The 144,179-nt window shown below is 44.8% G+C and overlaps 5 protein-coding genes across 8 annotated transcripts; 3 read left to right on the top strand and 2 right to left on the bottom strand.

The window, feature by feature from the left end:
* Positions 1–44,401: 44,401 nt before the first annotated feature.
* On the top strand, positions 44,402–74,680 carry klhdc8a (kelch domain containing 8A). Its single transcript, XM_079266297.1, has 9 exons — positions 44,402–44,581; positions 46,888–46,949; positions 57,682–58,106; positions 58,641–58,851; positions 61,061–61,225; positions 61,374–61,592; positions 72,375–72,476; positions 72,676–72,824; positions 73,843–74,680. Exons 3-9 carry the CDS (start codon positions 57,942–57,944, stop codon positions 73,894–73,896), a joined length of 1,065 nt encoding a protein of 354 aa, XP_079122423.1. The 5' UTR covers positions 44,402–44,581; positions 46,888–46,949; positions 57,682–57,941; the 3' UTR covers positions 73,897–74,680.
* Positions 74,681–87,361: 12,681 nt separating this feature from the next.
* On the top strand, positions 87,362–116,552 carry slc41a1 (solute carrier family 41 member 1). 3 transcript variants are annotated; one of them, XM_079296953.1, is made up of 12 exons: positions 87,362–87,587; positions 88,964–89,077; positions 89,199–90,117; positions 96,556–96,663; positions 103,017–103,088; positions 106,315–106,459; positions 107,672–107,818; positions 110,081–110,228; positions 110,814–110,893; positions 111,378–111,512; positions 111,748–111,896; positions 112,405–116,552. In XM_079296953.1, the coding sequence occupies exons 3-12, from the start codon at positions 89,626–89,628 to the stop codon at positions 112,588–112,590; spliced, it is 1,662 nt and encodes a 553-aa protein (XP_079153079.1). In that variant the 5' UTR covers positions 87,362–87,587; positions 88,964–89,077; positions 89,199–89,625; the 3' UTR covers positions 112,591–116,552. The 3 variants fall into 3 exon arrangements, with proteins under 3 accessions (XP_079153079.1, XP_079153081.1, XP_079153080.1); XM_079296954.1 differs by lacking the exon at positions 87,362–87,587 and adding an exon at positions 88,441–88,590; XM_079296955.1 differs by lacking the exon at positions 96,556–96,663.
* Positions 116,553–118,336: 1,784 nt separating this feature from the next.
* On the top strand, positions 118,337–120,230 carry LOC306775414 (tripartite motif-containing protein 16-like). The gene has a single exon (XM_079265837.1). It carries the CDS (start codon positions 118,364–118,366, stop codon positions 120,044–120,046), a length of 1,683 nt encoding a protein of 560 aa, XP_079121963.1. The 5' UTR covers positions 118,337–118,363; the 3' UTR covers positions 120,047–120,230.
* A 1,402-nt stretch (positions 120,231–121,632) lies between these two features.
* On the bottom strand, positions 121,633–124,816 carry LOC306797423 (EF-hand and coiled-coil domain-containing protein 1-like; the record flags this gene model as incomplete). Its single annotated transcript, XM_079296783.1, has 7 exons — positions 121,633–121,917; positions 122,011–122,080; positions 122,907–123,005; positions 123,754–123,892; positions 123,978–124,104; positions 124,321–124,400; positions 124,722–124,816. 7 exons carry the CDS (start codon positions 124,814–124,816, stop codon positions 121,748–121,750), a joined length of 780 nt encoding a protein of 259 aa, XP_079152909.1. The 3' UTR covers positions 121,633–121,747.
* Positions 124,817–129,585: 4,769 nt separating this feature from the next.
* LOC306775939 (EF-hand and coiled-coil domain-containing protein 1) lies at positions 129,586–134,877 on the bottom strand. Of its 2 annotated transcripts, none has more exons than XM_079266511.1 (9): positions 134,142–134,877; positions 132,833–133,274; positions 132,603–132,737; positions 132,262–132,341; positions 131,919–132,045; positions 131,695–131,833; positions 130,884–130,982; positions 129,964–130,033; positions 129,586–129,870 (listed from the first exon to the last, which is right to left on the bottom strand). In XM_079266511.1, the coding sequence occupies exons 1-9, from the start codon at positions 134,734–134,736 to the stop codon at positions 129,701–129,703; spliced, it is 1,857 nt and encodes a 618-aa protein (XP_079122637.1). In that variant the 5' UTR covers positions 134,737–134,877; the 3' UTR covers positions 129,586–129,700. The 2 variants fall into 2 exon arrangements, with proteins under 2 accessions (XP_079122637.1, XP_079122638.1); XM_079266512.1 differs by having other exon boundaries at positions 129,711–129,870; positions 129,960–130,033.
* Between the last annotated feature and the right edge of the window lie 9,302 nt (positions 134,878–144,179).

Raw genomic sequence — 144,179 nt, 5'->3', positions numbered from 1 at the left:
TGTGTGTGTTTGGGGAATTTGAAACTGTGTGTGTGTGTTTGTGTGTTGAAGGGGACAAGCACAAAGCACTGGCCTGTGGAGAAGATAGAAAGCTCCTGTGTGTTACTGAGTCAATAGACTCTTTGTTCACCGGGACTGGGAGACAGTTGGCCATGAGGACAGACTGAGACTCCCAACGCACCACAGCGTACCTGAACCTACACACACACACACACACTATTCAAATACCTAAGCCTGACAGGACGTCATTCAATCTCTGTCCACAGTTCCTGCTTTACCTCCTTTATCACCTTATCAGCTTCTCCCCCCTGACTCTCTCCTCTCTTTCCTTTATCTCTCTTTCTACATCCATCTTTCCCTACCTCCTCATCCCACCCACCCACCGTTGGCATCTTTGTTTTGGAACAGCAGAAACTGTTCCCTGTTGGTTTTGGTTTTTTTCAGCCCTCTCGGTTATCTACACTAGGGGGGGGGGGGAGGGTGGTGGGCGGGAGGGTGGTGGGTGGGAGTTTTTACCTGAGAGCAGGACAGAGGGCATTTTGTGCTGGACAAGGGAGTGAGGGACATGGAGAGGGAGACCGAGAGAGTCGAGAGGGCGGGTAGAACGGGGGGATAAGGGGGGGTGGGGGACAAGAATGCTACAGACACAGGTGAAGGCTTCGCGCGGGGTACCGGGTCGAAGTGCAGGAATCCGGGGTGCACGGACGTTTTTTTTAATACGTAAAGAGAGAGTGGAAGTGGGCCTCAAAGACGGACATGGAGACAGGAGATAAAGAGGGGGTGGGGGGGACTACCTGTCTGACTCGATCAAACAGGTCATATGTGGCCACGCCGTGGAAACATGCAGGATTGCTGCAGCTACGCAGAGCATGCGAGATGTAAGTAAAACCAAATCTGCCATTTAATGACTTAAAAAAAAAATGCAGATTTTAGCGGTGGCTTTAAGATTTAAGATTGGGAATATTCGAGGCCGTCGCAGAGCAAAACTTCTCTTTTACACAGTAAGAGCGTCTTGTTACTCCCCTAATGCGTAATGTTCTGGACCGGAGGTTTTCTCAGTGGCTGCTTACAAATCCATGAATAGAAGTCATGCACACGTCAGCATGAAACCCGCTCGCGTATAGGGTTTCTGCTGTGTGTGTGTGTGTGTGTGTGTCTCTGGCACGGCATAAATAATGGATAAAGTTTAATACGCTTTCTGTGGAACGTCTCTGGGCTGTTGACCGTAGGGATCAGCATCAGGGATTCTGTCACTCAAACTCAAAAGGCATACCACTGTTGCTCTGCGCGCACACACACACACACACACACACACGGTACGACTGTGCGCACACGTAAGTTGCTGCCCGCTCGACGCAAATGCCGATCGCCTTATCTCGCCTTCCAAACAAGGTGATAACAAATAAACCACATAGTCTGTTTCCACAGCGGATCTCGATAAGACACAAATCAGCTTAGGCACACAAAATGCCGACAGAAACAAACACGCGCACAAACAAGTGCGTATCGAGGAAGCAGGGCAAGTTTTCACAGGGAACAGGGTTGGAAAAAGAGGGACTAAAAACAAGGATGGACGACTTTGACATTAATCCTCGAACTATCTCTGAGTGCCCGTCCTGCTTTATTCTTAAACCCTGCTCCTTTATCTCATTTTCTCTAATCTCTGCATGTCTTTCCAGCGCTCTGACTTCCCATCCCCCACGCCTGTTGCTGGAGCAGTCTTTCGGAAAAAAGGGATTCCCCTCCGAACTGTAAAGTCGCTCTTTGTTCACCAGAAGCAGAGAAAACGTTCGGTTATGAGCAATCTCGAAGGTGTGTGTTTTTTGCCTATGATCTTAACGGAGTAGTTGAACTTTTTGGGAAGGGATTACTTTCTTTCTGAGAATTAGACTAAAAGGTTTGATACCACTCTGTGTGGAAAGTATGAAGCTTCAGCCAGCGGCCAGTTTAGCGTAGCTTAGCTCAAAGACTTACACCAGGGGGAAACAGCTAGCTTGCTGGAAGTTAGGCCCAAAAATACTTTTCCTCAAAGACTTACATTGTGAAGGAGATGTCCGTAAATAAAGTGGACTGAGGGGTGGGAGGCGGGGTTAAAAAAGAAAACCGCTACTGCTCTTGCCCAATGGGCCCATGGTTGAAGAAGGTCCCTGTAAGATCCGGGTGAGTTTATACTCGGAAGTCAACTTTGTTTTTTGCTTTGTGCAGCTTTCGTAGGAAGGAACGGGGTGCAGCCTCCAGCTATGTGGATCAGTTCTCTTGATACATCCATGCTGCACACACACCTTTCTTGTTGCTAAAAGTTGCAAATAGATTCATTGATGGACAGACGTCATGATATTATTGGTTAAAATCGGCTGGTACTAGCTTACGTAAGCACACGTCATCTTTTGTTTTACAGGAAGAAGTATTTTTTTTAAATACAATGAAATAGATTTTTTGTAAAACCTTTTGCATATGATAGGTGCACAATATGAAACGGTTCATACCCCTGGGTTCAGGAGGCAAGGATACTATATTTCTTTTTAATAGACAATAATGCAAGTCACTTTTTTTATTTACATAACTTAAACTTTCATCTATTTATTTTTATTTTTCAAATGGAAGTAGTTTGGAATTATTTGTGTTTATTTAAGAAAAATGTGACGTCTCAAAATCCAGTATGGGTCATTATAATGCATTAATTACAAGGTTTACAGCTTGAACAAAAGAAGCCAAACAATGAACCAGTGGGAAACATCACAACCCTGAAATTAATCATTTACAAGTTAAACTTTTATCAAAGTGTTAAATAATTCAAATTCATTGCATTCATCGCTTTTTTTTCTTGGCCAACATGACCAAAACCCAAAAATATCCGTCTAACCCTCAGTTTGGATCCCACCACGGACGGCTCATTTATGCACAGTGCCACGCTGCACTCGGACCTTCTTTTCATTAATGTGTTTATTTAAGGGCGCACGTGGGCTGCTTCGCCTCCCTCGCCCTCTCCGTTAACGTTGACTCATCCGTTTTTTTGGTTATTTTTTTCGCCAGTTGATAATTCAGAGGAGGTCTGCAGGCTGTTTTTTATCCGTCTCATCTCTGCGCTCGCCCGTGAGAGAACCACTAGTAATTACGCACCCACCAAAACAAGATGCCACTGACTCTCTGGGATGAAGAGCGAGGGAAAGAAAGGAAGGAGGAAAGGGACAAAGCGGGCCGAGAGCGAGGAGGGAACGACGGAACGGAGGTGATTGGAGGAGTGTCTTCAGCACTGTTGTAGGTCCTCTGCGGGTCCTTGTTCTACTGTCAGACAAGCTGAGGGTGTTAAAGGCGCGGAGCACACCTGGAAAATGTTTGCTCCTGCGGTCGGCGTGACTGGCTCGCTGCTGTGTTTTATGGCTTTCTATTCCTATGTGATTTTCTCTGGCATGTCACATAGGGTCTAAAGCCATTGGGTACAGAGTGGGAGATCTGCAGACTGGGATTAGATGGATATCCGAAATGACAGAGGAGGGATTAGAGAAGAGCGCATGGAGGTTTAATATATATATATGTACACACACACACACAGGCATGGCCCGAGGCGTTTTTCTCTCCGCTTGCAGGCAGCCTGGAGTCTTGCTCAGTTAATTGCCCCCATATGAGACAAGTTGAAGCTCACATCAATCCCTAAAGCCACACACACACACACACACACACACACACACACACACACACACACTTTATGTTTGGTCTGTGCTTTTTGTCACCCACTCTCCCACTTGCTTTACAAACACACACACACACACACACACACATGGTACACACTTCTCAGTCAGACCTGCTGGTGCTGCTGACTCAGGTTGATATTAAATGAAGCTCTCAGTTTCACCTCGCGTCTCCTAATCTCGGTGCTCATTCGCGATTGGCTGCGAGCGCGCCACAGTGGGAAAAAGTGTTTACGTTTGGAGTTTGGTGAGCCTTAAGACTTCTGGCTGTGTGTGTGTGTGTTTGTGTGTGTGTGTGTGTGTGTGTGTGTGTGTGTGTGTGTGTGTGTGTGTGTGTGTGTGTGTGTGTGTGAGCGAGAGAAGGCGAAAAAGACAGTAGTTGAAGCGCAATGAGAAGAAAAATGGGAGAAGAGCAATGGTAGTGCCCCCCCCCACCCCCCTCCATGAGTGACAACGCTTAATAGACCACCAGGCCAGTCTTTACCGCAGTGTGTGTGCAGTGTGTGTTGACCGACCTATCGACTGGACCACAGTAACGTTCTCTGCAGATTTGTTTTTTTCAAGTCAAAGACACACACACACACAGCCTTATTATCGACAGCTGTCCGCTATACATTTGGTGGATTACAACAGTTTTCCAGCTGTAGGCCTGCAGTTGATATGAATGATGATAAATCTCAATTAATTAAGATTAGAAGCTATGTGGCTGCGAGTGTGAGGGTACGTTCCTGACCATGTAGTCATGAGGGGTCGATCGAGTGTATGTTCCTGACCATGTAGTCATGAGGGGTGGACCGTGACGCCAACGCTGTCAGAATCAACGCTTTGATTCGCTCTGGGACCTCCTGGATGTGTTTACACAGTGCAGCTCCTTTGACTTTCAGTCACGGTTTGGATTAGAAATGACGTCACCTGTAGAGTTCCATTGTGGGAGGAGTCATTTTAAACGTCTAGGCATCCAGAAGTAAACGTGTTTATTAACTTGAATAATAACTTGAAACTTTGATTACAAAGTCAAAGGTACAAGCCCATATAAAAAAGTGAGAAGCATTTTCATAACAATGAATCCAGTCAGTTAGCCTACAATTATATTGTACTCAGGAAAGGTAAAGATTTTGATCAGCAGTGTTTTGTTGCTCAACCCTGTCGCTGACAAGAATGTAGATATTGGACAATTCTGCTACATTAAACTCACGGCCACCAGAAATAAATGTCTGATTTTACATTTCTCACAAACACAACTGCCCTTTTGCATGAAACATGCTACAAACATATGCCACATCTTAAATCATGAAGTGCAGAATTTTCCAATCGCAACATGATTCCAAGCGATACTGGATTCCCTTTTGCAACAATTCAATGCCGGAATTTGGTCGAACTCTGATTCATTCCTTTGAACAACTTCTTCTCCGTAGCAATGGTGGCTAAGGCTCATGGATATCGGAACATTTAGAGCCATCCCCCCTCCAAACCAAAGTGATGGAATAAGTGTGACTTTTCAGAAAGTTAAAACCAGACAGGAAAAAGATGTTTGGTTGTATTGAAGTCTGGGGAAATGACCCTAATTGCCACTTGATTTATTCCCTCAGTAAACATTGTAAACATGAGGGCATGGTCTCAATCGCTAGTTTCAAGTCATCATTCAACACAACATGATGTTCATTTTATAAATTAGTATTCCTTTTATAGACTATAAAGCAGGGTATGCTTCCGGACTATCATGGGATTGAGAGGTCTCGACCACGGCGTTGTCCGGTCTGGGAGTTGTCTGTGTTTTCGCCTTAGAACTTTAACCCTTTCACGGTATTTTTTTCAATTCACTAAAGTTAATTGGAACATTTTCGACACCTAAAAATGATTCAGTGTTCGGTTGCATTGAGCTCCACCCTCTCGAGTCACTTCTGGTTGCAAAAAAGAAAATAAATATGGCAACAGCCAAAAACCAAGATGGCAACTGCCAAAAGCTTCACAACTGTAGTCCACAAACCAATGAGTGACGTCATGGTGACTACATCCACGTCTTATATAGACTACAATCTATGATTTAAACTGATGACTACAACATCAATTATATTGTCCATAACGGTCATTAAAATAAAACTCTGATATGGTCATTTATAGTAAAACGCATTTCAGGAAGTAGCATTGGGAACTCGGTCGGTTGCAAGAGAATGATACAAAGATGCACACAATTTACGTTTTCATCCCTGACATTTTCTGGGATCGGAGCCACCATTGTGACTCTTTTTTTTTTTAGTGTATTTAGCCAATCATTGCTAGATGCTTAGACAGCTAACCAGTAGCTGCTGGCTCGCAAGAAACTAGCTCAACAAAATAAAATTGTCAATCCCACAAAAATAAAAGTGTCAATCCCAGAGAGACACTGTTTGTACAGCTTCATGTTTTATTAATATATCATTGGTAACATTTTCCAGCCAGAGGCCGTCCTCGGAGCACAGATTTGATAACTTGCGGAGTGTTGAGGGGCAGTTCTTTGCTGGAAGCATCCACTGCACAGCATGACATGGCAACAGCATGCCCACTTGATCACATTTTTCACTTTAGGCCATTCCTCCAGGCGAACCGTAAGTGATTCAAAAGGAGCCGGATCATAGAGTTCAGTTAAAAGTTCTATAAGAAAATTTGCTTCAATATCCTCATCCTGCATTAATTCCAGATATCCGTTTGTGTTCAAAAGGCTCGTGAGCTCACGAGCGGTGTGTGAGATGATGGAGGTACGGTCCTAACGCCTCCCCTCTTCTCTTCTCCTCCCTCTCCCTTCCGCAGGTCTACGTGGACGCGGTGCGGCGTCGATAGGCCATGCCCTTCACCTGCGCCTGCTTCTGCGGTCTGAACGGCCTCTGCCGCAGGCGGGAAAAGAAGACAAAGGAGCAAGTGGAGGAGAAGGGTGAGGAGGTGGAGCGATTGAGGAATCAGGAGACGGTGGTGTGACGGCAGCGGTGTCCTCACCTTCATCAGGGTTTTATCCTTTAACAGACTGGAATGTACGCCACTTGGTTACAGCTGCTCAGCACAGAGAGTATGCATGAGGATACTTTAACAGGGCTGGTTGGGGGGGCTTCAGCGGGCACAGGCTTTTATCGGAAAATACATTTTAATTTGAAAACAGAAAACCGTTTCTGTGACTAAGGCTTCAGGTTTGACGAATTTTTCTGCTTTTCGAGCTGAGTAAACTCAACAACGGCAATGCCGTCTCGAGCCATATTGCTCAAGAAAGAAAAAGCCTGTAAACTCTGAGCTCATTCCCCTCACCCATCCTTGCTGCACTCTAATTTTCCCTTGGCAGCAGACTGGGAACTTTGCTTCTGCTGATGTGATTCCAAAAAGCATTTCTTATCTGTTTGATCCATTTCTCGCCAGAGCTGGTGTACTGTATCAGGTGTGAAGAGACGACGGGCCCTAGAAATCCATTATTCCCCCTCCATCACACTCCCTCAGCGAGGCCGCGTCCCTCCCCTCTCCTCCTTAATTGCCGCTCGGCAGAGGCTGGATTCTCCTCCTCACCTAGCTGCTTGTGTTAAACCAACTTAGCAGAAACTTCAGCCAAGTGAAAGAAAGTGTACAGTAATTTCCAAAGTCACCGGTGGAGGGCTGGGAGCCCCATTTCGGCTTTCACGCCTGAGCTGGGCCCGATCGAAAGTGGAGCAGCTGTCCAATCAGCGGCTTAGCTGGAGTGTGAAGATAGGAGTCAAGGGGTCAGGATCAGCAACAGGGCTTTGGGCGACGTCCCTCCTCTGATGCTGTAGCGTCTCCGTCTCATCAATAGGCAGACAAGTAATTACAAAACACACACACACACACACTGATGCGGGCCCATCCGTTAATGTCCCCCTCGGTGGGAGTGGAGTGTCTGTCCGTAAATGCCACCACGGTGCGCTTCCATCTGTCGCAAGTGCGTGACTCTGGAAGCGCGCGTGTGCATGCTTGTGTATCTCCTCGGCTGCAACAATAGACTTTAAAAACCTGAAACAAGTGGCCAAGAGATCTATTCAGCTGCCGGAGAACGGCCTTTTCACGATGGCACATCGAGACACAAACACACACACACACACACAGGTCTCATTAGGCGCATGTGATTATGCGCGGCACGTCCGGTCGGGCGGCAGAGATGTAATTAACCTTTTCCGGCAGGAAACAGATGCCTGCGCACCGCGCACGCACATACACACGTCTGCTGTCAGGGAAACAAAGCCGACGTCACGGTGTCACAGGGAAACAAAGCCGACGTCACGGTGTCACAGGGAAACAAAGCCCCAAAAGCGCCGCCTGGCACTCTGTGATAATCCCCTCACGCGTATTTACATTCAGGGCTTAGAATACGCCTCGACACCCAGCGCTTCACTCCGCTACAACCCCCCGCCTGCCTCCGCTCATCCATCCTCTCTCTCTCTCCTCTCCGTCTACCTTCCATCACATTCGCCCTTTGCGTCCTGCTATCTCTTCCTCTCTTCCGTCATTTACATCCCTCCCGAAAAACTCTCTCCTTTGCGGGACTTGATCTGTTTGTCGTCAGTGTATCGTACGCGCCCTTGCATGGCATCACCCCCACACACACACACACACTCTCCCTCCCTGAATATCGGGGATTTCTTCAAGCGGCCCAAAAAAATAAATGCTTTACGACAGATTAATGGACGGCCCCGATTGCGTCCGTCTGTGTGTGTGTCTGTGCTTCTGCACTGGATTGGATCGTCTGTTTACTCATTCTCTCGCTGCAAGCGCGAGACGAGACAAAGCTTAAGCCATTTCACAGTGCGGAGCACCTATTATGATCCACTGTGTTACGACGCGGCCCTAATGAGAAAGAGAGAGAGAAAGAGAGAGAGAGAGAGAGAGAGAGAGAGAGATGGATACGGACGAGGGGGGCTAATGCTAGACAGAGCAGTCATGCTAATTGGCTACAGTGGATAACTTTCTGAGGCGGGGGTGAGTGTGTGTGGTGATGCGGCGGGGGTGGGAGGGGGGTAGAGAAAAGAACAGCCTGATCTGTCGGCGTTCCACTCGTTTAACACTCCCTCCATTTCACTTCTTTAATGAGAGAAATATTCGCTCCAGTAATGGCGAAATAATTGAAATTGGTAACGATTTGTTGCTCACACACACACACACACACACACACACACACACACACACACACACACACACACACACACACTCCGAGGTGGCAAAGGGGAAGAGGGGGGGCTGTAGGCAGGATATTGTTGGTGTAAGGTGTGTGTTTTCCCCCTCAAGCACCACAATCCAGTCCTTTATGGATCATGGCAATTTTCAGGGATTGTAACTCAAGGACAAACAGCTAAAAATAGAAAGAGTGGTGCACGACTCCCGCTACCGCGGGGAGGGAAGGTGGGAGGAGGTGTGTGTGTGTGTGTGTGTGTGTGTGTGTGTGTATGTGTGTGTGTGCGCGGGTCGGATGGCGAAAATGAGTCCTGTCGCATTCGATTTGGGTCAGAAAACGAGGGGGAAAGCAGACGAAGCGGAGTGTTGCAGACGGCGGCGGAGATTCATCACTCGCTGCTCGCGCTTGTCTCCTTCAACACCTCGCCGCCCTCTACCCTACACACACACACACACACACACACACACACACACACACACAGGATGGTAAAACAGCTGCAAAGACAAACGGGAAGCAGCGGCGAAGAAAACGAGGGAGAAGTGAATGTACAATGTGAGAGAAAGAGAATGATCAACATCAATATAATATTAACATATGATGTTCCATCAAAGGCTGCTTTCTGTATAATGAGTGCAGACATACTATGGCAGATCCCAGCAGGGATCAAACTAACAGCAGAGCCTGAACTGAGTCAGAGGGTCCTTCCTGTCCTCATTAGTTGAGAGGAACGATACCTGTAGTATGTTACGCGTTGGGGGAAATGGGAAACAACTAGCTTAGCATGAAGATGGAACTCTTGGCAAGACAGCCAATAAGCATATTTCCCAAAATGTCAAACTATGCCTTGAATCAAGTGGGTAGTGTGTTGGTTTACCTTCTGTATTACATAAGAGATTGAACCACATAACCCTGTCAATGAAAGTGCCCCGCTCAAGGAAATATAACCTCCTCACAAGCCGTGTTTCCAATCACTTGTCAAGCGAATTTTAAGAAAACGTATGAAATGTCGCATTAAAAAAGAAATGTGAATTAGGCACGTTTAAGTCAACTGGTTTGGGTAATGAGAGCGATGAGGGGGGCTAATGCTAGACAGAGCATACTTTGATCAGAAGTTGGCACTATAAACAACACATGGCTGTGATCTGTCAGTGAACAAAGTAGAAGAAGAAGTAGTGGTTGCAAACAAGAAACAAAACCATTTACCAGCATCATCTAACCATCTACCATCGTAAAATGGAGAGTTCTGAAGGAATTTGTTTCAATTGGGCCAGTTTTAGTTGTTCTTTCATGTACGCTAGTATTGGCCCTGTTTCATGTCCAGAGAAGAAGACAATATAAATATACATCCGTGAACGAAAGAAACAGCGGATGAGTCATGCAAGTTAAATGTTTGCTTTGTGCAAATTTAATCGGCAAAGGCATTTTTTCATATCCCGTTGACTCGTTGAGGCAAAAAAACACCTAAAATAAGCGTCAAAACGTTGCAAAGTTATATGGAAATCTGCCGTTTACATACAGCTTTTCTAATGCGATACTTCAACACTGAATGGCTTTTGAGTAGTTCAGTCTCACTCAGGCACCCAAATCCTACCGCTGCAACTGCCACCAAGTGTCACTGCCTGAATTTTGAATTTGGGGTGAAGAGCAAATAGGTTCATGACAATGCTAGTACCTTTCTTCAGGGAATGGAACCCTCAACCCTTACATTACTGTTGCTGCAGCACCACACAACTCCTTTTCCCTGCCGTGCATCAGGCGGTTGTCCCTCCATTTACATTCTCCTTGCCTCACCCACATCTGTTCTGGTTTTCCTAATGAAGAGGAAAGAGAAGGTCCCACCAAGGCTAATTAAGAGGACTGAGATGCAGGCGTGCCGACAGACTGCCGATAGAGTCAGGAGGGAAGCGCTGAGAGCTCCCTAGTCCTGGAGCATCAGAGGAGGGAATGAGGAGAAGGGATGCAGAGAGAGGATATGAAAACGAGCAGAGGAAGAGGAGAGAGAGAGAGAGATATAGTGTAATTGAGACTGTAATGGGTTTTGTCAGAAGCACCTGTCAGGGTCAAGTTAAAACGACTTCGGTGCAGGAAGACGAGAGGGATGGGGGAGCGGAGAAGGGGGGCCAATTGGAGTCAGGTTCCTGGCGAGGAGAGGCCCTCGTCCATGCCAACCTCACCTGATTGCCAATTTGTGCCAGTCCACAGACATCAAACGGCCAATACGAGCCACACGCAAAAAGCGCCGATACGCATCCAATCTCACACACACACACACACATGTCCGAACTCACGCTGTCAACCCACCTACGCCGGTTGATTGGACCCATCTAGCCACTTAACAAGGTGTCCGCGGTGCAGACCTAAGCCGCGTGATTGGAAGATAAAGCCGCCACCGTTAAATATCTAATTCTCCCCCAACGTCGAGATGAAAATAAGGTGCAGCGCTGATTAGATTGCAGCCTGCTGTGCCAACCTCGGTTCTGCGCCATGTTCATTACCAGCCCTCAACCCTCCCCCCTCCAACCCCCAACCTAGGCCAACCCTATCTCCTATCTTCTGCCAACCACAAATACTGTATTTTGTGATGGAAAAGCAATTCTGACACCCTCGAGAGTGGAGGTCGATGCCTGAGGAGTGATGAAATTAAGTTGAGTGAAATGTATTTATAAATCGCTGTTTAAGCTGCACCTGGCAAATTGAACATGTTGACAGCCCCCCGAATGCCAGCGAGACGTAACTGATTGAAATTTAGGACCGCTGCGATGAGAAGGGGTGGTGTCAGTGAACGCCCCTCAGCCCCCGCTCTCGCTCCGGAGAGGGTGGAGGTGATGAAGAGGATCAGGCATCATCCTCTAGGGGCAAAGTTCTCACGTGGTGCTGTTTGGGGTTTTACCTTTTTAATTCAATTCCGTCTACCATGTTTGCTGCCATCAAACATTTTGACAGCAGAATTTCATTAAAGCAAACAGTAAAAACCCCAATGATTTCTCCTTTGCTGATAGCTAAAAAAAACAACAACATTGCATCCTAAAAGTCCAACAATACAACTTACCCTCCGAGCCACCTGGAATTATGACATCAAGGTTGTTTTTTCCAGACTTCAGAAAGAGAGCCACAGCATCTACAAACTGTTTTAAGTGCCCCTTAAAATCAAGTATTATTAAAAAACACTGTGACTTTATTTGCACAACTTATTGCTGTCTGTAAATACTCCCCAGGAACATTTACCGGGACACTTTGTGGAATGTAATCTGGTTCATTGGCACGGTTTGGGTTTCCGAGCAATTTTTCTTCATAGTCTCAAGTGTCAGAATTTAATACGAGTAATGAGAACACTTTTCTTCTTCTTTTTTTAAACCAGCAGCAGAGTCAGCAGCAGCTCTGCCAGCAGAATTCCCACTCTATGTCCAATTTATGTGTTCGAACGCTGAAAATCTCCCGGAGGCTTCGGTCTTAGTGGGCTGAAGGTTAGAGGAGATGCACAAATCGAGATGGACACCATATTTTTCTCATCTCCTCAAAAATAATCATCCAGTCAACTTTTCAACAACTTCTGCAGCTGCTTTAGGCTATCGCCACCTTCAGCTATATCATAGGGGGGAGGGAAAAAAAGTATATTAAGCTGTTTTGATCAGATAAAAACTTTTCTAATTGGCCTGGGGGCTGTAAACAGGTCGTATCTGATGCCAAAAACACCATCACCAAATAAATCAATTCCTATACTTGTTTTTTTTCCTCAGCCTTTTCTCTTCATCCTGCTCCACCTCCCATTCTCTCTCACCCTCTCTCCCCGCACGCACACTCCCACTTCCACTGGTCGATAGCGGAGCGGGTATCGAGCAGCGGCTGTGGTCTAAATGAGAGATTGATTTCTCTAGGGGGCGGGGGAGGGGGTGACCATGGTGTTTGAGTCACCATCAGAGACCTCTTTGCCAAAACGCTCGCTGTGTGTGTGTGTGTGTGTGTGTGTGTGTGTGTGTGTGTGTGTGTGTGTGTGTGTGCGGGCCACTGGCGCACGCTTTAAACACCTTTTGATTTAATTGTGCTCAAGAACAATAATTTTCATTGGAGGCTGATAGCATTCATTAGGAGCAATACAGCGGGGCCGCGAATGAGCCCAACACTTTGTTCTCCTTGAGACACAAAGAAGCGTGGCATGAACACGCGCAGGAAGACAACACTTGTCCTGATTGCCAGCTTGAGTCGATTCTCAGAACCGTCTGTTCATCAGAGCTCCTCGGAAGCGGAAAAAGTAGGCAGCCAGGAGTCTTTGTTGTGGAAGCTCTGCTCAAACTGCGGGCACGCTTTGTGTCGTTTGAGCCCCATTCATAACGTTTACTGAGCCGCTAGTATCTGAACCAATAGAAAAGCGAGCCCCCCCCCCCCTTACAAAGCCACTGGGCACATAGCAGAAAACCAGTCTGGCGCTTTCCAAAATCCGCATGTTAGATGAGTCCGCACTTTGAACTTGTTCGACGGGATTTGCGTTTGTCGCTTGTGGCGTCATGCGTAAATTCTTTCGCCCCAACCTGTTAGCCTCCCGCGCACGCTGCCGCCCGAGGACATACACGCGCAGCGCCGTGTTCGGATGTTTTGGATTATTCATATCTCTGGGCCTTTTGCGGCCCAGGGGGAACAAGGCAAAGCAGGAAACGCAGAGAGAGAGAGGAGAACGGAGGAGGACCATTCGGCGGAATAGCATCGACGAGCGGTGAGATACATAAACATAAGGTCAGAGCAGTGGGAGACGGAGAAGGAAGGAGAAAGGGCGAGAAGCAGAAAGTGTGTGTGGGGGGGGGGGGGGGGACATACACTGCATCAGAAAGGTTGTCTCTCATTGACAAGCTCTTGCTCCGTTCCAGAAAAACCAACCGATCAATGCTTTGGCACGGCATGGCACACACACACACTCACACATAAACCCTGCAAGGTACTGTGTGTGTGTGTGTGTGTCTGTGTGTGTGGAGGATGTGCTAGTGGGCCGCGTGCTGCAGGAGAATGTTTGAAATGCAGAGCACGTCAAGAGTCCTAGGGAGCTTCTTTTGCAGCAAAGCCTCATTAAATAGACACTTGCCTTAAAGCAAGGATATACTGCCAGGACCACACACACACACACACACACACATATGCACATACGCACTGACACACACGCTCAACACCAGCACCAGCGATTCACTCAGGCAACGGAAAGCGACGCACACAAGAGGCTTCAGACATATTGAATAGAAATCTCTGTGGAGAAATAAAAAACACGGTGGAGCAAATGTCCCCCACTCCTTATTCCCCTGTTTCCTCTCCTTGTTCCCCATATGAATAAAGTTTAATCCATCCACAACATCAACCTCCCTCCCTCCCCCCGCTCCTCCTATCTCACACTAATATTGTATTCATGTATATTTGATTGTGCCGACTCGGTGGAGATCGGCGATGCTGTATCTTGTGTGCCTTTTTAAAAATGCATCTATGAATAAATAATGTCTGTATCCGCTGATTGAGAAAAAAGCAAAGAAAAAAAAGCCATATTGCCAGAAAGCCATGATGAAATGAAAATGTAATATCTGTCGCCCGTGTTGAATAAAACCTTTCTGTTTATTTTATTTTAATTTTTTTATGTTATTCTCACTCAGTAAATGAAACCTGCAGCTTTGCACATGATGGCGTTCCCCTGGTACGGTTTGCTACTGAGTGTGTGTTTTAATAAAGAGAGAGCCTCTTTCTATATATCCGAGTGCCGCGTGGTTATTTGGAGAAATTAATAAAGAGAAGCGAGCCGTGTCCCCCTTCACCCCCCCCCCTCCCCCTCCGAGCGGCTCCCCCTGCTAATTGACAGTGATAGCGAAGACTTGTCTCCTGGGCTGACCTCGGGAGGCCTAATAAAGATGCATTACTACCAGGATGTGAGAATGATGCAGATCGGTTGTGTGTCCCCCCCCCTCCCCCTCCTGGTCCTCTCCCAATGCAAGCTGATTAAACTGATAAACTGCGCCAAAAAGAGCAAGAAAAACAAAGGGGGTGTCAGTAATGAAATAGCAGCGAGGAAGAGTGAGTGGGGAGAGCGGTGCGGCATTGAGACGGAGAGAGGAATCCCATCTTGCCTAATGAACAAAAGTTTTATATCCGTCTGCTTCATTTCCGCTAATTCTTAATTGGCGTGACATTTCACGCTAAAAAGCTCTGGCCTCTCCCTGACCCCGCAGAGTTTTAAATAAAGGCCCACGCACATGCGCGCTGACACGCGTACATGCTGCCGTGTGCATCCTCTCATTAGCATAGCAACAGCAAGCCAAGGGATACGGTAACCCAGGCAACCACAGCCTGGCCCGGTCCAACGACGGGAACCCCCGGAGGCAGGAAGTGGGGGCCCTCCTCCTTCCTGATGCGTAAACACTCGCGGGGTTTGAGAAAACACGATGCAAAAAACGTCTACGCCCACGGGTGGAGGCGGTGATTTGCAATTGTTACCCCGGGTGAGCCACACTTTTTTAAGTGAATCGCTGGTGTTTGCTGAATTTTGAATGGCGTCTAATATCTGCAGGCTCACCACAAGAGCACAGAATGTTATGAATTTACTTGAGAGCAGAGAGTCCAAAAAACACCCTAAATGCACTTCACTCTTTGAACTTCATGACTTTTTGAACCAAGTGTGTCCATGTTGGACTGTCCTCTAATGCCAAAAATGATCTGTGTCAATGTAACTGCATCACCATACTGCTACGGTTCTGCAAAACCCTGGAATTCATTCAACAAATGACCAAAGTTTTGAAATGTTTGCAAACAATGCCTGCCCATGGCAAGAACAGTCTGGTTAAGGATAGGGAAAGACTGAGGTTATGCCAATTAAACTATGGTTAAGGTTAAGGACTGCTGACCCGGACGGGGGACATCGTCGGGTGGTGGAAAGAGCACTTTGAGGAACTCCTGACCCATAATGTTGACTGTCCCAATGAAAAATGAGATGTGAAACCTTTGTGTTGCTGTTTACAGGTTTACTGGTCACTAGAAACTACCCGCCCCAATGTAATGTGAGTTAATTGGACCAGACTTTAACAATCAGTCTCATACAGTTAAAAACCTATTCACCTTCAAGCGTTTTTTCTGCTATCGCAGGAAATTGCGTAGTAACTTTTTAGCTCAATGGCAATAAATCTGTGATGACCTGCAAAGCAAATGCTATCATCCCCTATCATAGGTGTGAGTCAAATCAATTCAAAATGTTTTTTTTACATTTATATAAATCGGAATTTATTTATTTGGGAGGGTCGAAGTGACCAGTCCCATTTGCCACTCACTGTGAAGTGATTGGCTCTGTTTCAGAAGCACAATATCTCCAACCTGCAGGTTCCGAGATGCTGTGTGCCACTTGCGCCTCGGCTGAAGGGTGTGGAGATATTCATTTCTCCATCGGGTCCAAAACTCGTTGGCTAGTGCTTGCACTTGTCTCCACTGACACTTGAAGAGATCCTTTTCCTCAAAACCGCTGGCTGGAGCGGTCAGACCTGGTTTTGAGTTAGAAGCATAGCAGGGGTCAGCAGTACTGGTGAAGATGGATCAAACGAGACAGGGACTAATGGTCTCGCATTGATGATGGCTGAAACCTCTGCCATCAAAGTACAAAGCACTTCATGAGTCAGGGAAGTATGCTTGGTTTGCAGCAACAGGTAGTCGAGAATCCTCCGGGCAACACCAATCATACGTTCCCACACGCCACCCATGTGAGATGCGTGTGGGGGATTGAACTCAAATGTGCAACCATTCTTTTGAAGGTACTTTAGCACATTGGTTTGACTTGGAACTTCTCGTCCCATGCCCAGTTCAAAACTGGCTCCAACAAAGTTTGTACCTCTATCTGACCTCAGTTGCTTCGCTGGCCCTCTTACAGCAAAAAACCTTCGTAGGGCATTGATGCAACTGGATGAGTCCATGGACTCTATCACTTCCACATGCACAGCTCTGGTACTCATGCATGTAAACAAGATAGCCCACCGTTTGCTCTGAGCTGCACCACCTCTGGTGTGTCTGGTGACCACATTCCAGGGACCAAAAACATCCAGTCCCACGTACGTGAGTGGTGGGGATGAGTTTAGACGTTCTGGTGGAAGGTCTGCCATCTTTTGGACCTCAAGCTTTCCTCTTAGTTTGCGGCAGGTGACACAGTGATGAAGGGCTGAACTGATCAGCCTCTTGCCAGCAACAATCCATAGGCCAGCAGCCCTGACTGCCCCTTCTGTGAATTGTCGGCCCTGATGTGCCACTTTTGTGTGGTAGTGACTCACCAGTAGTTTTGTGACATTACTTTGTTTTGGGAGTATGATTGGATTGGATTGGATCAGAATCGATCGGTGCATGTCTCAGACGTCGTCCAATCCGCAAGAGACCATCACACATGAAAGGATCAAGATCCAGCATTGCACTTGATCTTGGGACTGCTCTGTTCTCTTGTAGTGCAACATACTCCTCTGGATAAGCCTCCTTTTGGACAGACTTAAGTATAACCAGCTTTGCTTTTGCCAACTCTTCTTCAGTACGTGGTTTGTTGCACTGATGCCATCTTTTGCATGCGTCTGTCAAGTCCGACTTGTGTGAACGAGTTTCATGGATCAAGAAGGAAACTGCTCTCAGCAAAGAGTCCCAAGTGGAGAAGTGTTGGAACCTTTCTGTGGTAAGTTTACCTTCGCTTATGTGAGTAGCAAGGGTGGTCAGTTGAGGTCTCACATCTACATCTGTTTCAGGATCCACCATCTCAAAAGACTCATCTGTATCAGGCGGAAGTGGTTTGTGAAGGAAGTCTGGTCCTGTAAACCACATTGTGTTGATGAGCTGTGATGCGGGCACAGACCTGGTGGTCAGATCAGCTGGATTTTGATCTGTTGGCACATGGTGCCACTGTTTAGGAGAAGCTGTCTGGCGTATACGGTGAACACAGTTGTTTGGAAGGCATGCTCTAGGTGACCTGAATGGCAGGGGAACAACCCATCTGTTTTGCTCTCTGTGAAACTCTTCCTGCATGGTTTTCAGGAATGTCTCATCTTCAAAAGACAAGTCAGGTTTGTTATCATTTTCTGTATTAATGAACACGCCTCATCCAAGTTTGTCTTCAGCGGGTAGGCTCTGCTCCCCGCCGTAGCTTGGTTTTTCTTTGACATGGATGTGATTCTGACATGGTGTCAGAAAAGATGGACGTCCATTCTGCAGGACATTAGTTTTGAAGACAGCTACCATGGGCTTGTGGACACTTTCCTTGCAAACTTCCCCTACTATCACCCACCCTAAATCCAAACGCTGGGCGAAGGGTGCGTTGTGGGGCCCGTTGATTTGTTGTCTGACCTTGTGGACACGAATATGGTCTCTTCCCAATAACATGAGGATCTGTGCTTCAGAATCGAGCTGGGGAATGTGAGGCACCACAGATTTCAAGTGAGCATGGAAAAGAGCAACCTCTGGTGTGGGGATTTCTGATCTGTTGCTCATGATCTCATTACATTCAATAAGTGGCGGTAAGTCAAAACGCTCTTCTCTGTTTATTGCCTCTACCTGGAAACCGACTGCTTTCCTTCCAACCATTTCAGTAGTCCCAGCACAAGTTCTCATCAGGTATGCAGAAAGTCCACCTTGAATACCAAAAAGCTGGAAAAACTCAGAACTGGCCAGTGAACGATTTCTCTGGTCATCAAGAGTGCTCTCGTTGTCCTTGTGGAAAAACACGTACCAAACTTATCTTTGCGCAAGATCGTGCATGAAGACCTTCTCTGCAGACCTCAGTGCACTTTGACATCACTTCTGGAAGGTCACTGCTTCGCTGCTTGATGTCCGACTCTGCTGTAGGAGACATCACTGGAGAGAAAGTGGTTTCAGGATGCATGGCTGTGATGTGTCGGTTACTCTCACACTCATTGCATTTTAGCTCCACTGTGCATTCCCTGGCCATATGAGTTGTAGAGCAGCACCTGAAACATTGCCTTTGTTCCTTTAGTAACCTTTTGCGTTCTGCCAGTGGCTCCATTTTAAAGGCTCTACATTTTTCTAGGGGGTGAGACTTATTGTGAAGTGGGCAGTACTTGGCTGCATCGTAGCTGCCATTTTTAGTTGTCTGAGCTCCATGCATTGAGCTTGACTCTGCTGTAGTGGACACGTCGGTCTTATGGACAGATATAGCAGCCTTCATACCATCTTGCCTGGTTATCGGTCTTTCATCGTGGTAATGAGTGTGGCTGTTCTCTGTTAAAACAAAGCTCGGATCGTTTCTGGTCTTGGCTTGTTGGTGTACAAAGTCAGCAAAGAAAGAGAATGGTGGAAAGCAAACACTAGCGTTCTTTGTAGCTTGAACCAGCAGAAAGCCACTTTTCTTGTAGATTGGCGGGCAACTTTTCTACAATTGGTTTAATGCAATGTGGTGTGTCAAGGTAACTAAGACCAGGTAAGTAACCATCCTCTTTGGCAGAAAGGAGCTCCATGAGTAGATCACTAAGTTCTCTTAGTTTGATAGTTTCCATCGACGTGAGACGAGGAAAGCCGTCTAGCCGCTTAAATAGTGCATTCTCGATCACTTCAGGGGTTGCATAGCACTCTTGAAGTCTTGTTCAAGACAACTGAAGTGTGGCTTATGGGTTGGTAACGTAAACAGCTCGAAGTCTCTTAAAACCCTTGTGTTGTCCTCCCGACTGCCATACACTTGTTGTCCTCTGGGGTCAAAAATGACCCCACCTGGTTTGACTGTTTTTAAAGCATATAGTATAAACTGTTAATCAATTCTGTTTTACACCTTTAGTCTTACTTCAGTCCAACACATTACCACAAATGTTTCCCTTCATTTTGGAATTTAGGGCCAATAGACCTTGTTTACATAAAAGTAGACCCTGTTTTTGAGTGAAAATACAATGAAACAATGAATTATTTTGACTTTATATTATTTTTAACTGTTTGACTGATCACAGAGAGGTACATATCAAAGTTTAGTGAGGATGCTGTTCTTGAATCATTTGAATTTTTCTAATGGCAGCACATAATAAAACCTGTTGTCCTCTGGGGTCAAAAATGACCCCGTCAGGTTTGACTGTTTATAAAGCATACAGTATATATTATCACCCACCTCTGTGTTTCAACTCCTTAGTCAACTTTATTCCAAGTCATTACCTGACATATAAAACATATCAACATTCATTTCTGCAACATTTAAGCCTCCTGTTACCTTCAAATTTACTAACACTTGCTATCCTGGGGTAATTTTTGACCCCAGCAATTTGAACCTGCAGAACATTATTAGAATTAAAATTGCTACCAAAGTTTATGTGTCAGGTACTGGGTGTTTTAATGGCTTTAAATATCACTTTACATATCAACATGTTGAGTTTGTGTTTACCCAGTTGTCCCCATTAAATTAGGAAAAGTCATTCAATATTAAACCAAAAATATGATGTCTCATTTATTTAGAGACCTTAAACGTCCTCTGGGGTGAAAATGACAACACAAGGGTTAATATGTTCAGAAGATTCTTTTCCAAGCCATTTTACCAACAGATCTAACTCTTCACTGGCTATTAGCTCTAAGCCTTGAGTTGCATTGAAAAAGGAAGACTGCCATGCTCTGAAGCTCTCTGGGCGATCATCGAATTTACTGAGCCCTGTGGTTACTAACTCTCTGCGGGCCAGATATTTGGCAAAGTCTATCATGTTAGCAGCTGGAGTAATAACAGAGTCGTGCGTGTTGTTCTTAGGAAAATGGGCTGGATGACTCACGTGCCTGAATGAAGAGGAGTCCTGCGCCTGATTGATCATGTTGGAGGAGAGAGGGTGTGAGATGGGATGCTCTGGCAGGTGTCTGGTATCCTGATGCTGACAAGTACTCAGTCCGCCTTGGCATTGTGGGCGAGACGTTATGGTTGTATGCAGGATTTAATTAATCCGCTTTCTGTTTCACTGATGGCGATGGCACTTTGATGTGGAAAGGAAGTGATGTATCAGGAGGAGATGTGGTAGGGTCGAAGTCCTCCGGAGCCTGATGTTGCAGATACGCCTGTTTGCTGTCTGATTGTCTCTGGTGAGATGCTGCTCCAAGCACTTTGCACATCCTCGCATGCTCTACCTGCAGCAGCCTCTAAAACCTCTGCCTCTACATTTGCAACAGCAGCTTCTTTTTCAAGTTCCAGTGCTTCTAATTCTGCTTCTAGTGTAGCTTTTTCCAAATCTAATTTGGCTCTTTGTTTTTTCAGTTCCAGCTCCTTTTGTGCAAATGCGACTCTGGTGCGTGCAGCTTCAGCTGTGGCTCTCGCTCTAGCAGCAGCGCTGGCCATTGAACTCTTAGAAGAAGATCTTGACACTGATGACCCTCTGTCATCCTTTTCTGAAGACTGGTCTTCCATAATTGTCGCTAACGAATCCCTCTGATAGTCTGGCTTTTCACTGTACTGTTCTCTCTATGTGTTAACATAGATAAACAGCCAGCCAAACTCCTTTTCAAGAGCCAGGAATGCGAGCGTGCTTGCTCCTTTATTGATTTCGTACATCTTAAATCAGGTTGACAACGTTGAATCAGAGTGAAACTAGAAAAGAAAATACAAAACATCTCAATTGAATGCAATATGAATAACGGATAAATATAAACAGCCTTATGTTCACATTTACTTTACAAAAGTCACCATTGTTACTCAGTCAACACATGAAGAACATAAAACACTTACAGCCATTGCTTTCTGAGGAATTCAGATGAAGGATTACTGTGGATTAAACATGGGATACCACACAGCTGCAACCATGCTCCCTGCAGTTTACAGCTCTCAACTTCCTACTTCCTGCCTCTCACTCCCTGCTTCATTACGGGTGTCAAAATAAAAGCGCCACATTGCATGAAACAATGAAACAATGAAAACACATTTCAACAGTTAACTTATTCAGAACAGAACAATATGTATACATATATTTATAGTGTATATACCTGTATATATATTTATAGTGTGTGTATATATATATATATAATCCCTGCTGAGAAGGATTATAAATATATACACATAAATACATTAAACTAAAATATTTTCAGTATATATACTTTGAAGTTTTTAGTTTGGTGTTTTTAATCACATATTCAAAAATTCATTCATAGTTTATTTTCATAATATTGTTTTTCTAAATTAATAATCAGTTCATTCAATCAGTTACTATGTTAAATAACGCATTTTCAGTTATAGTTCTTGCAATTAAAACAATGTATTTATCAATAACTTTATATTATTTCATTCACACATACATATATATATTTTTGGGTGAGCAATTGGGAGGCGGGGTTAAAGCAAACGCTGGTGCACTTGCTCTGTGGGCCTGACGGATGCAGAAGATCCGGGTGGATTTATATGCGGCTGTCAGACCTTTTGGCTTTGATGCCCTTGAGCAGTGCACACGCAATGCAGCTGGCTTGATCCAATAGAGGCGCAGCGCTTCGTCTCCAATTAGGTCGGATCGAGATTGAACAGTCACCACAAACGAACCGTCCAAGAGTTTGTTTGACCACCAAGGTCCTGGTCCGGTTGTTTTGGTCCGCACCCATGCGTGATAGGTGTGTTCACACTTGCACCGACGAAACCGCACCAAAAAGGGGGTAAACTCTCAGCTGTGCACACGAAAAGTGATGGAAAGCAGTTGTGTTCCTCTTTGACCAACGATGCGGACCAGAGTACGCTCTGTTTCCTCTAACCAACTTCCTCCTGAGTCCATTTTGAACAAGCCCTTTACTACTTTTCCTAAACTTCTTCCTTTTTTCTCTTTACACCACTTTTGAGTCCAGTTCTATTTCCGTCCTTTTCTCGGGGGATGTTCCAACCAAAACAGAGCTCTTCAAAAATTGAGCGAGACATCGTAACACATCTCTCCACCCCTGTTCATGCCCACGCACGCTCAAATGCAGATGCCGCACTGGCAGATGGAACAGTGTCAATCTCTCTGTGTGCAGTTTGGCATTGGAAAGCTCGGCAGAGTTTTTGAAATGCATATGGTGGATCCTGCACAGACGGATACCTCGCACCGCCAATTTGATTCCACCTGTCAGTGTCTATCCCACCTGCCTTACGCACGCACACACACACACACACACACACACACACACACACACACTGTAGAGCAGTGGAGGCGGTGGTGCTGTACTTAATTATAATTTAACATATCAAACAGTTTTCTTCTCAGTAGCTCGTTGTGTGTGGGGGGTTAATTGCGTGGGCAGAGTGACTCGCTGCATAGCTGTTTTTCGTTAACTCTGAGCTCTATGTGTGCGAGAGCTTCTAATAATAGATAACCCACGGACAGATTGGAGGAAAATAAAATCCTCTGAGCAAGCAGAATGAAAGCGCTTCGACTGTTTGTTCGGAGAGCCGCGTGGAGAGAGGAGGAGAAAGAGGGAGGAGAAGAAAGGGATTGTTTTGTTGCTCTTCCGTTGTGGACGTTGTTGAGGTGAAGAAAGCGGGGCTTTTTCCTCCAGAGTGCCGTTTTCCTTTTTTTGGTGCTCTTTGTGTGCAGACCCTTTGCAGGCCTCCCAAAGACACAATCTTTAATGAGCGTATCGATCAGTGTTTCTCACACCTCCATTTCCCCCAACTGAGAGAGAGAGAGAGAGAGAGAGGAAAAGGAAAAGGGGGAGGGGAAAAAAGCAATGAAGAGACGAAAGCTTTAGAAAAGCTTCAGACTCACAAAGTGGGGCTTTCTTCTTCTTCTTCTTCTTCTTCTAAAGACCACAGGGGAGTCGGCTTTGTGCCTGTAAAAATTCAATTTACCTTTTCACAGATGGGCTATGCCGCGGCTGCTATTGAGGTGCACCACTCGTAAGCCGCTCTGAGAGCTTGTGCTGTACGTGCGCGCGCAAACCCCAGTGAATATGCATGCGTGTGCGCGTGAACACGCAGGTGCTCTTGCTCATGTGTGTGTGTGAGTAGAGCGGCGGTGTAAGCCACCCTGATGTGAACCTGGGCTTTTTTTTACTCCTGGAGCTCCGTCTCGCTCCAGTCGCTCCTCTGCATCGCATTACCTCCACCCACCCAGCACCACCGCCAGAGAGGGAGGGGGAGGGAAAAACACATCAAAGATGGCCTGTGAGACTGTTGCAGCAACTTTAAAAAATAAAAATCGCTGGGATACAACTTCCTTGTTGACCCGTAGGACAACAGTCAACACATACTGTGTTCTTTTTGGAAGTGACTGTCGCTCAGGCCAGAGACATCGTCCCGTGTCTGTGCGGTGCTGCACTGAAGCAAACACCGCGTTGAGTGATAATAACGCGCTGTGTCAGCGGAACATCCACTTCCACTTGGCATGGTTCTTTTTTCAAAATCGATTCTTCTCAGCAACTACTGGGGAAGCAACTGAGAACACGTGCGAACGACGTGCTGGTAACTTTACATGCATAAGTTATTGGCTGGCATCATCAACAACAACAAAACCTTTGAATTTGCTGCCTTATTGATCACCATTAAATGAATGTAGATGCAGAGAGGCCGTTGGGTGCGAGCCCCATCCTGTACTGTATTCAGGACACGTGCAGAAGAAATGGAGGGAATACACACATTGGATTAAAGCTCCTAAAACTTTATTGGGTTGAAAAGAGGACATTCTGACTGTGCTTCACAACAGATAGAAGTTGAGTTCACACAGATTAACATGAACAGTTCACACCGCCCAAAAATGTCTGTTTCTGCTCCGTGTGCACAGTGGATACTCTTCACATTTTACCATTGAATAAATGCAATACATCAGGATACTTTCACCGTGCACATTTCAATAAGATTGGAGCAGACTGAGATTATTACGGTTGGTCATAATGTGCATAAACCCAAGACGTCTTATAGCAGCTCACCTGGTAGAGTGTGCGCCCCATGTACTGAGCCTAAGTCCCGGAATCAAATCCGACCAGAGGCTCTTTGCTGCATGTCGTCCCCACCTTCGTTTTTTCTATCTTATAAGATAGAAAAAACGAAGGTGGGGACGATAGGCATAAAGGCAAACAAATAATCATCAAAAAATCTTTAAAATGAAAGAAAATAAGGGCCTGCATTCAAGTGTGCCTATGCACAATATTACAAAGTTGCTCCAGAGCTGATTTTGATATAGTGTCAGCTTGAAAGGATTGATGTTAATTGGAAAGCTTTGCCCTGATATAATACCATGCTTTGCCAGGGTTTGCCAAAGTGAGGAATGTAAACGTTCCTAACCCGATGAATTCCAAGCATTTTTATTACATGGGAAAAGCTGATTCCCCAAATACAACTTCATGCGATGTTACCAGCTATACTCGACATTTGATCCACAGTCTTTCAGTGAATTCATAGCAAATAACTTTCAGAATAAACAAACTCACAGTTATGACTGTAAGCGTTGAACATGCCACCACTGACTATCGTGGCCATCTATTCAAGGTTGAACTTCAACAAATCATTAAAATGGGAGAATGCAAGAACACCCTTGAGATGTTGAACACGTTTGCTGACATTTTGTGAATAATTTAATTCCACCGGTTTCATTTTGTTTGTTTGTTCCTGTCAACAGTTCATTTTTTGTTGAATTAAAATTTGCAATTGTTCACCGCTCAGACTACCCGCCTTCCTCCATCCTTCCAAACTCTGCTCTGAGTACGACCTAATGAATATGTGATTGCTAAAGTCTACCTACTTTGAGAATGACTCAATGGTTTTATTCTCCATCTTCCAGTCACCTCAAGAGAAACTGAACTGTCTGGTGTTTTTTTTAAACAGCTGTAGTTTGTGTTCATTTAGCTCGAAGTAAAACACAAATGGAAGAGGCTGAACTGGTAATGAAGAAAAAACAAAATAAGAAAAGTGTGGAAAACCGTGTATCATTCGCTCTTTTTATAATCAGATGTCACACATCTTGCTTACAAAGGAATGTACATAGTCAGGGACCTCATACACTCAGAAAAATGAATCATGGCATAGTTTGTCATTAAGTCTTTGAAACCATTTCATTTTATTAAAATACTTATATATTTAAAATATAACTATTCAAATTCCTTAAAATCAGCATAAATCACTTAATTGTGAATACAATTAAATTGAAACAGTTAAAACGTATGTATATGGTATGAATATGCTTTGCCGGGAAACATTCAAGATTGGTTCAGAAGCGGAAGTGACTCAGGACTTCAGTCGGCCATCTTACCTCAGCGCAACCTGCAGCCTGGATTGTAACCGGTAAATTACATCTGCTCTCATCTGATATAATCTTCCCGTTAGTGTATGTACATGTTTTATGAGTGCAGTTGATATTGTGTCACACCATTATTGATACATTGAGTGTCAAATCCGTTAATTCTAACATTGCAAACATTTTAGTCCCGTGAGCTAGCTAGCTTACTTGCACGTGTTGTAATACGTATATCAACTAACGTTTTACATTAGCCAACATCCGCACACGCCGCCTGTCCGTCTCAGCATAGCACTGTCGCTCGTCCCGACCTGCCTCCGTCGCTACTGTGTGATTAAATACAGCTGAGAGTGAGATTTTAATTTAATTTTATTTAAAGTGCTTGCGGGTTCATTAGTAGCAATTTGATGAACAGACGATGGCGTTATCTGTCTTTCTGCAGCAGGTGCGCACACACACACACAGTAGAGCAGAGCTGCTTTTTAGCGGAGGACAGGAGGCAGAGCCTGGAGGACAGATTGCAAACTGTTGATAGGGTTGTGAAGGAGGTCAAATGCTGCGTCCTTACCCAGAGTAAGGGAACTGGTATGAGACATTGTGGTTTATCTTGAGATTCATATTTCTTAGTATATCAGTGATTTCAAAACGGTGCATTTGGTATTTGTGTATTTGTTGTTTTCTTTCCTTTTTTTTGAGGGGGGGGGGGTTTTGCTGAGTCTTAAAATACTACTTAATACAGTATATTAAAAGGTAAAATTAAGCATTACTTAAACTGTAGAAACAATACACTGGCTAATGTTTTGTGGGGGGATCTTGTTGGTATGCTTGTTTCAGAATGAAGACATCAACGTCAAGCGCGACTGTATCCTGAGGAGCCTAAGTGTCTCCCTCAATGAAGACATGGAGACACTCGTCAAAGAATACGTGGTAAGTGTATGTCAACCTAGTGTTGCATTATAAATTGGTTGTGAATATACCGTATTTACATTGATAGTGAACGTTAATTGTCTCAGACATCGCCATCTAGCTTTGCCCACGTGTGTGTAGTCTGCACTCTTAAGATTAAACTATGCAGCTATCAGTGTGGAGTATGTTCATTTTACGAGCCAAATAAGAAACTTGCCAGCTGTAAATTACCCTGGTAAAGTATGAAATGGTAAGCAGTACAAAGTATGGAAATTATAGAACATAATCATGAAACACCACACCATTATGCTGATCTCATATTCGGTGTAGACAGGGAAGTAATGAGTTACTTGTGACAAATTAAAACCCCAACACCTACAGTACACTTAAACATTTTAAAGTGAAAGTTTGGATTCTTGTCCATATAGTTACATTTACTGCTCCATTTGAGTGTAATAGATCCTCCAAGTTCGACCAGTCAGCTCATGATTGTAAACAATTATGTGGGAGTGTGTTTCTCCAAAATGAATGAAGTGGATCTGGACCGGCAAACAATTTTCAGTTGCGACTCAAAGCAAATGAAAATATTTTTAAGAATGCACAACAAAACTCTTTCCGAGCCTTCTTGCTTCCAAAATGGCGGGACTACTTTCTTTCCTAATACTGCCACTGTGTAACCATGCAGCTGAAATGAGTACTGTAGATTTGTTTGTACACCTGTTAGATCAGGGGTGTCAAACATACGGCCCGCCACGTCATTTTATGTGGCCCGCGAATCCGCCAGCAAAAAAAAAAAAAAAAAAAAAAAAAAATATTTGTATTATTATTATTTTTTTTACAAAAATTAAAAGTTAGATGTGAAAATAAAAATATCCCCATGGTCGAAATTATGAGATAGAAAGTCGAAGTGATGAGATAGCATGTTGTCTGTGTGCCGACATTAAAACGATCACAACAGGTGGACAGGAGATGCAACAGCCCATAAAGAGGATTTCCAACAAGTGATCGTGCCTTTCTCAACATGCGTACTTCTCTGCACTTGTAAACTCGTGGACTTGTGAAACGTCATCAGTCTCAGCCCAAGTACTGTTCCAATTCAAAGTTCACATCGAGCGGAGATGTTTGAGTATAAAAAAACTTTGAGTTGAGCCATTCGCGCCGCCGGTCTCACCGGGGGCTATTTGTGTTCATTCGCACTGGACGCGTCGGAGAGGGGGCGGGGCTTATCGCCCTGAAAGCCGTTCAACTGTCCGCCATTAACCATGGAAAAAATAACCTCTATTTCTGCTTAGTACGTGTTGTGGAAGTCACAGATATCCCGGGAAACTAAACTAAATATGTTAGGAGTGGTTACATTTACAACCGGCCCTTTGAGGGCGACCGTGATGCTGATGTGGCCCCAGAGTGAAAATGAGTTTGACACCCCTGTGTTAGATGAATGAATATGACACCATAGTGTCGCTGTGTGGTGATACAGTGGCAGTTCTAGGAACGAAAGTACTTCCACCATTTTTGGAAGGAAGCTGTAAAGGCGTCTAATGAATTCAGTAACAGTGTATCGAGAATCCTTCAAAACGTTTTTCCAGCTTTGGGTCGCTGCTCCAAATTCTGTTTGTTGAACAAAATGCACTTAACTTCGGATGAGAGCAATCCCGGTGAAGTTCTTGTGACAATCAAGAGGTTGACGGGCCACATCGGAGGATTTATTACACTCGTACCATGGATAAGAACCCCAACAACCACTTCAATTACTTTACTGCAGCAGTATGAAAGAAACATTCTGCAGCAAAAAACAACAACTCAAACACTTTTAACTTGATGTGCACAAATTTCACTCAAATATTGAAATTGACAGCAGTTCATTCACTTAGATATCAGATATCAGGGTATAAGGCCAGTTAATCACAACCACTGGAACATAACTTTCAGTGCTTGTACCTTTTTTAAAGCATGTTTGTGTCCTATTATAGCTGGATTTTCTTCTTCACCTTTGCTAGTTTTGAGTTCAAAATCAGTCAAACGTATTTAAATTCAATTGGACTTATTTTTAATTATGATTACAGTCAAAGTAATTAACAGTTGACTGTGGAGGAGTATTTGTAACTGTTGAAGGATTACAATCCATGTAGAATGGTTTGATGGCTTGCAGGTTTTTGGAAAGTAAAAAAAGAAAGATCTATTATTTTACATGTCCCAACATGGGGACACATCTCATTGTTCTCTTTGTTTATCCTCCAGGACGGCGAATCTACAGAGGCTGTGCAGGGGATTCTACAAACAACAATGGGCATCTACGTCATTCGGAGGGAGGGTGCCGGTCCTGAAGAAGAGCCTGCAGATGTTGGGGTTGTACTTGAAGGCCTGCAACTCCTGCCAAATCTGCCTTGCGGCACCCTTGGATGTGTGATGCTGTTCGGACTGATATATGCGCTTAACCTTAGCTACCCCAAGGACCTCAAGTGCACTTTCGAAGTGTTCCAGAAAATCGTGATGGAACTGGACTCCACCAAACTCTCACCGAAAGTGCAAGTACTGAAGATTAAGATGCTCCAGTAAACTGATATTTCCCTCAGGAAACTGTTTTCCAGTTTGGACTGTTTTGTTGCAAAGTACTCCTTTTAGATTGTTAGCTTTGGTCAACATTTATAAAATGTACGCATTCCAGTACACTAACATTTTACCAAGTCTGTTCTGAAAGGAGTCTGTGTTAGGTTGGTCAACATTTATAAAATGTATGCATTCCAGTACACAAACATTTTACCATGTCTGTTCAGCAAAGTTCTGAAAGGAGTCTGTTTTTGCTGCTAGGGCTTGTTTACAATTCTTTAAAATTGATTTAAAGTTATTGTTGAAGTTTTTGCAATGCCCACACACAATAAAGCCCAAAATCTGTATAATAGATTTTATTCCCATGGGAACACTGGACATTCTATTCCAAATCAAAACATGAAGAAAAATGTCTGAAATGTATTACTTAGAAGAAAGGAATATTTCGCTGTTCAAAAAGATAGCAGTGTCTGCATTTGTCTTTACAAACTCAAACATTTACTGTATAAACTGAAAAATGCTTGAAGATCTAGCTTTCCTGCAAATCACTGAACAAATATTTAGTTGTATAACCACTGTTTCATGGAGTCAACCAACTTCTGCCACCTGTGAATTGTGGAATGTAGTCCAATCGTCGTGGGCTGGAATACCTGTTCACAGGTGCCAGAAGTTGTCTCCATGCAACACAGATGTGAAGCAGTTCTCAGAAACAGTGGTTATAAAACTAAATATTTGTGTTTGTTGAGTTTGTAAAGACAAATGCAGAGCCTAATATTCCTTTTCCTTCACTTTCTGTGAAGTCAAACATTTTTCTTCATGTTTTGATTTGGAATAGAATGTGCAGTGTTCCCATGGGAATAAAAGCTATTAAAAGGATTTTGGGCTTTATTCTCTTTTTTTTTAAACACTGCTATTATTTTAAACACAACTGTAGTAACACGTTTCATTTTTTTATGTATTGTGACTGTGGGGAGAATAGAAACGCATTGGGTTTATGAATAAAATGGTACTGTGTATTCAAAACACATTGGGTTTATTCGTATTATTACATACATTTTACGTATTTCATTTAAGTTTGACGAGTAAATATAGATCACATTAAGTTCATTCGTATTATTACATACATTTTACGTATTTTTGTGAATGTATTCTGCGGCACCTTTCATATTTGTGTCGTTCTTCTCGAGGCGGACATTAATAAATTGTTTAAAAAATTTGCTTTTAGATCAATATGTAGCCTACTTTGGAAAATGCACGTTTAAAGTCTTCACTTGTGTGAACAGATACACTTCTACAATAAACAGGAAGTGAGAGCCCTGTTTATTGTATTTGTTTACATTTTGGGAAATGAACTATTAGCAGTTCATTTCTTGCTGTATACCATCGGATGCATTGACAACGATCACTTAGAGTTACTTCAATACTGAAATGATCTGAGAAAGTATTCTCAGGCAAGTTCTGAAGCGTTCCCATTCCAGACACTGAGTCACACTGTGCTGCGAACTGAGCCTCGTTATTTTATTCAATAAAATACTAATACAAAAATACACTGATGTTGATGTTTAAGCTCATAATTATTACATTATGTCAGGCACTGCCATCACCCAAGTGTAATATCTGCATTATAATCAAGTGCAAGACATCAATTAGACAGAAATTGAACACATTCAAAATCAAAGTCCGTGGACCATTTTTCATTTCCCAATTTTGAGCAGAAAATCAAAAGTATGAAAACAAGCTGTTTTTGTGTGTCATAATCAAAAACGAATAACGAAATAATGACTCGTTTTTAGATATTCTTTTTCAATTGTGTATTCCCTATTGCATATGAAAAGAAAGAATGATGCGCGGATTATGAAGCAGCGCAGGAGGGAAAACAGGAATGCAACAGCGGGGGGAGGGTAAAAAAGGTGAGGACGAAGATGGGAGGGAGATGAGATGAAGAAGAGAGAGGCGCATGTACGTGACTGTGATTGCTCCGTCAGGTTCCGTTAGCTTGACTGCGTGCCTACGTTTGTGTATCTGTGTCTTCCTGTGTGCGACTGGCAGCCTCTGCTCCTCTAACCGGGTTTTTAATGAGGAGGAACATTCTCTCCTCCGCATCCTGAATCTCTGCAAACTCAGATATGAATAAAAGAGAGAGAGCGAGAGAGCGAGAGAGAGAGAGAGAGAGAGAGAGATGGTAGTCTTCACACTACAATCACACTGACTCTCTCCCTATTCCTCTGGTAGTAGAGACACAGCTTGGCAGCAGCCACAGAACCGACTTTGACATTTCAGAAGCAGAGAAAGTTGCTCGCTCACGTCGACTGAGCCGACGTCAGAGCTGAAAGGGAGTTACAAGAGCAGCGGGGAAATCTATTCCTTCTGTCTCCGCCAGTCTCGTCTCTCTGCGGGTCTGCCTCTCTGTCTTTCTCTCACACGTTGTCTCCACACAACTATTGTTGCTATTCCTGAAGAACCTACCGGGCCGTAGTGAAGATCATTTCAAGATCGAATGGAGGTGTTTACATAAGGCTTTCAACGTGTGTCATCATATTGTATCATGTGATCACCCTAAACACAAATGGAAGAACATATCATGTTATTGTGGTTTTATATATGTCGTATATGGTGCTGTTAGCTGCAACACAAGTACTTGGTTATGACGAGGGATGATGAAATCTTCCAATATCTGGCAACAACAAAAAATAAAGTTTAAAAAACTGTATCCTAGCAGCGTGGGTGAGCTCTCTATTGTCCCACAGACAGCTGTTCATTTAACACCCCGTGCATTTTTGACTGAAGTGTAAATAGGTATGCCACAAGTTGTATTTATAATATTGCATTTATGTATTAAGTGGGACACTGGAGCGTACAGCGCGCACAATAAAGCAGCATGACCCTTCCTGCAAATCAGTGCTGGGCAGCCTGAGATTTGTAAATGAGGAACACATAGAGGATAATGAAGTAAATATTGGAGTTATGGACCCACAGTGCAACCGTTTAGCTCCAATGTGTTGGCACAACGTGTTCGGAGTATTTTTATTCACTTCTTTGCCTTGAATGGAACTCCAAAAATTGATTTGACCACATCTGCTGTTTTTGAACTGCTGATGCTAGACCTGACTACTCTTTTGGAACACAAATATCCCCTGTGTTTTGGAATAAAAACAACAGGCTTGAAAATGTGTTTAAATGCTGAAAACAACATGTTTTTCCTGCCTAACGACCTCCTGCAGGCTTGTGAAAAATGACTCAGTGGCAACGACAGAAATCGTGCCATGGTGATGGTTAGTTGGTGAAGGACCAAGAGACTGTGGTCAGCATCTCATCTTTCACCAAAAGTCAATGTTACCTTTTATCATGAAGGCAATCTTTTACTGACCGTACACCCGTCTGTTTTCACATTTTATGACATCACAAGATGAAGATGAACGAGATGATGAAAAGAGTCATTTGTGATTCACGTTATTTATGGTGCTGTTAGATTGCCCCGTTAACACAGGTGTGTGATCCCTTTGCAAGCAGCAAGAGGGAGAGCAAACAAACATGGATGGAAGCAGAATGTTTTGTGAGACATAAGCATATTGTGAATTTTGGAAATGATAACGTCTGTTTTTTAATTTTATTTAATACATTTAGACTTTTATAAATTCTGGACACTCAGTCTGGATTTATTACAAATGTTTGGATCAGATGAGTACCAGGTTTAAACACAATGCATAGACATGCAGATAAACAAGTGCAACCTGTGCTGTTAATTATGGAAACAATCAACAGATATGGCGTAACAGTGGTTTTTGTGTCAGCCTGATATATGGTAGTCCAATATTCACTCTCATTTTTAGCTCTGCACCATCAGAGGGCAATATGTGTCTCTTTAGCTTCTCACTGCTCCACAACATCGCCAAGTTGCCAAATTCATCTGCCAAGCCTTTTAATAAAAAACTGCCTGCTGTATATTTAAAAAAAGACTGTTGATGAGAGCAGTGAGACTGAACCAAAGGAGTGAAGCCACAGGCTGTCAAACCCCAAAACAGTGAGCTGAAAGACAGTGAAAAGCTCTTTAGAGCTGAAGGGAATTGCAGAATCCCAGAGTGTCTGTTAATATAAAAAGATTACAGCAGCAGTAGTTTCCGACAGTATGTCTTCACCCTACAGGTGTGCCATGGAGAGCAAAGTACTCACAGTCCGTTGGATTGCAACCTATTTTGTGGCTTGTTGCCCAAAAAGGATTTTTGGTCCCAAAGCATGTAGAGGATAAGAAAATAAATGGAAAGGACAGCTGCTGGATTTAATTTAGACTTCCTGTCCATTCACCTGGCATACTGGTATCAGAGAGGAGAAAAACCTCATCAACAGAGTCCACAGACGTCCAGTGGATGTTACTGGTGGAGCAGGGACACCCACTGGCAGCTCGAGTACTGCAGCTGCCTCAGACGCAAGCGCCTCGCTTTGACACCGATGCTGTCGAGCTGATTTAAATCCTCGATGACTCAGGTCGATTAAATGCAACAGCAAAGCGAACATACCCTCTATCTTGATCAACCTCCTTCATCAATCTACCTGCGTGTGTGTGTGTGTGTGTGTGTTTGAACATCTGTCAAAGCCTGAGCCTCTGTGGCTCTTATCAGAAGTCTGATTCTAGCCCAGGCTGTCTCTGGTCTCTTCAGGCTGTGTCAGCCACTTGGGATTTTTTGGGCAGACAGTGTTATTGGGTAGATAGCTACACACCAGGACTGAGGGTGGTTCCCCAGGGAGATAAGGCAGCTTCACGGGTGGCTGCGTCGCAGTACGGCGGGGGCCAGTTTCCTGACTGGAAGATCTTTCTTCAGCCATAAAGTTGAGGGTCAGGAACTTATTGTTGTATGGACTCAAGGATGTCGATTCAATCAGAACGTTACTGACAGGGACATAGTTTTAGCTGTTTGTGTGCACTTCTTTTCAGCCTTTCATTTGCAATATAAGGACACACTGAGCATATTTACTACATGTACATTAAATATAATCTTTGTCCGTAGGCAAAGGGAGAAGATTTCGGCGTCAGAAGCGTTCTGGTTTCCAGATAGTCCGAGTCGTATAAATCACGCAATAATGTTCCCCTTAGAATGATCAGGTCAGAATTTCACTTTGTCCAATACTTTATGCCAAACATACCTGCAACACTAATACCCATCCTATCAGCCTCAGCTGCACTTTGCATTTAGTTGCAATTAGTCAATGTGAGCATGCGTGAACATGGTAAACGTAAAACCTGCTATCAACATTTTCGCATTGTCATGGCGAGCTTCTTAGCATGCAGATGTTAGCATTCAGCTCAAAGCACCGCCTCACAGAGCTGCTACCTGTAGACTCGCTGCTAAATGTGATCTATGATTAATTGTAAGCAGGATTCAAGCGGCCCTGTGCATGCAAATCACTGGCATCAATCCCAATGCCGAATATGGGACGTGAAGAATACGAGGTGGAAATGATACTATCGTAAATCTTTGTGGTCACACGCGTCAAAACGTGCCGTAAACGGCGTGCAACATCAGAGGGTGTGTGTGTGCAGACATTTGTACCGGATGTATCTGGATGTTCCAGCGCCGCCTCTCTCAGCATTGTGCCCGCTCGATTTATTGGAACGTTTCACCACTCGTTACACTGTGGATTCACACTTCCAAGGACATGAAAAGACAGAGTTGGTAATGACACATCCCTTGTGTCACGGCTGGCAGGCAGGAAGGAGATTTCACTGTCTTTCCAATTCTGATGCAATGTCTTATTCATTACAAGCCTATTGCAGCCCTTGGAGGGTCTCTGTTTCTTCTTACACCCTCGAGGGAAATACACATCTGACATGGACTGGAATTCTTTTCTTTCTTCCTGGAGCCCACAATGCTGTGTGTTGGTGCGTTGCGTTGTGGTTTTGGCGCGCCTTTTAATGCACGAAAATGGCAACGCTCCCTATGGAAGCAGGTGTGCGCCAACAGAAACAATTCCCCGGCGGTTTCGCTCATGCCGGCTGTTTGATTCTTGACTTGTTTTGGCCTCTTTCATCCTCCCCTCTGTGGTACACGTGTGTACCCCATTCTTCCAGCCTCATCTCTGTTTGTTCTGATAACGAGCGTCGAGGCGCGAGCGGCCCAACCCGCATGAGAGAGAGACAGAAAAGAGACGAGTCGGGAGGAGAGAGAGAGAGAGAGAGAAAGAGAAAACACTCATAGGAGACTCCTTGTGTTCCACTTCTTGTCATAATGGCCGACACCTCGCCTCTGATGCCTGGTTTTTTATTTTAAGCAATGCAGAGAGCGCTTTCCCCAGATGTAGCGCGCTCATTGTTTTAATGTGTGTGCCTGTGTGTTTTTCCAACTATGTGGGAAGGCGTCTCCCGCGCCTCTCATCCGTCAGCTCGGCGGGGGTTGCTATGGGAACAACAGAGGGCCAACACAAGTGATAAGGGTGCTCTGAATGGCTGCGAGGTGAACTTGGAAAGAGAGAGCAGGAGCAGCCCTCGGTGCGACGCTGACCAATCGCCAACACGCACCCGTAGAGTTATTTGGAAGAGGTGGAAGTTGCCCATCTGAGCCATTCAACCCACAATGCACTGCGACAAGTGCCGAGTTTACGCACTTGAGCTTCTGTAAAATGCTTCCGAGACGAGACGGGCCGAATCCCCTCTCCTCGCTGGAGAGCTGCTCGGTTGCAAACCGGCAGATGCTTCCTTTAAGAATTCAAAAATCCTCCTTCCGTCCCATTCCGAGGCGCTATTTTACACACAGGAGTACCGCACGTGTGGAAGTTTGAGTCTGTTCCACAGCGAGGAGGCCAGAGCACGTGTCCGGCTGCTTTGTACAGTCGACACGCTGCAATAAGAAATCTACCAAGACTGGTTTACAATTAAAAGGAATTTAATCCCACTGATGCAAGCACATTATTTACAGTGAAGGACACTATTTCATGAAATATTAAATCAATAAAACCCCGTTTGCAAAAAACTCAACTCAGCTCCTCAGGTATAAAACCCGTCCGTCCTCTGAGAGCCATCACGCGAGAGAGAAAAAGACTTTAAATTAAACCACCCACATCCGTTCGAAACACCTCCTCTTCCGTTTATCCAGATTCCTATTGGCTAACTCCCTGTCTGCCTTTCTGTCCCTGAGTTTACGAACACATTCAATGACCGTCGGTTACGGTTTAATCCCTTCTATGATAATCCTTCAGTATAAACGTTAAACTTCTGCAACTTTGGCAAAAGCTTCATGTCTCAAATTCTACTTCTAGCTACTAATCCTAAAACACTTTATGCTTATCTTAATTATGCATTTCCAAAACCCTTATGATTATGACTAATTATGAATTCTTAAATATGAATCATTGAACACTTTTATTATAGCTACTAAACACAGTTCTATGCTCAAATTTCTTACACACGTCACAGGAGCGCTGGTGTTTACCCTCCGCCTTTAGTCAGAGGCTGATGGAGTGGCGTGGAAGCCAGGTGGAGGCTCTTTCTGGAAAAATAAGTGCCATTAACTGATCAACTAAAGTAGCTGAGACGCACAGCAGCAGCAGCAGCAGCTGCTGTGCTCCCTAATGGAGAGAAAGTGCAAATAACTCTGTGCCTGCGTGTGTGTGTGTGTGTGTGTGTGTGTGTGTGTGTGTGTGTGTCGGCAGAGGAATTGAGGTCAGAGGGATTGCAGACCTACTTTGAGAGATTCCTGTTAGTTTGTTCATGTCAAGCAACCACTGATCCCACCTCCTCGTTGTCTTGTTCACATTGACCTCTGTGACCCTGCATGTGTGTGTGTGTGTGTGTGTGTGTGTGCGTGCATGCACATGTTACCGCCACACCAATCAACAGCAGTACCATTATTGATTGCGCTGCACTCTGCCCACCTTTCCACTTGTTTACTTGCTGATTAGCCTGTTCCCCAACAAGCTGAAGCTCATGGGAGCACATCAGTGTTCCCTCAGGTCAGTAATGATGAGGTAATGTTCTTCGCCTCGTCTGTTATCAGACAGTGTTAGCAGACAGGAAGGGATTAATTAGGGAACTGAAGGAAAAAGAGGTTTCTGTAAGATGTGATCAGAACACTGACGCATTTGGTAGAAATGGCTGGAAGGGTTACACATCAAGACAGGAGTCTCACAGCGCAGCAGCAACGCTGTCAGACGTCTAGAATCGCCTCAGTTCTCTGTCCAGAAGTCGAAATGTATTGAAAAAAAGACAGAAGTAAATATTTCCAAAATTCACAACATGTTTTTATCTCACAAAAGATCCTGCTTAAATCCATGTTGTTGGTGTTTAGCCTTTCAAAAACAGCATACATTTCCACTGCAGTCAATAACTGCTTTCTCTGCCTGTATGAGTGAGAGCGGTCGACCAACAGCACCAGATATTACATCTTGATAACCAAATTGACAAGAAATCACATTTTTATAGGGTGATGACATCATAGAATATGACGACGGACTTTCAAACCTTAATTGCAAATAGAGGCTTTGAATGTAAAAAAAAGCAGGGAACCTACATTTGCATATTTTCATTCATATGGGTGCTGCTGATGCTTCAAGTTAAAATCCGGCAACACTAATGTACCAAATGAGCTTGCACTGTACTGGGATGTTTCCCCTTTTCTTCTTTACACACACTTTGAATGATTAAAAATGTCAACGTGTTTATTTTCATTTGGGTTTATTTGCATATTTCGTATTGGGGTAATCCAAAAGGAACGGAAAGTAATGAGAGTACTTTAATATTGTGACTTACCTAACTTGCATTAGGTAACTGATTACATGTCATAACAGGTGATTAGTAATTATAAAGTAACCCTCCCAACCCTGTCTGTTAGCATAGGTCAGGGGAGACGTGATAAAAAGAGATGAGACGAGGGGAGGAGGTGAGGAAATGAGGAGACGAGAGAAGGAGGCGTGAAAATGATGAATTCTGCTCGGCATCTTGAGGATTTTTTACAAAATAATCCTTCAGTGGAATCAGCACACAACATCACATGCTCCACTACTTCAAGCTGTGTCAGTGTGGAGGGTACTCACCGGGTGCCACGGGGCTGATTAGGCTGCTTCACGAGGCGTGTTTGGCGAGCTTGACGAGGTTTGCCACTGATTGACACTCACGAACAAACCCGCTGAGATCAGCTGCATGGGTTACACCTGTTCGGCGGTAGGTGACATGAGGCTTGGTCTCTAGCACAAATGGACAGTGGTGTCCTGTGAAAGAGAAGTTGTCCTTGTAGCCACACGCGTGCTACATCTAGTGCAGTGATTTCTCATGAAGAAGAGTTTTGCTTCGCTTTTATTCTTTTCTTTTTCTCTGGCAAAATATAACTTTTGGACATATCTGAAGCACTGCCAATCTCTTCCCACGAGCGCAGGAATCTGAACTTTTACGTACAAACAGTCTGAAAAACACGAGTTTTATGTTTAGCAAAGACGTGCACACATTGAACACATGACCAGGGAAAGGTCATCATGTTTACAGCTCCAGGCTATCTTAGCCGTAAACCTGCAGTACAAAGTGAGCGAGTTCACATCGTGAGGCATGGAGACGTGGTAATTAGATTCCTAAACTTTCTTAAACCGCCAATGCAACTTTCATTCTATACTTGATGCTGCTGTTTGCAGAGGTGGGAAAGTAATCAAGTTTTAGAGTTTAACATTGAACAAATGCAGCGTTCTAAGAGTACACATGACTGTCTGCAACAATAGCCTTGGCATGGTTCGGCCACAGCTTGACATGTGTCCTTGGCTCTCCTTACATTGCTCGGTTACATCTGAGCGTAGGACTTAGGGCAGAAATGCAAGCGCTATTACCTCTTCCACAGAGGCTGGCTTATTTGTTGATTTGTAGCACGGTAACCTGATGCGCCAGATGGTTTATGAAACGGACCCATCCGAGAAGCCATCATTGGAAGAATCCAGCATTTCCGGGCCCCACTACTCTCTTTTTCTCTGTATGAGCTGTATGCTTTGGAAATACTGGATTTAAAACCCACACTGACACCCTTTAAACACCTGTGAGATCACAAATTCAAACGCCCATATGAAGTCCAAATCAAGTGAATATTAATAAAGGCTGTTCAGGTGCTAAATTTGGTGCTAAACTCTCAATATGACAACGGCTGAGCCAGTGGATAGAAGCTGACGGTGCTAACAGCGCTAACAGTGCAAACAGTGCTGAACTGGGAAACCGAAAGGTGGGCGCTCGTTTTTTGCGACCACGCAGTCGGTCCGGACTGCTATACAGCAATGCTCTGAATTTCGTACATACAAGCTTTGACTACATTTGAACAACATCCAATGCTGTAGTTTTTCTCGGGGCTGTCTTTATTTAATGTCTTAAGAAGGAACCAAATGATTCCCATTGTCGCATCATAACACTCACCAGAAGCTAAAGTGTAAACCTTCTCAACTTACAGTTTGTTGTATCATTCTGCTGCTGCTGTGTAACGGAGGCCGTCAGACCCCAGCCTGCCATCTCCCGTCACTCACAATCGCGTCAGATTGGAACAAAAGCGGTTTGACTCGAAACTTGAAGGTCACAACTTGAGTTTTATTCACCGTTTCATCTCTGCTTGGGACAGAACAATTACTCCTGCGTATTCTAATCTCGCCATGCATCCGTGTGCACTACCGGCAAACTTCAAAGAGCTCCTTTGAAAAGCCCCCCCACCCCCCACCACCTCCATAACAAATTACCATACAAAAGTCTCCCAGCACACAGCGCCACACTACGCCGAGTCTCTTCACAGACGGAGCTCCGCTGGATGATTGAAGTCGAGCTCCTCTGAATTTCCTCAACTCACCTCCGTGATCAAAGCGGGATGAAGGCAGGCGGTTAGCGAGACGGGCCCAGAAGTGAAGCTCTGCCTGGGGCTCACTCTGCTCCCCCCTGAGACTCCCCCCGCCTCGGACTATAGAATAGAATACGTATTGTCTGGAGCTTGCACGTGGCATGCTTGTATTTTACTGGTTGTCGTGCTAGGCGCCGTTGAACTTCTATTAGCTCTTTAATGTTGCGCGCACAGACGCATTATATAGTGTATGCGTCTGTATTAAATGTCTGAAGTGAATATACTATTAGAGGTGTTTAAAATGCAGACAGTGTAAGCTGGTTGCCGCCCTCCTGCCTCATCCTGGTTCCATCTGAGGCATGAAATATAACTGCAACGTCTTTCATCATTTTACAACTTCATATTAGATCTGCAACCAAACACATTTTCTTTATCTTTCTTATTTCTTTCTTATTTGATGTACTTGATGCTGCTGGACCATCACTCTGTTCTGCAAGTTTCACTACGCGGCCAAAAGTATGTGGACTCCTGGATATCATATCTGCAAATATATAATTGACATCTTATTCCAAAAATCAGGGGCATTAATCTGCTGCTGCTAGAACAGCAACAACACTGATTATGTTTCAGGTATTCCACAAGAGCACACTGCTGCGTTCACACGCACGCCTTCTCAATAGCAAAAATGTCTGTTCAACCATAAAAGAAATTGCCTCTCCAATAAGGAAATGTGTATAAAAGAGGGTTTCAATAAGAAATAAACTGAAAAGCCTGTTGCATGTATGAGGTCTGCCCCGATGCAGGTAACTGAGTGGAGAGGTTTCACAATCAGGATCAGAATGTGTTCAGTGCGGTTCTGCGCCTCTCTTACGCCCCAAAGAAAAGGCGTCGTCTCACCTTGATTGGCCGAATGCCCCAAGCTGCTCTCCATCCTTAATTAGGAGCCGGTCCTCACACCCTGCACAGCAGGTGATCTGAATGCCCTCCAATCCGCTCAGGGGAACCGGGACAGTTCAGCTGAAAGGAATCATAATAACATGAATAACGCTGTATCATAGGTGTTTTGCACATCCTTCACACAGTTATCTACCTTTCACATAATTCCACTAAAACCCTATTAATTCATTCTCATCACTGATGTGATTGGATTGTATTATTTATACAAGACGGTGGGCTGTGTGTCCTGATAACACTGAGCCTGAATGAAAGCTCTCTGCTGTCTCTTCCCTACATGGTGCAATGGGTGAGTAGTACTGTGAATGCAAATCTTTGAAAATGCAACTCCATCACATCGTTGATCATAATAAAATAGATGCTATTAAGCATTCACGGAACGAGCTACATTTCTCTTCCCATTCCCAACATCTGCCGTCACTCCGTGCAACGACTGAAGCGTTCAGCCAAAGACAACCAGCTGCAGCGTCGGAACAGGTTTGATGCAGTAACCAAGGCTCCAACCAAGGAGCTACTCAACTACTCAAACCAAGTTTGAGTAGTTGATGAGTAAATGTTTGTAGTGTTCAACATATGGAACTTACATTTGCACGATGTGTTTTTAATGAATAAAATGCATTTCGCTTTAATCGCAATAAACCATTAAGAAGGATGCCGAAAGAACAACTTAATAATGCAGATTTGTAAAAAGCGTGAATTCATGCTTTGTTGGGCGTGGCCAAAAGACAACAAGCAAACGACTTTTAAAATGCTTGTTTTCTGAATGGAGTTTGGATTGATTCGTGCTGGGCTTTGCTAACATTGCACCTGCTCCATCAACACTCAAAATAGTGTCAGCTCGGGATAAATATGGCAACGTTATGGTCCATACACATACATTTATGTGTTAATATGTTAAAAAACCAACAATCCAATACGTAACATGATTTGGGCTTGTCAAGGCAGCGTGATATGTCGCCACAAAGTGCCGTCCCATTCGTATTCATCCCATTTCGAGCCCTTGCTGCCTCTCACACTCCACCATGCTGGTGATGCGACTCAAGACTCTGAGGGTTCAGGAGTTAAGGCCTTGCAGAGGGGGGGGGGTCATCGTTTTAAAGCGTAGTGCTGACCATGCTGCCGCATTTGACTGAGTGAAGAAGTGTTGGAAATGCTGACGTAGACAGTTCTTCCGGAGCAAAGTGTCACAGCGTAGTGTTTGATGAAGTGACAGCAGTGATCTGCCAGGGACAGATGGATCAGTTTGGTTCTCATCGTCAGTGAAGTTGACCAACAGAGCATTTCCTCTGAGTGCGGTTTAACAATTGGTTTGCACAGACAAGAAAAAAAACAGCCCCTTGACCCAATTAGCGCTGCTGTTAACCTGGCATGAAACAAACCCCACACAATACCTTACACATACCTGTGTCAAGTGCTATGAGCTGTAAGTTTTGCCAAGTGAAAACTGCTGGCTGTCGACAGTTTGAGTTTCAGCTGAATTATAGATGTGGCGGCAGACCAGTGTTCTGCTCCAATGGAGAGATCACAGACAGAGAGTGACATGTCGACAAGCCAATTATGCGACCGGCCAGCTGTCATAGACAAACAACATCTCTGCCGTCATCTCAAGTCTCTGAGACTTCAGAGAGCCTCCAAAATGCAGTCGACAGGAGACCACGCAGATATCGACGCGCGTGGACAAATAATGATAACACAGTTGATAAGGCATATACGATGAGCTGTAATAAAACAAAACACGTGCACGGAGAGCAGCGCACGTGTGTGTGTGTCCGGAGCTCAAAGAGAGAGAGAGAGAGAGAGAATGATGGCGCTGTAATCAGGCTAGGTCCCAGGAGGGCAGAGCAGCAGTGCTGACAGTGAGTTGGTACTCATCTTCAGAGGATATCTGGGCCACAGTCCCCTCTGTCTGGCTAGCAGGGGGTTCAGAGGAGGTGGAGGCGAAAAAAATAAAAAAATAAAATGACCTGATGGCTGAGAAAATAAGTGGGGCTTGATTTTCTAGAGGCAATGACGGGAACACAAAAGATGGACTGCCAGTGAGGACGTGAATGATGGTAGTGGCCATTACTGCCTTCACAAAGGCAGAGGGCGGGCTCAGCCAGACTGTGTATCATGCATCATATATATTAGTTTATATATACATTTTGGCACCACAATGCTGGAGACCCATGCCGTATTGCTGGGAACGCAGGAGGGCAAGGGAGGAGCACGGGGGAGAACTGGAACCAGGACTGAGAGGGGGAAGGCTGTCAGACCTCTGCTGCAGTGAAATGAGAGGTTTTCTAAAGGGAGTCTGGCGCTCGGAACACACTACCGCTTTAGCTGAAGAAAGATTGTAGCCGACCCCTCTCACCCTGGACATAAACTCTTCGAGCCCCTTCCATCTGGCAGGAGGCTGAGGTCCATCAGGACCAAGACCTCACGCCACATGAACAGTTCCTACTATGCTACAATAAAACGGTTTCTGATTCAGATTGTGTCCACAGGGATCGCCAAAATCCACGCACAATGAACGTTCCCTGTAGCAGCTTTAAACATGTGGTGTAAAGGAAGCTCCACCGCATGGAACTGTGTGAACAAGAGTCAGCGGCCGCGGGGACGACAGTTACTGCTTCACTGCTCAAGATCACTGAACTTTTATCTTTTTTATGAGAAAATAAAAAGGGTACACTGGCAATAGTCAAGATCACATATTATAACACATAGCAGCCAACACAAAGTGCTTGGTTACAGTGTGACTTCCTGTTACATTAGGGTCGCATAAGGTCAATAAGGCCCAATCGTGGTGGCAGGTACAACATATAATATGTATCGTATATCGATCATGCCTAGGGCAGGAAATGAATGTGCAGACTGGAAAGCAGCGTGTTGAGCTAGTTTAAGTCCAAACACGATATGAAGCTTGCTGCTTTGTCACCAGGATAAAGCGTCATCCCAAACATTCCCAACTCATTATTTATAGCAGTTTCATCAATAATATATGTATACTGTAACATCAAATCAACTGGGAGACCAGTAAACGCCCAGTGTTTCATTTGATGCATGAAATAAGTGTCAGTGGTGCTCCCCTTAACCAAATATAGGTTACCGCAGCACTCAGGCTCTCTCTCCCGCTCTCTCTCTCTCTCCGGATTGTACCATCGCAGGGATGGTATTTTTACCCGTGCGATGAAAGCTCGAGATGAATACTTCATCCCTGACCCAGATAATGGCGATATATCAGGCTCGGAAAGCGGAGCTCTGTCGTGTTGCAGCCCGCTCCTCCGCTGTGCGCTCCCGGTGCGGCGGGAGCTGTTAGTGGCGCGCCTCGCCTCGCCTCCCATCTCCCTCCGCCTGGAATCCGACCCCATCCCTGTCTCCGTGTCGCTTCTCAGAGAGAGGAGCGGAGGGGAAAGGAGAAGCGCCGCGCACCGAGAGAGGGGCGATGGAAACGGGGGAAAGGTGAGTAGCTCGAGGAGGAGGGAGGAGGGGGGAGGGGGTGAGGGGGGATTAATGGTAAAGGTAGTCGGTGTTCCCGAGAGGCGAGCCACTCGCGCGCTTTAAGGCGACTCCTAGGCTCAGTCGAAAAGTAAATGCTCGTACTTATACTCGCAGTATGTCGTTACTCGTTACATTTGGCTACACGGTGCCCAGGAAGTTTCGAGAAAGTTGCCGTTTTCTTCGACTGTGAACTTCGGCAACCCGGTGAGACGAACGCACAGTTAAGCTAGCGGTGCAATGCGGTTACTGCAGGCTAATTAAAAAAACTACTCTAGAAGAAGGTGACGTTTTAGGTTACTGCTAGCTGTGGTTTTAATTGACGGTAAATCATTCTTGTATAGCCTACATTAGCTCACACCACACCAATGGTGAGCCTCCGTGAGGCACTTCAGTGGGGGGTGCAACTGAAAAGTTGCTCCTGTAACTGTTTTTGTGTGACGCTGGTGTAGTTATAGCCGCTTACAAGCCTCCATTAGAAATACTCAGATAAACAACATGCAGCACGTGCAACACGCAGGTGAGGTGGGGATAACATCGAGCCAATGACAAAGTAAAGTGCTGAAGCTGATGCATCATGTAATGTGCACTCAGTTGTCCGTTTATTAGGTACACCTAGCTATAACTAGTACAGTCTGATCAACAGGCCAGCAAAAAAAAGAAATCCTGCATTCCAGAAGGTTCTGTTGTTGTTCTGTTGTTACTGTATTAGAGAGGTGTCGAGTATTTCGTCTATTCTTATAAAGGGCGGACAAAATACTAGAAACACCTCTCAGTAGAGCATCTAATTCAACCGTACCACAAATGTCAGCGTTTTTAATCGTAAAGCACTAAATAGTATGATTTTTAATTTGTGAAGATTTTTGTTGCGTTGTATTGCATTGTTTTTTAGATGTAGGCTACTTCATACATTGACAACTTGAGTTGAATTCCCCGTTTGAATGTTATTGGATTGTTTACATCATTTGTCGTCTTGGCCGATCGTTTTTTGTCGTTTTGCTTCGTTAGCTGCTGTAAAAAGGCTCCAGACTATTATTTTGTGACGTCCCTTTCAAAAATCACTTCAACCACGCTGCAGTCAGTGTAAACCATCAAACATTCTGAAAGTTATCCTTTCTTAATTGTTGTAGTGAGTCATACATATACATTTACAAATAACACACAATTCAGATTCTTATTTCAGGGGTGGACAAAATATGAGAAACACCTCTCAGTAGAGCATTAAATTCAAGGGCACCACACATCTCAGCGTTTTCACAGTCAAACACTGGATATTATAACCTTCAGTCAGCGATGATCTTTGTTGCAGCATATCCCCCGTAATGTGACAACTCGAGTTGAAGTCCCCGTTTGAATATTATTGGATTGTTTACATCATTTTTCATCGCTCAAAAGGTTTTTCGACTCCTTCCCCAGCCCATGAAATGATGATTGATGATGATGGATCTATTGTTGAGGGCCTCATGACAATGACAAAGACCACCCAGGCCTTATCTGAAAGGTCACTTACTCAATATGCACCACACTTGTCTGTCTTCAGTCTGGCTGCAGCGCCGGATCGTACAGAAGGAAGAGTGGCATTTCTTTGTCCTCCTCTCTCCCCCGAGGGAGACTGTCACTCTCCTCTGCCGTCACACTTCGCTCCAAAGTTGGAAACTCAACTTAACTGCATAACAATTGAAGGAAGACCTTTGTAATCGAGTGGTCCCCTTCAGAAACTCCATGGGGTGGGGGGCTACTTATACATGCAGTGAAGATAAATAAATGATACTTGAAGAAAATGTATCAACAAAACAACCCAATTAAGCGCTCATTCTACCACCCGTTACACTGAATTATGCTCGCACGTGTAACACTTCAAAGATTCTCTGAATATTTATCGGTTACTTTGTTGAAATCGGCATGAACCACTCTTCACATGGGCATGAATTAGATCCGCAGCACTTATTTAAAGCAAGTTGACACGTGCCACTCCTGTTATTGCCTTCCTCCAAAGCAGCGGTGACGAACTCAATGAGCAAATGCCAGGAGCTGAGCTTTCACTAAGACACCATGAGGACTACGGCATGCCTAATTAATCAGAACACACGAGGCCGACTTGCCTCCGAACCGTGTGACCGGTTGCTGACAAACAATGCAGCATTTAAAACAGTCTGGCTCACTCTGCATGAAGCAAACTTTGTGTTTGTTGTTGAAATGGAACATTGTATCGCAGTGTGTGTGATGTAACGTTCTGTGGTGTGGAGTTTATAGTGTCACCATCTTCACAGGTGACTGAATCGCAGCGCTGAGAATTCACCGAGGGTTTCACGCCTGGGACTCCGACCTGCAGGTACAGTGTCATTGGTTTTCCTTCAGCTGAAGAGCCTCACCCCATCCCCCCACTCCCACTCCTCATTTTTACTTCCTTCCTTTTTCTTGTTTCAACGAGAATTGATTACTTCCTTCCACATAAACACCATACCAGTGGATGGCCGTGCACAGCCCGTCACGTTAAATGGATGCGGTGGGATGACGGCCTCCGCCTGATGCTTTCTCTCACGAGACAGACAGGATGCAGCTCCTTCCCTGTCAAAGTTAGGAGGAAGTTAAAAAGTGATATAACGTATTATGTCTGTCAGCCAGTGCTGCTGGGATGACGGGCCATCTCTCTCTGACAACCTGAGTGACATTTTCCAAATTTTCAATTGGCAGCAGTGCTCCAGAGTCACCGTTTGATTGACGGCTGCCGGAGCAGACTTTATATGAAAAGTGTGCACTTATTATTGGTATGAGGCGTGGAAGTCGGACACAGCTTGTGTTGCACTATAAGCCTACATTCAAGTTGCTCTCCAAAAACTAGATTTTACCAGATTACATTTGAACACATCATGAGGCCATTATACAACAGAGCCTGAACGCATTGTAGTGTAAACCAAACTAGCTCCTCCTCCTTCAAGAGTTGTTGTTCGCGATGTAACGTTATCAGAGATCGGCGACTAGAAAGCATGAATGCCGATCTCCAGACCGCATCTGTTTTCTGATTATCGGTCAGTAACGATCGTCAGTAAAACTTTATTTCACACTGTGACGGTTAAACTGCGTAAGAATGATCATTTATGAAAGGATCATTATTGTTATCTGCTAAGATGCTGATATGATTCTATAGAGGGTTATCTAGATCTTGCTACTGACGGACAGCAATGCTACACACTTCACCAATCAGCCGATCCTCGTCCATGGCGACGCGACAGAGGTTCAGCTCTAAACGGCTCATCGCTGGCAGACGGCTGGGACACGGTGTCGTGAACATATAGTGACAGCAGTTTTAACGTGTTATTTTGTGTACAAGTAACTTTTGAAATTGCCAAGTGTCTTAGAAATAAATAGGCAATTGTATTTTTTCTTTTATGTAACAGGCGGTCTTTTTATGTTCTGTATAACTTGGAACTTGTTTTTGATGCTGCTGAGAATTGAGAGATACAAATAACTTTCAGTTAACAAGTGTTTACTTGTGCAAGTTTAGCATGAACACATGACTTTTCAAATGCAAGAACTCCAATAATCTAACACAGCCTTTACTCTGCTTCCATACCATAATTCACCACAAATACAATGTAGTATAGTTGTTGAAGCAGGGACTACTTTTCCTGTTTATACAGTAACAGAGAGCTAGAGGCGAATGGCCGGAGATCGTGTGCAGCTTAAACAATTCACTTATGAATTCCAGGTTACTCAGCAGGTCTGAAAATAATCCTGGCAAGATCAGCTAATCCCAGCACAGCGCTCCTGCTCTGCTTTTACCCGACAAATGGCACGCCGAAGCGGTAGCTGCAGGAACACAGCCGTCTACAGGAACATGATGCTGGTGTTTTTGCTGAACTCCACAGTGTGCAGCAGCCTGGTTACTGTGTATCCGCAGAGCAGGTAGATAAAAGCCCGCCTGCAGAACGCACTGTCCGGGCCTCCTGCCGTCTTATGATCCACTCTCAGAGGAGGTAAACACACTCTTTGTGCTTTTTCTACAGATGCCTTTACCCATAAAACCCACCTCCTACGCCCCCCCGACCTAACTCTCTTATAGAAGTGATGCAGAGAAAAAAAAATCCCTCCCTTTGCACAAACGCTCTCACTCTAAAAGTCAACCGTTCAAATCTTAAAAGGGTAACGCACACACACACACACACACACACACACACACACACACACACACACACACACACACACATGCGCGCACATAAAAGCCCGGTGCAGTGAAATAACCGTTAGGGAGTTCATTCCAATTCTGCTGACAGCAGATAGGCCTCACCGTTCTCTTTCTCTATCACACAGTAATTACTTATAAGGCCACAGGGATTATGATGTCCCCGACTCCCCACTGTAATAGAGCCGGTGCTCCATATAGCCCCGTTAACTGAGCCTTTATCACCCCCACCCCGTCCCTCATTAAGCTGTCCCTCCCTCTCATTGTTCCCCCTCCGTGTAATATCCTCCATCCATTAACTTGGCCCACTCCTCCTCCCATCTCTCCGTTTCCTCACACTTCCTCCCCCTTTGCTCTTTTCTCCACTCGAGCCTTCGCGGCGCTGCCACGCTGGATCAGCTCACTCTTAATTTGACTCCTACACAGCAGTCAGAACCACTATGCCCTGAATATACGAGTGTGTGTGTGTGTGTGTGTGTGTGTGTTTCTGTGCTTCAGGGACACAACACAGTACAGTGGAAGCTGAATGTACATTGTCCTTATGTGACTGAGCATGTTCCTCGGTGCAGGCGGTTTGTTCCATGCATACAAGCCCCGTTTAGCTTTCCGCTCTCATGTTTGCTTTTTTCTCGTTCTATTGCCGTCTTTATCTCCTTGGCTCCTGGCGCAGCAGCAGCATGCCTGCAGCATGCAGCAGCAGCAAGCCTCAAATCAGAGATAAAATCAGCACTCGGTCCGGTGAGCGGCGATCGCCATGTGTGAATTTCCAAAGATATGTAGCACGGTAAATATCTCGACCTGTCTGCAAGTCCAAATCCTGTCATTTGAGAATTGTTCTGACCGCCGATGACTTAAAGCCAATGAGGTTGGGGCGGGAAATATATTTAATGCAAATATATTTAAGTGGCCGAAACGCTGAACAATGTAAGTTACAATATCCTTCAATGTAATTATTAGCCACTGCTGGCAGGTTCTTATTATATTACTATATGACCGGTTTGTTAGCATTTCTAAGCGTGTAAGATATGATGTCGTAGATAAAGTGTAGCCATCGACCGCACGTCTTCTAAATCAGACTTGGCTTGGCGTGATCCCGGTCCTTCATACGGACCCTGCAGGTGTCTAAATGAGACGACTAAACATCATCCCCAGAACATCATTCGACCTTCACCTCAGTGGTGCTGACGTGAAGTCTTGTGGCCGTGGTGTAGTTCGTTTGTATCATAAGAGGGGTGTTCATTGGTGAGGATTATCTTGCTGAACAGACAGTACAAGTATCATAAATGTTTGTTTGCCATTGAGCTTATTTTCTGCTGTAATCCAAATGAGAAATCCCATTGTCCTTTTGTTGAGGGAACCAGCACAATGGCAACTTCCAGGTTGTCCTTATAAAGGACACCGTGCCTTCAGCACTCTATTCTCTCCTCTTCAGCGCGACGGCACACTTGACTCGCTACGGTGACAAGTGTGCCACTTTTACAGCATCTGTCAGCCGACCAGAGACACATGCGCGCGCAAATACAAAGACACACGGAGACACGGATCCGCAGGCAAGGACGGCCGCAGCCAACACACCGAGTTTTGTTTGCCTTTTAAATGCAGATAAGAGAAACGCCAACTGCTCCACGACGGCCTCAGCCAACAATCAGCCACAACTTATTTAGACTCGGCTCTCTCATTACTGGACCCCGGACCCCGCGCTGCCAGATTTAGCCTGCTAATTCACTTCATCAGCACCAATACAGACGCGGCAACAGCTGGGCTGGAGCGTTTAGCCATTTCAATCTGGTGTAAAATATGTAAATGGGGGCATTCATGGCGAGCTGGCCGGCAGCAGAGCTGAAAGAAGCTCCAATGACAGCAGTGGGTCGTTTTACTGCAACATTATCATGCTGCATTGTCCCTCCTTACCACAGAGTCTCTGTCGGCTGGTGGTGAGTTATTGCAGATAGCGCACGCTGTGTTTAGTGTATGTGTCCACGGTGGAGATAAGATGAGCAGAGAGGGCAGCCGGTGGCTCCGTTTGCTCCCAGGAGGCTGAGGGATGCCGTCTCCACAGCTCGGACTCGGAGGACTGTCTTTTCGGTTCAGCGACTCTTTCGAGGCCCCGCAAACCCTCAGACTTTAGCTTTGTGTTGCGCTCCGTCAACGTTCTCCTAACGTCTGGGCCACTAAATTGGTCGGAGCCAAGCCGGGCGGACAGGTAACCCGGAGCTCGATCTGATCCTGGAGCCGACCGGCGGCACGATGTCTGTCGGCCGAGAGGAGCTCTCGGGGATCGAGGTGTTACAGCCAAGAGGCCGTGTAAGTGTCAGCTACAGCACTGCGTTGGTCTGAAGCAGAGCAGAGAAAATGAGCTCTGCTGTCCTGTGAATCCTCTCCTCCAGTCTTTGACAAGTACTCCTCTACTTTGGCTCCATCTCTAGCACTCAACTTTGCCGAAGCGTTTCTGCTCACTTACCAGGCGTCACCTGTCACTGAAGCTGTGGAGGCAGTATTTGCATTTTCCTTCGATAAAGTTTAGGTTTTTTACTTTCACCAGTTCAATGTCTGTTCATCCATGGTAGCTCTCACTGCCAATCTGTCTTTCTGTTAATCCGTGAAGAGGACCCGTTCCCGATGTAGATATGAAGGACTAAGCTAACGAAAAATACAATTCTCAGCCTCAGGTGTTTATTGCACAATGAAAACATAGTTATGACCATTATCATCCATTTCTGCCAATAGATCCCCCTAAATCCTACACACTGGATCCTTAAATTAGAACAAGTAGAACATGGCACTTTTGCCTTTGGTTTCACACAGGACACGAACAGCGGCCTCCTGGGTGAAAGTCCTGAGTTTAGGACGATGATACGAAACGTATTTGTTTAACGTCAAAAACAAACGTAATCCGGGAAAAAACACATTTCCCTCGAAGCGTAATCGACAATGCAGTTTTGTTGCTTGGGACCGTTTCCTTTCGGAGACCAGGCTGGTATAGTTGCCGGCTTTATCAAGCTGCCAAAAGTGATGGCTTTATGTAATTCGAACACAAGCGTCTGTTGCTGTTTGTTCCTCACGGCTTCATTCAGACATAAACAAACGCTGACAGAAAGAAGATGGCGCTCCCGTGATGTTTGACCTCGTGAGAGGGAGCAGAAACAGAGAACAGAGGTGTGGAAATGGTGAAAAGTAATGAAATGGATGTTTTCTGTTCCCCCACAGGCTCCGTCAGGGATCAAAGTGAAACATTTCTACTTTGAAGCCTTAATTCTTGACAATTCATCACCATAATTTTCTCAGTGATATTTAACATGACCAATGATACGTGTTCTATCGGAAAGGTTACTGGTCAGAGGGACTCTTACATTTGAGCAGTGTCTGTATGGGTGTCAGCATTGTTAAAACCAGGCCAGTGTGGAAACTGTCTGATAAACCTCAGGTACCTTCTTCAGCACACACACACACACACACACACACACACACATCCAGATAAGTGCACACACCCACACACTCAACACATTTCAGCAACTTGGGCGGCGCACTGAGGTCAGCTCCAGACTGCAGCACGGCTGCGTTATTGGAATACTGCAGACTAATTAAACACAAGTCAATAAACGATCCCTCGGTGAACTGTCTGCGCCCACAGAGGAGTACAGAGAGGGTCAGTGTGTGAGCAGAATGAAGCGCACCTCTAAATAATGGAAATAGGTCGCCGCACGAGGAATAGCTCCGAGCTTTTTCCCAAATCACAGCCCGACCTGTGAGACAGACTTGAAAGGAGGATTAAAGGGGACTCCAGAGAAAAAAAAGTTGTTTTTGAAAAATTCAACAGCAGGTTAAGTAAAGAGTGCTACTTTATTCATAGCTAAGCATGTGGTGGCCAAAGCAGCAGCCGCGGTGACGATGGTCCTCTTCATCATATCAAACCTCCATGATGAACACCATGATGACCGTGAGAACAGTTTTTTACAGATTGTTTCGTGAAAACAAGCTGAAACAAACAGATCGGGCACAGAAGCAGTGCACTTTCAGTATGATATAAGGTTGGGCCAATGTAAAAACTGGTGTACCGTATCTTAACGACTAGGAGTCGCACTTGACCCGGCATCACTAAAATTAGCTAGTCCATCTTAAAAGTCAGCCCACCTTAAGTTAGCCCGGGCCGAAGTTGTCGCTAACTTCAAGGCTAACCCCCTTCACTTTCATCAGCAGGTTGCTGATGAAGGCTTCTTTTTAATTTGCCTTAACGTGTCGTGGTTGCATAAAATCAAACAGCTTTAGCTCATACACCGGACCGATGAAACCGGAAACGCTCTAGCATCCAACTCTTATCGCAAACACAAGTCTTTCCTCTTTCTCTACGTTAAATATTTTGTATCTAATCTTTTATAAAGTTGAGGTCTCCTAACAGACAGATTGCAAAAGAAGATCCTGTTTTTCATCCTGTCTTTCAAACACCCTCCACACAGGCTGTGTTGTATCTTTGCCGACATCAACAGTTGCTTCTTATTACCGTGACTTATTTACCAGGGACTGTGCTTCCTCACAGCTCGAGGTCATCGACATCGCTCTGTGTTTACACCGCGAGCACACGGTGTTTCTCCGATCCCCGTGTAAGACTGTCTTTCCATCTCGTCGCTGCGCGTGATCACGCCAGATTTGGGGGTTTTCATGCACAACTATCTGCATTGGTTGCTGTGGTAACGACCTAGATGTGTGTACGTTCGCTAACGGGTGGTGTGATTCTCCGACACGGAGCGGAAAAAAACCCAACAAGCTGCCGTCTTGATGGAAATGTGTCCTCTCAGTCTACTTCCACAGCAACAGAGACGTGATGCACTCGTGTTCTGAGCCGTCATCAAAGGCGCCCGAAGCCACATCTCTTAATATGTGTCATTCAGATCATCCATCAATTCATTCATGCTTCACAAGTAGATGCTCCTTCCTCAGCTGATTGGCTACCAGCTGACTGTTGACATTATTACCTGATGTGTCTCACTGGTACTGGTGACATAACTTGAGGCAGTTTATCAGACCTCACACTGTAAGGAGCCACGTAACAAAACGCTCTACAGAACTATTTCAGCCGTGGCCGGAGGCATTGTGTCTTTAGGATGTGCGTCTGTCTAGTCTTGAAGGAATTTCTTCAAATTTTGGCACAAACATCCACAAAACGGAAGAATTACTAATATGTCGAATACGATGAAATGATGGAGTGATGTCATTTAGGACAGACAGGGCTGTAAACTAAGGCACACAACTGCGAGGCTCATGAGTATCACACATGCAGTAATATTGATGTATCGTTTGATGTATCAATACTAGTGCTATTATCGATACTTTGATCGGTTCTTTTTGATTATATCGTGAGAGGAAATCGATATTTAAATAAGAAAAGAATCCACATTGCTGTATTTTTCTTGTATGGAAACAAATAGTTTTTCTTGAGCAGCAATACAAAACGTTAAACAATCTTTAATACTTCTGCAGCTGAACAATTAGCTCAGCGATCAGCTTTAATTTAAGGTCTGTTCTCCTTATGAAAGGAGTTCTGCTCCTTTATGTTCTGCTTGTTGGCCAGATGTTTTCAGAGATTGCTGCTGTTTCCTCCCTCACTCGTCAAGGTTTTATAGCATTTGACACAGATGCTGAGAGTTCTCAGCATCTACTGGAGTAAAATGTAGCCATGATGTGTGTCTAACGCCGTAGTCGGTGTGTGTGTGTGTGTTTCAGAGTAAAGCACGACTCCGCCCCTCGTGCAAAGACACAGACAGGTTTGAGGTTTGAGATGCTGCTTTTTGCCAGATCTCCCTCCGTAACTTCTAAAGTACCGATAGCAGAACCGTAAACTCCGGATCTTATCAATCATTTGATTTTACTACTTTGGAACCGGTTCCCGATTAGAACCGGGTTTCAGGAGGCATCCCTATGCAGTAGTACTCCCCAACACCTGTGAACGGATTGTGATGTGTAAAATCCAGCTAATGCATCACAAAACTAGACTGGTTCTGATTGGCTCCCATTGCTGAACGGTGGTCAGGCCAGCCAGGCCAGTTTATACGAGTTTTACCTTTTAATTATCAATTAGAGTTAATTCAATTAAATATGAACGAAAGAACATTTATTTGTGAAATGTTATTTCACGATACATCTGAACACAACATCCTGTGTATTGTGTGATTACTGCGAGTCTCTCCCGAGGAAGAGCAATGCCGGGTCTCTTCCCTCCAGGTGGGATTAATAAGGGATTAACTATAAAGCCGGATCCACTTTAGTCATCTCAAATATTCCAATTTGTCCTATCAAACGTTATTAATGGCTGGATTTGTGCTTCGGCTTCAGGTTAGCTATGCTTCTTTGCATATAGATGCGTCTGAAGTCCGGGAGCAGAGCGACCGACTCCCACAATGCAACCTGTGAAGCCACAAACGATGCCTATTGTCTTTAAAACTCAGATGGAAGGCTGATAAGACGCTAATCAATGATAATGGCACCCAATTAACACGCACTTCATTAGGCTTCGCTTAACGAGTGAAGCTTTTGCGCGGCTGTACGTGTAGAGGCGGGTCCCTGCGCGGGAGGCCGCCGGGGGGGAGCCACCGCGCCACCTAATTAAAAGTTTCAAGTCGGAGGCACGCTGATTGTAAATGACTTCGGATGACGCTGGCGGGCTCGTTGTTGATCTCAAGCTGCTCAAGCAGTTAATTAAAAAAATAAAATAAAAAAACAAATCTGTTACAGATTGCAATTAATGCACCCTGAGCGCCGGCCTCGTTAGCGCGCGGCCGCCTCGGTCAGCCCGTCGGAGAGAGCGGGAAAAAAACGCTCTCCATTTGTTATTCATCTTTTTTCATGAGCCTGTTATTAACAGCTAAACCAGACGATAAGCAATCATGTGCACAAGAGATGAAAAAAGAAATAACAAAAGATGCGCCTCTTGGGAAAAGTCTAACTGTTGCTATGGCAACCTGCAATGAAAGGGGGGGGGAAGGATTTAATTTTGAAGGGCGGTCGTCTCTTTATATTCACCCTCCGTCCTTTATTCCTCCGTCCGTGAGGCGATCAAAGGTGTGACAGGTAGATAAAGTGTGGCGGCAAAAAGTGGAGGGAGATGGACAGAGGGGGGGGGGAGGGGGGGTGTAGAGAGAGATGTCGAGCCACGAAGGATAAACTGCTGAGAGGCTGTGTTCAAAGCTCGGTCCTGTAACAGCACTTGTGTTTTCACTTAAATCCCGCTCCTCGTGACCTCCTCAACACAAAGCGTTCAAGGGTGAAGCAGTCAGAATTGGGTTTGCAGTGCATTGTGGGTTTATTCTGGACGCTTCCTCCCACGTCGGTGACAGACTCCCCCGTCCGCTCGGCGGGTAAGCGTACGTAGGCGGGAGAAGTGGGTTACGCGCAGGAAACAGAAAGCTCCTGAGGGATGACACGGGGGAAGAACAACAACAACAAAAAGACAAGAACAACGGGCGCCCGACATCACAACGACAAGGATGGAAAGTTAGAAGAACCGAGCGTCAGCTCGGTTCCGCTGCTGCTGCTCGTCTGAGCGGAGCGGGGAAGAGGAGGATGTAGTGTTCAAGCGGAAGGTGGGTAAAGTGGAACTTCTTGTCAGTGATACTACGGGAGCAACTTCAGGGGTTAAGTGTCTTGCTCAAGGACACATCGACATGCGACTAGTGGAGCCGGGGATCGAACCGTCGATCCTCTGATTGAAGGACGACCCTGCTCTCCACTTAGCAACGGTCGCCCCCACATTACAGAATGTTCACCCAGCAATTAGCATTATTCTTTAAAGAAGAAGACGTAGGAGCTCCCAGGCTGAATGTTCTAATGAGACACATGATTAAAGGGTAACTTACCTGCTCACTATTTTCTGATGTGTTTTGTGCCTAAGTGACTTAATTGGGACGATAATATTGGTTCAGCATTGAGCGCGAACAGCCTGCGACGTAATCGCTCAGGGCGACTCCTCACCGCCAATGAACGGCCACTACTGCTGGTTTCTGTCACTGACAGGCTCAGATCGTCATTCTAAGTGTCTGACAACATTGTGGGAAGCGACGTGTTTACCGGGAGACAACGTCGGAAACGACAGTGAAAATTAAATAGAGTGGCGTTATTTCAAAGATTTTCAAAATAAGGGCTGAATATTGAGCTGATTTCTTTGGTCTTTGACCGATTAATCACCGTTAATGTTTTTTTCTTATTTTACTAGCCCCTATACAAATGGTTTTATCTATTAGGCGGTTACCAAACAACAACAAAGACCAAGTCAATTGTCACGGTTAATCTTTACTTTGAGTACTTTGAGCCAGTTTGGCCCACATCCTCTAACGCCACCCAGGATTCCAGGATGTTTCCAGGATAAGTCAAACGCTCGCTTGTGCCTCAGCTCACAACTTTTATCGCCGCCGTTTTCTCGCAAAGTGCCTGATCGCTAGTGAGTGCATGCAGCTGTCAACAGATGTGAGAAGGGAGCGAGATGGCTCACTCCTCGGGAGAATCAATGTGTTTTATTCTCTTTCACAACTTGCTGGAGTCGCTTGATGTACTAGCCCAATGTGGCATTCTACTTGCCCCAGGCAATCCTTATTGCTGAGCCCTGAGATGTTTAAGGTAATTGTACTATATCATATTACAAACTCGTGTAGGCTAGAAATGTCCTCAAAACTATACTTTAGTACTTAAGTAAATGTACTAAACACTTTAAATCCTCCTCATCTTTGCTTTAGATGCTACTGACTGTCAGCATCCTGTCGGCTACAGTACATGTCCACTCTGCACACATTGGTCTGCCGGAGCTCTTAAAAAATGTGTTCACTGTCTCATGCTCTGCATATTGCACCGCTTAATCCACTTTGCCTTATCTGCCACTCTGCCGTATCTCCTCCAGGGCCCTGCGTGAGGCGGAGCACCCTCCCCAGGAGAAGAGAGCTCAGCTCGGCCTTTAACTGATCCGACCCTCCGACTGCTCACCTCCGCTTCACCTTCTCAATAAAGAACCTCCTCCTCATCCCGGGGGGGAGGAGGCCCGACTCCAGTCTCCCTGCTCTCCTACACCTCCATCCTCTCGGCTCCCGCCGATCAATCCGCCCTTCCCCGACTCTGGCCTCCCCCTTCACCCCTCCCTGACTCCCCACGGGCGCCAAGTGCATGGCGGTAACTTCAGCCCACGAGTTCCACTGGCAGAGCCTGGCGCGACTCCCCAGCGGCCGCGTCTACCACACTCTGTCTGAAGTGGGGGGGCAGATGTACATGCTGGGGGGCTGCGACGCTGCTGGGAGGCCCTGCCCGGCCCTGGAGCTCTACTCCCCCGAGGTACCAAACGAACGCACCATGGACACTGTATCTGACGTGGCTTTCTTTCCTGGCTCGGAATAGACAGTACATGACAAAGTGCTATTAATTAAGATGTCAGAGCAAATATGATTTAGTAAAATATGACTTAAATAAAAAAAAGGTCTGTTTTTATAGTCATAAAGACGGCACCAAAAAAAAATCTGAATTACCGGTACTAAAAGACAATGGGAAATAAAGTTGGAAAATAGAAATAATAAATATAATTTTCCTGGCAAATCAACAGAAAAGTACTGTCTGTACAGTAGCTGCATTTCAATTTCCACTGTGCAAATTGACCATGATTTATTTAAACTCAAGTTACCTTAAATCCCCCCTGAAGACACAAATACATTGATTTAAATTGTAACTAAACTAGCTCCGTATATGAGGCAAATCCCAGCACTGAGGGTGGTGCATCAAATAAATAAAGAATAAAACCCAGGAGAAGTTCAACCTGTCACGCATTGAAAACTGCTTTTGCCTGAAAGCAGCCGCTCGTCTCCGTGTTTGCAGGGCGACCGCTGGATGAGCCTGCCCCCCATGCCCACCCCACGCGCCGGGGCGGCCGTGGCGGTGCTGGGAAAGCAAATCCTGGTGGTGGGAGGGGTGGGGGAGGACCAGAGGCCCCTGAAGGTGGTGGAGATGTACAACACGGAGGAAGGCAGGTGGAGGAAGAGAAGCGCCCTGCGGGAGGCCTTGATGGGTTTATCCATCACCGTGAAAGGTACGGAACGAGATCACGACGAGCAGGACAACGAGTGACTCCGAGGTGTACAAGTTGTGTCCTGTATGTGTTATTTAACTTTTATGTCGTTGAAACTCAAACAGGAAGTTTGAACACCCTGCATGTACAGCACCTCAAACTACTTTTAGTTGACTTTAATCGTAATCAAGTCTTGTGTACAGTCAATTTTCGGGCCGTGACGTCCACATTTATCCTCACATTTTCGGGTTCAGTTCACTCTGCAGACACAAACAGAGAGCCTTTGATGAGTTCGAGCTCAGTCCACCGGTGCATCCGTCAGCGTCTGCTGGAACACAGATAAATGCTGTGTACACACACACTTATTGGCGGCCTCCTCCATCTTCCGGACCAATCTTCCGATCCTCTGCACCTCTGCTCGCAGTTTACTCCCCAGACGCCGAAAACGAGACAAATCGTCTGCCAAAATGATCGATGGGGCCAAATTAAAACAAATATGGTATTTTTGAATGCATCGTCGGTCACCAATTGGATATTGGCATTTGTGGAATCCTTATTTTCCAGATATTAGATAATGAGCTCCAGGTAATGAGCTTTTCTATTCCCCGAAATGAATACAGCGTGTTTGAGAAACTTTTTGTAAATATGTATCAAATATGTAGCAAATATGTATCATTTCTAAAGAAGAATAAAGAGAAACATAATAACCTGCAGACTGTTTCCCTGCAGCTCTTTTCCCCTTCACTCGTCAATGCTGCATTCTCGCTCGTGTCGACACTCTCACCCACTTCCATTCTTGCTGTAGAGGTGGCATGCCGAGGTGCCAGACATGGCCTCTCGCGTTTTATTATTCTGCTGCTGTCCTCCCAGTCCTCCCAGTGTCTGCCACAGTCTCTTGCTCCGTCACAAACTTCTCAGCCAACTCTGCAGCTTTGCAGATTTTTAGCACATAAAATAAAGTCCCAACGAGGTGTCTCCATCTGCTGCGATTGGTCTTTGGCAAGCTGGTTATTGTTGAGCAGGTTGTTGTTGTTTGACTCATTTTAGCAGCCAGACTGTATACAGAGACGGACGACGTGACGGTGAAGCCAAAACATCTCGATCGCCCCCCGGAGGCTGGCTCCGCCCCCTCCACGTTAGCGGATGGGACATGGGCCAAACTAAAAAATCGAAGTACACGTCAAATAAGTTGTTCCCAAAGATGGGTTCTGTCCTTTTAGGTAGTTGTTATCACGTTGATGTGTGTTCAAGTTTTAAGTAATTATTTGATGCTGTAAAAAGCACATCATGATTGACAGCTGCTCTGAGAGAAGTGGTCACGTAGCCGGAGGCTCAGGAACAATAAATAAATGTCACAAGTCTGTAAAAGTCAGGCAGCAACCTGCGGTTCTGAAAAGTGAAGCCAATGCTGAAGAGCCTCAAACTTGAATTCTTTCTAATGGCCATCAGGGGGCGACTCCTCCGGTTGCAAAAATAAGTCCGAATGTATAGAAGTCTATGAGAAAATGACTCTACTTCTCTCTTGATTTATTATCTCAGTAAACATTGTAAACATGAGTTTATGGTCTCAGTCTCTAGTTTCAAGTCTTCTTCAATACAGCATGATGTTCATTTAGTACATTATGGTCCATTTAGAGTCAAATAGACCATAAAGCAGAGTATGCTTTAGGGCGGGGCTACCTTGTGATTGACAGGTTGCTACCAGAGCCGTAAACAGTACCATGGCGTCTCAGTCCGCAGTCCAAATATGGTCATTTCTGTTAATTGGTTGCAAAAAAACCCGGTGTGAGGATAGCCAAAATGACGAACTCAAGGCTTCAAATCGCAGTCCACAAACAAATTGACGACTACGTCCACTTTCTACATACAGTCTATGGTAACAGTACATGAGCCAATTTAATCATGAATGTATTTATAAAGATATATGGGTAGTAGTTGTGTCTTTCTAGCCAAACAGCTAACGTGGTGCTAACCTACCACCTCGGTGGCTCTCATGCTAACATGCTGTGACTTTGCTGGGCTCGAGGTTGGCTCAGGCATGTTTATGGGCGGGGCATTGATATCTTGTCTCCACCCCCTGTTCAAATGACGTCATAAGCGCAACGTGTACAGTGGGAGGAGGCAGAGTATGCAGTCAATAATACAATCAATGCATTCGATGAACATTGTGGCCTGCTAATCCGATACATTGTCGCTCTGCCTGTGTGTGTGTGTGTGTGTGTGTGTGTAGATGGCCGGGCTCTGGCTGTAGGGGGAATGGGTGCGGACCTGCTCCCTCGTAGCATCCTGCAGCAGTATGACCTTCGAAAGGACGTGTGGGCACTACTTCCTCCCATGCCGACCCCTCGCTACGACGCCAACACGCATCTGCTGGGCAACAAGCTCTACGTAGCAGGTACAAGCACACAAGCGAGGGGGTGTTTTTTACTCCAATAGCTTCACTGTATGTGTCAAACAACAGAAATGTATTCTCCAAATTTCAATATGCACCCTCGAAGCATCTATAGAATTCTAATTTGTTTTCTTTTCATACAATCCTTCAGCCGGTCGGCAGTGTAAGCGACCCGTGAAGGCCTTCGAGGTGTACGACACAGAGACGCGCTCTTGGACTACGCTACCCATCATGCCTTGTAAACGATCGTACGGGGGCGTAATATGGGATGCGACCGGGAGGCTGTGTCTGCTCGGAGGACTGCGGCAGGGAGGAGGACACCAGAGCTCCAAGTTCACCAAGAACGTCAACATGTTTGACACCAGCCAAGGTACGAAACACCTTTTCATATTTGGACTTTCATTTATTGTCATTTGAGTTACGTATTTTGGTTGAAACTCCTCCCCTGTTGAGCCACACTTCATGAACTAAAACACACAACACATGCTACGTGACAAACCGTTGTTCAAATCCTCTGAATTTCCGGCGGATTCCAAATATGTCAGAATTAATTACACAGAAATAAGCATCAAACAATCCAGCTGGAACTGCAGATGCAACACACGGCTTCTTGACTTACTTCACTTGAGCGGGATGTGACTGCGGTGAAAAGTTGGAATGAGGACAAAATATCAAGAGGGGTTGAGGGCTTTTGAATACTGCTTTATATGCAGCTCTGTATCCCAAACTCAAAACGATTATTTGACTTGTTGGAAAGGTGTAGTTTGTATAAACTTGAGGTTTTAAAAGAATAGTTCTACACTTGAGAGATATTCATATTTGCTTTCTTTCAGATGGGGAAAATGATGGATTTCAGTTGGCCATTATGCTTGTGTACAACAAAACATCATCTTAGTTAGTTTAGCATTAGAGTGGAGGCTGGGAGAAAATATCCCGATCAGCAACTCTTTATTAACGGTCTGATTTGCTCAATGTTTCCTGCTTGTAGAAAGTGTGCATATACAGAAATGTAAAAATGACAATTTGTGATGTTTTTCAACTGGCAAAGCACATGAAGTTGATTGGAACATGTTTTGGTTTTGGTCTCTGTAGAAGCACAAAAGTGCCGACCCTGATAACCTCTCTGTGGGGATAAGACTTTGGGAAACTACGCGCTGCGCCTGGCTGTTGTTCTTCAAGAAATTCTGAAGAAGATGTTTCAGGCATAAAACCACAAGTTGTCTCTTACAGTGGTGGGGTGTTCAACAGGAACTCGACTGTACACATCAAAGTCTGTTTACAGGTTTTTGGGAGTACTATGGCACATGTGAAGAAGGTTTTACAAAGTCTTCCTGACATCAACTGCTTGAGGATAGCGGATTAGCTGCTACTAGCATAGTACACGTTTGTCGAGTTGCATTGTGGGTCTCGTAGGAGCCAGGTTTCAACAATGCAGATGATATCTCTGATCCTACTGAACTGCTTTTTATTGATGGAGTCCTCTTAAGCAGTCAGATTTTCAGCTAGCTAGCTAGCGAGGCAAGATGTTTGTCCCTGTTTCCTGTCTTTATGCTAAGCTAGGCTAAATACCGCCTGACTTCAGCTCCATACTTAACGCACAGATGTCAGATACAAAATCAATCAATCTCACACTCATAAAAAAGAATAATCATAATTCAAAAACTTTTCCTTTACATTCCTAGATCAATCAAAAAAACAGTAATTATGTTGTGATATATTTTGGTAGCAGCAAAAGTCTCATCGTCTCCTTCTTCGCTGACAACCTCCATCTTCATTTTGACTTTACTGTCAGACAAAGCAGCCATTGACACCAACCCTCGGCGTGAGGAGAAACGTTCCACTCGGTGAAATGACTTATCGCTCCATTCAGCAGAGACACCCCCAGAGTAACAGGTGATCAAATTGAGGAGGGACCGGAAGGAGGAAGGGGAGGGCGACAATCGATAAGTCATTTTCGACAGCTGGATTTGCGGTCACACATTGGGATCGGTCCAACGGAGGCCAAATAAGGCAGAACGTGGGAGGGATAATCTTAACGTATGATAATTGGGAGGGAAAGTTTGCCTTGTGTGTGAGAGATGGAGGGAGAGAGAGCGAGAAAAAAAGGCCGTCCGACAGACACAACACAAGCTGATGCATATCTGTACACACACACACACACACATACACACATATGGGGCAGCCGTGGCCCGTTCCTCCAATCTAATTTAGGTGGAGATGAGATGGGAGATGAGCTGTGGAGGGAGGGCTGGGGGGGCGAGGAGCGCTTTAAATTACAAGATCCAGAAACAGATTGCTTTATTATCCATCTGCAGCAATATCTCTCCACACACACACACACACACACACACACACAGGGCCATGCAATCTGCTGTCACACAATGATATTCGATTACTGTTCCATTCCAAATCGGCAGTATAAGACACACACAGCTGTTAGATGATGATTTGGCATTGTGGGCAAGCTGCAACAAGTATGACGGAAAACACAAAGTATTCACACAAAGAATGGAAACAATGGCCTCAGGAAAAATAAATGAAATATATATACAGTATATATATATATATATATATACACAAATAAATTTCATGTCAGTTGAGGATTCATATGCCAACGTTTTGAGGTATCCGTCTGCCTCCACCACGATACAAAGCCTTCCCTCTTTACGGGGCCTGTATGAAGGCAATAAAGTAACCCATGAATATGAGGTATAGATTCCTCCTCAGCATTGTGAAGGTGGCTTTGGCGTTTTGCCAGCAACACTCGTTTGTCTCCTTGATTCCTAACAATACATTTTGTTTGTGCACCCGCTGGCATCTTCAGAGAATATTGAAACCAACAGCGCCTTGAGCATAAACGCCTTTGTGCTTGCTTGCAGCTCGCGCGCCATCTGTGGAGGCTCACAACACGGAGCCTCTCTATGAGTATAAACAAAGTTGTGATGCTGTATTTACACCAAACTCTAAGCATATTTTAGCCTCACTCTACTCACACAGGAAGATGTTCACCGATAAATGGAGTTGAGATCAGCCGGTGCTAGGCTATGCTAACGGAGCAGCTTCTCCATCAACACTCACAAGCACGTAATCCAGGCAGAAATACAGCAGCGACGTTATAGTCTTTAATTTATGCACATTCATTGATACACATATATGAGGGACTGTCGTAGATTTCTTTCCTCCATATTTTATTCAACAACGCCAGAGTGTCAGTGGCTACGCGAGGAGAATCTTAACATCTTCATGCGGCTCCGCACCGAAACACATGAGCGAATACATCGGCAGTTTGCTGGATGTTGGACTGACAGCGGGGGATTGGAAAATGTCAGCATACTGCCCAAAGCTACAGCACTATCACTGTTGGGATGAGGGACAGACATTTATTGTCTTGTTTTTTCTGTAGTTTGACTTCCTGACAGGTGTAAAATGAAGAAAAGGCAAGGAGACATACTGTATGGCAGCGGTTCCCAAACTTTTTAGGCCGCTACATCCCGACCGGGCACCCCCCCCCCCCCTTAATAATAATTTTTTTAAAAAGCAACAGAGCCTTTTAAGCCTTTATAGCCGCATAAGAATCGGACCAATGAGAGAACAGTTTGCTCGCGCGTGGCATTTGTTTACAATATTTAGTTCGCTGTTAAATGTTGCAGTGTGAACACAAACCGAACAAAGGGGCAACTGCAACATTGTATCATATTAATCCCTGAATCAGAACAAAGCAAACAAACTGAAGGTGTGAAAACGCCCTGAAACACTGGAACAAAGTTTCAATAACTTTCAGTGACACAAGGCGTCACTTTTAAAGAGCAATACGGATGCGAGCACACACGCACAGGCTCAGAGGCAGATTATCACATTTAATTTACAATTAATGAGCGACTAATGTAGCCAGGATGTCTTCGGACAAAGCATCGATGCGGCGCGACACAGTGTTGTTGGACACCGGGATCATGCACAACTTTTTTGCTTCTTTCTCCCCAATCATACATTCCACCATCTCTCTGGCAGCTGGCAAGCTCCCGTCTTCGGCGATTGTGTGCGGTAGCCCCTTTCTCGCTATTCTGTAACCAGATATGAAGCCCGTAGTGCGTCATTTATAGACCAACACATGAATGAGACTGCAGTTGTTTTTGGCTGTTTTGTAACTCCTCCAATTTGGATATAAACAATTAAGGGGCTTTTGACTTGCACTGGCATGCTTGGTGTTCAGGTGGCGACGTAAATAAGAGCTTCAGACTGTTAGCCAGAACCTCACTGCACACCACACACTGTGGCTTTGGGGAATCTGCGTTGCCAATCCAAGTGAAGCCCAGACACACATACTTTTCATCATATTTCCTCTTTTTTTCCCAGTCTGATGCTCACTCTCGTTTCCTCTTTTTCACCTTGACTCCGCGATGGGCCGATGTGCTCCCGATTTGTCTGTGCTATCCCTTCCTCCTTTTCGGTCTCCTCCGTCTCATCTTCCTCTGACTCTGGCTCGATTTATTCTCCCGGTCTCTCCCCAACGCACCTCTCCGTTCCCCTCGCCTCCGATTCCTCTCTCTCTCTCTGTCCCTCTCCTCTTTTACGACTGATAGCTTCAGATGTCCCACCTGACAGTTTTTAAATTAAAATTACATTTTTTTTTAATATTTAATATTATTACACCATCAGACCGCCATTACACTTTTCCTCTCGCGCACCCCCTAGAGGCAGCTCGCGCACCCCACTTTGGGAATCCCTGCTGTATGGGAATAGAGGGAACGCACGAGAGCTCAATCGTGATCTGGAAAACGTTATTTTCTTTTGCTGATTTGGGTAAACCAACCTTTGAAATTGCTGTTCTGTTACCAATAATATTAGAATTGTGAATTCTACTGCTTTTACTGCATCCAGTAAATACTGCAGAAACATCAGAAGCTCCTCTGAAGCGTGTGGAACTCGGCCAACAATAACAAAAACCTCAAATGATGCCGTCCTCCTGGGGCCAACTAGTCGCAAATATATTCCCACGTTGTCTATATTTGATTCATGTCCTGCTTAAAAAAGTACCCGAAAGACTTCAAAGCAGATGGAATCAAGCAGAAATGAAGCAAATGCGCTCTTGTTTTGGCTGTGACCGTGGGCCAATGGGTAATTATTGAAAAATGCCACAACATAATGGTGAGACTCTGTCCGAAAGGATCATCTGTGCGGTCAGCAGCGTCTTGAGATTTCACACCAGACGAGGCAGACAGAATCCATCAAAGACAGAGAAGCAATCACCGTCCTCTTCGAGTGAGAGCTGTGGACCAAATTACCACCACACAGACTACAAAGCCCCAGCCTTCAGAGCAGGGGTGTCAAACTCATTTCCACTCTGGGCCACATCAGCATCACGGTCGCCCTCAAAGGGCCGGTTGTAACTGTAAGACTGTAAAACTAACTTCTCCCTAAAATATTGGTAAATAACTCTCTCTGCATTTGATTATTGTTTATTCAAGTGTAAACATATTGTACATGCAGTTATATAAATGAAAAATGATATTTAAACACATTTCTGTTACTATAACATAAATCATTTTAATTGAGGGTTAAGAAACCCACATGACTCTATCAAAGATCAAACTATTAAAGAAAATAACAAAGACAAACATCAAACACAAGTTCTTACAATAACTTTGTTCAAAGCTGTTTGTGTCACCTCTCTGCATCACTAATGTTCCTCCCTGTCGTCGTCCTGTGCATGGCACAGGTTTTTCTCCTTGAAGCACAAACATGTATTTGATTTGCCATCTTTCATTACATTTTCTTCCCTCTGCATCAATTTTTCTCTTCGTGGATATTTTGGGATTATTTGTCGATCTTTTTCAATCGTTGGAAAACCGCTTTTCGGGCTGTTGCCTCTCCTGTCCACCTGTTGTGATAGTTTTAATGTCGGTACACAGACAACATGCTGTCTCATAATTTCAACTTTCTATCTCATAATTTCGACCATAGGGATACTTTTATTTTCAAGTCTAACTTTTAATTATTTTTCCAAAAAAAAAAAAGTTTTTTATTAAAATTTTTGTTTTTGCTGGCGGATTCGCGGGCCACATAAAATGACGTGGCAGGCCTTGAATTTGACACATGTGCTTCAGAGGATCGCCTCATCTCCCTCATTCTATTGTCACTCTCCCTCTCTGTCTTTATTCTCCCTCTGTGTTTTCTCTATCTCTCTCTCTCCATCTCTTTATTGTCCTCTGCCGTCTCCCTCCAGGGTAGAATAATGCATGCTGCTGTTTTTTCCTGCATCCGACAGAGAAAATCTTGGCGCAAAGACTTGTATAATCCCTCCAAAGCAAATAGGAATAAAGCTTGCAGTCGCATCTCGTGCTCAGAGGACTGAACCAGAACTCTGCAGTGTGATGTGTTGACACAAGTTTATTTTATGGAGGAAAATCCAGCCAATAACACTGTCAGCACTGTTAAAAGAAGAATTACTCGTGATGCAGCTTTCCTTCTGCATCCATTTGATAGATCTCTTTTCTTTCATTGATTGATGAATGTAAAGAAAAAGACACCATCACAGTGTGTATCCAGTATGTAGCAATGAATATGATTGTTTTATATCAGTTACCAGTTCTTAAACATTTGATACTGAATAATCCTAGCTACCAGGTGGAACAGTTGCGTATCTCACCAAACCAACTAACGAAGCGTGTTTGCTAATTTAGATATGACTCGCTTAGTTTAGGCTTAACATTATGTCAAATGGAATATAGAGTCAATATTTCTTGTCTGACATGACAACACCATACTTTTGACACCTCATGTATGTTTTAATGCACCACCCTTTATTCTTTTAATGAACACGGCAAGTATTCAGTTACGTACTAACGTACTAATATTAGTCACGTGCTAAAGTTAGTTACGCACTAAAGTTTGTTACGTACTATTGTTAGTTACGTACTATCATAGATACGTACATCATCGTTCGTACTTACATCGTTACGTACTAATGTTAGTTCCTGGTAAAGTTAGTTGCATACGAATGTTAGTTACGCACTAATGTTAGTTCCGTACTAACGTTAGTTACGTACTATCATAGATACGTACAATCATCGTGTATACTATCATCATAAGTACTATCATCGTTCGTACTTACATCGTTACGTACTAACGTTAGTTACGTGCTAATGTTAGTTACGTACTATCATCGATACGGACTATCATCGTTCGTACTTACATCATTACGTACTAATGTTAGTTACGTGCTAATGTTCGTTACGTGCTAATGTTAGTTACGTGCTAATGTTGGTTACGTACTAATGTTAGTTACGTACTATCATAGATACGTACATCATCGTTCGTACTTACATCGTTACGTACTAATGTTAGTTTGTGGTAAAGTTAATTACATACGAATGTTAGTTACGCACTAATGTTAGTTCCGTACTAACGTTAGTTACGTACTATCATAGATACGTACAATCATCGTTTATACTATCATCATAAGTACTATCATCGTTCGTACTTACATCGTTACGTACTAACGTTAGTTACGTGCTAATGTTAGTTACGTACTATCATCGATACGGACTATCATCGTTCGTACTTACATCATTACGTACTAATGTTAGTTACGTGCTAATGTTCGTTACGTGCTAATGTTAGTTACGTGCTAATGTTGGTTACGTACTAATGTTAGTTACGTACTATCATAGATACGTACATCATCGTTCGTACTTACATCGTTACGTACTAATGTTAGTTTGTGGTAAAGTTAATTACATACGAATGTTAGTTACGCACTAATGTTAGTTCCGTACTCACGTTAGTTACGTACTATCATAGATACGTACAATCATCGTTCATACTATCATCATAAATACTATCATCGTTCGTACTTACATCGTTACGTACTAACGTTAGTTACGTGCTAATGTTAGTTACGTACCAATGTTAGTTACGTACTAATGTTAGTTACGTGCTAATGTTAGTTACGTACTAACGTTAGTTACGTACTAATGTTAGTTACGTGCTAATGTTAGTTACGTACTAATGTTAGTTACGTGCTAATGTTAGTTACGTGCTAATGTTATTTACGTACTAATGTTAGTTACGTGCTATCATATATATGTACTGACATAGTTCTAACTACCTCAGCCTATACATACGTTTTTTTTTCAATCAGTATGGCGTTCTTCGCCACAAAGTAACTGCTGGAATTTTATTGAACATCTCAGATTCATATGACATACCAGCACAACATATCTACCAGCAGGATTTTGCTGTGGGGAGAGAACAGAGCAGAGTGGACAGCCAGCTGTGATCTCTATTCCGTTCACAGCTCTTCATTACACACTGCAGCACCACGCAGGAAGGTTCACCATCTGGCTACTTATCTCCCTTTCACTCTCTCCACATCTATTTGTTTCCCTCCACCTTGTTGTCTCTGCCTCTTGTTTAAGAGAAAGATCGAGAATAAATGAGAAAGAGAGGGAGAAATAACAAAGCGAGAATGAAAGAGAGGAAGAGAATAAGGAGGCAATGAGAGAGAGAACAAAGAAGAGAGGGCAGATAGAAGAAAGACAATTGGAAAAAAATAAGTAAGAAGAGAAAGAAATAGAAATAGATCCCGAAAAAGAAACAGAAGAAACATTGTCTCTATCTTTTTTCTAATTCCCTCGCCCTCTCTCGCTCCCTAATGAAGTTATCTTTCTCCCTCCGTCACCATTCTCTCCAGTCTGGGTTTCCTTCAGATAAACAAGGCTTGGCAGCAAGAAAACCTGAAAGTGAAAAAGAAAACTTCTGCAGAACCTGCTGGGAAAAGAGACAGGCTATGTCTTAATTTCCTGTCTACCATGTGGAGTGCTTCAGCCTCGAGTGTGAAGGAAAATGTCACGTCTGCTCCGTAATGTCTTCAGAGAACTGTCTTCATTGTCAGTTTTAAGTGTCAGGTAATTAGGGAGATAACATTAAATTGCAATGTCTTCCCCACCTACAGCTTGACTGATTTGTGTAATGCCGTTTCCAATACTTTGCGATTAAAGGTGCCAATAGCTGTTTCGGTGGTGGATAAGAAAAAGCTCCTGTCACCTCCTCACCTGCGTGACCCGGGTTCGATTCCCAGCTGTGGCCGCTCCGTGTTGGCAGCAGCAGCGTTAAGGGTGGGAAGCTGTTGAGGGATCATGTGTGCCTCACTACTGATTGGTCGGGACATCAGTGTGATGATGTTGAATTGTTTTTGAATTGTTCAGACTACAAAAGATGAACCAGGTTCAACTTGTTTGACTGCATTGTTTTGCCATTCAAACTAATACAAAATTTAAATAAATTCAGAAAGAAAAAAGATTCTCCAAGCTGTGGTGAGTGAATCCACCATCCACTCAAAGTAAAGCACACAGCTCGGCCACGAACAGAGCCACCCACACTACAGCACAGGGTGCTCTACTTTTCTCTCACATATTGGGGCAAAAAAACAATCTGATGCCTGAAGTATTTTGACATTTCATTCCCACCAGTCCGTGGGTCATTTGGTACCGAGCCGCACAGAAAGAATAAATAACTTGCATTATTTCCATTTTATTGATTATCAGAGTCTGAAAGATGTTTTATTTTGACAAATTACCGGATTCTCTCCCAATTACATCCGCCTGTGCCTCTTGACACGTGTCAAGACACTTGTCTCGGTCACGTGATACGTTACCTCAAAAGTTAAGCCCACAAACTAGCGAAAATGAGTCAAAAACAAATGTCTTTGGAGAGCTTCTTTGCTCTGGTTCAGCGTTATGGTGAGTTTTATATTCTATGCATTTTATATTTGTTTTCATGCCGGTCGTATCATTTTTATTTCATCGTGTTTTTCCGCCACACCTTGAAGGCCGGTCCGTGAAAATATTGTCTGACATGAAACCGGTCCGTGGTGCAAAAAAGGTTGGGGACCGCTGATATAGTGGACAAGGACCACACTTCCCACATGCCTCGACACACTGATTCATGCATTCAAATAAATCAAACCAAAGCTCCAAAATGTAAAAATATCAATACATTCACCGAGCACTGAACATCTCCTATACTGTACAGCAAAAAAAAACAAGAAGATGCCCAGCTTCCCAGGAAAGGTCCAAAGGAAAAGAGGAAATAAAGCTGGCAGAAGTGCGAAACTTCATTCACATTTCCCTTTTGTAAACTATAAATTCTACAATACGACATATTTACTCCTATATAAATACATGAGCACAACTTAAGAAAGCGTCGGAGAAGTGGGAGTTATCCAGCCGAAGTGTCAAACTATGAAGCTCTACGGGAGGGAAGCAGGAAGTCAGGTGACATCGTATGAAGAGCGATGGCGTCCGCGTAGGGAGGAGCTCGGAGAGCATATATTGAATGGAACTCTTCACCCAGACAAAGAAAGAAAATAATCAATGGTTACTTATTTTAGTTACGTTTAGTTATTATTTTAACATTGCATACGTAACGTAGCCTCCTTAACTATGTACATTTTTTTTTTACAAATTTTAACCCAAAACAGAGTAGTTTCCTTTGAACACACAAGTTTATTTTGAAAAGTCACTGACCTTGACACCTGAGGGGCCCGTAGAGCCTCACAGTCGACGAGTTGGGGGCGAGACGCTTAAAATGTACCTTTCAAAATAAAAGTTAGAATAAAATCCACGTACAAGTTTTGCAGGGATTTATAATACACTATTCTTAATTTGGTGCGACAACAAACACACTTCTACGCTAACAGTCTGGCTATGACCAGTAAGTAGACCTGGGGTCAGATGCACTGTAGCTGGTAGATGGCTGGTGTAACATTGTGACTCTAACTCCAACTCTCCTGTCCCCTCGCCGTCTGTTTGTAGTCAGTGTTAGCTGTAACCTTTGTTTGTCCTTGCCAGGTGTTGGTGTGTGTGTGTGTTGGTGTGTGTGTGTGTGTGTTAGTGTGTGTGTGTGTGTGTGTGTGTGTGTGTGTGTTAGTGTGTTGCACATGGCTGCAGCTGGCTTAAGGGTGACCTGTTTGCGCGGGTCACGCTCAGAAAACAGAGCTCAGCGGCATCCTGTCCGACCAGAACAGAGACCACAGTGCCACTGACCCAATAACCCTCAGCCGCTTCGTAAGCCTGCGCATACACCAGCGCGCGCACACACACACACACACACACACATCCGCTCATGTCAGCTCTCGTGTCGTCCTCTGCAGGCGCCTGGTTGAAGTCGGAGGAGATGGTGGCGATGAAAACAAAGAGGGCCGACTTTGCCGCCGCTTTCCTCCGCGGCCGGATGATTGTAGCAGGAGGACTCGGTAAGAGCAGACCTTCTGTTTGCTGCAAATATTGATTGAATCTCGCTGCATCCATGGTGTTTAATCCATCCAGAACAATCTTAAAGGTTGGAGTAACCTACATATCAGTGTTCACGTGACTGAAATCACGCGCAGCATTCTTTGTTTACAATAAATCCCGATGAAATGAATCGATGGATACCTTTGGGTCTTGTTCCAGGTCACGAGCCCTCGGCGCTGGACACGGTGGAGGCCTTCCACCCTCAGAGGAAGAAGTGGGAGAGGTTGGCCCACATGAACTTCCCCCGATGCTCCACCTCCTCCATCGTCATCAGAGACCGCCTCCTGGTGGTGGGAGGAGTCAACCAGGTAGACTCACGCCAGACTTAACCGTAAACGGTGCATAGTTACAATAACTCAACACAAGCTGAGCACAGGCACGGTGACAGATGTTGACTTTGTGTGAAGACGTTTTACATGAAAGTCTGTTACTTTCAAGCCCACAAGTTTGCACAACAGTGATTAAGTCCGTGTCCGCATGGGAAAGCCTTCTGTACTCAGAACTGGCGAGCTCGTCCGCAGGCCTGCAGTCAGAAGCCGCGTCGACAGAGTCCGTGTAGTTCCTCTCTCAGCCAGAGGGGGGAGGCAAAAGCAGCGCAAACCGCGTCCTGTGTGAAAGGACCGTCCACTGAAAAGGAAAGAAGCAAACCGGGCCTACGGGTGCTTTCACACAAACTCAGGTCAGGTTTGATCCGGTTAGTTTGGTTAAGATTTGTTGAGTGAAAATCAAACGAACCAACCACAAGATTTTATGACGGCAGACACGGTATTTTAGCAATGATGTCACGACTAATAGATGCATCCGTTGATCGTGAAATCTGTTCAGCAAGCGATCTTATTGATCTGTAATCATGTGTATGAGCGCGTCAGCGCGGGTACTTTAACTGATAAACAGGTGGAAACCGTGTAAAGCTGTTGCACTTGTATTCAGTGCTGTGTACTTTGTTCCAAGTGTGTGACAGCGATCCCGCGAGGTAACACGTCTTAATCAGACAACGTAAATATACATTTCAGATGCATTAAAGTGCGGCTGTCACCAGACTTTGATTTCTCCATGTGGGTCCTGATGATGTAGGGTGACCATCGTCAAAAGGTTCCCTGTCAGTCTGTATGACTTCATGTTTACTCTTGTTTAATTGTGGAAAAGAGAACAAGAACCAGACCAGAACTAAACTGCATCAATGTATCATTGGTCCGGATCAAAGGAACCGACTACAGGTGTTGAAGCACCCTAAATTATTCCGTTGTTTACTGAGGTTTTTACTGAGTTAACCGGTTATGTATCATGAAGTACTGACATGAAATATCTTTTCTCTCTCCCGCTCAGGTTCCCAGCTCGGCCCACGAGATCCTGTACGTGAAAGAGGAAGAGTATCTGTAATTGAATGCAGCAGATCGGCGATCCCTCTCCTCTGGACGACCCTCCTGACTCAGACCGTAGTGCAATATAAAACATATAAGCATTGGAAAAGAACAGAGATGGAGTCAGAGTGAAAGCCCCCCTGCCTTTGAGATGTACAGTAACAGACGGCACCGCCCCCTGCTGGGGCTGTACGGACACTGAGCCCCCCCCGCCCACATGTAAGCACATGCACACTGGAGGAGCTGGCTCTTTCTTTCTACCGGCATATGTTTGAGCACGCGACACGTCTGCGTTGTACGGTGCAGTGCCGACACGGAGAAGAAACCATTGTGTGGCTCATGCGTCACAGACGAGCTGTTTTATGGCACATATGCATTTTAATGTTCGCCGATAGAGTCCACGTTTATTAATTCACTTCCATGACATGACTGCAATATTCATCATCTAGCAAAAAAGAGGAACCTCACTAGGAAGTGGGAAACGTTCGGTTACGCTGTACTGTAACAATATTTGCACTAATCCAATTAACACTGAGTTACCATCGATCCCTTCTAGTGCATTGTGGTGATTGCACTGAGAACCATTCTTCTGTGCTGTAAATCTATGATTTAATGCATTTCATGAATGAGAAGAGACCGCATTGAAAGGCAATATGGTGTTTGTTGAAGACTGCTGTTGTAGGCAAAGAGATGGATCTCCGACCCGATTGTACACGTTTGATTCCTGCAGCAATACTGTGGTTTCCTCTGTGTTTCCTCTGTGCAACGTGTGCCGTGCTGTGATGACCATCAGTTCCTCAGGTCGTGACGTTACAGACGTGTTAATGTGACTGCAGAGATAATCTACAGACTGGTAGATGTATGAAATGTGTGAAATATGTTGTGTTTCATCCTTCAGCATGATCCATTTCTGATCTGTCCATAGTATTGAAGACACCAGTCGTCTTATTCAGTGGAATAAATGGGATCTGTGGTTTGTACTGCACTTGTTTTCCACTAGATGGCGGCGATCACTCACATGAGCTCATGAGGCCTACCCTGGCTGCTTACACTGTCTGCAGGTTCTCCAGGCTGAAGGAGTATAAACTGATATTGTTACACGTGCAGGTACGTTGTCTCACTCTGATCATTGTATTCATTATTTTTAATATAAAGACATTTTTTTCAGCCAAATTTAAGAATTCATAAACTAGATTCCAGGCTTCACACCAAACACACACACACGTTAATCGCGTCATTCGTGCCGCCGGTCTCGCCGGGGACTGTTTGTGTTCATTCGCGTGAATCGCGCTGGCCGAAGAGGGGGCGTGGCTTATCTCCCTGGAAGCCGTTCAACTGTCCGCCATCAACCATGGAAAAAACGAACCTCTATTTCGGCTTAGTACTTGTTGTGGAAATCACAGATATCACGGGAAACTAAACACCGTCATGTCTGGCCACACGTTGGCTGTTTACTAACGTTACAGCTGTATGAACACAAAATAAACTGATTTGGCTGTGATTTAACGGCAATAAACCGACAAAAAGGGACTCGAAATAACTACGTAATGATGCCGATTTGTAAAAAGTCTGAATTCATGTTTCGTTCGTTTTCTCCGCAAGACGACAAGCAAATAACTTAAAATACTTATCTTCTCAATGGAGCTCTGATGGATCGGTGCTAGGCTATGCTAACATCGTAGCAGCTCCACCAGCACTCAATAACGTCACGTAGACGTAAATACGGCAGCGTCTATTCATTGTTTGTACCGTATGGTTTACACACACACATGTATACACATAGTTTGGTCTGGTCTCTGTTGATATGAGGTATCGTAGAGCTCTGGGTGAACACAGACGGCTACAGGATTTATTTCCTGATTCAACAACGGCAGGAAGCCAGTGATGACAGGGGGAGCAACTCAACGCTGATAGGCTATCGCGCCACAGCGTCACGCGATTATGTCGCTGAAGTTGAAAAATTTCAACTCGTGCGTTTGGGGCGAATTTGTGTCAATCGGCAAACCGCCAATCGCAAATTCGCATCCCTCCAGTCTCATCGCGTCTGTGCAGACTTTGTATGTAATCTACTCGTGCGAATAATTCGCGCCGCGTTTGGTGTGAACGCACCTTTACATTATGATAAGCAATACGAAGGTAGGGAAAAACTTTCAGAACATGGTTCTTTCGTTGATATAAGTGGCCATAATGACCGTTTATTTGCAATTGCTATCACACAACTTTTGTAACTAGGCCCCTCTTTGTTTATGCACAAAAATATGTACACAAAATACAAAATATGCTTGCACCTCTTGCATCACAACTTTCCACAGAAGCCCCAAATACATACAGTAGCTCTTTCCACATGTCAACTGCACACAGATGTGCTAAGTGCAAAACACTGTTATCATTGTCATTTGTAGCGAGCTCTAAATACAGACTGAGAAATAGCACAAGGGCTTTATTTTGAAATCCCATAAGTCGTACTGTATGTATTTCAGTGATAGAAATCTGGTGATGCTTCAAATCTGCAAGGTAATGGTCACAAAAGGGTCCTTGACATCAGCAGAGAAAGATACATAATTAATGTAATATAGCAATAACCTGTTACAGCCAGGTTTAGTAATGGTTGGTGAGGTTATGTTTATTCACTGCTTACTCTACATCAATACGCTGATTTCCTCTGTGAGGCTTTTACTGCCACTCAGTAAGGATCGAAAGTTTGCTCTACACACACACACACACATTTTGGACTTCATCCGGGCTAAAATGGGTTGATGGGATTCAAGTGAGGCTGTTCATGGCTGCTGTATTCCTCTCTGTGTCTTTTCCACATTAAGGCGGTCAAACTAAAACAGCAGAGAGACACAGGAGGGTACAGTTACTAGCCTGAACTCTCACTTAACCATACAGGTACAGGGAAAATAAAAGGTCCAGTGCATTCTATTTCATCTTTATTTATACCGGGACATGTAGCGCTAACCGCTGCCACACACCACAGCATCTATAGCCTGAGCTGATTTACAGTTCTAACGATACAAAACACAAGCTACAATATAGGTGCAAAACATGACTTTCACTTCTACACAAAGGGAAAAAAAGAATCGTATATGTATTAAAATGCTATCTGAAAAGAGAGAGAAAAGCTATTATTTCAATAATGAGGGCGATCATGATCCTTACTTATAATACATTCTTGACTTGAACCAAAGTAGCAACACAAGACTGTAAAATGACTCCGTTACATGTAAAAGTCCTGCACTCCAAACCTTCATTTTAGATTTTCTTAGTTTGACATTTTAAAAAGATCGATACTACTCGTCAATCATCCATCTTCTCAGCAAGAAAGTCAAAAAGCATATTTCCCAAATTGACAAACTTCTCTCAACAGAAAGACCAATTTTAAGTGTGACGACCCCTCCCTCCCACTAGGGGTCTGTGTGCTGGGCGCTGCCTTCTGTCTTTCAGGATGCTGATCAGCAGCTAATGAGCCACACCTGAGCCTGGTGGGGTGATGGATATATAAACACAGCTCAACAGTGATTGGCCGCTCCCCTCCGACTCCTGTCTGGATGACACAGCTGCTTATTTGTCGAGAGTAATTCTTTGTTATATTAATGTCTATTTGATTACTTTGATCACTCGTCTTGTCTTCCTTTTGTTCCAGCCTTTTGAGCCGGGTTGTGACATAAGTTTGAGTTTTGAGTACAAGATTTCTGTCTGAAATGTGTTGAAATAGAAGTTTTGGTTTCTTGAACAATCTATTGTCTTTTTTTCTCTTTTTATTTTGTAAAGCATATTTGAGTAAATATAGAAGCTCTACACAAAAAGGTGTGTTATCATGTATAAAGTTGCATCTAATGCTTACGAGTTTCAAGTCTCAAAACTCTGCTTAAGTACAGTACTCGATTAAAACTACTGCGTTTATTTCCACCACTGGCATATGAAACATTTTGCAACATCCAATATGTTGGAAAAAAACAAAACGTATTGCTGCCTGGTTTGATACAGACCTGGTTTGATACAGACCTACAGTAGATACCAGACTGACTATAAACATTTGTGCAAGAAAATGGATGAGTGAGGGAAGACACACACGCGCAAGCACCGAGATAAATACGGTATTATCACAATAATATGTCACACTGTCCGCCACCCTTTCATCAGTTAAGTGATGACTGATATCATCACACCATTATTCTAACGCTTCTGCACAAAGATTTACCAGCAACCATTTCACAAAGACTATTCTTAGGTTTTTCTGCTTTGCTTCGTTAAAGGGGAAACTATTTTCAGCATGCTACGGAACTTTAAACTTGCTTGAGTTGCACACTTCTTACATCAGGGGTTGACTTTCATTGTAATAGATTACCCAACTCCTTCTCTGACCTGCAACAAACTATTCCACTCTCCATTCTCCAATTTTCCATCTCTCCATGATGATGTCTGTTTTGTTTAATGGGTGAGCCATGTGCTGCCCATGGGAGGTTACTCTTCACCCACCCATACACACACACACACACACACACACACACTCACACACTCCGACTCGTACACGTATGAGGACAAGGCAGTTAATCGGTGAGACTGTTTGTAATTCTCTAACGCCTCGCAGGTTCTTGATGTTGCAGAGTGTCTGTCTGAATAAGTAACTTTTGTTTAATCATCACACCGGCCCTTCTGTGTTTGACATGAATTCCATCCTCCCTGGACGAGCACTTTCCATCTGCACTGATCCCAACGTGTGATGCAGAAATAAAGAATACAGGAATTGGAATGTAATGGATTCTAGAATGTGGTTTTCCAAAACTTGACTGACTACAAGTTGTGTTGGGTGCAGTGGTTAGTGTGAATGTCTGTCTCTCTCTATGTGTCAGCCCTGTGATTGGCTGACATATAAGAGAGCTAAAACTACAGAGGGAAGCTCGAACGCAAAGCAAAAAAATGAATACTGAAACGTACCCGAACAACATTGGGAAACCCACAATATTAGCACTGCCATTGGTGATTCCCCGACAGTAAATATGCTAGCAGATTAGCTCGCTCATGGTATACTACTAAACTGCATCCTTAATTACGTTCCTAGAGAAACGTCTTTCACCCCGGATTACGGTCGCAGTGGTTATCGTATTGAAACAATGTAACAATGTTGCCGTTGTTTGCTTTTTGTTTGTTTTATATGGACTCGTGTCTGGAAAATATCGTTGAATTAAAAACAAAAACACAACAAAACTACTTGGTCCGGTTTAAAGATAAGAACGTTTGTTACGTAACTTAAACGGAACGTTAAAATAAGTCAACGTTGCCTTTTGGTTTGACATGGGACAAGGACAGGGGTATGCTGAGTGAAAGTGTTTTTTTATTTTGCAATATGCATGTTAGCACTTCCAGTATAATATCTCAATATGTTCTCACTCCCAACTCGTCAAATACCGACGCTCAGTCAGTGGCTCCACGCCTCAAACTATGACGTTCTTCGAACCACTTAAGCATCAGTTTTCCACGGGTCAATTTCCACTCATTTCATGCATACATTATATTTTCAAAATAAACTTCTGTGTTCACAAACAAACAGCTTTGTTGAGTTAAGGAAAATATTGTTTGTTACGTAATGATGGAGGCTAAATGATGGACACAACGTATGTAAAGCACGTTAAAATAATATATAAAAGCAACTAAACTAAGTCAAATGTTGGCTTTTGGTTTGACACGGGACACGGGACAACGGACTCCTGGGTGAAAGTCCCGTGTTTGTTTAAGCCATCCATCCATCAAAACCTCCCTATATTTGAGCAGTGGTGGGCCGTCAGGGCCTGCAAGGCCTTCTCTGCTGGCCTAAACAGAATCATAAAGATATATCTATTTTATGATTTAATAATTTTTCTTAAATACACTACATGTATTATAATTTATAAAAATATTTTCCTTATTTTCTCATTGCACAGCTACTGTCTTCCTCAGTTGCTCTGCTTCCAGTGCAGCTTGTTTTAAGTAGAGCTTTTATCCAATCAGATCTCACCTCTGTGTCTCTAGGTAAGAACAGAGGCCTGCAGACTCACAAGTGAATCCATGTGCAGTTTAAGTGAATGGGGACGATATTGTTGATTGTCATATTAAATAGTGAACAGCAGCTCTGGTAAGTTAAATGTGTTTGTTTTTACATCTGCAGTAGCTTTAATATGCTTGTTTATATGTTATTATTTGTACAACTTGTTTTTATGAAGATTTTTGTTTGGTTTTATATGTGATAGGAACCATTGTTATGTCCAGTGTTGCACTGGGGACATATTTAGCAGGTGCCAGTGTTGGCAACTTGGCGACTTTCTCACTAAATCTGGCGACTTTCCAAACCCTCATGGAGACTTTTTTTTTGTCAAAAGCTACTAGTGACACATCTAGTGACTTGTTCTGGTGTTCTTGGAGAATTTTCTGGTGTTTTGACGTTAAAGCACGTATGTTCTGCACAGTCATGAACGAGCAGCGGGAGCTGCCGTGAGCCTCTCCGCCGCCGCCCACAAAAGCCTCGCGCTGCAGTCAGAGCAAAGAGGAAACGCACTCTCGGCAGTTAGTGTATCTATAGGTGTTGGCTTCATTTTTACATGAAACAAATAATAACCGTAGCTGTGTTTCAGCTGCAGGACAGCAGTGAAGGCCCAGGTATAAAATGCACGGCCCCCCACTGTATTTGAGAAATGTTGAAAATATAACGTAATCCTGGAGAAAATATATTTCCCTCAAAATGTAATTGACAATGTGTTTTCAGAATTTTTAGGAGGCTGCTCAGGGACATTAGCCTTGGTTTGCATATCATAATGGTCCCTTTCAAAATCTTCCAAATAAGTTCGGCTTACTTTAGGGGGGATAATTGACCATGAATGCTCGTGTTTGTTTTTTTTACCTTTTGCTTGGCAACTGGATCGGAAGAGGACAACAATGGCGGCTCCTTAAGAGGTTAGCGTAGATGCTGCAATAGCATCAGTTCTATCAGAACTAGAAAGCATTTCTTCATTAAAAGAAAAGCAAAGAACAGCACTGAAAGCTTTTCTCGATGGAAAAGATGTTTTCCGCTCTACCAACTGTTGTTAAGCAATAGTTTGAGTGACAGATGGTTCATCCAGTCACCTTCCACGCATCTAGCGTGGTTGTTCCTCGCTCCGTCTGACTTCTTTTCAGTGATTCATCTCCAGAACTCAGCGATTAAGCTGTTTTAGTACAATGATATTCGTGCCGATAGGAATGATGATCAAAACAACAAAAATAAGACCCAGTTATAACCAAAGGTGCTAATTAACCCAATGGGATGAAGTGATTGGATGACGTTATGGTGACAGCCCTCTCACTCGGGGGTGTAATGATGACTCTCTGGAGAACAAGACGTGAACACTCGAGCTGAGGCTTGTCGCTGTTTTCTGCTTCTCCTCTGTGAATAGATGAGGGAGGTTTGGAGGGGGACGGGAGAGAGAGAGTGAGCGGGGGAGTGTGTTTGGTGGACAGCCATTCATCCTGAGCTGAGGGAAGGTTTCCAAGTCTCCCCCTGACATTCTTCTGGGCTCAAAGAAGCCCTGGGACAGAAGTGGCCCAAAACTGGCACAGACCGCCTCAGCGTTGCCAGGGACAACCACTCTGGCGAGGCGTTGCTGGGGCCCAGCGCTGTTTTGTCTTCCATTCTCACCTCACTTCCTGGTTTTGGAAAAAAAAAACCGAAGAGGCATGGAGGATCATTAACCATCAGAAGGACCCCGTACTACACTGTAGGTCCACATGTAACCAGACCTCAGGACGGGCTTGCACGTCTTCATTCAGTTCGTTATCTCTGTCTTCACTGGCACTCAGCGGTGCAAGCTTTCTTTTTTTCCACTGTAAAGCAAACATCCATCCAGTTTCAGTCGACGGGTAGATTCTGAACCTAAAAGAAAGATCAATCATATCTGCAGCTGTTACACTGACCTGATGAGTGGGGTCACACCAACCCATGTCTCTGACTACAGCTCTACAGCTCTACACTCTACATTCCAGTGTAACTTTTGGTTTGAAGATCTTTCCTTCTCACTGGATGAATACTGCCTAATATGCGTTTCAACCTAAAGGACGTGCTTTCTTCATCATTTCTTAACTTCCTTTCCATACAGGAAGTGGAAATGTGTCGGCTTGTTTAGGTTGCTGCTTGTGTTCACGTCCCGCCTACATTTGATGAAATACTGGTCTGTTTTATAGTCTCACGTAGAGTGAGGGACTGACGGCGCCGAAAGACAACGAGAAACTTCCGTACTTCCATACAGTGGTGACTCATCTGGTTACACCAGTTGTTCTATTATCGTGTAATAAGATGAATATTATATATTTTATATAAATATATAAAACATTGTACTTTGTTGGGTGAAAAGTTGTATTCTAATTTATGTTGCTAAATCAGCTTCCAGGCTGTCAAAGTAAAAAGTCACCTGGTTTAGTGATGCAAATAATACTAATAACTAAATAATCTGCATATTGTACCAATAAATTAGCATAAGAACTGTTGACATTCTTATTACCATAGAACCATCAAGCTGCTGTTACGAAAGCAATGTTAGCTATTTGAGCTAATGCTAGTTGTAAGCTAGTTAAGTTTTTGATTTGAGTTCAAAGTTCAAAGTTCAAAGTTCAAAGTTCACTTTATTGTCAAAGTTTCCACATGTGTTATGCATACAGAAAATTCGAAATGCCGTTTCTCGCAGTCCCACAGTGTAATATAGACATGAACATATAACATATAATAGAATAAAATAGAATAAAGTTAAGAACATAAGGGCCTAGATAAAGGATTTACAAGTAGCAGCAGAGAATAAAAAGTGACTGGTGCTGATAAAAAGTGACTGGTGCTGATAAAAAGTGACTGGTGCTGATAAAAAGTGACTGGTGCTGGATGAGGGAAGGAGGATGTGGTGCTATGACCTCGTCCGAAAATGTGGATTTGTGTTCCCAACTGTGTGAACCAATCAGGACCAAGACAATTGATAGCCATCATTAGGAGAGACAGAAAGTAAAAAGGGAAAACTAAAAAATGTAAAGAAGATCCGCCAAATCCTGGAAAATCAGTAGACTACTGTAAAATCTAAATTCATACGATAGCTAATATGCAACCGATAGATGTGTTCTCCACCAGCCCTTTTGAACTGTTGGCAGTTGTCCAGGTGGTGGTAACCTGCCCAGTTTTCATGCTTCGCACAAGGACCATTGTCTGAGGATTCTTTAGCAGCCTTTGAAACTATTAATCTTCCATACCAGGCCAGAGTCACAACAGGATGTGCAAGGCACGAATCCACATCCACGCGCAAGCACAAGAACCGTGTCTTGGTACGAGACCCAAGACTCTCACTGTATTTATAGTGAACTATATTTTAGCACACATCTTTTCCACTCACCAGTATCCAATCTTTTTTAGACAAAGAATATGTTGTTAGAAATGCTAGTGATGGACGCAATACTTTTTCCTGGTGCTGCTTTAGTTTCCGGGTCCTGGTATTGTTCATGTTGGCTCTCCGTCACACTGTTTTCTTTCATCTTTCTGAGACGCATTAATAGAACACAGCCATCGTTCATGTTATTGGTAACACCTGTGCGTATCTTAATATTTCCTACTATGACTCCTTTGGTGAGTCTCCACAACCTCTCACTCCCACTAGTACCCCCCTACGTTCTTTGACGTATTGGTCAACTGCCAGTGGGTTCCTTGTGTGGTGAGCACTTCTCCTGTCTGGGCCGTGCCTACAACGTATCCACGCTGTCCGTGTTCTTCCTTGCCATTTCTTTTGAGGATATATCCGCAGTAGACTTTGTCGTCTTGGCCATAGGCTGTATATAAGCAGTGGACGCAGTCATTGTGACGTCACCCATTGGTTTGGGGGCAGCCGTTTTGAAGCCTCAAGTTTGGCTTTTTGGCCGTCGCCATCTTGGATCTTTTGCAACCAACTAACGAAGAGGAGTGACTTAGAGACGCCGCACACAGCTCTGGTAGGGTAGAGACCTGACAATTACAAAGTATTCCGCCTTAAAACATACTCTGCTTTATGGTCTTTCTGACTCTAAATGGACCATCATTTACTAAATGAACATCATGCTGTATTGAAGAAGACTTGAAACTAGAGATTGAGACCATAAACTCATGTTTACAATGTTTACTGAGATAATAAATCAAGAGAGAAGTAGAGTAATTTTCTCATAGACTTCTATACAATCTGACTTGTTTGTGCAACCTGAGGACTCGCCCCCTGATGGTCAGTAGAGAGAATGCAAGTTTGAGACACTTCTGCATTGGCTTCACTCTTCAGAACCTGAGGTTGCCTCCTGGTCTCTGCCTTTTTTTTAAATCATATGTGTACAACTCCCACTCCATTAGTAGCCACTGGACCAGGCCGTCCTATTTCTAGACCAAGATGTTGCAGGATGTCCTCCCACCTGCTCCATCTGATGTTGGAGGCTTTGGTAGAACACTGCACCTGTTCTAAGGTATCGGTGAACTGCACTCTAAGTCTCAACTTTGATAGGCTGCCCTTAGGCCAGCTCTTTCAGAGCTCCTATACTTTGCCTGGACTGTCTACTGATGTTAGGACACCGATCCATAGAGCTGTTAGTCCTCCTCCTTCATTTTGTTTGCATTCATTTGAAGTTGTTTCTTGCCACCTGACGAGTGCAACTCCAATATTCGCTGTTCTTTTTAGCTCTGTTTTGGTTTCCATTTACTGAGAAAGAGAATATAGCCGCTCATTACCTGCTACCTGATAAACCATGTTCACGAGCTAGTCCCTAGTGGAATCCAGACAAGAGGCTAACAGATGCAAAAAAGCTCTGTTACAGTAACACAACATATTGATTACGTTCCAAATCATATTATAAACTTACAAACAGGACATGTAAGATGTTTCCACGCAGTTTGACGGATCACATCTGTGTTTTTTTCACTCCTGCTGTTCGAAAGAAGACATGAAACTTGAGTTAGACTTTGAATCACTGCCAGTCATTCAGTATGTCGGAACATTTCCGGTTAAATAGTACCTGTTAGCTGATATGCTGCCAAAAAGAGATCCTGTCCAATCAATAAATGACAGTTGTTCAGCTTAGATGTGTCTTTGACTTTCATTTATATTTGTTCAGCGACAGTGTGTTTGTGCATCAGTGTGTGTATGTTTGCGTGAGAGAGAGATAACTTGTATTTAAAAGCTAATTCAGTGAGTGGAGGGTGAGGCTATCTTAGCTTTATTGATAATCATCAACAAAATTGTGGGATGGATGGAACACTGAGAGGCGTCTTTGCTATTCTTAGATCCTTTCCACTGGTATAACAAAGATTATTACCTGGACGTTGTGTAATTGTATTACATATTTCTACTATGAAATGAATGGACAGAATGCCACAGGTAAATGGCATCAATTTTAAGGCACAGAAAACGTCCTTCAAGATGCCCATAATGTACTTGTGGCTTGTAACTGCTTGCTTGTAATTTGCACTGTTGATAATTTCCTGTGGTTAGGGTTATTTCCCTGTGTGAACAGAGATCTATTCCTGGAAGCAGTTATGTTGAACTTTTTTTTGAGTGAAACCGAGAAAACCACCCACCGATATGTAAAAAGAGCGCGTCCTGCTGAACGTTCTGCAAACTACAGAGATAAGCCGCTGCATGTAGCCGTCTAAGGAAGAACAGCCCCAAGAATTTCCCTTTCAGACTTTTCTCTGACGTCTGGAAATCGGAATGACAGTAAATATTCAGTTATGTAAAGAAGTGCTGCATTCAAAAATAAATGAATAAATGAGCTTTGTGTCTGCAAAGGTGATTTTTCACAGGGCATAATCTCACACATATCCCATTTTTTAATCCAACATTGTATTTATTATGTGCGTCACGGTGTTTTTTTGTGCAATACAGCTTAAATATTAAACATTACATTCAACATTTTGGGAAAATCTCTTATTTGCTTTCTTGTCATGACTGAGTTGAGATACCACTCTCCATGTTGAGACGCTAAGTATTAAGGTACAGCCAACCTCAGCTAACTTAGCTTAGCATAAAGAATGGGAACGGGGGGAAACAGCTAGCCTGGCTCTGTTGAAAGGTAAAACAAAATCGGCCTCCCAGTATAAAGCTCAGCCATAAACACATTGACATCTTGTTTGTTTCATCTGCGCCGTCAATGTGAAGTACATTTACTCAAGTACTGCACTCAAGCACAATTTACTGGTACTTTACTTGAGTGTCTCCATGTTATGCTTCTTTATACTTACCCTTACTCACTATGAGACATATTTGACTCTTCACTCCAATCTATTGTTTTAAAGCTTTGGTGAAGAGTTTCTTTGCAGATTCAGATTATTAACACAAAATATAATTAGCAATTGAATTATGATGTATTATTATAGATGAAGTCATTTGGCTCAAATTAGCACGTTTACCAGCTTCAACAATTATATATTTTTAATTAATTACGATATAATGCATATCAACATATGACTCTGCATGCTGCTTACTGTTAGTACTTTACGGGACAAGTGTGTAGGATTTAGTGGCAACTAGCGCTGAGGTTGCAGGAAGCGTGTAGAGAACTACGGTGGCCTACAGGTAACATAAAAACACAAGGCCCTCTTTATTTGTCTGTTCTGGGCTACTGTAGAAACATGGCGGACTCCGTAAAGATATGAAAACACAACGACCCTTAGTTTTCAGGTGATTAAAACACCAATGAAAATAGAGTTTTGAATATTATATACCATTTCTTTAATCACGTAAAATGTTTTAAATGATCCCATCTGAGTACCGGTAAATCTTCCACCACTGGACAGGGAAATATTAGGCACTTAATCCCCTGTAAAACCACCACAAAAACCACGATGGTATAGAATTGTATAGTACCACAGGAGAACAGGCGAAGTGAAAAGGTAATTAAAGAAAATAGAAGAATGCCATAAGAGATAATTACATGGTTGTAATATGTTGATCACTATAAATAAAGTCACTGCTGCTGAATATAGACACCTCATAATCATTAAAGTGGTTTCCAAAAGGTTTCCTTTCTTTCTTTGTCTATGAATATCATGCCATTCGAGATCCCCGTTGTGTGGTTTCGGGTCATTTCAAAACCTCAACTTATGTAAGACTTGCGTTTATTTATTCTCTGTGTTGATGGATCATTGACACGAGTCCGCCCCGGCCCGGTTAGCCGGCGTGCCCATTCATGTTAAATTAAAACGTATCTATCTCTGAGCCTCCCTGGTGGTAAATTAGCAGGCTTGTACAGGAGACTGGCATCGCACGGGCACAAATGTCCACACAATGTATGTGTGTGTGTGTGTGTGTGTGTGTGTGTGTGTGTGTGTGTGTGTGTGTTGGGGGGGGGGGGGGTCTGTATCTTCAGCCCAGAGTGGAGAGGGAGGGCCCGCGTTGTGGCTTCCTGGCCCCCCAAGCAGCCGGCCGGCGGGGGCCACTGGTCTGGTGCAGCAATGTGACGGGGGTCGACTGGGCAGAGACTGGGTACAACACCGCGCAGGAGGAGGACGTGTCTAACCATTAACCAGCGTTAACCACCGAGGCAGCTGACCGGGAGCCGGTACCGTGGGCTGCATAAAGGCGTGCGCACCGGCATCCACACCTCAGCCGGAGCGCGTTACTAAGAGGTAGAGGGGTGCATCCAGCCGGCAACGCGAAGCGCGTCCGCTCTGACCGAATATCGCTCTTCCTCTCCGGAACACGCCGACAACACAAGGTAACCACCGCCGAGGAACTTTTTATTTAAATCTTACTACCTGCATAGAACCGGATGAGCGACCGGCTGTCAGAGCCTTTATCGAACGGAATGTGTCACTTGGCGACTCAAACTGCCAGGACACCGCCGCTCGTACCCTCGGTGATAAAAAGAAACGCGTTTTGCACCGACTTTTCACGGGTTAAAGTGCTCGTGGGGATAGCGGCCGGTGACATGGGCTCCAGCCCGGTGTTGGAACAGAAAGCTCTGCCCTCGTTTAAACGAGCAGCAGAATAGAATAGCAGGGCTCGTCTATTCAGCCCGGACCAGGGAGCACTAATTTACGCCTTTGCCATGTTGGGTTCGGGCGGTGTTGGTCCTGACTACTAAACAGAGGATTGTTTCAGCGTGGAGAGCCAAAGACTGTGTGCGGATGTCGCAACAACGCAGGCAGGATGAAAGCCGCAGTGGTACCGCAGAAAACGAGCAGATTAGCCTTCAAAATAAGAGCGTAAATGATATAGTTCCGTGTAAGCTGTGAGCGAATGCGCACCTTTCTGCGTGGCCTCCGTGTCGGTTAGGACTAACCTTCTCTCTAAATAGGCCCGGCGTGTATTTTCAGTTATTGTCGATGCACGAGTCAAAAGTGCGTGTGTGTTGAGTTGCTGTGTGGTTTGTTTTGACGAGTGGAAAGAAGGAAATGAGGGGGCGTTTACTTTGAAAGGTCGGACAGGAACTGTTGCTCTTTGTGTCGAAAGAGGGACGAATTGACGGTCGTGAGACTCTCCGTTACAGAGGATGTTCGCAGCGCCTCAGTAAATGCTTGACATATTTTTAGCCGCCGGGAGGAAATTTGGCGCTGGATGAAACTGATTTGAAACTGTTGCTTTCTGCTCACTCATCACGTCCTGTCAGCGGAGAGCGGAGTGATTCCGCTTGGCACTAGCACTGGCGTCAGAGCGACTGAACTTATGATGTAAAATATCAGTTTTCGAGATTCTAGCAGTTGTGTTATATTATTGTGGTGAGTTTAAATTTTCTATGTTTTTATATTTCTGTAATATTCACATATTTTTTGTTTCGTTTATTGGTTATGATATTTGCACGTTGTCCTACACATTCATAGGATTTCTGTTTTTTGATAAAGGAAATTATTATATCCCATAATAAGTATTAAGTATTTTTCCAAAAATGGAGGCTTGAGCACTACCATAGTTTTCAGCTCTTACACGTTGCTGTCTTCTAAGCACTCAGAGCTGTATTTAGTTGTTGTTATTAATATTACTATTAAAAAGCAGTGATCTACTAGCTGCTGGTATTTGTAAATTAACGTGTAATGGGCCTGAAACTGGTTTATATTTAGGACTGAAGAATCAAAGAACCTTTTCTTTCCTCAGGTGACTGTCCACTCTGGTTGGCGAGGAACCATTCTGCAGGCGGCAATTCAATCTTCATATTACAGACCTTTAAATATCTCCCTTGAAAACCTCCCAGCAGCCACGTGGTGTAAGGTGAGACATTCCCAGCCTGGTACACTCACCAGTCTGACATGATCAGTGGACTGAGAGCATGACCAGTCTGCGCTGCTATCTTCCCACTTCAGATCTCTGATTTGATTTTTTTTCCCTGCAGCTCACACTGAACTTTCCGAGGACTGTTTACAAGTGACTGGGAGGGGATTTCTCTGGCGAGTCCCCGAGCCTATTCTTTTCCTTTTCTCTTCTGTTTTGAAGCAGTATGCCTTCTTCTTCTTTTCGCCGGTCTACCCTGAGCACCTTGCAGTGAATGGAGAACATACTGGTTCTGCTCCCGAAGCACCGACAGGAACACGGGCTCAGCAGACGCACGGCTGCGTGTGGCTCGCTGCAGGTTTTTCCATACAGTACCGTCTTCTCCCGGTCTTTAGTAGCGACCCCAACTCCCTGTAAGCCTCTTTAATGGGATAAATCAATTGGACTGATCAGGTTCAAAACCAGATCGGGTGGCCGATTCCATTCTGACTTCCCCGAAACAACCTGACCTTTTCTTGTCAAGCCCAGAGTCCTCCAAAGGCGTCCGCATGGTACTTTGGTCGAAAGAGCAAGACAAACTCCCTGACGTCGACATGTCCTCCGGGGCCATTGAGGGAGGGCCCCCGACATCGGGCCTGCTCAACTCCAACTGCTCCGTCCACCCGGTGATCCTCGCCGAGGGCCCCGAGGAGGTGGGCCTGGTAACCGGCGGCGAGTTAGAGCTCACAGAGGTCACAGAGGTCACAGAGGTCACATCTTTCCCAGAGAGGGCCGGTGAGACCGGGGAGGATGAGGAGAGGTCGGAGATTGTGGTGGCGATGGACTGCCGGGCCAACGCCAAAGGTCAGCGGGAGGAGGACGCTCTCCTGGAGAACGCCAGCCAGAGCAACGAGAGCGACGACACCAGCACCGACCAGAGCCCAGAGCCGCCGGCCCCCCTCAAGGAGACCTCCTTCTCCATTGGCCTGCAGGTGGTCTTCCCTTTCCTGCTGGCCGGGTTCGGGACGGTGGGAGCTGGAATGGTGCTAGACATTGTTCAGGTGAGTGATGGCTAATATGTTCTTTACTACTCAGTGGGCAGACGACTTCTATATATATTTATAAGAAATCTGCTCAGTTCTGATTCTGATTAGAAACTGGTGAATCCAAATAAACGATAAATAAACGGATGGTCTGCTCTCTTTTAGGCTCAAAAAAGTTCTGGTATGCTCCAAAAGGTCTAAAGATCATGTATGCTAACACTAATTGGTTCAGGTACTTTGGGAGACGGTGGGAAGTGAGGCACAAAACAGTTCTGGACGTCTTTCAGAAGCAAGAAAGAGAAAATGCCGGGTGCTTTCGGAAAAGGGAAGTCCCTGGGCTTATTTCAGGGACACTCGTGCCGAGCCAAGAATGTAGTTAAAAAATAAAGACAAAAAATCAGAACGCCGCTTTTTATTTGATACGCCCTAAAACCACAAAAGCCATTTTAATTACACCCTTTGTCTGTAGTGTGTCTGAAGAAAGCTTTGGACCTTCCCTGTTTCTATACTTTACTCATTCAGAAGTTAGTCCGGCTAGTTGAACTCGTTTGATTTAACTGGTTCGACGAGCCCGACTCACATCACGTGTCACGGCGCTGCTGGCCTGTCTGATGTCTTGTGTTTGGGGATGGGTGGGGCTCTAGTCACACACACCATGGGGGTATTTATGTAACCTCTCTCACCTCTAAGGCCTGCCTGCCCGTCCTCAGGGCAGGCACATACTGGTACGCTCTGTGTGTCTGTAGTGCAGTGTGTGGCCAGAGAGCTGCTGCCTCCAAGAAAACACAAGAGTGCATTTAGAATTGCTCTCTTTCCGGTTGACTCACTGTCTTTCGCCCTGAGTATACATCTGGGGGTGTAGAAATGAAGGCCAAAGTCATGCTGACAGCTCATACATTTCTTTAAAGTCAGTTTATGATGCAGATAAAGCTGGAGGTGTCAGGCTGCCAGGGGACCAGTCCCGGCACATTGTGTACACGCATACTGGTGCCAACATGGTGGACCCAGAAGAACTCACCACAGGGAGGAGGGGGAAGAGGATCGGGGGGGGGTACTCTCTTTCAAGCACCTGAAATGGCAGCCTGCCCCGGTCGAGCTGTGAGTCAGAGCCGAAAAAACAAAAGACGCAACGCGCCGTCAAAGCCTCCATTACCACGCGGTTAGGTATCCCCACTACACCAGGAATGCAGAGGTTTGAGGTCAAAAAAGTTTTCATGCTGCCTCAACTTAGGCACCATGCTGCTGCAGTCCCTCCAGTTTCCAAAACACACAGCGCACCATTCCTTTTGGAGGAGACGCAGAACTTCTGGTCAGCCGTGCTTGTGCCGGAGCAGGCGAACCTTGAAGTAGCGCGCGAGGTGAAAGCTGAGACCTGATGGTCCGCTTGACACGATTGTTAGTTCGGCTGAGCATCTAGCAGGTTGTCTGGCTGCCTAATTCCCCCCTCCATGACACCGGGAAACGCTAACTCAGCTAATCCCCCCCTGTCCTTGCAGGAAGGTAATTGTCAAACTCTCTCTCTCTCTCTCTCGCTCCCCCTCCCTCCCTCTGGTTCGTCCAGTCTGTTAAAAGCTTGGAAACTCCAACAAAGCTGGAGCCTTTATTCAACGCCTGCCCATAATTGAGTTTTAGAAGTTGCGGCTTGGACCGGTGCATGACTTGGCATTTTTGCAACACTTCTTTGAAATGTGACCTCTTCAACCTTAGTCACTTTGACTATGTACAACACACACACACACACACACACACACACACACACACACACACACACACACACACACACACACACACACACAGAGTTTATGGCCTCATTCCCACCCGGGGGTTGGCCTAAAAAGGACCGTCCAGGCTGGTATAGAGGAGTGAGAAGTCTGCATAGTTCTGCTTAGTGACTTGGCAGCACTATAGACTAAAACCTTCAGTCTCCCAAAGCCAGGGCTAGAAACGGGGCTCACTTGGGCGACTTGCTAAAGGTTATAACGGTCATGCAGTGCTAGTTTACCTGAGAGGGCCAAGGTCAAAGGCCAAACGGGTGATTTGTTATCAGTCACACTGATTCTAAAACCTATGGTACCTTCTCCTTGCGCAGACTACGAACCAAGAATGCAACTTGTTGCCTCAGTACATTCTCATTATCATGTGTCTGCCTCAGTGTTTAGCCATCTGTCCTGCGTGCATGTAGACTGAAACAATAAAATATATCTATAAAGAGGTGGGACGCAGCTTCCAGTAAACAGGAAATCACAATGGGTTTAACACCGGCCAAGCCCTCGCTGCCCACCAGACACTGTTTTGCGCCGACCGCATCCACTTGCCTGGTTTACCATGGAGCCACAGTGAGACCAGAGCGTGGGCTTATTTACTCAAAGGGAATCATCATGCCGGCGGCTGGCTCCGTTCACGAGACAAAGTTGATGCAGAAATGGATGCATCATTGGGAAAAGACTTCAAAATATAAAAGGACCAAGTGCGTTTTTCTAAACCTTTACTGGTGTCCGACTATTTGCACTTCCTATTGTGACTGCTTGCTTTGGCCCTTCTACTCATATTGGTCAGTCTTTTCCGTCAGCCAAAGGTGTTATGTCCCGACAATCATTAACAACATATCAGGTCACAGCTATTAAAACCTGACAACATCCCGGACAGCTACTTAGTTCGGATCTAAGCGATAACGAGTTGAAGGATTAGAAGGTTAGAATGCTCTTGTGTCGCCCCCAAACCCTGGCTAATATTTCACTCTGTCCTGGATTCTCAGGAGACCTTGGAGGGTCCCGGGTTGCGTATTTGCACTCCCCTCTTGTCGCAAACAGTCCACATCTCAGGCTTCTTTAGGGCTTAGCCCTAAACCTTGTGACAGCTTCAGTGTCTCTGCTGCCTGAGAACTCATTAGCATTTTTCACAAGTACATTTACTGTTTTTCAGAATCAGAATCAAAACCATTTATTGCCAAGTGCGTTACACATACAAGGATTTTGATTTGTTGAATGGTGCATAACAATAAACAATTAACACAGAGCAATATTCGAGACATAATTTAAAAATATTAAAATTGACAATAAAATATGGTAAACAAACAAACAGCAAGTATATAATACAAGTGGCAAGTGTATTTTAATATAGTAAAGGAATACCTTACCCACAAAATGACCATTTGTTAATCAATGTCTCGCCCCGCGTTACCTTGAGTTCTAAAAGAAAGCTTTTCTCACATGCCTCCACGGCGAACGAAAAATCAAAAAACAGAGAAAGACAGTTTTCTGCGGACTTGTCCGGACTCGCGAATGAGTAAAACTGTTTGTGCAGAAGTGTTTTTGACAGTGACGTTTTAGCAAAGATGCATGTGTTTGGAGAGTAGTGAGCATACGACTGGATAAATGAGACTATTATAACACTCGAATTGTGTCGGATTTAACAGATGTTTTGATGTAGTTTTGCTGTTGTTAAACGCAGCCATTTCCTTCACTTCATTAAGTCTTTTCTCATTTTTTTGATTCCCCATGAAGTTTTCTTTAAGAATTCAAAGCAACACGGGGAGAGTAACTGATATACTACAAGTATTCCTTTAATGTCAATGAGGTCTTGTTTCATAGCTAACGTTCATCTTTCAGGTTCAACTCCGGTGCGCCAATTACTTTTGGCCACAGCTATGTTCATTTTACCCTCCACGGCATGCCTTTGCTCACGAGGCTGGGACCAACCTGTACCCCCCTGGAAACAGACACCACCTGGCGTAGTTTCTGTGACGCTGACGGAGCTGCGTTGGCATTGCCTGCCATCAGCTTCAGCTTCAGCTCCCTGTTCTGTGCAGCAATTACAATGATCACAACTAAATATTGGGCCCTGTTACTCAACTGGGCAACCCGACCCTTGTGGGGGTCGCATACCAGAGCTCCTATAGGTCTGTACACAGAGGTACTGGGGTTGTCCAGTAGAGTTCCTGGAACCGAGGAGGTGGCCATGAGGAGGGAGGGAGGGCTGGCTTGGCTCAGGGCCAGTGTTCCATGGAGACAACAACATATATCACCACAGGGGAGGCAAAGAGGGAGATAGGGGAGTGAGACAGAAGTAGAGAGGGGGAGAAAGCTTGAAAACATGCGGCTGTGAAATAAGAGAGGAGTGCTCACAAAGGTGCCCACAAGGCTGCTGGGTTGGCAGAGGGCAGTGATCCAAGCTGAGGGACTGGCTGTTGGAAAGGAGCTCTGCTTGGCCTGGTGACAGTGAGGGGACAGACAGAGGGAGTTTAACCCACACTGGAGTTTCAGTGCCACGCCTACTGATACAACTCAAACTGAGCTGTAGACGACACCCCTTATTCGTCCTGTACATCTGGAGGCACAGTGGGAGCAACGTAGTGAAACAGAAACACAAGCTTGCTCGCGTGAGAAAATGAAGGCGAACAGTGTTCAGCTGCTCCTCTGTTTTCCTCCCCTCGTCTATTTTCTGCATCCCTTTTCTTTTCTGTGTCCGCCTCTGTGAATATTGATTCCGCTCTGGGCAGACTGGACCGTAAGTGCTGAGTGCCTGTGGGACTGGGGCCCACCAAAGATAAGCACTTTTACTGGAGAGAGATCGATGTCCCCCAGGCCTCACCAATAGCTTTGTTTCTGGACACAGAAGGCTGCAAACCTGCTATCACTGCATGAACACCAATGGAGGTACAGCGGTGGGAGGCACTTTACCACAGTGACTGACAAGCCCAGAGACGCAGGCCGTGGTTAAACTCGTCTTTTCAATGCGACCTTTGTCATCCGTTCACGCCAGGAAGCTTTAACTGTCAAGTCTATACACTCAGATCTCGCTCGTATTGGGATCCGATCGGCCAGATCACATGCAGGGTGGGCCCGGCTCGCATTGAGTTCGGATCTCAGTGAGGTGTTGACAGCATGAGGCCACAATCCGGACAATTCATCAAACGTAAGGGGCCATCATCTTACCCCCCACAAGGGAGGTTCCACAGCTGTAACCTGCTGTCTATGTCTGCTGATGAAAACCCAACATTCCCTGATTTTGCTGCTTCAAAATAAAAGCATTTAAATAATAAAGAAATGGGGGACTTTTCTTGTGAAGATATTTTAGGAAAATGTATTTATCACCGAATTAGCTTTGTTAGCGGCTATTCTTCTATGAAACAAGTCTATCAATACTGCAGGGAGGGAGAGTAAGTGGCAAAAATGATGGAGGACTTTTATTGTCAAGAATTTATAGGAAATGAAATGTATTTATCAAGTGTTTTACAGTTGCTCCTTAAACCACAATATATATCCGATCACGATACGATCAGGCAGGTCTCATTGAAGTGTGAAGTGTGGACACGCATGCAGAAACAGCTGAGTTCAGATCTGGCATGCCCGATCAAAAAGGTTGCACTGAAGTGTAATCAAGGTCTCACAGGGAACCCACCAACAACTCAAGGGCTAGCCAGCAGCCAGGAAGGAGGTTATTGAGGGGCAGGTCTAATAACACCATCTATAATTTCCACTAAAGTCCATCTACTCGGATCTGGATGCACAGCTAAGCAGAATTGTTCTCTTGCATGTGCTAAACAGGATCTGTGATCCTCTCAAGCGAGCCCAACACTTGCCCAAGTTGTCCTTTAGATTTAGCTGGCCTGGCTCCTGGCTGACTTTACTTTATGGTTTTAGTTCTGGGGGTAATACATAAAGCGAAATGTAGCTTTCTTTGCTGAGGCAGGGGCTGAGCAGCACGGCAATGCAAAGTCCTTATTGTCCCAACGCTGAAGAAGTTTTGCGTGATTTGTCGTACTTTACTGGATTTACTCTTGGTTTGTACTTCCACCATGGTACACGGTATAATATGGGTTCTCTATCCTCATGGTGCCAACATGGCCTTTTGTTTCACTTATTCATTCAGCCTGACATCATGTTCATGACCAAATTCAGTTTTGAAGAGTGGGCATCCAGTCTCTGCTATTTAGTAGCAGTTGCTAGGATCGCCTAGCTTAACATGAAGACAATTTATGAAATTATAACCTGAATTCTGATATGTAATGTCAATGGCCTAGAGAAGTTCAATCACTATTTGTTAAGCTGAGCTACTGTCTCTCAAAGCCAGAAACCAGAGTAAAGAAGGAATACTCAAACTTGTGATCACAAATTCACAAATTTGGGGGGCGAATGGAAGCCAGAATAGGAGGATAATAAATCATTTCTGCACAAAGTCCCAGTGACCTCGATCTTGCTAAAGGAGAGCAGAGAACTGAAATGATACATAGTGTAAAAGGTCCGTAGAGACACACTATCTGGTCCATCATACAAGGTCTGGTTTCACCGCTGAGTCAATACTAAAGAACAAGGTTTCAGAGACATTCCGCTCCCGACCAAGGGTACATGATGCGTGTGCCGTGTCTCTGTGAATCTGATATGTCCTGTTTCTATATGGCAGTGTGTTCATTGCGTTTGATGTTGTGTCACTGATGTTACATGGTGGTCGTTGCAGCACTGGACGGTGTTCACGGAGGTGTCAGAGGTGTTCATCCTAGTTCCAGGGCTGCTGGGGCTCAAAGGCAACCTGGAGATGACGCTGGCCTCCAGACTTTCCACCGCGGTAAGAAATGTTTGTTTGTGTGTGTGTGTGTGTGTGTGTTGGTGATTGTCTTAGTTTTATCATCCCGAAGTACCTAATATACACTTCGTCCCACTAGAAGTGCCACTGGGCGTATTATGTTCCATAAAAAAACAATCATCTTATCTGTAAAGTAGCCATACCTGGAGTTTTTTTGGACTACTTGTATATCACTGCAAAATGATCTAAGCTTAGCCTGGGGGACTGTTTCAATTGATTGTGGTTGTGTAAAGTTACCTATCTCTCATTGCCTGTCAACTGCTGTCAGACCCATTAAAGCTGATTGTTCTTGGGATCAGAGGTCATATTGCCAAATGTGACCTGGTGTTCATACAAACTGAGAGCAACATTCCGGTCCCATTCCTTGTTTTTTGTTTTAAGACTTTCACTGGCCGTGGCCAGCTGGTTTACCTGGGCATGCATGTTGGTTTTGTCTGAATACGTTGTTCATCCTAGACATCCGCTGAGTAGCAATAAATTATTTGAATAATTTATATTTATATTAATTTTAACTAGTAATTAATAGTTAGCTTGTTAGTTCCTATGCTGGTTTAGTCAAACCAAAGTCCATGCTGTTTTGGTGTTTGCTTTAAGCAGATATTAAAGGTCTTAGTAGGCCTGGAAATAATGAGAGAAAACTTGGAAGGATACATAATTTGCGGGCGGGGACGGGTCTGTGGGTTCTCCCCCATAAATTAATAAAAATGTCCTGCTTTACTTCACCACTTAACCTCTTGGTTTTAGTCAATAAACAGCCACCTGCAGTAGTCTAGATCAGTCACATTGAGGGTGATATGAAACCCAGGAATGCATCAAGAACAGTATGTAATTGGGTGGATCAAGACATGAAATAATGGTAATCTCATCAATAGTTAAGTCAAATTTGCGTTTACCAACTACACATCGCAAATAATTAAATCAACAACAATCTATTTATAGCCATGTTACACGTAAAAGAGCCGACTCTTTGATTCCCATCTCCATAGCCGAATCCTGTCCGATCAGCGAGCCAACATCAGGTCGGCTGGCATAGCTAGCTAACTTTGACTTGCAGATCGGTTCTGCATTTCGGCGACAGTACAATCCTACTTGTAGCTAATTTAAAGTCTGGCTGCAGCCAGTGTGGGCCAAGGTTCATTCATATTCGCTAGCCTGTCTTTTCCCATGTTCCATTTTCGGTTGGTGATCACATTTAAGCTAAGCGGTTTCCCGTTCCTTACCTTTTGTAAACAGTCAGACTGGCATGTGTATTGACAGAAATCATGCTGTGTCAAACAATCAGCAATGGGTTTGACTGATCCAACTCAAAGGGCGGTCCAAAAATGTGTCAGCTCCTTAATATAGTCAAAGTATCATTGATACAGGCCGCTTAAATTGAATCACCTGATTGGGGGGACTGTATCATGATAAGTTATCTCTTGAATCTGTGTTATGGTGTAGTGTTTGTGTAATTATAGCTATCTATCCCACTGGCTATTCATATTCACGTGTTACACAGTCGCTGCTTTGTTCTGGCTGCAGGGGTTTCCACAAGTTCAATTTATTGCCGTTGTTACATCTATTGTCTGCGGCTCCACTGAGCTCTTGCCTATGAAGCTGTTCTCTGAGCTAACATGGTCCAGTGTATAGTCTAAGGCAGGGGTGTCAAACTCATTTCCACTCTGGGCCACATCAGCATCACGGTCGCCCTCAAAGGGCCGGTTGTAACTGTAAGACTGTAAAACTAACTTCTCCCTAACATATTGTTAAATAACTCTCTCTGCATTTGATTATTGTTTATTGAAGTGTACAAATATTGTACATGCAGTTATATAAATGAAAAATTATATTTAAACACATTTCTGTTATAACATAAATCATTTTAATTGCGGGTTAAGAAACCCACATTACTCTATCAAAGATCAAACTATTAAAGAAAATATCAAAGACAAATATCAAACACAAGTTATTACATTAACTTTGTTCAAATCTATTTGTGTCACCTCTCTGCATCACTAATGTTCCTCCCTGTCGTCGTCCTGTGCATGGCAGCTACATCCAAGAGCTGCTCACTGAGAGTCAGGTCTGATGAACATGGATAGATGCTCTGTATCCGTGTTGTCTGTGCTTTCATCAACAGTTCATTACAAACACAAGTACCTGCTCGTCTCTTAGCTAGCTGTGTTGTTAGATTGCTGCTAGTTCATGAACTCGGTCTGCGATGGTGTTTCTTCACAAACTGACATTTGTAAAAGTCTGTATCTGGTCGGAGCTCTGCTCACATACCTTCAGCATGCACTGGGCTGTAGCTGTGTAAATATATTCTGCTGTGATTGCAGTCTGCCTTTTAATTCTTGGACAGTTTGATGTTTTTCTTGGAGGCTAAATTTAGCTCCGTGTTTGGTGTCAAAATGCCGACGTGAATTGTATCCTTCATCACCGACACGCCTCATAACACAGAAGACAGACCCGTTTTTCTCCTTGAAGATTCTTTCCACTGGCCTGTGGAAAACAGGTGAAGAAGCTGATTAGCATTGCTAACAGCGGCCCACCCAGCATGGGCAGCTCCACTCAGTCACAGAAATAACCTATTCTAACAAGACGTGTCACATTCATGTTTCCCCACATTTCTATAGCACGCTATTCTATCTGGCTTACAAGCTACAACAGATCCACATTTGTTGCAAAATTTCCAAATCCTTAGAGGATCAACTATTTTGAGTAGTAGTTGAATAATTATTGATAACTTTGAGTTGTGGATTGAGGACGTCATCTTGGGCTTTGGGAAACAATGATCATTTTTGGACATTTTATAAACCACACAACTAATCAATTAATCAGAAAGAATGAACTGTTAGTTGCAGCTTTAAATTATACTATATCAGTAAGGAGTCATAAAACATCCAGTAAAAGTTGTAATGATAAAATCACCACCTGAACCTGCCAGTTTTATGTTGCTCAAAGTTGCACTTTATAGACATAAATGTAGCTTGAATATATAATTTTGAGCTCGTTTGTCACAATAAAAGCCAAATCCTGGTAGATGAAGTAGAACTGACAGTATTTCTTAAGACATTTAATATTTGATGAGACTCCAATGTGAATATTTTTTGACGTTTCAGTTGTTGTTAGTTAGTGTTTGTTGAACTTTCCGTGACGTTTCCATGTTAATTACGAGTGCAGATGTGATAGTGAATCAATGACGGTTCGGGAAGTCGATTCAACAATGTGTCACCAATGCTTCAACACTGATTAAAGAAAACTGTCAATGGTTGTTGGTGTCCGGAGCCCGTGTTGCTCTTTTTAAAGTTAGTGAAATATCTTGAAAGAATGCAACAAGAATGCAACATATTCATTATAATATCATTTCCTGCAACCTTTGTTTGCATGAAATTAGATTTGAAGTCATTTTTAAGACTTATCAGCTGATAGAATTACTTTTCAATATATATATATATATATATATATATTTTTACAATGGTCCTATTTGTCAAAAATGCGTAGTTTAAAGGTCAGCGTGAAAAATGATTCTCACATCCATCATCACAAAGTAGGCCAGAGCGAGGCGCTTGCCCTGAGACATTACTAGCTCTCTGCTGGCAGGCTCCACCATGCCGCCGCTAATTATGAGCAGATTAAGACCACTGCAAGTTTCCTAATGCGCTTATTAGTGAAAAAATAATGTAATCCCGAGGACTGGCTGGCTGTTGGAGTTTTCAACTCACATGACCGTGTTGCCTTTTTGACTTTTTCTTTTTAACCACTTTGTCTCTGATAGATCGCCGAAATAAGTCTTGTCTCTCATCATTACTTATTTGACTTACGTCATATCCCCTCTCATGTTCATGATTATACGTATTTGGATAGTGATATTACACGAACTTGGCAGCACCTGCAACGCGACTGTGTTCGAGTTGCACCCGTTTTTAACACACTCTAATCAGAGATTACAACCACTACAAACGCCGTGTTTATCCTCATTCTATATGTATTAGATCTTTCAACATACACTCCTTACACGTGTAGCGATGCTTTTGAATAGTCAACCTCTCATCCATCTTATGTGATCCCAGAATCACTTTCACGACCCTTACCCTGATCCAAACACCACTAATCCAGTCGCCCACACACACAGACACACACACGCCTATAGCCGAGGACCATCATCATCATCATCATCACACATCATCACCAGGCAATGCTTCTGTGCATTTCTGAGCTCATCTATGTACTGAATCGTTTTTGCATATTGTCGCTCTAAAGGGGAATTTTGCGATGGGTTGCAAACACACTCTATAAATCTCATTACATAAGAAGGTCTTCTTATCTGCATCCCTTCAAAGTTCTTCATATGAAAGTTCTCTCTCTTTGCATGTGGAGTTCACCGTGAGACCACGACGCCCCCTCTGCTCTGCACAGATGTTCTCTTAACTCACTTATCTAATATTTGTAGCAGTTCGCCCCCTTTAGAACGACAGCATGTCTGTGGTAGCAGGAGGCGTCCGTGCACACGTTTGCATGGCGCGAGGACTGTGTTTGCGCGGTTGAAATGCTATCTGGCATATGCGCAGGTCATAATGACGTACAGCGCTAATAAGCGCATCACGTCATGTCAGCCAGGCTTGCGAGCGTTGCCATGCTGCTGGATGTAGTCGTTGTTGTATGGGGCTAGATTGTGAGGAAAGAAACTGCCTCTTTTTCCCCTTATGATACCAGTATGGCTGACCTTTTACGTTATATCGTGTCTCTAAAAGTTTCATTGTGTAAGCTCCCCTCCTAAGGTAAACACTGTTAGCTCTGTCAGCACTGTTTTCATTGTTTACAATGTTAGCGCCGTTAGCACCGTTAGCTGCCTGCCAGGCATGTTGACAACCGTGTGGAGAAGCACTAGATATGCTCTGAATTCAAAATGTAGCACCTTGAAAGCGGTATCAATCAACACAAGCTAACAGATACGCAACCATAGCATGCTAGCGAATAGCAGCCATGGAGCAACATTAACATCTCTTTGGAGAGATGTTTCTAGTTGCCTGGCCAATATAAGTCCAATATTCATACTCTCCTGACGTTTTTTGCTCTCTTTTGTTCTCCAGCAACTCCTGAGAAACATGTCTGGGCTTGTAGCTGCTGGATGTTTGATGATCTACACCAGCTGATTGCTAACAAAGTGTACAGTGGGTTTATCAGTGCATTTCTTTTGTGACAAAACGGCTGCACACAGGGGCTGATGAGAGTGAGACGCAAGCACATAGTGAATTTGCAGCCGTAAATCCAAAATAACGAGCTGAAGTGGCTAAAAAGCTCAGTAGAACTGATGAGTTGGGTGGCAATTGGCTTTGATTTTGCCACTTTCAGCATTCAGTTCAGCAGACTCATTTGATTGAATGTTGATGTAAACAACAGTGATCACATTTTTTCCCCCCCTAAAATATGATTTATTGACTCAATACCAGAATAAATTAGTTTTAAACAAGCTTTTTGGATAGCTGTTAGCATGGTGATGGCAAGGATGTTTCTTAAAATTATAGGGGATTGTGATGAAGTGCATTGCTGATGTAGTTGCATGGCTAAAATGGAGTCAGACGGGCAAGAAACACGAGCAGCCAGGCCGTTTTACACAAGCACCCAGGTTAGCCAAATATATTTTGAAGAGAAACAAAGGAAACCTGTCCATTGAAAACTTCTATCGCAGTTTACACGACGTCTTTCTGCAACTGACCCACCGTACTTGTCGTAATTATGAATACACGCTTTTAGCATAATTTTGTGTTCCCTCAATTTCCGTTCTACCTCCAAATAAAGTGGTTTCGATGATCTGGCTCAACCGTCCCGTCGGACGTCGTTGTTGTGACGTTGTGACGTTCCCAGAAAAGTTATAGTAAATCGGGATTATCCTCAAAACATTCCAACCCCACAAATTAAACAATATATGTATTCATATAAACTTCTTTTACTGCATTATTAAACCCAAGTGTAAAGCGGATTATCCCACCCGCAGACTTGTAGGATCATTGCTCTGGACACACAGAAGCCCACTGTAGCCACAGACACTTGGCACTTGCGACCATCAGTGTGTGTGTGTGTGTGTGTGCGTGTGTGTCTGTGTGTGTGTGTATGTTTGTCTGTGTGTGTGTGTGTGCCAAAGCTGGGAGATGAGATAAGTGGAGTCGGCCGCAGGGTGGGGGATCAGATCAGAGTTTCTTTGTCCAAAGAACTGACATCTGATTGTTCTGTTGGGACCAAGAGGCACACCCACACACACACACACACACACACACACACACACACACACACACACACACACACACACACATGATAATATGTTGACCTTGTGTGTTCTTGTCTCTCTCTTTCAGGCTAATATTGGTCAGATGGACACAGCCAAGAACATGTGGAAGATGATAATTGGGAACTTGGCCCTCATCCAGGTAAGTGAAACACATCTCTGGAGGACCATGAAGTGAACTCTGGTGTCATGGAGCATCTCTGGCACACGCTTACATCCCACTTAACAGGTTACTGGGAGAAATAATAGTTTATGTGCTGTTCAATTCGATGGTCAGATTGCTCTAAAACTCAGTTTACATGAAAACATTTGAATTTAAGTTTGAAGGGTAACTTCAGGATTTTTTAACCTGTATGTTTTTTGTGTCTAAGTGACTAATGGAAACATTTGTTTCTTTTAATTGGTCCAGTATTGAGCGAGAATGTTGCAGATGACAGCCACTAATGTGCAATGTAATCGCTAATTGCAACTCCTCACCATCAATATATGTCCACAAAAAGTGCTTGTTTCTGCCACTGACAGGCTCAGATTGATATTATAAGTGTCTGACAACATTATGGAAAGAACCCTACGGAGAAATAAAACCTTTCGCTTGACCTCGTCTGTTCGTTATTGTGGCTAACCAGGTCTCGCTCAACGACAAGTCTCGTTCTGAAGTGAGGGTTAGCCCTCAAAATCAGCTATATAATCAGCCATGATATTGCAAATCTGATATCACTGACATACGCTTTCTGGACTCCAACACAACAAATTCTGACAACACCGGCACTCACGTCTCCTCCGTCGTCTCCTGGCAACAAGTCATCCCTCATGAGATTTCAGAATGAGACTTCTCCATGAACGAGCCTTGGTTAGACACAATAGCAAATATAGGGGATGCAAGTAAAGACTTTTTTTTTATTTCTCCGTAATATTATAATATACTAATATATATATATATATATATATATATATATGATATAGTCTGTCAGTAGAAGAACAAGCACTTTTAGTGGGCGTACATTGACGGCGATGAGTTGCCCAGCGCAAATGCATTGTAGCATGTCTGCAGCATTCTCACTCAATACTGGACCAGTTTCAAAAATGGTTGTACCCATTAGTCACTTAGACACAAAACAGGATGAAACAAGTCAAAGTTCCCCTTTAAGTGTGACTGCGTTGAATTATTTTGCATTCGACAACGCACCGCTTTAAGTAATGAAGCTTTTCCTTTCCTCCGGTCAAGCTTCTGTCACAGCATATTGATCCTTGTACCGGATCTTTATCTCGCACACAACAAAAATGTGAAAAACCTGATTACAGTTTTACATGGCCAAATGATCAGGTTTCTTTTGATCCCTTTAACCTGATAAAGGAAAACCAGTTTCTGCTTTACATGACATTTCAGGAATCATATTACTGGCAACCCTAAGGAAACAATCTGGTTCCATGAGGCACCGTCTGTACGGTAAACACAGCGACTGATCATCACTGAGAACACCAACAACACGTGTGTTGCTGTGTGACAGCTTCTGAATACTTGGCTCTCGTCCTAAATAAAGGAGTGGGAGTCAAATATGTCCCATAAACCATGCTCCACCAGCACAGCCTATTGTCTGGTGTGACTGCAGCTTAAGAATGACGAAGGTGTACCTTGCCCACGCCCTAACGGGTGCAACAACACTGTCAGTCAAGCACAGTCTGAAAGAAAATGTGTGTCCTGAGATGAAAGGCAGAATAAGACAAGAAATGCCATGAGCTCTCTCTATTGTTCTCTGCTGCTGCTTTGTACTGATCTGAGTAGTTACTGTACATAAAACAAGGGCATTTAAACAAGCAATATTTCCAGAATGAGAGATCAGTCTCTGTCAATCCAGAAGGACATCTATATTGATGTATTTAAATGCATATATATATATATATATATATATATATATATATATATATACAGACAGATCCTCTAAAGCAGGGGTCTCAAACTCATTTTCACTCCGGGCCACATCAGCATCATGGTCGCCCACAAAGGGCCGGTTGTAAATGTAACTACTCGTAACATATTGTCAAATAACTCTCTGCATTTGATTATTGTTTATTCAAGTGTAAAAATATTGTACATGCAGTTATATAAATGTAAACATATATTTAAGCACATTTCTGTTATTATAACTTAAATCCTTTTAATTTAGGGTTAAGAAACCCACATGACTCTATCAAAGATCAAACTATGAAAGAAAATATCAAAGACAAATATCAAATACAAGTTATTACAATAACTTTGTTCAAAGCTTAAAATCCTTTCAAGGGTGTGTTTGCACAATCCGACATGAAGTATTTCATGTGTTTTTAAAGACACGTTTAAAGTAGTCTTCAATGTACTCACAATACATTTCCATGTCAAGTGTACAGTAACCAGCCAAAGAGCTGCTTCTGTGACTGTGTGTTTAGGTATCTCTCATTTTGACTTTCAATCTCAGAATTTTGACTTTCCATCATAGTTATGACTTTCTATCTCATAATTTCGACTATGGGGATATTTTTATTATCAAGTCTAACAAAAAAAAAAAAAAATCTTTTTATTTTTTAAATTTTATTTTTAAAATGTGTTTGAGACCCCTGCTCTATAGGGAGCATTCATTCATGTGGCCTCCCCTGAGGGTCTGCCATTTGAAGTGGGCTTGTGGTTACGTAACGTTCAGTGTGTTCCTGGAACATTTAAACCAGTGCTGACACAACCTCCCATATAGGGGTCTGGATGCACTCACTCTGGGTCACAATGGGGCTCCATTAGGAGAGTTACATTGGAGATACAGATTTATTTTGCTGGGATGCACCAACGAGGATTCATTTAATCAAAGATTAGCTCGAATCAGAGTTCAGCGAAACTAGGTTTCAAATGAGTACAACTACATTTGAAATTAAGCAGAGCTCTGTTGCACCATTAAAGGCGAGTCCCTCTTCAGTAAATCCAAGTTTAAATACAAGTGAAATGTGATGCTTGCTTACACAAATACAAATGAATACATTGATTTGCTTTCTGTCATGTCTTAGTTAGTAGGCTATAAAGAGGTTTGAATTGTATCCTTACTAATTGTAATCTAGTTTTTATGTTAAGATTATTTTAAAGGAAAACCTTTAAATCAGGGTTTCAATGAAAAAAGTCAACAAATGAACCCAGCCCGTGTGTTTTGACGTTGTATTCCCCTTGGATAAAAAGCTAATAACTGTGAGTAAGTGAATGAGGGTCTGTACTATATACTGAAAATAAAAATGTATATATATTTAGTACGTGTGTCCATTCTGAAAGCTGCTCTGATGTAACGAGATAGTCTCCCATACAACTGGAGTTCACATCGATAGCAGCGTTAACCGTCTTTGTTGTGTGTGTTCAGGTCCAGGCCACCGTGGTGGGTTTCCTGGCCTCCATAGCTGCTGTGATCTTCGGCTGGATCCCAGAGGGACACTTCAATCTGGGCCACGCCGTGCTGCTGTGTGCCTCCAGTGTGGCGACTGCCTTCATCGCCTCTCTGCTGCTCGGTACGGCCACCGCACACAGGATGTGAGGGGGATTCACAGTGTTAACAGCTACTCATCGTGCATATCTGGGTCACATCCGACTCCCACCTAAAGTAGCTAGTAACTGAACTCATCAATGTTGGATATTTAGTAAGGCGGAAACCTCCGGTTCTGACAAATGAAGCCTATGTGGAAGTGTCTTAAAACTTGCATTCTCTCTACTGACCAGTAAGGGGGGGGGGGACTCCTCTGGTTGCATAAATATGTCCAATTCGATAGAAGTCTACGAGAAAATGACTCTACTTCTCTCTTGATTTATTACCTCAGTAAACATTGTAAACATGAGTTTATGGTCTCAATCTCTAGTTCCAAGTCTTCTTCAATACAGCATGATGTTCATTTCGTAAATGATGGTCCAGTTAGAGTCAAATAGACCATAAAGTGAAGTATGCTTTAGGGCAGGCTTACTGTGATTGACAGATTGCTGCCTCTACCAGAGACTTATACAGCGTCTCTACGTCACTCCTCTGTATTCCAAATATGGGCACTTCCGTTCAATGGTTGCACAAAAGCCAAGATGGCGTTGGCCAAATTGCTGAAAACACAAATCAAATCAGTGGGTGACGTCACGATGACTACGTCCTCTGCTTATACACAGTCTGTGGGTTGTAACTGTTCAACTAAGTTCCCCAGACAAAATGGATTTATAGCATAGCTATATTAGTGTTCAGTGCAATTAATTTACATACATCTTAGCCACAGTCGCCCCTTTAAAAACAACCCCTTTGCCCATTGCGCCTCACCTTGTGCCCAGTGGATGCACTTGCGTCGTGCACTTTAGACGATGCGCTATAGATCGTTTGAAAAAGGGCCTAAACCCGTGGCAGTGGCTCTGTCAATCTGTGCTTCAGACCCGGTAGTGCTTCGAGCTAAAGGCTAACGTCTGCATGCTAACATGACAATGTAAACATGGTGAGGTTTAGCAGGTAAAATGGATATCTGTACGAAAATGACAATCCAGCCAATAACTGTTGAAATATTTATATATTTTGCCACCTTGAATTGGTCACAAGCTGGGAAACAACAGAATCCCACATCTACACCCAGGAAGACAACATTTTCTACTGTTTTTGCACTTGACCCCAGAATGACAGTTACCACATATCGATATCGCGCAACTGTGTGTGACAAGTCTTCTAAATTGTGACATATCTTGACCTTTAAACCCCACAGGGCTCATTATGATCGGCGTGATCATCGCGGCCAGGAAAGTCGGCATCAACCCTGACAACGTGGCCACGCCCATTGCCGCCAGCCTGGGAGACCTGATCACCCTGTCCCTGCTGGCAGGCATCTCAACTGGACTGTACAAGGAGCTAGGTAATAAACACGCACGGGTGGTACATTTAGTATCTGCAATGCTCAGTTAATGGCAACTCGTCAAAGTTGATCAATGTCTGTGGTATCATTCAGCTGTTGGGTAGGGCTGGGCGGTATGACCAAAAGTGCATATCACGGTATTTTGTACGATTTTGGCGGTTTCACGGTATATCACGGTATTTATTGTCCGCGTTAAAGCATTCATTAATTAACGCCGAAGAGAACCATCCGGTCAACAGGCCAGTGAGAGGTGAACAGCTGTTTGTGTGGCGTGTCTTCCGTTCCGTCACTTCCTGTTTCCTTCACCTACATTCCCCTGGGTCCTAAGCCCCTCCATGTACAGCTTCTCATCAGTCTATATTCTGATCCTGACTCCGGAGCAGAAGGTGGCGGTATTGCCCCAATAAGATGGATGCCAACCACCGTAAAACTAGAAGAAGAAGAAGAAGCCGAAGTAGCGCTCATAGCGGCGAACAATATATTTTGCTGCCTGTTGAAGAGCGACAGAAGTTGTTTCAGCTGTGTATGACGGTATATGAAAATTTCATATCATACGGGAAATTTAAACCGGTATACCGCCCAGCCCTAGTTGGGAGGACGTTTTTGTTGTTGTATGACCTAGTTTTCACCCATTTGATATTTGCAAGAGCGTGGGCTGGAACCGTATAGAGGAGATGGGATGTAAAAATATGGTTTTAGTGCAAAATAATCGCCGTTCTTACAGCTTTCTTCAGATGGTAGATACAGTCGGTAGTTGTGACGCAAAGGCCGGGATGCACCAACAAGGATTCATTTAATCTAAGATTAGCTCGAATCAGAGTTCAGTAAAACTAGGTTTCAAATGAGTACAACTAAATTTGAAATTAAGCAGAGCTCTGTTGCACCATTAAAAACGAGTCCCTCTTCAGTAAATCAAAGTTTAAGTCGAAGTGAAATGTGATGCTTGCTTACACAAATACAAATAAATACATTGATTTGCTTGCTTGCTGAACTACAAAAAAAAAGAGACTGTCTGACTAATATTCCTGTTCAGCTCCGTAACTGTTTCGATGCTGAGATCTTGATCAATGTCTTTGGCATCATTCAGCTGTTTTTGTTGTTTTATGACCTAGTTTGCACTAGTTCTGTTCACATATAGCAGCAGGAATCATACACGACAATAAAGAGACACAATCGTTTCTGGAGAGACAAAGTTTCCGTGGTTGGCGTCATCACGGTTGCTGTGTTTGTGATAGAACCTGCACAGCCTCTTTTACCTTCTGATGACGTAGAATTAAAGGGAGCAGCATGTGTAGACATGTTTGCTGTGTGACTGCGTCTCTCTGGGTGCGGTAAATAAGGACGAGAGCCACAAGAAGAAGAAGCTATTGTTAGCTCTGGCAAACACGGTTTCACTAAACTATCCGCTTCCACACCACAGACCAACACTGACACACAGGAGCAGTGAAGAACATCATGACTACAGCGTGGGATGATCCCAAAACTCCTCCCGGCTGAGGAGAGTCTGCAAACCTTACAGTCATACTCACTTTAAATGGCAGTCTGGTGCCAAAACGGAGCTTATTTCGGTTCTTTTGGCTGTTGTGTTTGAGTTGGTTGTAGTCTCCCGTAGCGTCAGTTTACTAGTAAACACTGCCCCCTAGAGACAACAACAGGGACTTAGTGTCAGTCCAAATGTAGTGCAAATGTAGTCCAAATGTAGTCCAAATGTAGTCCAAATGTAGTGCAAATGTAGTGCAAATGTAGTGCAAATGTAGTGCAAATGTAGTCCAAATGTAGTGCAAATGTAGTGCAAATGTAGTCCAAATGTAGTGCAAATGTAGTGCAAATGTCGTGCAAATGTAGTGCAAATGTAGTCCAAATGTAGTGCAAATGTAGTGCAAATGTAGTGCAAATGTAGTCCAAATGTAGTGCAAATGTAGTGCAAATGTAGTGCAAATGTAGTGCAAATGTAGTGCAAATGTAGTCCAAATGTAGTCCAAATGTAGTGCAAATGTCGTGCAAATGTCGTGCAAATGTAGTGCAAATGTAGTGCAAATGACGCAGTTGATGTTGAAAATACTTCACATTTGAATATGTCACACAAGTAACTGTGACGACCTCAGTGGGCTGCACCACACTCAAAGTTTAGGAAAGATACTTAAACACCATTTTCAAAAGGATCAAACGAACACATGTACGCAGAACCTCTACAGAATGAAAGCGTTGTCCACCAAACGCCTGCTTGGTGAGTGAATCCACCTTTCTCTTCCTCCCGTACAGAGTTCAATGACTACGTCAACCCGCTGGTGTGTGCAGTGTTTGTGGCCTTGTGCCCCCTGTGGGTGCTGATAGCCAGGAGGATCCCATCCACCAGAGAACTGCTGTACTCTGGCTGGGAGCCGGTCATCATCGCCATGGCCATCAGCAGGTACAGCACGCAGGGATCATGTCACCTTGCTTCGCCTGTGTCAAATCGCTGAATACTACGGCGTCCAGGAGGGGCCAGAGAGAGAGAACAAAATAAATAATTTAAGGAAAAGTAAAGAGTTTATGAAAGCTGTCTACAATCAAGGAATCAAGTGCTTTAAAGGGGACGTATCCTGCTCATCTTTAGGTTCATACTTGTATTCTGGTTCTACGACAACATGTTTGCGTGCTTTATTTGTCCAAAAAACACATCATTTGTTTTTACCCTCTGTCTGAAACGCTCCGTTTTAGCGACTGTCTCTTTAAAGCCCCTCGCACAAAAAGGCCCAGTCTGACTTGGCCGAACTGTGTTTTTATCATCTATTCACACAATTATATTGAAGTTGTTAAGATTTGCATTAATGTATAATAAGTATATACTTTTTTTTTCTATTTTGAAATCAAATTCTGAAAGTAAGCAAAATGTACACATCACCACTTACAACCTGCATGTTCCAGATTCTCGAGTGTGGGAAGGATCTTCATGTGTTTCCTCTGAAACGATGTCTGGTCACGACTCCGCTAATCACTCTCGTCTGTCTCTTAGTGTCGGTGGTTTGATCCTCGACAAGACCGTCACCAACCCAAACTTTGCTGGCATGGCGGTCTTCACCCCGGTCATCAACGGTGAGGAGTCATAAAGCCCGACAGATGAAACTTTAATGGCTCCTTTGGGGAAAGTGGGCGTAAAGAAAGAGAAGAAGAGAAGCGAGTGGTGTCGATAACAGCAGCCAATATGCTAATAAGTGAAACATCAAACAGTGATGGAGATAAAGGTTGATTTGGTGTGGAGAACAAATATAGAAAAACCTGTTCTAGTGCTGAAAAGTGTATCTAAAGCTGTTCATGTTACCACCTCCATCTGGTTTCATGACACACAGATGGAGGTAGCATATTGCTCCTGCTGGATTTAATGCCAAGCTTCTTCTTTAGACCTGACAAATGAGAAGCAGGTGAAATATTTGATGTATTTCACTATTTATATAAAAAAAACACCAGAACATACATATAACATATGTATCAACATAATTGTTATGTCATCACACCAATATTGAGGCTGTTATGTTCGCTTTCCATGTTTTCACCCTGTGTGTGTGTGTGTGTGTGTCAGGTGTGGGAGGTAACCTGGTCGCGGTTCAGGCCAGTCGAATCTCCACCTATCTGCACATGAACGGTCTACCCATGGGGGATCCCAACCCCACCCCCAGGAAGTGCCCCACACCCTGCACCTCCTTCTTCGGCTCCTGTGAGTTGAAGGGCGTTGCTGCGCGCTCTCTCTGTCTCTCTCTCTCTCTCTCTCTCTCTCTCTCTCTCTCTCTCTCTCTCTTTCTCTCTCTCTCTCTCTCTCTCTCTCTCTCTCCGTCTCTCTCTTGTCGTTTTATCTCGTGAAAACAGATCTTTCACACGTCGACCTGTCAGTGGGAATGCACCTCATCGTATTCTGTGAATGGTTATAAAAGTAGGTCCTCGTTCTCTTCCAGCTGTGAACTCCCGTTCAGCCCGCGTGCTCTTCCTCCTGGTCGCCCCGGGTCACCTCGCCTTCCTCTACACCATCAACTCCCTGAGGGGGGGACACACCACCCTGACAGCTGTCTTTGTTGTGTTTTACATGGTTGCTGCGCTACTACAGGTACACACAAGCACACTATTCTAATGAAATCTTATGATCACAAAACCGTGACTTCCAGTCAGGACTGTGTAATTGGCTTTCCCCTTCATTTAGTGATCCTCCAAACTGGATTCAGAGACTTACAAAATGCGACAGCTAATCCCATTTTCAACATCGGATACACACCAGCGTTCGGGCCGACATCGATTTAGCCTCTGGGGCTAATATTTTGGGACGGAGTTTGCATTATGGCCAACGCGTCTTCTTTCTCTCCACACGTTTACCTGCATGCAACCAAAGCCCGCTCACATGTGATTGGTCGATACTACTCTGACTTCAATCGGAAACCAGAACCCTTCTGATAGCTAAATCTTATCCTCTGGTTATAGAAATTATGCCAAAACTGACACCGTCAATCAAGTACTACCTTCCTTTAGTTCCTTTTTTTAAAGCATTGAAGTCTCTGTGGTTCCTGAAAAAACAAAGATGAACAAAAGAACCTTGTGCTTCTGCTTCTGTCCGCCTCCAGGTTCTAATCCTTCTCTACCTGGCTGACTGGATGGTGCACTGGATGTGGGGGCGAGGCATGGACCCCGACAACTTCTCCATCCCGTACCTGACCGCTCTGGGCGACCTGCTGGGGACCGGCTTCCTCGCCCTCTGCTTCCACATGCGCTGGTTCATCGGAGACAAGGACGCTAACGCGGGCAACTGAACGAATACACAGCGACACGCACAACAACAAAAAGACACACACTCTACGCTTGCACGCACGGACAGTGACGAACATCGCCCGCATGCGTGGACATTATCTGAAATGGACGTTGTCTACTATATCAGGGCTGATCTCCTGTCGGGCTCCGATTGATGGTCTAGCACTTGTAGGGGCAGTAACGTTTCGTCTCCAGGATATCAGGACTTTGGTGCACCACAGCAGCAGACCAGATTCTGGACAGTATTTTAAACACATATCTGCACCTCAACCAGTAAACAAAACCCTGCAAAACTCCCCCACTCCTCCTATATTTTACTTAGTAACTGAGTCCAACTACTTTTGTTATTATCACACTATTGACAATGATTACTATTGTTGATAAATAATGAATTTGATATGAATCGTTCCATGCGAAGGGCCAGTCCTCATTATTTTCAATGGGAACGTTAGCCCTACCGTTTTATAAAAAGATCAACTTTTAACACTAAGACAGCAAAAAAGATCTCCAAATGAGCCTTGAATGCTTAATCACCAAGTGCTACATCATAAACAGAATGAATATTATATGTGTCTCATTTCTGATTTAGTAGAGATTGCAAAGGGCTAGGAATTGTGTGTGTGTGTGTGTGTGGGGGGGGGGTCAGCAGATGGCTTAATTTGATTTAACGAGTCTAATTCTCGAGTCCAATTCTGGACTCGAGAATTGGGAACGTCAGATCACAACCCAACAAACGCTTCCATCAGCCACGACTATGAGTGATTGACCTCTGCTTCTGTCAGCAGCTGAGAACCTCCTAATTAAGGTCGATTTAAAAGTTTCCGTTCATGAGAATTGCGTGCTCACTCACACAATAGCACCAGTCCCCCTGTCTGAAGCCATCCGCCCACTCTCTACTGGAGCACGTTGTTGTTGTTGCCGTTATGTTGCCCAAGCCAGGCTTATAGTGAGTGAAAAGAGGCTCAACATGCTGCGGCGCACTGGAAACAACCTGCAGAGCTCAGCCAACTCAACGCCATTGTTTTGGCACATTGGTACAATGTGTTAGGTTGCCTTAGCCAGGATGTGCCCACTCAGGTTCAGCTATCTGGTACCAGGTGAAAGGTCCCGGTTGCTGATGTTTCGTGTGGATATTTGTGACCTTTTAATTTGATGACTTTAATTGCTTTGTGGGAATCAAAACTGGAGCACTGATCCTTTCCTACGAAAGACAGACCAATGATGTTGTCTGAGGTTGGTTCCCAGTTAGGTGACAGTGGACACAGGAAGTTGTGGGAAACCCTTTTTGTGTTTTATTGTTTGTATTGTCAAAGCAGCGCTGATAGAGATCCGGTCACACCAACGTGTAAAGCATATACATTTAGATAGATTCACTTCAATGGAATCAGTGGTGTCAATCACGGGGTGAAGTAAATATATGCAACGTTTTTGCGGGAAGTTCAACGAATGTGAAATTGACCAGTTAGCCAAACGTCTCGACAGTCTTGAGGGAACAGAGAGGAGAGCTAGCTATCATAGCTTATTAGCCGTGTTGCACCGTCCGCTTGTATCTATCTCTCCACTGTCGAAGCATGATGAAAACATCTCTAAGCTAACTAGCGTACCATCAGTTAGCAAGTTCCGTTAGCTTAGATAACTTTTAGCCCCCTGATAGTAAAGGTATGTCGAATTAAATCATGTACAATCTTGAGAACAAGGCAAAAGGCACAGTGCAGAGAAAATAGAGAGAAACGGGGAGAGCTGTTGTGACCGACTAGCACGAGCTTGTTTCCCTGTTAGCTCTCGTCCCTATTTTCTCGAGTTCATTGTGCTAGTTTCTGGTGTGACTGGGCACTGAGGATTGTTTTTCAGATTGTGTAGAGTGCGTTAGAATATAATTCTGGTAAAATGTGTTCTCACGATGGAAGCCCTGGAATCTGGTGATCCAATTTCGGATTCTCTCTAAAAACTCACACTTGGCAAAACGTTTTCCCACCTGCTTTTCTGATGAGAAAGAAAATGAAGGAAATCAGAAAATGTATCCTGGCAAAAATGCTCACCTGTTGTTAAGTCATAAATACAGGAGACAAAAACACTTTTTTCACACTTCATATACATATAATTGATAAAAATCACGAATAGTAATCTCTCTGGTGAGGGAGGAGTAAGTGAATGGCTCGATGAGCAGAAATGGGTTTAACCTCAGCAACACACTATCTGCCGCCTGACTGTGAGACTCAGCTGCCCGAGCTGACTCTTTGAGGGCTCACAGGTGAGGAGGAGAATGAAAAGGGAAGTCAAGAACCATTTTCGACAGACTGTACCAAGTACAGACGCAGCCCAGACGCAAAGCCCAGTGTCTGAGGAGGAAACCTGCACGTGATGCTCGACTTGTCGGACGTCTGTGCTGTTTGGAAGGGGCCAGCAGAATGCATGTGCAGGGCACATAATGTGAATGTGCAAAACTTGATTATCTTACCTGTTGAAAATCTTGTTATGGTCTTGCTGATTTTTCTTTTGGTTTATGTGTCAATTATGTCATTTTTTTTCCTATTCCTTTCCTCCTCTCCCCTAATATTTTTTAACTCTTCGTGATTTCTGATTTGTTTGGTAATATTTCACTGAGCAAACAACCACTGTAAGCAAGTTGTCCGCGCTGGTCAAAGGCACAATGTACTGTAATCTGCAAAACAACGGACACCAGAGGGCGCCGCAGGGATCCTCTTAACTGTACAACTCTTCAGTGCATCTCTGTGGTCCTCTGGATTCAAACCCGCGCGAGTCCAACCGCAGTGACGTTTTTGTTTTGTCCTTTTTTTGCTACAGACTTGTTGTAAAAGTTGCATCCTTCCATCCACTCACTCTGTCTGTATCCTCCACTCTCTTACTGACCGGGTGCCGGCGTTCTGCCTCTGTGTCAAATGGAAAGTTGTGAATACTTCTATAAAAGGGGCAAGTAATGCTTTGTCTATTTATTTTTAGATTGCACACGAAGCAAATTGTACATATTATATTTATTCTATATATAATGTTTATTTTGTCATTTCATTGTGGCTCCGCTTCCTTGTCACCTTGTTGTTTTTTGTCATTTTTCTCTTCTCTTTTATGTTTTTATTTCGTTTTCTTTGCAAAAGGCCAGTAGAGCTTCTTGGTGCTCACCGGCGGTGAGGCTAACGAATAGCACGGTGCCTAATACCAGTCTTTACACACCTCGCACATCTGCGCACACGCACACACACCCTGTCACACAGGGAAAGCATACTTCTAGAACATAGAATGGCCTTAACCTATGAGAGCCAAGCTCAACTCAGAGTAACCCAATCAGGAGCTCGGTTCGCCACAGGGTAGCGTCTCTTTAATTCGCTGTGATTAACACAAGATGTACAGTTGATTATGATTGTAATGTAATAATGACTTTATATGACGCAGCAGCGGAGAGGAGGGCGGGTGGCATCAGTCGCAAGCTTTGTGTTCACGTCGTGAATGTGCAAAAATGAGGACTTTGAGGCTGAATAAGCTCAGTAGGCTGGTTTTATGGGTCAGGAATTAGAAGTAAGAGTTCACGCCACAAACACAGCAACAACAAAAAAAAGGGCAACATGACAAAATGTCACTTCTCCTGATGTTTCCAGATGTTTCCACCTGTATATGAAATAGCCAGCTTTTTAAAAACCCTTCAACCATCTACTGCCTTGTTAGCCTCAGTGCTTCAAACCCTCAAGCCCCTGAATCCTGAGGTTGCCAACGCCCACGTCAAGGTGGAGCCTTTGATTCAGACACTAAACCTCCACGTGTCTCGGTCAGCTCTGCTGCCTCTGAGGAACCGACAAGAAACACTGGTACCCGTCTCACCGGGCCGAGGTCTTTGCATTCTCTGTGTGCTCTCTTTGTAAAAGCCCTCCCTCTGTGAGGCTGGAGGAAGGCTCTCTCCCTGCAGGACTTTGTACATTGCTGGAAATAAAGGACTATATTATTTCATACCATTCCTCAGTCTTATTGTCTGTTTCTGTCAGCTTTTGCTGTAAGTGTGTCGGTGATCTGACAGGATCCATGCTCTCCAGTCTGCTCATCTTTTGTTCAGATGTTCAGAAGCAGAGATGAAGCATATGATCGTAGATATGCTAACTGTGGTCAATGGTTTGTTTTACTGTCTCTTAGCTGCTCCGCCACAAATTACAAATTGTGTCACCTGTTTCCCTCGAGAGATGAACTGCACTTTACAGACCTCCGAACGTCCTGTAAAGTGATATTAACAGCATTATCCCCACAGGACAATAGCTTGTTACTACAAGAGAATAACTTGTTCTTATAAGACAATAACTTCTTCCCACAAGATCATTCTTATTTACAGTCCACGATGCAGCACATACCAGGGTAGCATTGGAAGAAAAATAAATGAATGAATATAAATAAATAAATCTGGGCCGATGGGAGTGTGTTAGCAACAGTATAGTTGACTACAGGTGTTTAATATGAATGTATCCATGTACACAGCAAGAATCAACTTTCAGATGAATCGGTGCATTGTTTGAATGCACCACAGTTCCTAATATAGTTCAGTCAAAGACAATGTGTGTGTGCAGAGTGGTTGCTGTTGGCACTGATATTTATTTGTCCACCATATTCTGTTCCTTGAGTGAAGGCAGAGCACAGCCTGTAAGGAGACGCAGAGTAAAAGTGTTCACCATTTCTACCAGTAGATGGCAGTATAAGTACATTGAAAGCATAGATTTAGTTATAGTTACCTGTCTTTGTTATTTGTCTCGTTATTGATACAGATGTATTTAATGCTGTTTATTTCATCTGATATCTGATGTTCATGGTTAGTTTGCAACCTAGTTATAAACATCATGTATTTACTTGTTATGTTCATGTAATGTAAGAACTAAACGTAGATGGAAGAGTGAGCATGTGTTGATCATAAGGCAATAAATAATGACAGTTGAAGAATAAAGAGACGTTTGGTTTATTCTTATCAAACAGCCTTCAGTGGACCTTGCCTCAGTTACCACCCAGTCACCCTGTGCTTCCCATTCTGACCTTCATCACTACATCATCACTGCACCGTCATCAACCTCTAACCTGTTCTGTTGTTACTCTGCTGTCAGCGTCTTAGCACCTCTGAACTGATGCTGTCATCACAATGAAAGCCCTTTGGTCTACAGAATGATTCAGCACTGTGCTTGTGTGTGAACACAGTTGTAGGAGTTGACGATATGAGTTATTGTATAAGACTGAAACAAGGAGAGCACAGCGACTGAAAGCAGTCAAATGATTGTTGTTTAGCGCTGTTACCTGTTTGTAGCCGTATGTCTCTCTCTGTGCATGTACATTTAGAGAAGTCATATTTATTGTATGTGTACACACTCTGATTATGTAATCACTGTTCTTGTCGTCCTCTTGTTGTTATGTTTATGTATTGTCTCTTGTCTTGTAATAAAAAAGAGAAATGTTTTCATAAGTGGAGCAGCTTTTAACCGAGGCTCTGCTTGTGAATGAGGAAGCAAAGTTGACATTCACAGCGCTGCTCCTCTTCCTGGAATGAAGCACAGCTTGATAAGCCCTCCTTCTTCCTCCTGCTCTCAAACACAGCGGCTCCACTCTGCCCACATGTTTCCTTGTTCCCTCCCCTTCAGATCTACAGTTTTAAAGATGGCTGTAACCAACATGGTGGTGCAGCGATAGAGCTGACAGCCTCCATTCACTGAACAAACACATGTTGTTCAGATCAGCAGTCAAAGCAGAATCACTTCTAGTGAAGCAAAACTCAGACAGTCGTTGTCACTGAGAGGTGAAATGGCGCAGAAAGGAGTTCAGCTGGATCGGGAAGCCATCTCTTGTTCCATCTGTCTGGATCTACTGAAGGATCCGGTGACTACTCCCTGTGGACACAGCTACTGCATGAACTGTATTAAAAGCTTCTGGGATGAAGAGGATGTGAAGAAACTCCACAGCTGCCCTCAGTGTAGGCAGACCTTCACACCGAGGCCTCTCCTGCTGAAAAACACCATGTTAGCAGTTTTAGTGGAGGAGCTGAAGAAGACTGGACTCCAAGCTGCTCCTGCTGATCACTGCTATGCTGGACCTGAAGATGTGTCCTGTGATGTCTGCACTGGGAGGAAACTGAAAGCCCTCAAGTCCTGTCTGCAGTGTGTGGTCTCTTTCTGTGAGAAACACCTCCAGCCTCATTATGAATCCCCTGCCTATGAGAAACACAAGCTGGTGGACCCCTCCAAGAAGCTCCAGGAGAACATCTGCTCTCGTCACGATGAGGTGATGAAGATGTTCTGCCGTACTGATCAGCAGTGTATCTGTTACCTCTGCTCTGTGGATGAACACAAAGGCCACGACACAGTCTCAGCTGCAGCAGAAAGGACTGAGAGGCAGAGAGAGCTGGAGGTGAGTCGACTAAACATCCAGCAGAGAATCCAGGACAGAGAGAAAGACGTGAAGCTGCTTCAGCAGGAGGTGGAGGCCGTCAATCGCTCTGCCGACGAAGCGGTGAAGGACAGCGAGAAGATCTTCACCGAGCTGATCCGTCTCATGGAGAAAAGAAGCTCCGATGTGAAGCAGCAGGTCAGATCCCAGCAGAAAAGTGAAGTGAGTCGAGTCAAAGAGCTTCAGGAGAAGCTGGAGCAGGAGATCTCTGAGCTGAAGAGGAGAGACGCTGAGCTGAAGCTGCTCTCACACACAGAGGATCACAACCAGTTTCTACACAACTACCCCTCACTGCCACCACTCAGAGAAGCTACAGACTCGTCCGCCATCCATATCCGTCCTCTGAGCTACTTTGAGGACGTGACGGCGGCTGTGTCAGAAGTCAGAGATAAACTACAGGACGTTCTGAGAGAGAAGAGGACAAACGTCTCACTGGCAGCGACTGAAGTGGACGTTTTACTGTCTCCTTCACAAGCAGAGCCCAAGACCAGAGCTGAGTTCTTAAGATATTCAAGTGAAATCACACTGGATCCAAACACAGCAAACACACTGCTGTTATTATCTGAGGGGAACAGAAAAGCAACAGTTATGAGTAAACAACAGTCTTATTCTAGTCACCCAGACAGATTCACTGAATGTTCTCAGGTCCTGAGTAGAGAGAGTCTGACTGGACGTTGTTACTGGGAGGTGGAGAGGAGAGGAGGAGGAGTTTATGTAGCAGTCGCATACAAGAATATCAGCAGAACAGGGCGCTCTCATGAATGCAGATTTGGATTGAATGACAAATCTTGGGCATTACGTTGTGACAAAAACAGTTTCATATTTCGGTACAACAAGATCCAAACTCGCGTCTCTGGTCCTCAGTCCTCCAGAGTAGGAGTGTACCTGGATCACAGAGCAGGTATTCTGTCTTTCTACAGCGTCTCTGAAACCATGACTCTCCTCCACAGAGTCCAGACCACATTCACTCAGCCTCTCTATGCTGGACTTTGGTTGTTTTATTGTCATGGAGCCACTGCTGAGTTCTGTAAACTAAAATAGACAGAAGTGATTCATGGAACAGCAAATTCATTTTTGTGTTTTAATCCTGAAACTCATTTTGTCTTCATCATTGTCGCTTCATTGCTCATTGTTCTTCACCTGTCCATCAAAGATTGAGGGCGGTACTTTGACATCTTGTCATCATTGTTGTGTACATGTTTGAGTTCCTTCAGGTGGAGCTCCTTCCTGTGTCTGTTAAACCATGGAGGCTATCACTGCTCATGATGATCTTTGTTGACCTGAACTCACATTTCTCTGCAGGAAAATGTAAACTTCTCTGAGGTCTAAATGTTTGTTGTGAATGTGTATTGATGTATTAGTTTGTTGTTGTTTCTCTTCCACTGCATGTGTCTTAAAGAGAGAAATCACCAGAGCTTCTTTTATCCAAGAGATTTTGTTCTCACCACTTTCTGTAAAGATGTCTTTCATTAAATTTACATTTATTTGTTTCAAAGACTAAATGTTGCTGTTGTCTGAATTGATGAGTCATACTGATGGATGTGAACACATTGAAGGTTTACATGATGAAGAAAGTCATCTTGTTTCAAGAAGATAAAATCCTCTGATCTTGTTGTAAGAACAATCAGTCTGTTGAGAAGGAAACTCGTCTGTTTGGAACTCTTTCTTTAAGATCCAATGATTTGATATTGAAGTCTCTTTCAGTGATTGTACAATGTGTAGTTGTCTTAAAGGAAGAGCTTCTTTCAGTGGTCTAGGATTCAAACTGCCTGCAGTCATCAGAGTGTTCCTGTCAGTGGGTTTAGTGGGAATACTTGTTTGTAGCTTTTCTAACTCACCACTGAACTCAAGACAAATATCATTACAGATCAGCTCCAAACTGCCTCATGAGGAGCAGAATGAATCCACATCTCTGGTTACTAGTAAATCCTTCTCATCAACAATGAGAGCTCTGCTCTTCAGCAGCATGTCAGTGTGTCTTGTATGTAGGAGGGCAAAGCGTTCAGCAGCTTCTTCATGTGTGAGTCCACCAACATGTGAGACTTGAGATGAATCCTCACATGTTAAGTTCAACTCTTACTAGTTAGTTTGGAGACAACTTGTTGTGTTTTATATTTCAACCACAAGATGGCGCCATGACATGTAAAGCACACACAGGTGACACGTTACTGCAGGTGATACATGATGTTTGATCACCAGTGACGTCATTCTATTACAGGATGCCTTGTTATGTGTCACCATGTTTGTAACTTAGACTTCTTGCTCGGCCCTGAAGAAGACACTTGTGGAAACGTTGGGCTTTAGATTCATCACAATGTTGTTGAAATAAATAGAGATGAAGTGAACAAGTGTGTGTGTGTGTGTGTGTGTGTGTGTGTGTGTGTGTGTGTGTGTGTGTGTGTGTGTGTCCAGCAGCAGCACAAGTTGAGTATATGAGTTCAGTGTGAGTGAGTCCAGATCCAACAGTGAGCGGCCTCGTAAACATGACACACTGTTCAGAGTCTGCAGTGAAATATATCATTTTGATGACGATTCATCAGAATCAACGCTGGTAATAAAGTGTTTGGATAAAACGATTTAATCATTGAAATTAAATAGATACAGAACAGAACACAAAGAGCGTAAATATAATAAATCTTTAAATACATTGAACCAGTTTCAAAATCTCCACAACTGGGACACTTTGATGAGTGCAAACAACCTGAAGATAAAGGGGGGAAAGGGATAAGTACGACCGTTCATCTAGCAGGAGATGAGCAGAGGGTTGACGCTGCTGGTGTTACACCCTGAAGATGAAACCAGGGGTTTCTCTCTGCTCTCTCCTCCTTCGTCATCCCCTCCGATCCCAAAGAGATCCCTGGAGGACAGCCGGACACAGAGGGCGTCAGCTACCTGCAAGACCTGAGACGGACCTGGGCGGGGAGAAGTACCACCGATCAATTGTAGTAAGGCGCGACACCAAACTATGACTACATGGACAAGTGGAGGATGTAGAACACACCTACCGTCTCCACTCCTGCTGCACACATCCAGAGTGTCCATCACGATCTTCCCCAGGGCCCTGCGGGACACGTTCTGCAGACAGGGTGAGAGGCTTCACTTGACTTTTGGATGTTTGTCTTTTACATTTGCATGAAAAACTAACACATCCTCATACTTTAATGACAGAAACGTTTGTCTGCCAATGACTCCCAGAGCGACATTTATGCCTGGAGAGAACCAGTCGTACCTTTTAAACACGTGGTTAACGCCGTGAATTGAAAGAAAACCACTGCTTGGTTTTCTAAGTATGTTTGTTGCGTGACTTAGGTCACACACGTGACGATGCTTACGTGAAGTAAAGTAAGTACGTTACATGAGTTAGAGCTGACTTCTGGTTTCACACGGGACATGAACACAGGTGTCCCAGGTGAAAGTCCCGTGTTGCTCTCTGTGTACTCTGTTGCTCTTTGTACTGCGTCACATGACTTCCTTTGTTGCTCCCGTAATATATATCTCACAATATCTACGACCACTAGAGTCTGTCGTCTAACAACAGACGTAAATGTGCTTCTTAATAAGGTACTTGTGCAGAGGTTTTTTGGGGGAGGACGCTCTGTGAAAAACACATAGCAAACAGTAAAAACACAGAAAATGATAAAGTCCCAAATCCAGCTTGATATGAACATACATAACACACTGTATATTGTGAAGATGAATACAGATCATTACAGGGGAACAGTATGGAGCACAGTTTCACTGTATCCACTTGGCTTAAACACACTAATCTTTGTTTTGGTGTTTATCCTTCATCCTTCATCTCAGCAGCCCACTGACGTCCAACTAGGATGGAATGAACACGAGATGGGAGTGAAGAGGTGTGTGTGTGTGTGTGTGTGTGTGTGTGTGTGGTGTTAATAACCTTGTTGCGTAGCTGCAGCAGCAGTGTGAGGGCATCCGCGAGTTTGTCCTCCAGCATCGACAGACGCGTCCTCGTCTTGTCCTCCTCTTCCTCGGGCCTCTGGGAAACAGTGAGGAGGAACACATGAATGCAAACAAGCTCCTAAACTATCACACAGTATCAGCAGTCAGAGGAGTAACCAGTTCCTAAAACGCCCGGCAAAGTTGAGTTTCTGGGGCACTGAGCTCTTCCACACACGGGGAGAAAGCTGGCCATGTTTCATGACACAGACATATGAACTCATAATCTATCCTTGTAGGAGGAGCAACTTCAAATACAAGGGGATGGGAGCTTCAGCTCAACATACATTTCTCTATCTGGATGCAGAAACACGATGACGGTGGGTTGATTAAACCTTTGAGGTTGAAGGCAGAGACAGACTCAAGTTCTTAGCCAGGGCATCTTCTGCATCTTCTGCATCTTCTGCATCTTCTGCATCTTCTGCATCTTCTGCATCTTCTGCATCTTTGACTCCTCGAGGTCATCCAGCTTATTAATGAAGCAGCTTTATTAGTGGCAATGATGGGACAAGCATCGCTCTGTTCATGCTTCAGTCATTCAGTGTTGCTGTTTGTCTTTCCTTACATCTGGCCAATACCCAGACTTGTCCACAGTTTAAAAGGAAACTTCTGTATTTTCCAACATGGACCATATTTTCCCAAAGTCTTTCATCTAAGTGACTGATGGCGACAACAGTTTTTTTTTAATTGGCCGTATTGGGGAAGAAAGCTAAACTTATACATATTAAGACTCCAGAGCTTTCCAACTGTTTGCGACTCAGTCTGCACTCCAGGTTCCTCTCTCCCACCTTTTCTTTTTCCAAGCGTGTGCTCCCCTCTGGCTGCTCTTGGCTTTGTCCCGTCCAGCTGCAGCGCCCCCTGCTGATGAGGTTTCTATCGCGCAGGCAACTCTGAGAGACAACTTGATGGACCGCGTGGTTCTGACATCTGGAGGAATAAGCAAAAACAAAGTGACATTTGGAATTGGAGGAGCGTGTCCACAGTGGCGGCAGCGTGTCAGGTGTTGGCTAACCCTTTGCCCCAGCCGTGCGCTCGGTGCTTCTTCACCTCCGACGGGCGGCACTGTCCTTCCTCCCTCGTCCCTCTGTCCTCCTCTTCATCAGAGGCGGCTCTCCCCTCCACCGCTCTCTGCAGACACTCTGTAGAAGCTGTTACTTTACTATTTCTATTTAATGTTCTGTTGTTGTTTTTTTTACACTTATTTCACTCTTATTTGTTACACGTGTGCTTTTGCTGCTATGACAAGTCCAAAATGTCCGCAGTGGGAAAAAGGTCTCATGCAAAGCCTTAAATACATCAACAGCAACGGCTCTAAACATCTTGTTTCAACAGATGGGCCACGAGAGGTCATTCACCTGTCTTGCTGCAGGCGTCTGCTGCTCCGATTGGGTACATTTGCTGGTGGGCGGGGTCGGGGATGCAGGTGCAGCGGGATCTGAGTGTGGCAACCAACAGAGAGAACATAACTCGTTTGTGCTTTGGGGTGTGTATGTATTTATTAACCTGGTGTGTGCGTGGTGTTTGTTGAAAGTTAACCCCATCTGCTTTTCACCCGAAACTCTCATCCAGTGTGACTTGTGTGTAACTTAAGCTGCTGGCTTTAGTGCAGGGAATTTCAGATCAGTAGAGCGCAGAGGCAAATTATGTGTAAATAGATGCACACACACATGCCCGTGCACACGCACAGTGTTAGTACCTGTACTGGTGTAGCTCAGCCTCCAGTCAGGTGACCCTGGTCTGGAGCTGCGGCACAGACTGAGCCTGCTCCTGGATCGTCCGAACCCTCTGAAGCCCCAAGCTCAGAGCCTCCCTGGCCTCCTCCGCCCGCCTCCTGATGAGCCTCCTGATCATCCCAGATCATCAAAGCCCTTCCTCTAACCTCCATCCACTCTAAACATCATCCAGTTAACTTCACTTTCACTAGCTTAGGGCCCCACCTCGGCGATTTGGCCGGCTGGAGAGTTTTAGGGATGGTTGGTGGAGGGTAGCCTGAGCGAAGCGGTTTGGGGAAAGGCTAGTTTGAGGGTCCACTGCGGCTCCCGGGCCTTGCAGACCCCCCCGGTCCATATGGGACAGTAGTGGCTGTGGAGGCAGGTGGCCTTCCGGGAGTGGTTTTAAAGAGGGGCGGGAGGGTGGGGTGCGAAAGGCGTAGCAGGCTGAGCTATGGTGGCCGTGTGTATTTGTAGGGTGTGGTCGGAAGTGGCCCCGTGGAGGTGTGGCCCTGCTCCTGAAATTCAGCTAAGGTTTATCTCCAATTCACTAGCTTAGGGCCCCACCTCGGCGATTTGGCCGGCTGGAGAGTTTTAGGGATGGTTGGTGGAGGATAGCCTGAGCGAAGCGGTTTGGGGAAAGGCTAGTTTGAGGGTCCACTGCGGCTCCCGGGCCTTGCAGACCCTCAAAAGCCTGCCTACGGGAGCAGTGCCGCCTGGCCGTTGCGCATGTCGGTGGCGCTGTGGCGAGTGTAGAGTTGGTAGGCGGGGGAGGGCCAGCGGCCCAGGCTTTGATGAGGTGGTCTGGGACTCCTCTGCTCGCTGCGGTGGTGGCGGCTCCTACGCGGGAGGAGTGGCCAGAGAAGGAGCTGCGTCATTGCGTCGTTCCGTTGCTGCATTCCATTGTTGCTTGATGTGATCCGTTGTTGCTTGCTGCATTGCTGCGTCGTTACTTGCTGCATTGTTACGTTGCTGCGGTCCGTTGCACTGTGTTGCTGCATCCCGTTGTTGCTTGCTGCGTCGTTGCGTTGCTGCGTTACGTTGCTGGGGTATGTTGTTGCGCTGCATTGCTGTGTTCCATCGTTGCAATGCATGGCTGCTGCGTTCTGCCGTTGCTGCATTCCGTTCCGGCGTTGCTGCGTTCCGATCCATTCCGGCGTTGCTGCGTTACGTGGCATAGCTGAGTCGTTCCGTGGCTGCGTCATTGCACTCCGTGGCTGCGTTGCTGCGGTCCGTTGCTGCGTTGTTGCGTTGCTGCGATTCGTTGCTGCGTTCTGTTCCTGTTGCTGCGTCCCGTTGCCTGCTGTGTTCGGTTGCTGCATTGTTGCGTGGCTGCGGTCAGTGGCTGCGATGCGTGGCTGCTGCGTTCTAGCGTTGCGTAGCATGGCTGAGTCGTTGCGTGGCTGCGTCATTGCACTCCGTGGCTGCGTTGCTGCGTTTCGTTGTTGCTTGGTATCTGCATGGTGGAAAAGCGGAATGGGGAGGGGGACAGAGGAGAGGGAACCTGGCAACCCGGTGCCAGGACTTAGGGGGGGACAGAGGCAAGAAGACCTGGCAGCCCGGTGCCAGGAATCTGCCTAGTAGGAAAAGCGGAATAGGGGAGGGGGACAGAGGAGAGGGAACCTGGCAACCCGGTGCCAGGACTTAGGGGGGGACAGAGGCAAGAAGACCTGGCAACCCTGGTGCCAGGAATCCGCCTAGTGGGAAGAGTATGCGTAGTAGGAAAAGCGGGATAGGGGAGGGGGACGGGGGAGAGGGAGCCTGGCAGCCCGGTGCCAGGACTAAAAGAGGGGGACAGAGGCAAGAGGACCTGGCAACCCTGGTGCCAGGAATCCGCCCAGTGGGAAGAGTATGCGAAGTAGGAAAGCGGCATTAGGGGACAGAGGAAAGGGAACCTGGCAACCCGGTGCCAGGACTTAAAGAGGGGGACGGAGGAGAGGGAACCTGGCAACCCGGTGCCAGGACTTACCTGGTGCCTGACTTGACTTTGGGAAGGTTTGGAGGAGTTGGCACGGTGTGCTTTGTTGCGTAGACTCTCTTTTCCCTTTCTTCTCTCTTTCCTTGTGGTGGTGGAGGGGGACGCTGTGAACCTGGCAACCTGGAACGTCGAGGCCGGCGGGGCGGGGCTTGGTGGGCGTGCTTGGTGGGCGCGCCCGTGTGTTGTTGCTGGAAAGTCCGTCGCTGCGTGGCGAGGTGTCATGGCGGCTGCGAGGAGTTACAGGCGGGTCGGTTCCACTGGGAGATGCGGTCAGGGCGCGAGCGCCGTGGCTTCGAGCGCGGCGTACTGGGAGGCTGGAGTCGCCGGAAGCCGGACTATCGGAGGTTTGTCCCCGAGCGCTGCGTCCGGAGCGAGCGGAGGAGGAAGGGGGAGACTTCCACGTCCGTTGCCCGCGTTCGGGGGCAGCGGAACGCCGTCTGCTACGGAGGCGTGCCGGGGTGGGACTTGGTTCGCTGGAAGATGACGGTCGGTCTGGGTCCCCGTACTGGCGGATTGCCCGGAGGGAGGGATTCCGGTCGATGGATGTGGCTGGTCGGCGGGTTCGGCTGCGTTGGGCCGCCGGGGCGCTCTCAGAGGCGATCGGTGGCGTCTGGAAGCCCTGCCTCGGTGGAGTGCGGCCCCAGGCTGTGCGGGTGGCAGCTGGGGAGGCGAACGGTTCGTCGTCATCGGGAGGCCCGGTTAGTAGCAGGTCCATGCTGGCGAGGTAAGGGGTTTATTTTCCTTTTCTGTTCGTTGTTTTGCGGTGCTGCGGGGCGTTCTTGCGGTTTGGTGTGAAAGGCGTAGCAGGCTGAGCTATGGTGGCCGTGGGTAGTTGTAGGGTGTGGCCGGAAGTGGCCCCGTGGAGGTGTGGCCCTGCTCCTGAAATTCAGCTAAGGTTTATCTCCAATAATCTGCAAAACAACGGACACCAGAGGGCGCCGCAGGGATCCTCTTAACTGTACAACTCTTCAGTGCATCTCTGTGGTCCTCTGGATTCAAACCCGCGCGAGTCCAACCACAGTGACATTTTTTTGTCCTTTTTTTTCTACAGACTTGTTGTAAAAGTTGCATCCTTCCATCCACTCACTCTCAGTCTGTATCCTCCACTCTCTTACTGACCGGGTGCCGGCGTTCTGCCTCTGTGTCAAATGGAAAGTTGTGAATACTTCTATAAAAGGGGCAAGTAATGCTTTGTCTATTTATTTTTAGATTGCACACGAAGCAAATATGTACATATTATATTTATTCTATATATAATGCTTATTTTGTCATTTCATTTTGGCTCCGCTTCCTTGTCACCTTGTTGGTTTTTGTCATTTTTCTCTTCTCTTTTATGTTTTTATTTAGTTTTCTTTGCAAAAGGCCAGTAGAGCTTCTTGGTGCTCACCGGCGGTGAGGCTAACGAATAGCACGGTGCCTAATACCAGTCTTTACACACCTCGCACATCTACGCACACGCACACACACCCTGTCACACAGGGAAAGCATAGTGTAGCGACCCTGTAAAGTGGGTTTGCCGGTTCTGTGTCGGGAGCTAGTGATTGTGGGGTTAGACCGGAACCGGAAGAAGAGTTGTTGTTGTTGTGTAACACACTGTAGTAGTTCGACGACTAATGTTCGCTAGAGACTCGGAAATAAGAGTGACGGTTGTGACGAATAAACCTATTGAAAGGACCTTGTCTCCGACTCTGTAAGTGGAACATTACACTGGTGTCAGAAGTGACTTTGTAACGGACGTAGACGTAACACCAAATCCGTTCGTGAGCTTACCTAGCTTCGGTCGGGAGCTAGCCAGTTCGCCTGCTTTAATCATGGATGGTATCGGCAGGACGGAGGTGAAGAAGGAAGAGGAAGGAGCGTGCGGGTGGTCGGAGGACAGAGCCAGAGAGTTCACGAGAGCTTCAAGTGTGGCGAGGGATCGCCTGAGAAAGGCTGCGGTGAGGATGGCTAGAGACGCGGGTATGGCGCCCTCATCAACCTTTGGCGCCATTTCTCCGGACAATGGAAATAACGATGGCGGCGCCCGGCGACACTCAGTAGCAGTCTCGACGGTGAAAACACCCAAATACTCCGGTAGGTCTGACTGTGAAGCTTTCCTGGCCCAATTTGAGTTCCTATCAGACGCTGGGGGATGGTCCATAGAGACTAAAGCACTGCAGCTGGCTTTGTGCCTCACAGATGATGCGCTGTCCTGTCTTCTGCTGCTGAGTCCGGAGGAGAGACGTAGTTATCAAGCGCTGGTGGGGGCTCTTCAGAGGCGTTTTGGACAGTGTGTGCAGCCTGATCTCCTGCGTAATGAACTCAATAATCATTGCAGAAAACCTGGGGAGCCGCTGCGGGCATTAGCTAATGACATTGAAAGCCTGTCGCGGCGGGCTTATGTACACATGCCACCCAAAGTTCAGAGTGAGCTGGCAAGGGACCAGTTCATCAGAGCAATCTTCCCCACTGAACTGCATGTCCAGGTACAGCTGCAACACCCACAGTATTTGCAGACAGCCTTGGAGATGGCTGTGGAGAGAGAGAATGTGTGGGGTGTAGTGGCTGGACACTTTCCACAAGACACTTGTGGAAACGTTGGGCTTTTGATTCATCACAATGTTGTTGAAATAAATAGAGATGAAGTGAACAAGTGTGTGTGTGTGTGTGTGTGTGTGTGTGTGTGTGTGTGTGTGTGTGTGTGTGTGTGTGTGTGTGTGTGTGTGTGTGTGTGTCCAGCAGCAGCACAAGTTGAGTATATGAGTTCAGTGTGAGTGAGTCCAGATCCAACAGTGAGCGGCCTCGTAAACATGACACACTGTTCAGAGTCTGCAGTGAAATATATCATTTTGATGACGATTCATCAGAATCAACGCTGGTAATAAAGTGTTTGGATAAAACGATTTAATCATTGAAATTAAATAGATACAGAACAGAACACAAAGAGCGTAAATATAATAAATCTTTAAATACATTGAACCAGTTTCAAAATCTCCACAACTGGGACACTTTGATGAGTGCAAACAACCTGAAGATAAAGGGGGGAAAGGGATAAGTACGACCGTTCATCTAGCAGGAGATGAGCAGAGGGTTGACGCTGCTGGTGTTACACCCTGAAGATGAAACCAGGGGTTTCTCTCTGCTCTCTCCTCCTTCGTCATCCCCTCCGATCCCAAAGAGATCCCTGGAGGACAGCCGGACACAGAGGGCGTCAGCTACCTGCAAGACCTGAGACGGACCTGGGCGGGGAGAAGTACCACCGATCAATTGTAGTAAGGCGCGACACCAAACTATGACTACATGGACAAGTGGAGGATGTAGAACACACCTACCGTCTCCACTCCTGCTGCACACATCCAGAGTGTCCATCACGATCTTCCCCAGGGCCCTGCGGGACACGTTCTGCAGACAGGGTGAGAGGCTTCACTTGACTTTTGGATGTTTGTCTTTTACATTTGCATGAAAAACTAACACATCCTCATACTTTAATGACAGAAACGTTTGTCTGCCAATGACTCCCAGAGCGACATTTATGCCTGGAGAGAACCAGTCGTACCTTTTAAACACGTGGTTAACGCCGTGAATTGAAAGAAAACCACTGCTTGGTTTTCTAAGTATGTTTGTTGCGTGACTTAGGTCACACACGTGACGATGCTTACGTGAAGTAAAGTAAGTACGTTACATGAGTTAGAGCTGACTTCTGGTTTCACACGGGACACGAACACAGGTGTCCCAGGTGAAAGTCCCGTGTTGCTCTCTGTGTACTCTGTTGCTCTTTGTACTGCGTCACATGACTTCCTTTGTTGCTCCCGTAATATATATCTCACAATATCTACGACCACTAGAGTCTGTCGTCTAACAACAGACGTAAATGTGCTTCTTAATAAGGTACTTGTGCAGAGGTTTTTTGGGGGAGGACGCTCTGTGAAAAACACATAGCAAACAGTAAAAACACAGAAAATGATAAAGTCCCAAATCCAGCTTGATATGAACATACATAACACACTGTATATTGTGAAGATGAATACAGATCATTACAGGGGAACAGTATGGAGCACAGTTTCACTGTATCCACTCGGCTTAAACACACTAATCTTTGTTTTGGTGTTTATCCTTCATCCTTCATCTCAGCAGCCCACTGACGTCCAACTAGGATGGAATGAACACGAGATGGCAGTGAAGAGGTGTGTGTGTGTGTGTGTGTGTGTGTGTGTGTGTGTGTGTGTGTGTGTGTGTGTGTGGTGTTAATAACCTTGTTGCGTAGCTGCAGCAGCAGTGTGAGGGCATCCGCGAGTTTGTCCTCCAGCATCGACAGACGCGTCCTCGTCTTGTCCTCCTCTTCCTCGGGCCTCTGGGAAACAGTGAGGAGGAACACATGAATGCAAACAAGCTCCTAAACTATCACACAGTATCAGCAGTCAGAGGAGTAACCAGTTCCTAAAACGCCCGGCAAAGTTGAGTTTCTGGGGCACTGAGCTCTTCCACACACGGGGAGAAAGCTGGCCATGTTTCATGACACAGACATATGAACTCATAATCTATCCTTGTAGGAGGAGCAACTTCAAATACAAGGGGATGGGAGCTTCAGCTCAACATACATTTCTCTATCTGGATGCAGAAACACGATGACGGTGGGTTGATTAAACCTTTGAGGTTGAAGGCAGAGACAGACTCAAGTTCTTAGCCAGGGCATCTTCTGCATCTTCTGCATCTTCTGCATCTTTGACTCATCGAGGTCATCCAGCTTATTAATGAAGCAGCTTTATTAGTGGCAATGATGGGACAAGCATCGCTCTGTTCATGCTTCAGTCATTCAGTGTTGCTGTTTGTCTTTCCTTACATCTGGCCAATACCCAGACTTGTCCACAGTTTAAAAGGAAACTTCTGTATTTTCCAACATGGACCATATTTTCCCAAAGTCTTTCATCTAAGTGACTGATGGCGACAACAGTTTTTTTTTAATTGGCCGTATTGGGGAAGAAAGCTAAACTTATACATATTAAGACTCCAGAGCTTTCCAACTGTTTGCGACTCAGTCTGCACTCCAGCTTCCTCTCTCCCACCTTTTCTTTTTCCAAGCGTGTGCTCCCCTCTGGCTGCTCTTGGCTTTGTCCCGTCCAGCTGCAGCGCCCCCTGCTGATGAGGTTTCTATCGCGCAAGCAACTCTGAGAGACAACTTGATGGACCGCGTGGTTCTGACATCTGGAGGAATAAGCAAAAACAAAGTGACATTTGGAATTGGAGGAGCGTGTCCACAGTGGCGGCAGCGTGTCAGGTGTTGGCTAACCCTTTGCCCCAGCCGTGCGCTCGGTGCTTCTTCACCTCCGACGGGCGGCACTGTCCTTCCTCCCTCGTCCCTCTGTCCTCCTCTTCATCAGAGGCGGCTCTCCCCTCCACCGCTCTCTGCAGACACTCTGTAGAAGCTGTTACTTTACTATTTCTATTTAATGTTCTGTTGTTGTTTTTTTTACACTTATTTCACTCTTATTTGTTACACGTGTGCTTTTGCTGCTATGACAAGTCCAAAATGTCCGCAGTGGGAAAAAGGTCTCATGCAAAGCCTTAAATACATCAACAGCAACGGCTCTAAACATCTTGTTTCAACAGATGGGCCACGAGAGGTCATTCACCTGTCTTGCTGCAGGCGTCTGCTGCTCCGATTGGGTACATTTGCTGGTGGGCGGGGTCGGGGATGCAGGTGCAGCGGGATCTGAGTGTGGCAACCAACAGAGAGAACATAACTCGTTTGTGCTTTGGGGTGTGTATGTATTTATTAACCTGGTGTGTGCGTGGTGTTTGTTGAAAGTTAACCCCATCTGCTTTTCACCCGAAACTCTCATCCAGTGTGACTTGTGTGTAACTTAAGCTGCTGGCTTTAGTGCAGGGAATTTCAGATCAGTAGAGCGCAGAGGCAAATGATGTGTAAATAGATGCACACACACATGCCCGTGCACGCGCACAGTGTTAGTACCTGTACTGGTGTAGCTCAGCCTCCAGTCGGGTGACCCTGGTCTGGAGCTGCGGCACAGACTGAGCCTGGTCCTGGATCGTCCGAACCCTCTGAAGCCCCAAGCTCAGAGCCTCCCTGGCCTCCTCCGCCCGCCTCCTGATGGAGAGATCATCCCAGATCATCAAAGCCCTTCCTCTAACCTCCATCCACTCGAAACATCATCCAGTTAACTTCACTTTAAAGACCAAAACCTGATGTGAGCGTTCTCCTTCCTCAGCGCCGACTCCGCCCCGTGAAGCTTGCGCACCTCCTGGTACGCCCAGCGCAGCTCCTCCTCCAGGCGCTCATTGAACTTCATGGCCTCCTCCAGCTGCCCGTCGCGAGAGGCTCGGATCAGCTTCAGCTCCCTCTCGAGCGGGTCCCGGATGTCCCGTCTCCTCGCCGCCCTCCTCGCCGCGTCCCCTCCGGCGCCACTGCAGTATCCTTTAATCCTGCGCGTCGGCACCAATTTCCCCTGGTCGAGGGTGATGGAGGTTGTCGGGGTTGAAGCTGCGGTTTTAAAGCTGGTGGGGGGAGGGAGTGTGCGGCTCCCCTCCCGCCGGAGGGCCACCTCCAGGGCCAGGCAGCGAGCGTCGCTCCCCTGCAGCGCCGAGCGGAGGTCCTCCACCAGCTCCCTCAGAGCTGCTACCTCATCTGGAGGAGAAGAAGAAGAAGAAGACAAAGACAAAAAAGGTGAAGAAGATGACAAAAAGGAAGAAGAAAAAGAAGAAGAAGACTAAAAAGATGAAAAAGACAACAATCATATCACTTTTCACACTTCCTCTGATGCTTTTTTTCAAGTACCAAATTTTTTCAGTTCTACCAAAAAGTGAATCCCCCTCTGAACCTCACAGATAGTTCAATTGCATCTACTGATAAATAAGACTCAAAGACATCAAACTCTCTAATATTTCACCACAAAAAGAATGGAGAGAAAAGCCTAAAATATAAATACAATGTTGTGTATCAGCACTTTTCTTCTTTCCTCTCACGAAAGATCTCAGGACCTCTCAGACTGATCTTGTGCCTGAAGCCTTATAGGTTGAGGACCACTGGACTAAACCTCCGAACTGTATATCAAGTAGCTAAAACCAGCTCCACCTTGAGCAGTTAATGCAGTCAAAATGCTGCTCACACGTTGACATCATATATAACAACATGTCAGTCCCAGCTGGGGACCCTTTTCACATTGTTGTATTGGGACATTTGCTTAAGAAAGGGGGAACTGCCTCCACTCACAGAAGGAGCGAACAGATGGTGGAGGTGAAGAATATCACAGTAAACAAAGTGGGAAAGGTTACATGTTAAGATAAAAAACAAGTTTAACTGGTGCTATTATAAATAATGAATAAATAAATGATGTGTGTTTTATATGAGTCGTCTTTGAGTCATTTCCCATTAACTGCAATAATCTTAAATATATGTGCAACAATTGAAGTTTAGGAACCCCTCAATATTCACTGGAGGCCTTTTAATTAATGCAGTAACACGTGCAAATAGACATCCAGGCTGGTGCGGTACCTGACTCGCGGTCCTCTGGGGTTCGACCTTTAGTCGATCGGTGAGCGGGTCCGTTCTGATCCCTCGCCAGATCAAAACTCACACATTTTCTCCGCCTGACGCGCGGCCACCGGAGCCGGATCTGTCTCTCCACCAGCTCCGTGTCCTCGGTGACGGGCAGGCGCCCGGTGCCTCTGCCGCGCGCGCAGCGCACACGGAAATACCCACAGAGGCGCGAGTGGAAGTCTTTAAAGGAGAGCCGGCAGGGTAGCGCGGAGCACGCATCCCCAAACTCCTCGTCTTCCTCGCCCTTTTCTCTGTCTCCGGCTCCCCATTTCGTCGTCCTGCTTTCTTTCTCCGCGGCGGCGAGTCCCAGCACGGCGCACAGCGCGGTGAAGTCCTCCGCCGACACCGCGTCGTCCCGGCTGGGGTGGGCCAGGTGGTGGAAGACCTCCTGCAGGTATTGGTCCATCCCGGTGGCCAGGACGACGATCTCGTTATCCGCGCCGGGATCGGGGCAGTGGTGATGTGCCAGCGCGCTCCGGAGCCACTCGCTTTTACGCGCTGCCCGCGGCGAGGGCTGCACGCGCTGCGGGACCAAAGCGATGTGCTCCATGACTGCACGTGAAACGATTCAAGTTTTGCCTCTGGATCTCACCGCATGGAAATCGTAATCACGGGATATGATTTCAGTCCAGAATTAGGATTTGTTTTTAAAACATCCCTGAAGTGGGTTTGACGCGATTGCCTGGAAACGTCACCTTGGATTCCTTCCCGGTGCATCGAGTCAAGATCTAATCCCCTCGGGTGAGAAAAAAAAAAGTCCCACTGAACCGACTCCACCCTTTTGTGTGCATACTCTGACCGCGCATGTGTGACAGGCTGTACCAGTAAGGTGCGTTTCAGCGCTTACAGTATGCAAGAAAATACAAACAATGTTGCTGATGTGGTTGTTTGTTCACAAACAAAGTGTCTCTCATATCAAGTGTTGCCCAAAATACGTTTGCAAGACGCATCTATAGCTCACAGTGTTCCTCCGCGGGGAGCACTGAGCAATGCGTCCTATATCTGATAAATGATCCGATTCATATGCATGGCACGCAAGAGCGCTTTGGCGGTAAATTATATCGTTTGCAGAGCCTTGAGGCATTTTATCATCCGCGGGGACACAAACGATGCTGAGTCACGGTGGGTTTCACTTTACACCTTTCACCAGAATGAATCTAGAGTGGACCTTGACTCACAGCAACAACGTCTCCTGATACTCTTCACCTTCTGTTCTCACTAACGTCACGCACGCGCGGACCTTCACGTGGAAGTCAAAGATGAATTTGTTTCCAGGGAAACAGAGCGGCAGGAAATACCTTTCCCCTCCCCTGACCGCCGCTTGTCTCCTCTCACCTGACAGCCATAACAAAGAGAGCGTCTTGGTTACACTCACCTGTGACGAGGCCATACCACACACATTACGCACCGATAACACTCCGCTGCTGCCACCCTGACCGCAGCATTTCACAGAATTCCAGCACATCAGAATTAGTGCCAAAAAACTATTTGGCACGAATTAAGGTATGAAAATGTGTCATAAAATACAATGATGTCAAATCGAAAAACATAAACGAAAAATGATGTGAAAAATACGGTAATTTTACAATTTTCACAATGAATAAAACAAAGCACCATAAGCAAAAAAACGTAAAATATGACGAAATGAGAATTTGACTAAAATGACATGATATATCAAGATGTCCAATGAAAAATCAAAGATAACTTCACAGATAATATTTAAACAATGGAATATTTAAAAGAAATAGATCAAATAAAATGTAAAGTAAAATAGCATGCACTCGACACAATGAAATGGAATACATGAAATAAAATGGATTAAATTAAAGGAAATTAAATCAATAAGACATTCAAATATTTTGGCAAACATTCGTTTTAATGAGTTTTTGACAGATTATGTTATGACTTTTTAATCACTTTTTTCAACATACTGTATGACTTTTTTTCGGCATACTACACTAAAACTTTTTTTTACACTTTTTTAGACATAATATTTGCACTTTTTATGACTCTTTACGGCATACTATACTGTGAGTTATTTGAACATACTTTGCGATGTGTTTTTAATGACTTTTTCCACATCCCGAACAATGAGTGTTTCTTCATGTTGTATTGGACCCCATTCTCCATTCTTTTGAACTGTCTTGCTCATGTTCTGTAACTAAAGTATTCACTGGTTAAATCCCCAGTCTTTTTTCCACAGCTTGATTTTAAGTCACTCCAGATCAACACACAGATTTGTCTAATTCCCAGATGGGCCACACCGCAGTTGCACAAAACTCTTTATCATACACGCCCATCTCTCCTGCTATTTCTTCTCTTTTCCAACCAAAACATCCTTTTTGTGTCCTCTCCTTCTCCCACCATGTCTGTGGACACATTCATCCATGAGTTGTGGCAAATAACACAGAGAAAGACTGAAAGCTATTTCAAAAATGTCTATTAAACCTCAAAAAGGGGTATCTTTTGAAGTGGATCGTCTATTTTAAACATTTTAAGAGGAGATACATTTTTAAATCTAGAGCTCCGTGTTTAGTGAAGGGAAAATATTGTTTTTGACATACCTCCAGAAGTATAAAAGCAATAACAACTTTTTTAAACACTTTGTTATATATTCACTTGAAAGCGTATTTTTAAGACATATTTTGCTTTAATGCACCAACTTTATTGTTTTTGTACAAAGTTTCATCATCAATCTGATGGCCTGAACTGTGCCGACATACCATCCTACCTTTGTTTTGAAAAGGTGTCTGTGTGAAATTTCCACCGATATGACATCTTTGTATTTAAAAGCCTCTAGACTCGAGTTATATAATAAATAACAATGAAAATGAATAAAGCTGTCTGCTGTCCATGGATGGAAATGTGTCTTGCAGACCAGAATCATGTCTTGAGTTAAAGACCATACGTTTTCAACTTTGCACACTACATTAATGTAACGATGTGACTGGCAGATGAGTCATCCGAGGTCACATGAGCCCAGAGAGAGAAACCTGAGATATTGTTCAGTCTTTGATTTGGTTTCCAGCACTCATCTGAATACGGCTGAACCGCAGCGCTCGCGATGACTCTTTGGAAAGGTGTGTGAGCATACCGTTTATGTCTGTGCTACTTAAGGCCACGACCCAAAGACAAACAAATTGTCCTGAAGATACAAAAAACAAAAAAAGAAGAGATAATGTGTCGCCTGTGGCCTGTTTCACAGACATGTGGAGGCAGGCAGAGCTTCGTTCAGGTCCTCTGGCTGGTGTCTCGGAAACTATGTTCTTCCTTCCCGGCTGCCGGGAGGAAATGTGTGAACGCCGTCAAGGTGTGCACGACAGCCACAGATACCGGTGTCATGCAATGCATGTACTGGAAGATAATCGCTACTCCTCAGGTGGTGCTCATCATGCAGCAAATGTTGGGTCTTTTTGATAGATCATATTACTATTAGAATAAATCATATTACTATTTTTGAACGAATGTATATAAATTTTAGCCCAAAAGTTGTCAAATGGAGAATGTGAGACCCTCCCTCTGTCCTCACTGCTATTTCTTAAGAAATAAAGCTCTTGTTTCTCCATCAAGATGCGTCCGAGCACAGGGTTGCATAAGCCACATAACAGGTGTTTTGATGAGGGTTAAAGCTCTGTTCTTCCTATGTGTGTGTGTGTGTGGGGGGGGGGGGGGGGGTAACAAGAAGTTAATGTGCAGCTCAGCATGAGTCCCCTCATTCCTGCTGTCATGCCTCCCTCTGAGAGTTCAGTCTTCCAGCTGCCGCCTGCTCCGGGTAAAAGGACCTGATCTGAAAATGAAAGGATGGGAAGCTGTAAATAAAGAGGGGGGGGGGGGGGGGGTTAGGGACTGGAGCTGTGTGTGTGTGTGTGTGTGTGTGTGTGTGTACCCAAGTGTGTCCTGTTGTTCACCCCCATGAGAGGAGGAGTGAGGCGGTATCAGTATTGATAGGAGTTAGGTTAAGGCTTTGTGTTGGCTGCCATATGCTCCTCTTGAGGGTCAACAAAAAGACAAATACAGCCACACACTCCCAACACACTCCCAACACACACACACACACACACACTGCACCTCTTTGAAGTGGTGACGCTGACCGATTTGCCGTGTCAGTTCACAGAGGGTTCGTCCCGGTTTAACCCCCTCAGGGATGTGAAGCTCTCTAAACGTGAGGTCACACACGTCGACCTATTCGCCAGCTTTTGGTTTGCGCTCTTACTTTCTTAATTCATCTGCGACCATTTCCTGTCAAAGCCTTTCGGGGCTGAGCCACGTGTCAAGGATAGGATGATGGTTGCTTAGTATCACATGTGGCTCCAATGTAAAGACAAAGCGCTACAGGTGGTGTACACCGTACAAAGTATGGTTTACTCACTGGCAACGCCTTCCATACAATACGGGACGATGTTGTGTCAAATGAGAGCAGATTCAAACTGTTGATGAAAAAAGCAAAATGTAGCAAATCAGAAGTGACAGAAATAGTCAAATCGTGCAGAAAACACCTCAAAAGGAAAATGAGTCACTGCGAACAAGAGGAGAGTTTAGTTTTGCTGTGCGTTTCACTTTCTATTTCCAATTTTGGGGATTTTCACACTTTGAGAACAGTTGACGAAAGATAGAAAGTACAGGAGAAAATAATAAAACAGTACCTTTAGCCATTAGATACATGAAGTGGGGGAAGAACACACAATATTGTCCTCTGCATTGTAAGAAAAACAAACTTGAACCTGCAATTTACGGGCGGCAGAAACATGCAGATTATCATTTTCAACATCTAGCAGGCACAGAACGACATTAGCGTTCACTTTTATGTCCACCTGACAAATTAAAGTCCAATATTCACACTTCTTCCAGCTCTGTTTTTGGTCTCCACCAACTGATATGCTCCAAGTCTGAGCAGGTATAGTTTACTGTTTCCCACAGCTTTTTCCACTTCAAACAGCTGGCTGCTGCTGCGGCCGAAAACATCTGAAATGAGCGCAGAGATGGTGGAAAAAAGTAAGTTGTGGACCGTAAAGCCTGACCAATGAGTCAAAAGACGATAACACGCTCGGTAAACTGCAGAGTTGGTTGATGAGTTCATCACCATCAGCCCCTTTCACATACAAGTATGATCCATTGTTTAAGCAGCAGTATCTCAAAATGCAAAGTGGTACTTCAGGCCTACAATGAGTGAGTAAATGTTCTTCCTTATTTTGAATCTCTGAGAGGCAGCTTTTTTTTCTAAGCTTATGGGGTTTACCAATTATGGGTTTGAAAGTTTAAGACTAAGTATACAACCAATGATGCTCTACAGTGAAGATGTATGGCATCATTGAATTTAATCCGTCTGCCCCGTAGCAACCTTTTTTCCCTGGAAAGAGGCAAATGGTAGGAAAATGTAAAAAATAGTATTTGTTGAATTGCTTTTTAGTTTAGTGTTGCTTCTTGACAATGTTTTGAACATGATGAAGGCCTAGCGACAGTATCAAGTGTAACCTTGATTTGACAACTGTCACTCTGGACAGTTGTCAAAGATGACAAGGAGAAAACAAAGGACATTACAGCAGACAAATAGAAAAAGGCTGAGAAAGTCCATCAGCCCAGCACTAAAGCGTCCAGATGGTCAGACGTCCTTGAATGGCCTCCCATTCAGCCGCTTTGTAGTAGATCATAAACCGAGGGCATTGTTCAGCCACATCTGCCAACCTTTAAAGAGCAATCCACGTCCTGCTCCTGGGTTTCTGCAAATGTTATGAAGTCGTGTGTGAAAGTAAACACTCCATCACCCACCGAACGGCCCCTCTCCCCAAACACCCCCAAATCATCCTCCATCACGCCGTCTGTGATCGACGAGGAGTGTCAACAAGAAGCTGGACCTGAGAAATGAGGTTTTTGACAAGAAGCCGGCTTGGATTACTCTTTCAATGGAGATGTGATTTGTTATCTGTGTGCATGTGTGTGTGTGTGTGTGTCACATTGTAAACAGCACTCCGCCGTGTGACAATGTCAACATTTCCTCATTCCTCAGATATCCAAGGATCACCGGTCCACCTTTGAGCTGTCCCACCTGTGTACAAGGTCGCGGCGAAGATGCATGCATGCACGTTCACATTCAGCCACCCTAACACACACACACACCCTAACACACACACACACACACACACACACAATTTGCCAACTGCATTCCTGAGAGCCAGTGAAGAGCACTGGATGAGGTTGAAGGGAGAGCAGATGAGGCGTGTGGCTACAGGTAGCGGCTCCGCGGCTCTAAACAGCTACATTCACACAGTGTCTGGGTGTGACTGCACATGCCACCGGGTCCTGTACAGCTGAAAGAGGCCGCTAGTCATTGGCAAACATGTGTAAAGCCCATGTTGCTCAGAATGTTGGCCGTGAATGAATGAAGCGTTCCTTGCCGTTTGCACATCCACAATACTCATCAAGAACCTCCGTCTCACACGTGCACACACACCGACACACACATGCAACGCATTTACACTTCCCCTTAATGCCTCTACATATATTTCAAACCTCACTATCAACTATAGGAGGTGTGCTTTCAAACAGGAAGTAGTGCGGCAGACCAGAATGTTTTAGAAATAAGTAAGAAAATCTGTTTTTGTTTGTTCTGTAATGCTGCGTTCACACCGGTCGCGTTGATTTTTTGACGCACTGCAAAAAAGCGTCCAACGCGCCGCCGGTCGTGTTCACACCGGTCGCCGCAAAATCTCGTAGCGCCGGAGAGGGGGCGTGGTTTATCGTCCTGGAAGCCTCGATCTGGCCGCCATTGTTTTCCGCCGTCAACCATGACAGGAATAAGGACAATTGCTGCTTTGTACGTGTTGTGGGAGTCCCTCAAACATCGGAATGCCAAACGCCGTCATGTCTGGTTCATAATATTGTTCAGAGGAGCTCCGTGGATTGTATCGAGCTGTATTCACTGTGTCTAGCAAGCCACCGGTCGCTGTTTACTACAGCTGTAGGAACACAAAATAAACTGATTCGGCTGTGATTCAACGGCAATAAACCGACAAAAAGGGACTCCGAAATAACTACGTAATGATGCCGATTTGTACTTGTCTTCTCCGACAAAAAGGGACTCCGAAATAACTACGTAATGATACCGATTTGTAGGTTACTGGTCTTCTCAATGGAGCTCTGATGGATCGGTGCTAGGCTATGCTAACATCGTAGCAGCTCCACCAGCACTCAATAACGTCACGTAGACGTAAATACGGCAGCGTCTATTCATTGTTTGTACCGTATGGTTTACACACACACATGTATACACATAGTTTGGTCCGGTCTCTATTGATATGAGGTATCGTAGAGCTCTGGGTGAACACAGACGGCGACAGGATTTATTTCCTGATTCAACAACGGCAGGAAGCCAGTGATGACAGGGGGAGCAACTCAACGCTGATAGGCTATCGCGCCACAGCGTCACGCGATTATGTCGCTGAAGTTGAAAAATTTCAACTCGCGCGTTGGCGATTTTGCGGCGTCCAACGCGTCCACCGCGTCCACCGCACTGCAATAACGCGTCCAACGCGCCGCGGGATCGCAAAATCGAGGCGCGCCAGTCTCATCGCGTCTGTGCATAGACTTTGTATGTAATCTCGACGCGCGTCAAAAAATCAACGCGACCGGTGTGAACGCAGCATTAGACGCTATGACCTGAGGTCAGCTGCTTGTTCCAATAGGTGCAGAGGAAGCATAGGTCTTCAGACTCCAGTTATTGTCTTAAAACAAAAACAAAAATAACTGGAAAAAGCACGGTTGGCTCAACAGGCGTACTTTAAAGGGACAGTTCAGCTCAAAATCAAAAATACATTTAACTTAGTTATTTATCAATGGAAATAGTTTTGGTGTGAGTTGACGAGGTTTGGAAATATCGGCCGTAGAGATTTCTGCCTTCTCTCCAATATAATGGGACTAGATGGCGTTCGGCTTGTGGCGCTTAAAGAAAAAAAAACAATCGAAAAACTCAACAGCATTATGTTTCTTTCCAAAAAGCATGACCTCAGTTCCTGAAGATAAGCCACAGACCTTGAGAGGCCTCCTGTTGGTATACTGGTAGCTTACCTGAGCCAGCTAAGGTTGCAGCTCAGCAGAGGCGGACGCCGTAAATGTTTGCATCTCGCGCTGTAACGAGCGCCATATATCAGCTTCAGTCAAAGGTTTCATTAGGTATGTGTGACAAGTGTGTGAGCTGACAACTGTGCCCAGTTTTCAGAGACAACACAGGTATTTGACTGTTATTTTGACAATATCTTGTATATTTTCATGGTTTGATGTGGTGTAGTGTGCAGAAACACATCTAAATTCCATTAAGGACCGCTGACACAAGGCAGGCGAGGCATATTCAGTTCTTTGTTACGATCAGAATCTGAAACAGGGTTATTGTCAAGTGGGTTTTCACACCAGGAATGTGCCTTGGCATTTTGGTGCATGGTCTCAAGTCATGAACATAAAATTAAAAAAATATGTAAGATATCTGTTTTAAACTGCAAACAGCTGTTTAAAACGAGGAGGATGGAACGGCCAATGTATTGACCAAGGAATGTGCAGATGTTCACAGTTTAAATATGTACAAGGAAACTCAATGGGCTTTACATTAAAATACATACAGCAAGTAACACGGGGAGGAGAAGCTAACGAATACAACCCAAATCAATGAGGGAATGACTCAACCATGAAAACGTAACAACAAACTCAACAGACACAGTAACTAATCACAAGATGAAAACCAGCAGAGGTGAGAAATGAACAGAGGCCCAAAGCAGAGGCAAAGCAGGGCCTTGAGCACTGGAGCAATGTGTTCAGCACTGCGTGAACGCGCGAGGAACTGCAATGAGAACGTTACGGGAACATTAAACAGATTCATCTACGTGGGGCCAATCGTGGCTCTCTGCTCCCAAACAGTAAACACTGAAGACGGAAAAAAAGTCCCCCAAACTTCCTGTGGACTTGTTTATGTATTCCGGCTACACACACACACACACACACACACACACACACACACACACACACACACACACACACACACACACACACACACACACACACACACACACACACACACACACACACACACACACACACACACACACACACACACACACACAAATGCACACTCCAGTGTGTGGAGCGGTTTGCCTTCAGCGTTATTTGCAACAAGTTTGAGCAGATTTAACGTGGCCGGACGTCCGTGGTTGCTCATCTCATTGTTTCACCAGCTGTTTTTGGGCTCTGGAATGACAGAGTCATGACGAGCGCGGAAGCCAGGACGAGTTTACCGGCACAGATCAAGAAGGAGTATTCAAGATTGTATGTACAGGCCTACTAGCAAAACGGCGGTGTCCTTCCCATCTTTCAGAATGTTGAAATCTAAACTCTTACTCATAGAAAAAGCAGATGACTGACAACCAAAGAGTCCAAAGAGGGGGCACCTGGGCGGAAACAAAAGGGATCTTTAGTCTGAACTGGATCTTTGTTACAGAAGAAACAGGAGACAATCCCCTGAATGCACCGCTTGGTGAAGACATTTGTATCACGATACTGCCACCGCCTGACTGAGCGTTGTTACTGCCCTGGTGGAGGTTGGAGTTAGTCGCATGTCATGTTGCCATCATTTCTTCTACACAGCGTCGGCTGTTTGTGTGCTCATTTGGGCCTTTATGTCTACTTTATGCACAGTGGGCTACCACCCAACACAGTTGCTGTTTCCTCTGCCAGTTTAAACTGATACACTAACAATGCGTCTGTATCTTCATGCATGCTTTCTGGATTAGATGTCACAGTTAGAAAATAGGCTGACAGTGTCAGCATGATTTTGTGATAGTGTAGAAGGAGATCTTGTAGATTTCACTCATTGTATTTTTTCACTCTGCTAATACAGATTCTTATGCATAAATTACCAAACAGTAGTTAGACTAAGCATTTGGACCAAATTCTCTCTGGACCATTTATCAAAATGACTTTTTTATTGTTTGAATTCGGGCCTATTGGCTGAGG

Source organism: Melanostigma gelatinosum (assembly GCF_949748355.1).
Source record: "Melanostigma gelatinosum genome assembly, chromosome: 3".
Classification (NCBI taxonomy): domain Eukaryota; kingdom Metazoa; phylum Chordata; class Actinopteri; order Perciformes; family Zoarcidae; genus Melanostigma; species Melanostigma gelatinosum.
This window is presented reverse-complemented; position numbering and strand designations above follow the sequence as displayed.

What these genes read in the sequence shown, in the direction of transcription:
- klhdc8a (XM_079266297.1), top strand. Translation starts at nt 57,942, where the DNA reads ATGGCGGTAACTTCAGCCCACGAGTTCCACTGGCAGAGCCTGGCGCGA. An exon ending in CAACAAGCTCTACGTAGCAG is followed by an intron (nt 61,226 to 61,373) that starts GTACAAGCACAC and finishes ACAATCCTTCAG; the next exon opens with CCGGTCGGCAGTGTAAGCGA. An exon ending in GATTGTAGCAGGAGGACTCG is followed by an intron (nt 72,477 to 72,675) that starts GTAAGAGCAGAC and finishes GTCTTGTTCCAG; the next exon opens with GTCACGAGCCCTCGGCGCTG.
- LOC306775939 (XM_079266511.1), bottom strand. Translation starts at nt 134,736, where the DNA reads ATGGAGCACATCGCTTTGGTCCCGCAGCGCGTGCAGCCCTCGCCGCGG. An exon ending in AAGGAGAACGCTCACATCAG is followed by an intron (nt 132,738 to 132,832) that starts GTTTTGGTCTTT and finishes TCTCTCCATCAG; the next exon opens with GAGGCGGGCGGAGGAGGCCA. An exon ending in TGCTGCAGCTACGCAACAAG is followed by an intron (nt 130,034 to 130,883) that starts GTTATTAACACC and finishes CCCTGTCTGCAG; the next exon opens with AACGTGTCCCGCAGGGCCCT.
- slc41a1 (XM_079296953.1), top strand. Translation starts at nt 89,626, where the DNA reads ATGGTACTTTGGTCGAAAGAGCAAGACAAACTCCCTGACGTCGACATG. An exon ending in GGAACTTGGCCCTCATCCAG is followed by an intron (nt 103,089 to 106,314) that starts GTAAGTGAAACA and finishes GTGTGTGTTCAG; the next exon opens with GTCCAGGCCACCGTGGTGGG. An exon ending in TGGTTGCTGCGCTACTACAG is followed by an intron (nt 111,897 to 112,404) that starts GTACACACAAGC and finishes GTCCGCCTCCAG; the next exon opens with GTTCTAATCCTTCTCTACCT.
- LOC306775414 (XM_079265837.1), top strand. Translation starts at nt 118,364, where the DNA reads ATGGCGCAGAAAGGAGTTCAGCTGGATCGGGAAGCCATCTCTTGTTCC.